We start from the raw sequence: 133916 nt of genomic DNA on the forward strand, positions 1-133916 counted from the left end.
GATCTCAGGATGTCAGGACTGACCCACCTTAGAGGACTGTGTTACGTACACCGTCACAGTAAAAGGAATTGTGCTTTAACCTCTACTCTTCTGCTCACCTGCCCTGAAGGATGGCAACCTGTGGCACAGAAACCACAAAAGGACACACTCAAAGGTTCTTTTACGGTCCAAGGGGAAAGTTTTGTGACTCACACGGAAAGTGCAGGGCAGCCACATTGGCTGTAAAACAGAATCCTCAAATCAGTGCCCGGGCAGACTCTTTTTTAAAGGCAGGGCAGTCGCTTGCAGAGAATGTGATGCCCCTGGAAAGATGTGGCCACTGCGGGGATGATCGGGCTTCCTCTTGATCTCCGCACTCGGCGTTTTGCAACAAGACACAGACCACCTCCTTGGGAGCAAGAAGGCTCTCCCCTCTGATCCTGAAGTCCTTTGGGGTGGGCATCGTCCCACCATGAGTAGACTGGACTCTGCCTGATTTGGGGCAGGACGGGAGGATTCCTTAAGACCTGGGCAGCATCTTCCCCACCCACCCCACCCCACCCTTGCAGGAGCTTCCTCCCTTTGTTGATGCAATCAACGTTTGTGTTGTGGAGGGGGGGCTGCACTGACTGGCCTGGGGGAGAGGGGGCTGTGCTTGGCCACTGGTTTTGAGCAGCTGCTCTCCTGTAGAAATAACCACACGGGAGGCTAGGCAGCATTAGCACCATTTAATGCAAGGGCATGTGATTGTACTCTCACTCCCCCCTCCCCACCTCTTCCCTCCCCCACCACACCAAGGCTCAGGTTGCCTGGAGTGGGGGGGACCAAACAGAAACAAACACCCGCAAAAAATGCAACCGAAAAGTTCCCAGGGTGGAAACGCTGGAGAGCAGCTGAGAGAGAAGGAAGCACAACGCAATATCCAGCCGCTTCTGCCTTGAAGAGCAGAGGAGCAGAGAGTGTTGGCACTTACGGAGAGGCTGTCCTGATGCCCGAGAGGGAGGCTCAGCCAAGCCTGGAAGGGTAAAATGGGGCAGGTGGGCAGCAAGGGGGGGGGAGGGCTGCAAAGCAACAGAAGATTGAGAAGTCAGAGAGAGATGGTCCTCAGAACGTTCTCCTTTGACGAGGGGCCTCTGGTGCAAGTAGTCTGGTCTGAGGGAGGGAGGGAGGGAAGGAAGAGGAGGAAGGGGCTGCGAACCTCAGCCTGGCCAGGTCCGTCCTGGCAAAACCGACCTGTCAGGCTGGGAGGAAAGTCCTGCAGTAACTAAGGGAATCCCATGGGGTGGAGGCTGTGGCCCTGGGGGGACTTGGGGGATGGGGTGGAGAAAGGGGCAGGGGCTGGACCAGGAACACCTCTGCCCAGGGAATACTGCGGGGGGGGGAATAGGAAGGGGAGGCCCAGTGGAGGACCCACCACCAGAAAAACAAGCAGCGGGGGGGGGGGGGCTGCTGGCTTTCCTGCTCATTCAGAGGCAAAATCCAGTTAGGCAGCCCCATGAGGGTCCCTGAAATAAGTTCCGGGGGGGGGGGCTGCAAAGGTCCCTAGCTGCAGCGGTGGGAGGAGCTCAACTGAGGATGCTTATTCATGTGCGGGGGGGGGGCTGGCAGGGGAGCAAGATGGAAACTCCTTCATAAAAGAGAGGGTGGGGGAGAAGGTCTCAGCTAGGGTGGGGGCTCAGGGCTCAGGGCTTCTCCCTGCTTCACATCCCCGACCTCTTCTCACCCTCCCCGTTCGCCACCCTCCTGGCCCTTAAGCTCCGTCAGGGGCCCCTTGGTTTTCAGGCAGGAGGGGGAGATGCCCCTCCCTGCTCCACCCAGCAGCCCCCTCCCTGCTCTCTCTTTCCAGGCAGAAAGAGTCTGCTCAGACCGTGGTGAGGGGGTTAAACAGGGAGCCTAGGCTTCCAGCATTGTTTCAAACACAATGGAGAGGAAGAGGATGTTGGGGCCGGGAGATCTGTGGCAGGATCCCAGCGCATTCCTTGGGCCACAGAAATGTATGTGTTCGGGAAGACAGAATGGAAAGCGGAGCCATTGAGTCCTCCAGCCCCACAGGAAAAACCCACAGGATCCCTCAAGAGCAGCCCTTCCTTGCTGGGAAAAACAGCCTTCCAGACACAGGAATCAGGAAGAGGAAGACCTGGAATGCACCCCCTCCTCTTCCCCCCCCTTTTGCAAGGAGAGGACATGGGGGCTGGCTTGGAGGGGGGGAACAGCCAGGGAGGGGGACTCCTGGACTGCACTGAGGCCTGGGGTAATGGGGCCTTTCCTTCAAGCCCCACGGCTGCCTTAAGGCACTATTTTGCATGACAACAGCTCGGCCAGCAGCCAAGGGGGGGGGGGCTGCACCGGAGACCTCTCCCTGCACCCAGAAGATGCTGCCCTTTATCAAGGTGTCTCTCATACCAAAGGCATTGCAGTAGCTCTGCTTCAAAGAGCAAGGAGACATTCTTTGGGAGTCCAAGGCACACCAGGCTGGACTTGTTTTTTTGGGGGGGGGGGGTTGAGTCCTGGTGCTGGGGCCCAGCCCTAAATGCGCAGCTGCTCCTGCAGGGCCTTCTCAGAGCCATGATGGGGAAGGGGTTTCCCTCGGAGGGCGGAGCGGCTCTAAGGCTGCCAACAGGCACCAGGTGAGGGTTGGTGCAGAAATCGCTTGGAGGTGGGGCGTTGGTCTCCCTGCCGAGGGGACATGTCCCCCCAAAGGAGACCAAGCCGTGGGCAGCGGCCAGGCAAGGCGAGTCGGCCCAGAGGGTCCTTCAGCGGCTCTTCCATCTGGATGCCTGTCAGGGGCTCTCAGGGCAAACCAGAGCAATGATTCTTTCCTGTTTTGGACCAAGAATCTGGCCAGGGGTTCTCCGGGAAAGGAGGGGAAGGGCTATCTCGGGGCACAAAGCAGCCGTCCCCCTTTGTTGCACCTGCTGCTTCTCTTGTGAAGACGAGAGGACGCTTGTCAAGGGGGTCTGCAAAGCGCGAGGCCTCCTCCAAGGCTGCCACGGGCACAGGGAGCTCAGGATCACCTTGGCAGAACCGGCTGTGTGGCCCCCACAGGCCGCCCGCCCTCCCGCCAGCCAGGCCCAGCATCTCCGTGACCCAACCCACCATCCCTGACTTAAGCTGGAAACATGGTTATTTGCATCCAGGGAGGAAAATAAATAAAGCTGGGGAAGGGGACGAGGAGGCTCCTGGGGACTCAGGAACACCAGGGGTGGAATGGGGCCAACCTGGGCAATCAGCCGCCACCACCGCAGGGGGGGAGTCCTGCCACTGCTTAGGGGGCTGGCATGCGTTTCCTTTCGTCATCGTTCAGCTGGCTTCCCAAGAGAGGGGAAGGCGAGGGATGGTCTCTGAGCAAGCCCCCATTTGCCTGCCTGTGCAGGAACTTCTGCCTTCCAACAGGGCTCCATGACCCACCCGCCCCCAGCCCCCCCCATTCTTCCTGAGCAGCCATAACACCACCCATCCCAAAGGGGGGCAGGCACCGTCTTCTGGCCAAAGGGCACATGGGGGATCCCAGCCTCCCCTGGCACGGAGGGTGGCTGGGCAGGCACACGGTGATTGGCATGGCAGTCTTTGGCAAAACGGCTCGTTCCTGAGGGCAGGAATGCAGCAGGCAGCGAGTGCCCGGAGGGTCGTGATCCAGGACCAAGGCCCCCGTGGGCGCGCATGTGTCTCCCGGCAGCCACCAGACGGGGCCCCGCTAGTACTCCCGGGCGCCCCGGCGCAGGCTCTCCCGCAGGCAGCGCAGCTGCTCCTCACCCAGCTTGATCTTGTCCTCCAGCTGCCGCTGCTGGATGGCCAGGGCTGACTTCATGCGCACAAAGTGCTGGTAGTCCTGCAGCTGCTCGCTGGGCAGGCGGCAGGACACGCTGGCAAAGACCACGCGCTCCCGCCGAGCCACGTGCTCCTGGAGCTCCTTGGCGTCTTCCAACTGGGCCATCAGCTGCCGCTTTTTTTCCAAGAGGACCAGCTGGTGGGAAAGGAAGGAAGGAAGGAGAGAAGAGTCATGCCCCGGAGCGCCCAGGCACACCCAAAGGCGGCAGTGAAAGTCCTCATCGTGAGGGCCCCAATCCCCCAGGGAGAGATCACGCCAGCAGCCAGGACTGACATCCACCACCACCCCTTCAGAGTTACAGCCTGACCAAAGCCAACCACCATCATCTTGCTTTCACGGGGAAGGCAGTGACCAGGGATGGGCATGCTGGATCTTGTGCCTCCCATCCTCCCTTCAAGGCCAATGCATGGCGGCCGCGGGGCCCGCCTCCCCTTCATGGCTAATTCAAGCACTCCGCAGGACAGAATCCTCAGAGGGGAGGAGGTTTCCTGCCCCTTCCCAATCCCGCTTCCCCCACACTTTCACAGATGATGCTTAAACTTGTTTTCCCTATGCTGATTTTAAAAACAGCATCATCGGGGTGACTCAGGGCTCCTTGCCCGGTGGAAATCCTCCCCCTCCCAGCTGCCACGCTGCTCCCTGCAAAGAGTGATGAGGAGGGGAAGGGCGGATGCAGCAGGAAAGCCGCTGTGACTCTCGGTCAGGGCCAGAAGCCGCCTCTGGCCCTGGAGCCGCGGCTCTGCCTCCTCTCCAAACTGGAGGCACGGCCAGTGAAAGCCACACCTTTTAAAAAGCATGCCCTTCAGGTGACGGCCGGCCCTCAGGTTCTGCATCAGGGAAAGCAGCGGTTCCACTGCCCTGCCTGGAAGGGATATTGATCGGGTCATCTGGCAAAGAGTCACAGCAGTCTTGAGAGATATATTTGCAAAGGCTTTCACGGCCAGGATCTAATGGTTGTTGTGGGTTTTCCGGGCTCTTTGGCCGTGTTCTGAAGGTTGTTCTTCCTAAAGTTTTCGCCAATCTCTGTGGCCATGGGCATCTTCAGAGGACAGCACTCTGGCCACAGAGACTGGCGAAACGTTAGGAAGAACAACCTTCAGAACACGGCCAAAGAGCCCGGAAAACCCACGACAACCAGTCCTGCGAGAGGCCCAGACTCAGAGCCAGAGGTGGAGACCCCAAGCTAGTTCCGCAGCAGCAGCGAGGCCACGGCTGGCGGAAGGGTCTCTCCCTCCCGAGTGCGCCACCTTCGTTCTGAACCCTAACCCTCCCCTTTCTCCTCTGCCCTGGCTGGGATCTTTCCCCACCTTTTCCTCCTCTGGAGCTTCCGAATCCAGGCCCCCCAGGGTGTTCTCTACCCGGGCCAGCCTCCCGGAAAGAGAGAGCAGCAGGCTGACCACTTTGTCGAGGTCTCCGATGAAAAGGCGGAACTTCTCGTACTCCTGGCTCTTGCAGGCCCCCTTGACGTGGCTCTCCACTTCCCTCCCCAGGGCCGTGTTGGCATTCATGTCGTCCTGAAGGCCTCGCTGTGCTTCCTGCAGCACCGCCAGCTTCCGGCTGATGCTCTCAATCAACTGTACCTGGAAGGCAGGGGGAACAGATCAGGGGCGCGGGCGGGGGGGGAGGGGTCAGGTCACCTTCAAAAGCAAATCATCTCAACAGCTTCTTTTCAAACTCTTTTTTCCTTCTCCTTGTTTGAAATGTTTTTTTTTTAAAAAAGTATTTATTATCCAAGAAATTGAAGTGAAAAAGACAAAACAACTGAGAAGGCTTGCTTTATTAGCCCTTCACTGCTGCAGCTCAGAAACCACGCTTCCCAGCAATCCTGGGAGACACGATGGTCGGTGGCCGTGGATTCGCCCAGATAGTTAAAGCAGGCCTTGGGGCTTCATGCCGGCCAAGATGCTGCACCTTAACCGAACAAGCATATTGCTGGAAAACCCGAGCAAGGCCGCCAGAGTCTTCTCCAGCCCCCTCCCTTCCCCCTCCCAGTCACCTTCTTCCGGGCCAGGTCATAATCCAACTCCTCTTCCTCCTCTGAGCTGATCCCCACTGATTCAGGCGTCTCCTTTGCCTGGCCGGCCGGCTTGGCTTTGCTGTCCGAGGGGTTGCAAGAGACGGAGCCCGCGGCGGGGCTGGCGGTGCCTGCTCCACAGGCCGGGGAGAGAGACGGGGCCGGCTGCCTGCACCAAGAGAGGGCATTATGGAAAGAGTGGAACGGGGGGGGCGGGGGGGGGCACCAAGAGGACCACAGTGGCAGACAGGCAACATCTCCCAAGGAAACAATTCACCCAATACAGCTGCCTCAGCAGGGCTGGACGACATGGCTCTGAACCTGCTCCTTGGTGGACAAGGAAGGCTGAGGGTCAAGAGACCAGAAAAGGCCTCCTGAGAGGAGAGGAGAGGAGAGGCGGCCAAGGGCTACTCTTCCCCTTTTAGACTGACTTCAGACTGTCAACAGCTGAAGAGAATCAAGCATGTGTTGGTTCATCACCTCTCTAATTTGGTTCTCAGGATCTAAGAGTGTCTACTTCCTTCTTTGGGATTTGTTGACAAGCTGGAAATGTGGCTACTTGTTTCTCGAAGATATCTTGAAGATATTCGGCTGGGCCCCAACCCTCTCCTTCCACCAGCCTCTCCACAGAGCTGAAGCCCCCCCCCGCCCAAGCCCATTTAACCAAGCATCACCTACCTCTTGGGCAGGGCTGCCCCACCTGCGTGGGCCTGCCGGTCCCACTCTCCCCACGCGGGGCTGTCGCTGGGCGAGAAGAAGTCTCCCATCACCTCCGTGGCCGTCACCCGTCCCAAGGCAGGGCTCAGCACCCCCGCGAGGGAGCGGTCCTGGCCCGCCACCTCTCTCATCAGCTCCTCCGAGTTCAGCCGGAAGGGGGGCGAGGGGCCAGCTGGGGCCAAGGGACCCCTCTCCTTCGCTGCTCCGTGGAAGGCCTTCTCTGGCTCTTGAGAAGCTGCTGGGAAAGAGAGGAGGGCAAATCAGCAGGGCTGCCGGGAAGACAGAGACCCCGGCCGGCACTCACAAAGAGGGAAAGACACTCACCCAGGTTCCTGGCATCTTCCTCCTGTGTCCTGCCAGTTGCTGCTCCGTGGGGTTCCTTCGGCCACTGGGGGTCAGGAATGGCTTCCTCCTCCAAGGAGCTTGTGGGCCTGGAAGCACAAAGCCCGCCAGTCAGAAGGGGAGCCTCTCTCTCTCTCTGCCAGGAGCTGTGCGGATCCTACCTGCTCCCCTGCCTTCCACTCCTTTGGGCTCGCGTGGGTGCTCCCTTTCCTTCAGCCTGCCCTCCTACACGCAGACGGCAGTATAGGGCGTCATTTATAGCGGCTGCTCTGCGCCCCTCTCCCCATCCGAGGGGATTTTATATTTAACGACTGGGCACAAGTTTCCAAAATAAGTCAATACAATAGCCGCCCCCCCCCAATCTTCCCACCCAGAGAGAGCTCAGCCTTTTCCCTAAAGACCTCCTCCCCTTCCCCAAGTTATTGATCCTCAGGAATTGGCTCAGGAATCAATGCTCCACCCCCACTGTGCCCCCCCCTCCCCAAAAGGCTCTGGCTGGGTTAGGGTTCAGAGCCTGCCTGTGTTCACAGAATCACGGAACTGCGGACACGGAAAGGACCCCGAGGGCCACCGAGTCCACCCCCCCCGGCAATGGTGAAATGAGGAAAGACCCATTTCCCAGCCTTGCCCCCTCCCCTTCTGCCCAGATGGTCCCTCCCTCCTGGTGCCATCTTTCCCTTCAACCCCTGCCACCCAGAAGCAACGGGACAGTTATCCCCCGACCCCCACGCCACCCCCCCCTCCCTGGGACCTCTGCCCCAGGATCGAAGCAGCAGCCGGGAGACTGACCTGGAGGAGCCGCTCCGATCGCTGGGGGCAGTCGCGACCGGTGACCACTCCGGACTCCGGCGGCAGGGAGCGTTGTGGCAGCAGTGGTGGAGGCTGCGTTGCGCCCCAGGGGAGGGGGCTTCCGAAGGGCCGGCGTGGGGGGACGGCGGTTGCTGGGCCGCCTCCTTCCACCGCTGCTCCACAGGCAGGCTCTGGGACCGCTGTCTCGCCGCGTCGTCGCTCTTCTGTCCAGGGGCGGGGGGGGTCCTCCGGAGGGGTGGAGGGGCTGGCCTTGGAGGGAAGCAGCTGGTGGTGGGAGGCACGCCGTGGGTGGTACTTCTCCCAGTTTGGGGGCGGGGGCCGCGGAGGGGGCGGCCCCTTCCTTTTGGCCCTCCCGGGCGATTCCAGTCCGGCCTCTTCTAACCTGGCGAGAGGGGCTTCCCGCTGGGGCTCCTTTCCCGAGGCAGCGCTGGCGGGTTCTGCACAGAGGTGGCTTTCCGAGTATGCCCTTTCCCGCAGGGGGGGCTTCCCGGCTTCTTCGTAGGCTGGATTCTCAGCGGCCTGCCCGGGCCTTTCGTGGTCCCAAGAGAGGTTGCGAGTGGACGTGGTGCGACAGAAAGGAGCCCACTCCGGCTCGGTGTTCTCGAAGCGGGTCCAGAAGGGGCTCACCCTGGCAAAGCCCATCTTCTGTGGGGCCAACTCACTGCGGGGAGGGAGGGGGGAAGCAAGAGGAAATGCCTGGATCAAGGAGGCTCAGTTTCCCCACCCAGAGGTGGGGGGGGGTCCTTGCTCTTCAGGAGGGGGCAAGACCGACTCAGCCCCTGCAGGCAAACGCCCAGCCTCCTCCCTGTCAGGAGCAAATGCGTCCTCTGGAAAGAAGCAGCCCACACTTGCTCCAAGTTCCAGCCTCTCTCTTTCCGAAAGAGAGAAAGAAAATTAAAAAAAAAACCCATTGGGCATTGGGTCAAGACTTACACCTCTCTCTCTCTGCTCAGAACAAAAGAAGCCAAAGCACCAAGGGACCATTTTCCCACCCCCAGTGCCCGCGCCAGAAAGATGCTTGCTTGGCAGGGGAATAAACCAGGAACCCTGCACGTCCCAGAGAGGGCGGCAGTGACTCTGACCCCAAACGGGAGTCTCTGTGGGACCTTAAAAGGCCAAGCTGGGAGGCAGAGTGAAAGGCTTACTGGGGGGGGGCAGGAATGCTTCAGCCCAGAGTGACATCACCTCTGCCTCTCCTGTTTAGGCAAAAGATTGCAGGAAAGCCTCCCAAGATGCCCGGTGGAACGAGGTGTTGGGAGGTTGCCCGAACGAGGGCCAACGGGTCTGGAAAGCCCACAGAGAGACATGTCCACCTAACAAGAAGCCCAGGGAGGGCATGGCATCTCTCTCCCCATGAGCAACAATAGAGGGGGACGAGGTGGCTCGCCCCCCCGCCCTCCGGCCTACAAGAACTGCCCCCCCATGCTCTGCCGGATCACCCAAGAGACATCACAGATGTCAAGAGAGGTCCTGGATTTTGCCTGTGGGGCCCACAAGTAGGGGGCAGTGGGTGGTATGGGGCCAGCGTTGCCAGGATGCCCTGCCTTCGGGCACCCGGGAGGGACCAAGGTTCAATGTTTCCTGCCTTCTCCCCCTCCCACATGCCCCCCCCCCCCGCAGTGCAAGGCTGCTTACCTCATGGACTGGCTGCTCTTCCTGTTTACAGCTGGAGGCTCCCATTCATCGGAAGGAAATTCCTGGACAAATGAGTCAGAGGACGAGGAGGAGGTGAGGCTGGGATGGAGGGGCTGCGGGTCTTCTGGGAGAAAACCCATAACCCCCTGCCCCACGTGGCCCTCCCTTCAGCCTCACCAGCCTGGGCAGTGGTAGAGAAGACAGAGTGCTCCAAAGAGTGATCTCCCTCCCCCTCCCCCCCCTCCCCCTCCTGCTGACAGGATTGGGGTGCTGAGGGCATGGGGCTGAGCCTCTCCTACTGGGGAATTTCACAGCCACTGGGAGGCAGGACCTCCAAGCCAAGAGAGCTGGGCAGGGGAATGCAGGAGCAGGAGCTGAGCTCATCTGGGGGACCTCAGGTGCCAGGGCGGTGAAGCGGGGCCAGTCCCCCTTGAGCCCAGCGTCCTTCCCCACACACACACACACACACACAAGCTCTGTGCGCAGCTAAGGGACCCTTACCTTCCTCGCTGGCCAGGGCCCAGCCTCGTCCAAGCACTTGTGAGTTCCCAGGCAACAACAGTCGCTGTAGCGGGTCCAGGCCGGGCGAGGGTGGCAGTGGTGGGCGCAGTGGCTGGCGGGCACCGGCAAGCTCCTCTGGTGCAAGGCAGGGCACCTCTCCCCATAGCAGTAGGTACAGGCTTCACGAGGGGCGCAGGAACAGGGCAGGGGCTGCCAGCAGTCACAATCCCCCCGATGTCGAGCCGAAGGCTGGCAGCACGCGAGGGCTTCCCTGTGGAAGTCTGGGTAGACGGGGGGCGAGGGCAACCCGTAGGCCTGGTCCATGGAGTGGCGCCGCATGGCCAGGTGCTCAGAGCCCACGGGCTGGAAAGTGTTCTGCTCCTCCGCCTTGGGGGCCTGCAACCCCCCAAGCCTGCTGTGCCGGAGGTGCGTGTATCCGGACGGCAGCGGCTTGCTCGTCTCCTCAAAGAATTTTCTCCTGTCTGCAAAAGGCAGGAGTCCCGACTCGTCCGGAAAATGGGACAGGGGTTCCGGCTGAGTCGCCGGCGAGCCCTCATGGTGCGGCTGCAGCTTGTGCTCCGGAGACCATCGCCAGCGTCCGCTCCGCCCAGGAGCTGGGGGCAGAGGCTTTGGGGGCCGCTCCGGCACCGGCTCCTGGGCCCTCCAACGGGGCTCCGGGGCCAGAAGGGCCCGACCAGGGTTGTGGGTGTTGCCCTCCCCCACAAAGATGCTCAGCTCCGACCCCCAGCGCCTGGCGCTCAGGCTGAAGCCGGGCGGCCTGGCCTCCACCGGGGGTGGCGGCGGAGAAGGGGCAGGGGCTGGAGCTGGGGGCGGCGGGGAAGGAGGGGTGGGGGAGACGTTGGGGGGCTCTTCTGTTTCCCGCACTGTCTCCTCCCCACCCAAGAGCACCCCAGAGCCCTTAGCTTTCTGCAGTTGGGCCTTGCGCCACTGGATCTCATGGCGCAAGTTGGTGGCGAAGCGGTCACTGCGGCGGCGCATCTGGGCAGAGCGGTGCTGCATCGACCCGCCTTTCCTGGGAGCCGAGGGGGCCCCTTCTGCATCCCGGACCCCCTCCGTAGCAGCATTCAGGGAAGGGGCCGCTGGGAAGTCCCTGCCGGCCGCATCTCCAGCCGGCTGCCGTGGCGAGGGTGACCCCAACTCGACGGAAGCGCTCCGGGGTCTCTCGTGTCCAGGGTGCCGGCCTTGGGGGGAACAGGAGCCTCCCCCCCACCCCGGACGAGAGTGGCCAGGAGAGGCACAGCTGCCCTGATCCTGATCCCGATCCCGATCCCGCCACGGCTCGGGGGTTCTGGGACCTCTTTGCTCAGCGTGCAGCGGAGACACAGTCCAGCGGGGGTCCTCCTGGCCGGGGGCCACGTGCAGGGCCTGTAGCTGGGCAGCCAGCAGGTGCTCGGGGGCGCTGTGCCGGTGGCCCAAAGGGCCCGGCCAGCTGGCCTTCCAGGCAGAGGAGCTCATGTCGTGGGGGCCCAGCTCCCCCTCCTGCTCCTTTCTTTCCATGCCGTGGGGGGGATGGCTTTGCGAGGGGTGCCCCCCCACCTGCTCATTCAAGAGAGACTCTGTGCTGGAGGCACCCTTCTCCATGGGTGGGGGGTGGGGGTCCGCGTGGGAGCTCAGCAGGTAGTACTGTTCGGCAGACAGAGAGCCCTTTGCGTGCCCGGCGGAGGCCGGCTGCCCACTCGGCCCTCGAGGGTCCCTGCCTTGGGGGCACAGAGACGAGTCTGAAGTCCACCGCCCCTTCGGGTGCAGGGAGTCCACCCCGGTGGCCTCTGGCGGGGCGTTGCAGGCCCGCAGGCTGTCCTGCCTCACCGGAGGCAGTGGAGGGGGGGCAGCCCCTTTGGCCAAGCCAGAGGAGGGGTTGGCGGGAGTGCAGGAGGCTGGCCGGAGGCCGGGGGCCAGCAAGGCGGCTGGAGAGTGCCGGCTGGCCGGCTCACTGCCCTCGCTGCCCGTCTGGAGGTACCGGTGGTCCGGCAGGAAGCCCGGCGGGTGGCCTTCGGCAGGGCTGTTCTCCTCGGGTCTCAGGGCAGAATCAGAGGTGGTCGAGCTGGCCGAGAAGGAGCTGTAGGCAGAGTCCCGCTTGTTCTGGAACATGGCCTGGTCGATGGGGGAGAGGCTGCCCTCGTAGTAGGAGGTCTGGCTGGGAGGGTCCAGGCTGTCCATGCTCCCCAGCGAGCTGCTCTTCTCTGTGCTGCAGTGGCGGGACAGGGGGGTCCAGGGCGAGGAGAGGTCGCTGGCGGAGGAGGAGGAGGGAGAGGAACATCCACGTGAGGAGGAGGAGGAGGATGCTGGACACCTGTACCTCTCCCCCCAAAAAAGCCCCAAAGCCCACGGACCGCCCTGCCACACACCCTGATCCTGAGCTGGGCCCCTCTTGTCCAGAGCCACTTCCTGCCTGAATGGCTCCTGCTCTGAGTGCGAGGGGCCTCTCACCCCAAACCCCGCCGCCCCTGGGTTCTACTGCCCTTGCCCCATCAAGGAACAAGGCTGGCTGCGGGGGGGGGGCTCGCTTGCGGGTAGGGAGAGGGCGGATGCCAACCTCCTCCCTCAACCCAGCTGGTTTCCCCAAAGCAGTCTCATGTCTTCAGGGGTGACCTTTGAGTTTCAAAAGTGCGGGTGGCGTGGGAAGAGGGGGGGCCAGTCTCTCTCTCTCTCTCTCTATATATATATATTGCCTTGGGCGCCTTTGGTCTCAGGAAAGAGGCTCGGGAAGGAGCAGAGAGTTTTTGTGGCAGGGAGAGAGGAGATCCCCATCCCAGCCGCCTCCGGAGCTGCAGCTAATTTGGTCTGGAACGGAAAAGGAGCCTTTTGGGGCAGGGCGGGGCTGGCACCAGAGTGTTCCTGCCATCCATGGCACACCCTCCGCCCTGGAGAGAACTGGCAGCGCCCGCCCGCCCCGCCCCCTCGTCACTTGGGCAAGAGATCTGGAATGCATGACCCCCTCCCGCTGGCAGATAGAGCGGCCCGGGAGCCGCCTCCCTTCCTGACGGGGAGGAGCGCAAGCAAGCTCAGCCCAAACACATACGCCAAGCAAAGGAAGGGGAAATATTGGGGTGTGGGAGCCGGCCCAGCAAACCATCCCGTGTGATGCCCCAGCGCTGGGGAGGGAAAGGAAGGAAGGAGCCAGACCACCGGGAGACGCTCCCACGGGCCCAGTGGGGCGGGCAAGCAGGCAGGCAGGCAGGCAGGCAGGCAGGCAGGCAGGCAGGGGGAAAGGGGTGGCGGTGGTGGGGCAGCAATGCCAACACCCTCCCCTGTGCTCCCAGGCAGGGCAAGGCAAACACTTGCAGAAGGCCCTGAAGGAAACTGGGCCCAAAGCAGGACTGCCCACTCCTCCAATCTGGCCAGGGAGGCTGCCTTCTGCCAGGGCAAAAAGGCTCAGCAAAACAGGGGCGGCCCACGACCCCCAAGGCCCACAAGGGGACCGGGAACACGACTCCCCGCCATTAGTCCGCTGGAGCAACACCAACCAGGAGCCTGCCCTTGGCCTAAGCCCTTGAGGGATGCTCCCATGCCTTTGGAACAGCCCCTGGTTTGCCTCTGTGTGTGTGTGTGTGTGTTTGGGGGGGGGGGACACCCATCTATGCCTCAAAAGAGAGACCCAGGGGAGGGGCTGTCGTCCCTTGGCAGCAGGCATCTAAGGCACGGGGGGTGTGTGCCAGAGTGCCTGGACTGCGTCCCCCCCACTCCCGACCCCCCACTCACCTGGTGTCACATCCCGAGTGCCAAGAGAGGCTGAAGGCATCAGCGGGGCAGGGCATGGCGGTCGTCTCAGTCCGGGCCTCGGAGAGCTTGGCCAGGTGCCATGAGTGTGGCCGGAGGATGGGCACGTTCCTTCTGCCAGTCGGAAGGCAAGATATGGGGGAGGGGGGGTCCGGAATGAGAAGGAACAGCACTCATGAGGAGTCCCCCCCACACACACACACACTTCTGCCCACCCTCAGCTGGCCAGGGAGCTTCAGAGAAGCCCAGGGAAATGGGGGAATCCCAATGGATGTAAGGGGCCTCCCCAGTGAGGCCACCTCTGTGCCCCACAGCCCAGCTCCACTGGATCCTTCTCCCACCTGCTCATGTGCACCTGGCATCTCCTTCCCATGCACCCCACACCTACCCACCCATTCCCTTTGCCAGGGACAGCCTGACCCACTCTGCTCCCCAAGCCACCAGCAGCCGGATATTCCCTGCTCTTGGACTGGAGAATTCAAGGCATGCAGAAAGGTTGACACAAATACCTATGGATGGAAGGATGGATGGGTGGGAAAGGGGGGGAGGGAGGGAGGGAGAGGGGAAGACACCCCCTCCACCCCAGAAGTCACACGATCCATTGCAGAAGAGCTCTTTTGGAAAGCCAATGGAGAGCAGTCATCAGTGTATCGGTGGGAAGCATGGGGTGGGGTGGGGCAGGAACTGGGTTCAAGGGATGGAGATCCCTGGTCTCACACAGCAATCCTTTGGGGCAGTTTGGAGAGAGACATGCAAAGCAGCCGGCAAGAGGGGCTGGCTTTTTTCTTTCCCTCTCCGCTCTGTGTGTATATGTAGGCAGGGGCAGGGGGGACACCCCAGGTGGCCGGCGACTGCTGGAGATCTTTGGGGGTGTGCCTGGTGGTAGCCAGCCATTTTGCACCATGGCATCACCCTCCCCAACACCACACCAGAAGCAGGAGAGTACGAAGCCACTAGTGTTAGCCACGCCTCTAGAAAGCCAAGCACTACAGATGAGGGACTGAGGCCCGTCAAGGACTCCTATGGGGGTGTTGTGAAGATAAGTGCGCAACAGGGAGAACCACAAAACCCTCCATGGCCTGCATGGTAAGGAGGGAGGGAGGGAGGGAGGGGAAATGAGAGTGTACGTGAGACAGAGAGAGAGAGAGAGGCACGCAGGCAGGCACACACGGGCACATGTACAAGAGGCACTGCTGCTCCTGGTCAGAGAGCAAAACTGAGGAAACCCCCCCCCCAACCCGCCTCCCTCAAAAGACTTGGCAGCCAAGTGAAAAACCACAACAATGTTTGGTACACACAGTTTGTTTGCTTAAAATCCCCAGGCTGTGCCGTCTGAAGCAATCCTGGAGCCTGGCAAAGTCTGGATTTTTTTGGGGGGGGGGGGGACTGCCTGTCTCAGAACCCGCAAGGCAGCATGTCTGGAAAACTTGTTTCAAAACCCAAACTTTCCCAGCAGAGGCGGGAGAGCCTTCTTTCCCCAGGCAGGCAGGCAGGCAGGCTGGCAGGGGACGCTTGGGAGACTCCCACCGACGGAGCCCCAGGCAGGCGGGCAGGCGGGCGGGCTGTCGGAGGGAGAAGATCGGAGGAGGCCCCGCAAAAGGCAGCCCAGGGAGAGAAACTGGGAATGGAGGAGACCGCCCCACCCCAAGTCGTCCCCCCCCCCCGGGCTGGCAGGGTCAGGGCGTTGAGCCTGGTCGCCAGCAGCAGCCACCTTGGATGGCGGCATGCAGGGGGAGCAGAGGTGGAAGGCTGAGCGGTTGGGCAGGGCGGCCGTCACACCACCCAGTAAACAGAGGAAGCAGCCGGCAGCACTGAATCCGCCCAAGAGAGACCCGCCTCAGAGATGGGCAAGCAGCGGGGGCAAAACCCGGAGCGGAGCTGGGGGTGGGGGTTACTTCTCTTGAATCACAACTGCCAGGGTGCCCAGTGCTGGCCGGGGGATGCTGGGGTCCCTGAAGAGTAACCTTCTCAAGCCCTAAGTGGGAAGGTACACCAGGTGTGCTGCGAAGGACCACAGGTGGTACAGCTCCCTCTTGGCCCCCCCCCCCAGGATTGGAGAAGAGATGGGAGAAGCCACGCACGCCATCCGTCTCCCCCTCTGCCACATGCCCACAAAAGCACCAACACTCAGCAGACCAGCAAGCTGACACTGGGCCCGAAATCCAAACCGGGAACTTCCCAGCTGGCGCCCACCCACCGGCACAGCTAACCCAGGAGCCAGCTCAGAACATCCCAGGCAGGATTCCCATGGGAGGGGGGGGCTGGCAACCCCACGGGATCCTGCCCGGATTTCATGGGCACTCCTCTGGCGCCAGGAAGGCAAATTGCCCCCAAAGGCAAAGAGAGGAAGGAGCGGTTATGCCCCACGGGCGAGGGGGCAGACCCTGAACAAGGGGCCTCTCCTGCTCAACCGGCTGGCCAGCAGGCGCCCTGTGCAGGTGGCTGCCACAGCCAAGCGTCCGACTGGAGCCTTGCTCCAAGCCCCTCGCATGGCATGGGTGAGTGAGGCCACCCGCTCTGGTCAACCCTGCCACGCTCAGGCTTGGGGAAGAAGAGGGAAGGGTCGGTGTGGTCCGCACTCCCCCCACCCTTCCCGCAAGGGAGTAGATGGGTGTCGAGGGCCAAACCCCGGGGATCCCATACTCACCCCAGGAGGCAGCTCGTGGGACCAGGAGCTCTCCCTACACGCCTCCAGCCTACACAGAGCCGGGAACTGGGGGAAAGAGGCAGTTTGGAGGGGCTGGGCCCCGCAAGCCTGCCCAGGACAAGAGGGAGGGGTTCCTTGGGAGGGAGGGAGGGGTTTCCTGCTCTCTCTCCCCCCCACACACACACCACCACCTCCCAAGCAGCCCCACACACTCCCAGAGCTAGACACTATTCTCCTGTTCTCCCGGGCAGGAAGCAGTGAGGAAGCGATGTCCAGAGAGATAGTGCCTCGGCACAGACCGATATCAGAGGCCTGAGAGCCCCCCAAGGGACCGGGGTTTCCTGGCTCTCTGAGCAGCAACTGCCACCACGGCCGCCCAGCGGCGCCGCCTCCCCTCCCGGCTGCAGGACGTGAGGACACAGGACAGCTCGGCAAAGTGGCCTTCCACGCAAGGGCCCCGGCCGGCTGCAGGGAGCTGGTGGGTGGGGGGGAGGGGGGGAGGCACCGCCCGCAGGAGCCAGCCCGACGGACAGACGGACGGACGGACGGTGTCGAGGGCTGGGGCTCTGTCCCCACCAGGAAAGACGGAGCTTGGCCCAGCTGGGGGAATTCCAGCCCTCCCCTGGCTGAAGCAGCTGCAGCCTCCTCCCGACTTGGCCTCCGCACTCACCCTGCACAGGAAGCGGCTGGGACAGAGCGCAGGAAGGATGAGATCATTGCCGGCTCCGTGGTGGATCCCACCAGCGCATCGAGGCAAACGGAGAACCACCGGTGGGGCAAGGGGGCAGGCAAGGGAAAAGGGCAGAGGGGGGGGGCAGAGGCGACCACAAGCGCCCTGCTGGCCGCCCTCGCCGCTGCTCGGCTCGGAAGCCCCTCTACTCAGCAGGGCATTTGGAGAGTCCAAGGCGGTTTACTCCCAGGTAAATGGGCAGAGGTCAAGGCAGCCCTGGTGGGAAGAAGGGACATTCCAGACTCTGCGTGGCCCCTGACTTACCACCCCCCACCCGCACAGTCTTCAAGCCCTTCCGCAGACGGCACCGGCAGCAGCAGCAGCTTCGCTCTCGATGCAAAGGAGCCAAGTTGGAAAAGCAGCAGCACAAAAGCCTCATGGAAACCACGGGCCACACCCAAGCCTCGGAGCAAGCCAGAAGAGCGGGCAGGGGCAAACCTGCCTGGAGTCTCATTTTGCAGCTCTCCAGACAGGAAGCCGGCAGGATGATGCCTTCCCCTGCTCCGAGCCCTGCCACATTTGCAGATTACTCATCAGCCTTGTGTATGGGAATGCCAGGGAAACCTTTGCGCTCTCTCTCTCTCTCTCTCTCTCTCTCTTTAACCCTGCACCAGTTTCTCTTGCTGCCTTTCCTGAAGGAGGAGGAAGAGGAGGAGGAGGAAGAGCAGCTCTGGATAATTTGAAACGCTGCTCATTCTTCTGCCAGCTTGACTACATCCCATAAAGGAGAGTCTGGGTGCCCGCTTGGCCTCTCGTGCCCATTTTAAAAATTGCTTTGTTCTGTAGCACCAAGACAGTAAAAACTCCTACACTCTCTTTTCTTTCTTTCTTTCTTTCTTTGTATCTGAGCATTGCACAATTTAAAACTCCTACGCTGTTCGTCTGCTGTTTGTGGAGGGAGGGGAAGAAGGATGTAGCCGAAGGGAAAAACAAGCCGCTTCAGACCAACCCAAGTTCTTTCACGGGCGAGGAGGGGAGGAGGAGGAAGACACTCTCCCAGGCGCCCCTCCGCTGTTTGTCTTGGCCCGCAGCACGTGGTGAGGCCGGAGCGAATTCCTGCCACAGGACGGCGGGCGGCAGCAGCAGAAGCAGCAGCAGCAGCAGCAGCAGCACTTTGGAGCAAGGAGCTTAGGCTGCACTTCGGAAGCAGGAAGCAGGAGAAAGCTGGCCCTCGCCGCAGGGGGTGGGGTGGGGAGGACTCCAGCCTACTAGCCACTTGACTTGCCTTTCGGGTGGCCAGGCTTCTCACACGCCCCTCAGAAGGGTTCCTCCACCTCTGCTGCCAGACCCAAGGTGGTGGTGGTGGGGGGGGGAAGAAAAAAGGAGAAGGAGACGGGAGAGCAAAGCGTGGAACGGTCCATCTGAGGCTGCTGCTCCTGAGATCCAGTGGCCATCGTGGCTGAGAGATTCAGGGAGCTAGGGCTTCTACCTCGGCCACCCAGCTGCTTCCCAGTAACTCCAGAATGTTCTCAAGCTCTCAGGAGGGGCCGTGTGCAAAGTGCCCCCAGCCCCCTCCCCGGATGCCCCACAACATCTGGGTAACCACAGCTCATGCACCTCACCTCCGCAGGATCATCTTCAGAGTGCGATAGGAGCCCTTGATGAGAATGAGCGCCTCCTGGCGGGAGCCATAGAGGGGAGTGCCGTTGATGTTCACAAGCTCGTCCCCGGAGCGCATCTTCTGGGACAAAGCGGCCTTCCCGCCATCCTCCACCTGGGCAGAGAAACGGAGACGACCAGACAGGGAGAGCGTAAGAGCAGGAAGGTCTGTCCACTTCGGGGGGGGAGGGGGCTCCTCAAGGGAGGGAAGGTAGGGCGGCGGCTGGGAGGGGCTGCAGGTCCAATCAATCCCCAGGAGTATTTCCAGGCAGGGGCCTGGAGGACCCCTCTGCCGGGAAGGCCCCCGGAGGGCCGTGGCAGCTGCCGGTCAGGGCTGGCAAGACCAGGGCGGAGAGACCACGGAGCTGACCCCACAGACAGCCGTTCCTCATGCTCCTATGAAGACGACGCAGAGGTGCTCCCTCAGCTACTCATCCAGAACTGAAAGATGACTATCCAGGAGAACCAGTCAGACCCCAGTTTTGAGAAGTTCCTTTTTTGGACTTAATTCTCAGGAACTGGCCGGGGGAGTTCCAGGGTGGGCCTCCCAAAGCCATCGCCTTCTCCAACCTCCCTTTCAGAACCCCTGGATTCTCATTCTGTCCCCTCACAAGGCTCCAGACCACCACCGTCTGACAGACACAAGCCGTGGGACGGGTGTCACGCGTGGCCGAGCCCCAGCAGGAACCTGGCTCCTATTTTGGGGTGTGTGTGTGTGTTAAGAAGTATTCCACGATTCAAGAACAAACTTGGCTCTCTCAGAGGCTATTCTCCAGAAGCTCAGGAAGGAGCCCTGAAAACAGATGTTGAGCACCGGGGAGCAAGGAAGCCAAGAGCCGTCTGGCCCAGCTGCCCCACTCCAGCCGGCCAATACTGCCAGCCCAGCCCTAGCCGGTCTTTGGAGCAACCAAGAGGGGGAGGGGGAGCAGACACGCACCCCAACCTTGTGCTCCAGTGCGCAAGATGGATCTCAAGCCTTCAACCTTTGCAGCAGGATTTACTTCACATTTGCTGCCAAAAGGATGGCCAACAACAAAAGGGTGAAAACAATAGTCAAAAACAGAGGGGAAAACAGATAAAGAAACCTAGATGAAAATTCAGCATTCTTTAAAAATGTGCCGGGCCTTCAAAAACCAAGCAACCAACAAAACAAACAAACAAACAAACAAACAAACAAACAAACAAACAACAACCCAAACACAACTTCAAAGCCACACTTACACACCAAAGGTCCTCCAGATCCAGCTTTACACCCCTCACTGAACCAAGAGTGAGCCTTCTCCCTTCCACAAACAGCAGCCACTCCCAAGCAAAACCAGCAACCTCAGCTGGCTGCTCTCACAAGAGAGGGTCCCATTTCCACTGCAAAACCCGTATGTTTTTCACAAGCTGACGAGTGAAAGATTCCCTGGAGCATCAAAGCCTTCCTTCTGCTTCGCCCGTCTTTGTTCACACCTGCAAGGGAGTGAGATGAGAGAGTAGACCACCCCAGGGGAGCCCCCACCCCCTTTAGAAAAGCTGACCACTGACCCCAAGCGGGCAGAACCCCTGGGCTCCCACGTTGCCTGGCCTCTGCTTTGCCTCCTGGTTCCAGACCAAAGGCCTCGCCCGCCCGCCCGCCCGCCCGCCCGCCCACCCGCCTGCCCGCCCGCCTGCCCGGGGAGCTTTGCTGGGAAGAGGCTCCAGGACCAAACTGGGGCTGCTGCACCAGGCGCTCAGGGGAAGAGGGCTGGGCTGGGCTGGGCTGGGCCGGGCTGCCCTCCCCCACCCGAGTCACATGAATTGCTCGGCACACGCAGGGAGCTCCTCCAGCTGCTTCTGAGCCCGTGGTGGCTGGGCTGAGACAAGGGCCCATTGTGCAGTCCAAATGCCAGCAGGAGGGCCCAGAGCCCACAGAGCGCTGGCATGGCAGCTAGGCAGATGCCAGACCTGGCCGTGTGTACCAGGGCTTCCAAGCTAGTAGCAGAAGGGTAAGAGGCTACAAGGAGCAGCAGGGTGGGTTTGTGTGTGGGGGGGGGGGTGGGGGGGGGGAGGAGAGATCCTTCCCAAACATCCCCCAAACCAGTGGAAATGCCACCATTCTTTAAACATGTGGCTTGGCCACCAATTTGCAGGCTTCGGCACATGGCTGGGCTTGACTCCAGAGACAGAGGCACTCCGAGACAAGAACCAGGCGGCCTTGGGCAGGCAGGGCTTCCTGGCTTAGCCTCTGACTTGCAGAGAAAGGCCAGTGCTGTAAGTCTGCGTGGAGGTTTCCACCCTCTGTCCCTTTGCAGCAGGAGGCAGCAACAGGGAAGAGAAGCGGCCCCTCTGCCCCGCCCCACCCCACGGTTTGGGAGCTCCAAGGGGGCTTCACATATCTCCAGCTAGGATGCCTCCAGGACTGTGGCAAGCACTGAGGTTAAGGGGGCACAGCTGACGGAGGGGGGGGGGTCCTTTCCCACAGCAGAAGGAAGCTTTGCACGATTCAACGTGGAGGCACCTTTCGGAGAATCCCGAGCCCAACAGGCACATGGGACAGCCTGGAAAGGAATGAGCAGGACAGTCACTTACACTTGAGCACACACGCACACACACGCACACGCACACACACACACACACACACACACACACACTTTCCCCAGGCAAACACCCTCTCCCCTCGCACAGATTGATCCTTTAAGAAACCAACAGCATAGGATTGTCCAAGACTGGTTCCCAAAAGGAGGCCAGAACACCAAGAACCCTTTTTAAAGTTATGAGGTGTGGGTGGGGGGAGCGAAGGTATCGGTCTTGGGAAATACAGGAATTCAGAGCAGGACGGGTTATCGTCATCATCTGTTCTGGATGATGAACTCAAGAGAGGCAAATTCCAACTCATCTTAATCCTTCCAGCAGTTCAGCAGCAGGAGAAAGGGACCAGTTGTCAGAGGAGGAAGAGGAGGAGGAGGAAGGCAGAAGTGCCTCAGCCAGGAAGAGCACCGGATGGATGGATTACATTTCTCACCTGCCCGTCCATCCAGTGTCAAAGCCCTGCTCTGGGTGGCTGACATGAATGAAGAACAGCTCCCTGCCTAGCAAAGCTAAGCACACAAATACGGAGAGTCAAGGGGACCGTCTTGGCTTCCTGTCACCTCCTCCCTCTCTGTGGCTGGGGCCACGCCAGGACACCTGAACGAGGCACCTGTGGACAGAGGGGAGGGGGCAGCGAGTGCGGGCGGCCTTTACACACTTGCAGGGACAAAAAAAAAGAGACAATCTGACCGCTCCTAAAAGCAGAAGGTTCTGCCTTGGGCTGCTCTCTCTGCTGCAGCCTCAGAGCACCCAGGACCAGATTTGCTTTGCTGAGAAGCGACAAGAACACCTTCGGGGAGAAGTGTGGGGGAAAGAGCAGAATCTGGAGACTGTCCCCCCCCCCGAGGGTGGGTGGAAGGGATTCCTTCCCAGCCCCTTCTCTCTCATCTGCTCTCTCTTCCCCCCCCCAATTCATTGAGTTTCCTCCCCACCCCTGGACACCCCCACCAGGGCCAGTCTGCTGGGACGTTGAGCACAGAAAGCTCAGCTATGCACCAAATCAGCACATTCTCTTCAAATGCCGCCAGAGGCTGAGCAGCTTGGATCCGAAAGAAAGAAAACAAACACAGCTTTCCTTTTCCTCCACCGTTGCTCTGGACCCGCAGCCTGCACTCCCCGGCTGCTCTGTTTCGGAAATAGAGTCCAGATGTGGGAGAGCGGCAGGCAGGCAGCCCAGGGGCCTGGCACCCCACCCCACACACTCGGAGCAAAAAAAGAGGGGCTGTGCTCATTCCCGGCTGGAGAGGAGAGGGAGCCCAGGGTCTGCCGGGAAGCAGAGAGATGACCTGCCTGGGTGGAAACGGCTCTGGACGCAGAGGCTGCGTCAGGAGTGCCTTTCCGGTCTTAGCCAGGGGTTGATGGTGGAGGAGCACGGTTGCAGGACCTCAAGAGGACCCCTTGGTTGTTGATTCGGCCTCCTCTCATCATGAAGAGGGGACACAGAGTGGGTCAAAGCAACAGGGCCACCTGGCCCAGATGGGGGGGGGTCCCTGCCTGTTTCTATCCATACCAGAGCAAGGACTCAACGAAGAGGGAAACCAAAAAGACTCTTGGGGCAGCTGAGCGGTGCACAAAGCACTCCGTTCTTTGTCCACCTCTCATCCACCCACCCACCTTGGCCACCTCTCAGGATAACTGCCTGGCTGCAATAAAAAGTTTCCATCAACCTTTTTTGGGGAGGAGGCTTGGCTCCAAATCAGCCCCGGTGCTAAAGGCAGGAGGCACCACAGGGCAGGCTGAGAGGGAAGGAGGTGGAAAAAACAGCAGGGAAGAATTAGGGGCAGTGCTGGACAATGGAAAGCTGCAGCAGCGCAGGCGGCACTGCGCAGCACACCACCAATGATTACTCAAGAGTAGGAAGACAAATGCCAGCACCTTCACAGATGGCAAGGCAGCCATGAGGTACTGTACAGCGTCTAGACACCTCGCCTACCTTGGGAGCCTGGGAAGCACATCCCTCCAGGGCAGGTGAGCCGGAAGGCCAGGGACCCCAGTGGCAGATGCCTGCCTGCCTGCTCTCCCCCTCCCCGAACAGAACTGGGCTTCCAGGTTCAGGCCTGGCTGGCCCAATGCCCCTTCTACCCCCATGAGTCACATCCGATGAGCCAGGGAGCTTGACCTTCCAGAGAAGAGGACATCCCTTGGAAGGCGGCACTGCCTGGGCAAAGCCTCCGGAAACTGCCAACGGAGAGGAGAAGGAGGAGGCTCTGCTTCGACTCTCACAGCTTGCACACCCACCCTCCAGGGACCCACTCCCAGATCCTGGGTGCTGGCCAGAGAGGGGAGGCAAAGAGCCGCCAGCGAGCAGCCCTCAGGCTCCTAGCACCCACGTTGAACACACTCAGGTTGCCAAAGAAGTGGAAATGCCAGCCCACCCCCTGTTTTTGGCCAAAGTAGTGGTGAGAAAGTTGTGTGTGGGGGGGAGTGTCCTCTGAAGCCAACCCTTGGGGGGGTGTTCTCCTAGTAGAGAATGTGGGGCACCATGAAGGTGTACGGGGACCATGTCACAAGAACTCTGGGCCCAGCAAGAAGGGAGAGAAAAGGGCTGGGCTGGCCTGGAGTGGAAGCAAGAAGCAGGCAGAGTGGCCAGCAGCTAATTCTGGCACAAAGGCCTCCTTGTCTGTGAGCCGATCGCTGCCGCCGACTCTGCCAGGAAGCAGAGGGAAGAGACTGGCAGGTCCTGGGATTCGGGGCACCACGTCAGCCCCAGGAAAGGGTCCTGTGGCACAACCTCTCTTTCTCCCCCCCCCCCCCAAGAGGAGGCACGTAGTACCTAAAGCCAACCTGGTTATTTTGGCTCTTTCTGGCGGCAGAAAGGCCCAGAAGCAATGCTTTCCATCCCTAGCAGCAAAATTACAACGACCGGAAAGAAAGTCACCGTTTCCTGTCTTCTCGTGAACCCCAAACAGGCAGCCTAAAGCAGCGTCCTCAGCCCATCTCATGGCAGAGCCGGCCCTGGCCTTAGCACAAGGTTCTCTTCTGCTGCAGGTGGAAATCCCTGGACTTCAGCGTGAACTTTCAGCAGCCACCGAAGCCTTAAGCACGCCTTAAGGGGACCCCGTGGCCTTCACTGCCCTAACGTCTGCCGTCCCCAGGCTCTTCTGGCTCAGGCTGAAGGGAATGAAGCCCTCAGCACCTTCTAGAGAGCAGCCACTTTGTGCCTCTGCACGAAGGAAGGGGAGGGGAGGGAAGGTCTGGCGCTTGTGCACCTCCTGAATGCAATGAATTCCTTGGCACAGGAAAGGACTTTGCACGCTGCTTGATCTCTGGCACCCGCCTCCCAGCCTGCCTAACTAGGGCCCCCTAGCACAGGGAGAAGGAACTGCAGGCCCTTTGCCAGCTGTGGCATGCCCACGTAGGATGATGATCCTCCATCATCATCTGCCCTTCCTCGATTCCTGGAGGCCTGACCCATGCCGAGGGTAAACCAAAGCCAAAGGTGTCTGTTTCAAAGTGAGACCTAATGGGGAAGTGTGTGTGCATGCAGGGTGTGCGCTTCTTTGTAGGAAGAGCCGGGGTGCAAGATCCAATCCACAGCTGCCTCGGCTGTAACTTTGAAACACCAACCAGAGGCGCTTCTGGCACCTCTCCTCGCTTGCATCTCAGAAAGACGTGTCTCGTGGAGAAATCCACCTTGCCAACAACTTTGGGACCTTAAGTTCTTCCCACTGGTACAGGCTTGAGGAAGTGGTGTTCCTCCACGAAAGCTCACGTCTTGTATGATGGTTTTAGTGGTCTCCAAAGGCATCATCTATTCTTGCATTTGGAAAGGGAGGAGGGGCGGCTCAAGGGAGCGTGGCTCGCATCACGTCTGCCCCACTGATTTCCTAGTCAGGGGGAGCAGCAGCAGAGAAGCGGCTTGGGGCATTTCCTCCCCCTCCCTATGTGGAGTGGCAAAGGGGTTGCACATACGCTTCAGTCTCACTCTGGTGAGTCCACAGCTGCACCCAATACCCGAGCGGGTGGCCCTGATCCCTTCCCCCCTTCCCAGGAACACAGCCCTGGCAGGCAGCCCTAATTTGGACTCGGCCTGTGGAGGCAAACCTTCCCCTTTCCTGCTGGTTAACCCCCCCCCCCCCGGAGAGGAGAATTAGAGAGGTTGCCGCCGCTAATTGCTACGAATTGATAGGATGCTGGATGCGCGATGGGCACAGGACTGGAAGGACAACCAGCTCAGGACTGGCAGCTGGGCAGTTAGGATGAGGCCCCGCCGGGGCTTCACCTGGGCTCCGATGGCGTTTTGTCCACTTCCAGGGAGCAAGTGCGGCATCCCACCATCTACCCACAAACAAGGGTCAGAGTAGGGGGAGGGGGCAGGGACCCTGGCCTTCCTCCCAAACCAGTGTAGATCTACCTCTTGGCATGCCACCTCACATCAAAGGCAAAGCTCCAGAGCGGGATCCTGCAGTGGGGTCTCCTCAGGAGTCAAGGCAAGTGCCTGTGGCCGATGCTTCCTGGAGCAGCTATGGGAAATAAATAGTGCAAGCCAGACTCATTGCAGGGGAGCAGTGAGGAGGGTAACAGGTGTGTGTGTGGGGGGGGGAGTCCTACTGACCTCCACACCCTTGAAACCTCTTGCCCCCCCCCTGCATGGATCGGTCAAGGCAGGGGCAAAAACAGCCTTCCGCACCAGGGTGTGCCCTGCCTGCCCCTCCAGCCCACAGCCGAGCGCCAAGGCTGGCAGCAGACACACAAGGGCAGTTAATCATTGACTGCCGGAGAGCGAGTGGCCGTCGACTGCTCTCAGACCCAGGGAGCCCCCAGGGAGGGTGCTGGCCCAAAGCCACCCTCCACTTCAGCCCAGGCATCTTGGCCAGAGCAGAGCTGCCAAGAGAGGGGCTTCTCTGCCCCGTCTTTGCCCCACTGACTCGCGCAAGCGATCCTGACCAGGGTGCAAATGATGGGAAGGAGACAGAAGACAAGGCCACCCCCACCCTAAAAGGTGGGCCTGGTGCAATGCCTATTATTGCCAGCATTTGAAAGGCACTGGGGGCCTTTCAGCACCCGCCCTGGCCCTCGGGGGGGGGGGGAGAGAGGGAAGCAAGTGGCAGGGAAGATAAGGTGGAGGAGACCACTGCTGCCTGCCAGCACCTGGGCAGGTTCCAGCTAGCCCTGCATCTCAGGCCCCTGCAAGGTCTTGGCCACTCGAAGAGTGAGAGGAGTCAGGCCAAGAGGGTGCTGGAGGACAACCGGGACAAAAAGCCAATAAGGGGAGCAAACTGGGGGAGAAGGCAGGAAAGAATGGGGAGAAGCAGCTCATGGGGCAGGGGGTGGGGGCGCCTGCTCCAAACGCCGACCAGAATTGCTGCTTTTGCGGAGCTTCCACATCTGTCAGGGAATCTGCAGGTAGGCTGAGAAAAGGCTCCTTAAAGCCAGAGGGATCCTGCTGACATTCAGGTCCGCCCGTTTCACTCTCATAGCCCTGCTAATCCCCTTCTCACCGTGACAAAAAAGCTGTTCGCATTGCCTGTGCCCATGCACTCGCCTCCCAGCTGAGCCCAAAGGATCGGGTGAGCGGGGGCCAGCATGACAGGAGAGGGTTGGCCCCGCGACCAGGCATGAGTCTAGAACCCAGCCGTTAACTGCTTCGGTTTTCCCAGTTGGCTCCTGCTGGGTCATTGGTCGTGGCCAACGCCAAACCATTGTGAACCACCATTTCCCAGGTTTGTGCCCATCTTTAAATGGAAGTAGACGGCACTGTGCCAGGCGGCCCACATAAACACAGGCAACGGCTTTAGGCTCAACCCCGAGGCGTCCTCTCCTCAGCAAGGGATCTCCTCCAGCCACCACCCCCACCCCCCTTTCGGCTTGAGATTTTTCTGTCTGGAGATCACTCACAGGCAGAGTCATCGCACCGCCTTTTTGTTCTCTGTCTCTAGGAGCCCCTCTCTGTCATGGGCTTTAACTCCCCCACAGCCTTCTGCTGATGAGAGTGGCCTGGCAGGAGAGGACTGACTGGCACCCCACGGGCCAAGGGGCACGCCTGCACCAAGAACGGTTGCCGCAGCCACAGGGAGCCTCCCAGCAGGGTTTGCCCGAGGCAGGCTGGGCCTGCTCCATAGAGTCTTGCTTGCGCTTTCCTGGAGGGGAAAAGCCTGCAGAAGAACACAGCTGAGGAGCCCAGGAGATGCAGGAAAGGCCACCGGCATTTGGGGGAGAACGAGAAGGAAAAACCTGACCCCGTTGAGATCAGACTCTTCTTCCCTTGCTCGCGACAGCCCAGGAACTGACTTGACAGCCCCCCCCCCAAGGAAAGGAACTAGGGGTGTTTAAACCCCCCACTGTGCAGCCAGGCCATCCCTCCCAAAGGATGTCCTGTGGGAGGCTGAGAGCAAACAAGAGGGGGGCGGGCGGGGGGGGAGCCATGCTTCAGGAAATGTTATCAAGGGAAGCGAAGGGGGGGGGAAGGCGGCAGGAGGGCCCCTTTCGCAAACATGAGACAGGCTAACAGGAAAGAAACCAGAAAGGAATTTGGGGAGGGGGGGTCCCCAGGCAAGGTCGTCAAGGCTTTCACCCCTCCCCTGACTAAACCACAGGCGTCAGAGCCAAGGACATGCATTCGGGGCTACAAGCACCCTCTGTCTCTGCTCCCAAAAGGTCGGGGGGGGGGGAGAAGGAAAGCTCCCTTTTGCTGCCCCGTTCCTCATCCCCAGTCCAGCTTTGGCTCTCTCGGGGACAGAGATGCATGGAGAAGTGGGCAGGAGGAGAGAAATTTCCCTGCAGGAAATCCTCTCTCCCCTCCTCCCGTGACTTTATACACAGGACACCCCAAAAGGCTCCAGAGAACACAGAATAATGGTTTGAGCTGCTCAAGCAGCAGGAAAAGTCCCAGACCGCCAGGCGGCTGCTGCAAAAAAGAAAAAAGGAAAACGACCCCATGGCACTGTGGGATTGCCAGAGAATGCCATGGGTGAGGAAGGGAAGCCCTGCTGGCCAGGCAGGAAGGCCCTGGGGCTCCCAGTGGGGAGTCCCCTTCCCCACTCTGCTTGCCTTTATTGCAAAGAGCCACCACTTTGGGATTCCATTGTCAAAGCTAAGCAGAAGCTCTCAGAAGGGCTTCCCTCTCCCCCCCCCAGTTCCCCCCCCAGCTCTACCACTAGGCCAGCTGAGACCAGAAGGGGAGCAGCCACTACAAACTAGGGCCCAGCAGCAGGATCCATCCCAGAGGGCAGAGGAGCGGCTGGCCAGATGTTCCCTTCGCAAGCCCATGCACACAGCAGAGACCCTGCCAGGCTCACACTGGCAGCCCACCTGGTCGAGACCCAAATGCCCGTATTTTAAGCAGCCGCAAGTCCGGGGCTTGGGGCCTGGGAGATAAGTCGGGCCCTGGAAGTTGGGAACGAGCGTTTGCGTGGTGGCCCTTCCAGAGACAGAGCCCAAGAGTCGCATCGTTTCCCTCCACCGCCGCCCACGGATGTGCCCGAGCCCGGCATCGCCAGGTGTCCAGAAAGACCGCCGGCTGGACGAGAAGAACCAGCATCTCCGATGCACGCAGGCGCCCAAGACCTGTCCGTGTGAACAAGGCCCTGGCAAACGCACGGGCATTCCTCGGAGGGGCCCGAAGGAACCGGAGGGGCCCGCGCGGCCCCAGCACCGACCCATCCCAAGGAGGAGGAGAGGGGCCAGGCCGCTTCCCCGCCTCCGCCGCCCCCGCTCGAGCTGCCCCCCCCCCCGGCCAGGCGCAAACTTTCCAAGACTCACCAGAGGCGGCTGCGGGGACGGAGGGGAGGACTCATTTGGGAAGAAAAGGTTTTGGAACAAAGAGCAGCGGAAGAAAACGCCAGCGGCGGCCCGCGCCAGACAAAGGGCGAGACGGAGCGCGCGGGGGTGGGGACCGGGGTGGGGGAGGCTGCGTTCAGTCTCCTCGGCCGGCCTGGAAAGGGGAGCAGGCGGCGGGGGGGGGGGCGAATGCCGGAGCAGCCCGGAGGCCAGGAGGGAACCAAACGCCGAGGAGCCCCGTCCGGGCAAGCAGCCGCCGGGTGGATGGACGGACCGGGCAGGGCCAAGGAAAGGGGCCGGCGGGGCGCGGGGGGGGGAGGGAGGGAGAGGAGGCTCACCTTGGAGACGATGAGGGGCTCGCTGTGCTCCAGGCCGCCCTTGAGGGTGAAGCCCCAGGGCGCCCCGCCCGCCAGCTGCACGTGCACGTACTGGAAGGAGACCAGCAGCCGGCTGGCCAGTCGGCCCTCTTGCTGCTGCTGCTGCTGCTGCTGCTGCTGCTCGGGTTCGGGGCCCCGCGGCGGCGCCTCCTGCCCCGACGGCGGCGGCGGCTCCATGGCACCATCCCTCAGCCCTCCTCCTTCTCCGGGCGACGGCCAGAGGGGCCCTTGGGCGCCGAGAGTCGGTGGGGCCAAGGCGCTGCCTCCTCAGCATCCGCGCAACGGGGCCGTCCGGGCCGGCCTCCCGGCCTGCCTCCGTCTGTGCTGGCGAGCTAGCTGGAGGGGGCGGACAGAGGCGCCCGCGGTGGGCGTGTCGGGAGCCGGCAGGCAGGCTGGGAAGCGGGCGCCCAGGGCCCGGCGGGCTCGCGCGCTCCCCTCCGCTCCGCCTGCCTCGCCAGGCTCCGACACCGCTCTGCCGCGACGCGCCCTGGTTAATTAGCCTCCCCACCACACCCAGCCGGGGAGCTCGGGCGCCTTCCCGCGCGGATTACGAAAATTAAACCAGCGGGGCAATCTGGGTTGGGGAGGGCCTTAAAGCGAAGGGTCAAAGCTGCCCCCGCTTCGGTCTGATGTGGGTCGCCCGGCTGAGTCTAGCTCCCACGGTTTTGTTTTTTGTTCTTTTTTGTTTCATTTTGTTTTGCAAGGAGAGGTGGAAACGCCAGCTGCCTCTTTGAAGTTGCGCGTTGTTTGTTTGAACTCAGGGCGACGTGCCCAGGAATGCACCCACCCGCCGACCCCAGGACCCCTTGGGCTGCGCCTTCGAGCCGTATCCTTTGCCAGCCTTGACGCAGCCCTGCGCGGACTGACCAGGCGCTCCGAGGACTCCGGAAACAGAAGGGGTCTGGCGTCCCTTTTGCTCCCCTTCCCTTGGTTCCAAGCTAGAACTGGAGGAGAAGGGAGGGGCTCCGCATTACTCATCAGGCGCCCCGAAAGTTGCCTTCGATGGGGCCCCCAGACACAAGCGTGGTGGCTCGTTTTGGGAACCAAGTCTAGTGTTGCTGGGCGACTCTTAAATTCCTTGCCTGTAAAGTGTGAGTGCGCGCGTGTGTGTGTTTCAATCCCAGTTTTCCTTCTTTGGCGCTCCTGGACTAAACCGAGTACCAGACATCAGGTTTCTGCACCCCAAACTGCTAGCCTGCACCTCCCTCCCTCCCTCCCTCCCTTCTGTAGGCAGTCCGAAGTCATGATCCCTACCCCGGCTGACCAGGCTTTGTTTCACTGGCCTAGGTCTGGTGGATCGGTCCCTGAAGACTCACCTTGGAGTCTTGTCTTTAAGGTGACACTACCTTTTTGCTTTCTAGAATTTGGCTTTGGTTTTGTCCAGATGTGCTCGGCCTCATAAGGCCCCTTTGCTCCCACCTGGCTTGCCTCATCTTCCTCCCACATCTGGATTCAGAGTCAGTGCCTAAGCCCCATGCTGATGAATCCTTTTCAGGGGTGGGGCCCCAATAGGTTGCTTTCAAACTGGGCCAAGTCTGCTGTTGTCAGAAGTCTCTTTGGTCTCATTTGCTTACTGAGGAGGGGTAGCCAGCCGCAGGCGGAGGGTTCGGGAAAGGAGAGTGATCCAGGGCTGTTCAAGGGGGGTTGCAATGCACTGCCCACCCTGTTCTGACTACCCCCCCCACACACAAACCTGCTTTGCTGAAGAAGTGCAAGACAGGGAGAGAAACCTGTGCTCCCCTCCCCTTCTCCTCCCCTCCCCTGACAGCTCAGTCTTGCCCACAAAGACCAAGGGCATTCCTTCTTAGAAGAAAAAAAAAGCAGCGGTAGAACTGGCAGGTGTCTCATACATGCCAGGTGTGACCCACTCAGCCACCAAGGAAACCTCTGCCTTCACAGAATTAGAATTGTGTAGACTTGGAAGGGATCCCAAGAGTCATCTAGTCCAGTGGTTCTTAACGTGGGCGATAATGCCCCCCAGGGGGCGATTTCATTTTTCAGGGGGGCGGTAGAATGAAAAGGGGCGGCATGGGGGCACTGGAACAGAAGGGGGGCGGTAGGGGGGCGCTGGAGCAAGCCAAACCTGTTAAGATGGCTGCAGCCTTTTTACAGTGTGCATGAATATAGATTTTCCTCCAATCTTAATTTAGTTTCAGAGTTTTCGTCTTGAAAATTTTAGTTCCTGCATTGTGGTTTGTTTTTATGCCCTTTTTATATTTCTTTTTGCGTCTTAAAATTCGCTTGCAACTACATCATTAAATGTTACTTTTTGGGGGCATTTCATTTTCTTGGAATTGAATTTTGTTTTCAGGAGCCATTAGATTTAAGTGTCATAAATGAATGAATGAATGAATGAATGAATGAATGAATGAATAAATAAATAAATAAATAAGTAAATAAATAAATAAATAAATAAACAAACAAACAAACAAACAAATAAATAAATAAATAAATAAATAAATAAATAAATAAATAAATAAGAAAGATATCATCACCGCGGGGAGGGGGGCGATGATAACTTCCTCAATGGCTCAAGGGGGCGTTTCTTTCAAAAAGGTTAAGAGCCACTGATCTAGTCCACCCCTGGCCAATGGGTGTGTGCATGCCCACACAGAGAGGCAACACACAGAGAGAGAGGTGCATCTGATCTGCTTCCAGGGCTCTGAATGAAGAGTCCGGGAGAGTTACTTTTCCTCCCCTCTGAACAGGAGAAGTAGCTCTGTGATACATCCAGAGAAACCATGTTCCGAATTATTCATTTTGTTCCATCAGGTTGGACTTTCCTCCCATACGCAGAGGAACAACAGCGGGGGGGGGGGGGAGTTTTGTCACCCTCGGCCCCACACGGCTGGGTTGGTGAGGAAGCAGGGAAGGCGTGAAGGGGACCGGCCCCTCTCAGCCCTCCTTCCGTGCCTGTGAATACATGTGAACAGCCAGAAGCAAAGGGTGGCGGTGGGGCGGTGGCGGTGGAAATGACAAGTTTTACTTGAAGGTACTGTCTCCCCACCTCCAGGAGCCCCGTGCCAAAGCTGCCCAAGGCACACAGCTCTGCTAGCTGCCCCCAGTTCCTCTGGCACTGAGAGCAGCCAATCATTAACACACAAACAACAGCCCTTTGGAAAGGCGGGGTGTGCTCCTTGCTTGGTGGAGGATTTTCTTTGTCCTTGTATGGCCTCTGCTGTGTGACCAGGAGCTATGAACCTGAACCCTGGTGGGGGGGAGAAAGAGCTGGCTTGGAAGGCGTGCTCAGGTCTACTGCAGGGGTGGGGGGAACATGTGGCCCTTGAAATGTGGGGTGGCCATTCCCAGCCAGAACAGCTGTTGGTAAGGAAGGCTACAGGTGGCACTTCCTCCCTCTCCCCCCTAGCCCACCCCCTCGCCCCACCCTAGAGCCTGGTCCTGCTTCCCTTCTCAGTAGCCAGTCCATTGCGTTCACCTGAATAAAAAAGTCTTTGCGCCAGCCAGGGCGTCTTCGGAGTCTGAAGCAGTCGCCAGGCTGGGATTTCTAACTGTTTGGCTGGAACAGGCTGAGGACAAGGTTCCTGCCTGTGTCTAGAGAATGAAGCAGCAGCAGGAGAGATGGTGTTAAGCGCGTGGCAGGGCTACGATGGGGGCCAGCTGGTGATGGTGTCAGAGGCACCCTGTGGGCAGCTTCTGCTTGGGAAACAGTGCCCTGTGTAGTTTGTGTCCAAAAGTCGGGTTGTGTCTGGTCCTCTTGTCTTGCCAGGCCTTCTCACCCTCACCCTGCCTGCCCCCTTACTGCATGCACAAACCTCTGCCGGCTGAGGATACGCTCCCTGCACTTGGAAAGGAAAACATGCACCAGAGGGCCCTTCAGCATTTTGGCTGCCACCCTGCGGGCTGTTATTCTCTCTCTCTCTCTCTCTCTCTCTTTCTCTCTCTCTCTCTCTCTCTCTCTCTCTCATTTTTAGACGGATTTTAAGGACTGTTTCGTTCCAGTAGGCATTTTCAGTCCAAACCTACAGGCAGCCCTGTTTCCGGTCTCCTGTGGCTAAGGGTGGTTTGAAAGTTTTGCTTTGCAGGTGTCGGATTTCAGTTTGTCCCTCTTGCGTCTCTTAATCTGCAAGGGGCCTTAGGTTTGATACTGTAACACCAAGAATGGGTACAAGTGACTAAACAAATGTTCTAAAAGGAAATAAACAAATAAACCGCTCTGTAGGGGAAAGGCCCTGTCCCTGCACAGCCGAGTTTCCTCCAGCCTGGCATCACCAAACAGGCGGCCAAGGACTGGAGGGTGGCGTGTATAAAGGGGTCCTGCAGAAAATGTCCCAGGCAACGGGGGGGGGGGGCGGAGGAGTGGGCACTGAAACTGTACAGAAACTCTCTCTCTCTCTCTCAAACACACACACACACACACACACACACACACACACACACACACACACACACACACACACCTGGGAAGTGGTGTATTTTTCTGTCTTCTAAAACAGTATTTTGAGGGTCTTCATACCCTGGACGTTCATAAAGAAGACCTTGCTGGGCATTGGCCAGTAGAGGGGTCATCAGCCAGGATCACAAAAGGTTCCTAAGGCTGGGGGTTTGGGGGGGGAGGGTGGAAAGGAGTGGGGGAAGGGGGGGACGGGCATGTAGGTGTCCTGCAAGGGGGGGGGGCCCACAAGCTCCAGATGGAATTTTGTGCGACCTTGTGTTCATGCAAACCTGTCATTTTAGGGGAGGGGCCTGCTCTTGGAGGCCAAGGAGATGCAGCTGAGGAAGATGCATATCCTGTAATTGTATTACTCAAGGCTGACTAAGCATTAAAGTATGTCAGGTTTCAACTCCTTAAAAAAAGATGGTTTGCAAGAAGGAAAGGTCACTCCTCTCGGGGGGGGGGTTCGTGCTCCCCAGCTCCCTCCCAGTCAGGGCAGCCTCAAGAGGAGACCACGTTCCCTGGACAGTCCTCCAACCTGTAAACTAAACGGGCATTCATTTCACAAGCCACACCATGTACAGAGGTGGGTCACATGCCCACACTTGGGAGATGAGGACACTGGCAGGCCTGACTGTGCTCCTCTGGTGCAACTGAGCTAAGGATGGCTGCCATTTGGACTCAAAGGTGACACACAAAACTATCTGTCCCGTAAAGTGTTTTGCTGGCAGAGGGTCACCTTGCTTTCTTGCCTTGGCCATGTGATGAGATGTGGCTGGCCATGGTGGTCTTCTTGGGGGTTGGGGCGGGGGTAAACTGGCAGGGCATAGGAAAGCTTTTGCAACTGGAGAGAGACTTTGGACCCTACTCGCCGTCCCCCCCCCCCCCGCCTTGACCAAGAGAGACTTTTTGAGATGCATGGAGGCAGCCCAGCCAGGCTTGCTTCCACTAGAGGGCAGCTGGGGGCCAGGCATGGTTGAAGCTCACAGCTGCAGCATCTGCCCAGTGAGTAAGCCCAACCCCTTCTCTCTGGGGGATGCCCTGACCCCGTGCCCCCTGGACTGCCCCCTCCCTTGCCAACATCTCAGGCCTCCTGCTCTTGAGATGGACAAAGTGACCATCCCTGGCTCTCTCAGGGGGCCACAGCTTGGCAACGTTGACTTGTGTGCACTACAGCTCCCAGAAGCCCCAGGCCTGCCGCTGGCTGGCAGAATTCTGGGAGTTGTGGTTGGAGAAAGTAAGTCTCCCCACCTCTGCTGCTCCCCGATGGGGGCCGTCTCTTGGACTTCTCTGAAGAGCCGGGTGGGGGGATGTCTTGCACTGCAAGGGAGAGTGGAGATGGGGGGGGTGTGTGCTCCTCTAACCCTCAACTTTCTGTGCCCCCCCATTCCAAGAGGCCTTCTGGTCCTTTAAATTCCAGCTGACCGGCTGCCTTTAAAAAGGGGTGGGCGGGGCAACTCCCCTCTTCCTCCAGCAGGCCAAGGTGTGGGAGGAGGAGGAGGAAGAGGAGGAAAGGGGAAAGGGGAAGGCTCTCTGGCGGAGCTGGCCTGCCAGGACTTGGCCTTGAGCCCTGGATGGTTTCCCCAGCTTGCTGTTGTTTGCCCTGTTGCCTCCTGAGGGGCTATCCCTTCTCCTCCCCCCCAGTGGGCGGGAGTGATGCCTGTGCCCCCCTCCCCTTGAAGGCTCCCTCTCCCACCTGGCCCTGCTTGTTGTTTGGAGGCCCCAGCATGAGGCCCGTGGGCGAGGGCAGAGGTGGGCTCCTGGACTGGCTTTCTGGCCAATGCTCTGTTCCTGCCCTTCCCTTTCCATGGTGAGGATGCCCCTCTGAGCCTCGTAGCGCCCCCCCAGCCCCCTCCCCTGCAGCAGAGCTCCCTCATGGCCCGCCTGCCCCCCCTGGGTCCCTGTGGGGCTCTCCTCCTCCTGGCCTTGCTCTTCCCCCTGGAGACCCTCCCTCTGGGAGAGGGGAGGGGATCCCCACCTGCCTCAGAGGGGGTGCTCTCCGGCGGGGGCCCCTCCCTCCCCCTCATCCAGGTGCTTCGGAGCCAGGCCCCTCCCAGAGCCAGGGCCTCCGGGCGGCGCAGGAGGCAGGCCGGTGGGGGGCGGCCGCTGCGCTACATGCTGGACTTGTACCGAAGTGTGGCTGACCGCCATGGCCAGCCCCGCAGAAACCGCCGGCTGGCCACCAACACCCTCCGCCTGATCCAGCCCTTCGCCAAGACCCACCAGCCTGGGAGAGGTGAGTGGGCACGGGGGGGGGGGGACCCAGGGGCCTGTTCAGGTCCATCTCTGGGCAAGGGCGGGAGCAGCCCTCAATTCCACACCGGAACCAGTGCCTTGTGCAAAGACCCTCGGGTTTTGACTGTGCAAGGCCATTTTGGCGAGGGGGGTGGGGGTGGGGGTGGTGGTCCCATCTTAACTGCCATGCTCCTGCCCTACGGGACTCTGGGGCTTGGCTGGGAGGAGGTGGTGGTGCTTAGACCCCCCCCCCCCCCCGCTGTCGGTCAGTGGAAGAGGGAAGTCTGTGGGCCTCACGAATGACAGATTCCCTCTTTTGCTGAAGCCATTTGGGTGGAAGTGTTTGGGATCCGACGGCGCCCACCCTCCATCCACGCCAGAGGCTACGGGGCCCTTAAGAGCCTCCCCAGAGGATGCTCCCTACGCCTGCTTTGCCTTTGCCTGCCCTGCCGCCACGTGAGGCCTCCTGGCTCACTGCCCTGCCTGTAGGGAAACAGAGTCAGGCTGTAAGGAGCTCGAGTCCTCCGCCTCCGTGCCTGGGAGCTGCCCTGGGCCTTAGGGTGCCTTCGGGCCTTGGGGAAAATCTGCCTCCTTCCAAAGGCTTGGCCGGAGGTGCTGGGCTGTGGTTGGGAAGGGGCTGGAGCATTCCCCAAACCTACCAGCGAGCGACTGTGGGACGGAAGTGAACTTTTAAGCTGAGGTGAATGGGTCCGAAAGCAATGGGGGGGGGTGGAGCAAGTTGGAGTCCCTTCCTCTGCAAACGGAAACCCCTCGAGTTGCCACGCACAGCTGCGAGGGTGCTCCTCCGAGGTGCTGCAGTTCAGCCCAGCCCAGCTCGACCCGTGCGAGACCCCCGTCGGCTGGGCTTCCTGGAGGTGGGCTGGAGAGCCAGCCGGGAGAGCCTGGGGAGTGCTTCAGCCGGGGGGGGGGGGAGAGCAGGGGGAGAAGCCGGGAGGAGAAAAGAATTGAAAGGCCGGCCCCTTGTCTGTTCCTGCAGGCCCGTGGTTGGTGTGGACGCTGGACTACCGCCTGGAACTCAAGCCACAGGTGGAGCACCTGGTGCGGGCCGTGGCGGTCTATTCACGGACCCAGTCCTCACCCCGCGGCCACTTCTGGTGCACAGCAGAGGTGCTCCCTGACCAAAACACCGCCCCGCTCGCCCCGCTCGGCGCGCCCCCCCTGCACGCTGCCCAGAATGCGACGCCAGCCTCAGCCCAGGAGAGCTGGGTTGAGATGGACCTCTCTGCGCACTTCCAGCCGTGGGGGCCCCGGGCTGTCCAGAAAAGCCGGCTGCTCCGCCTGAGCCATGCCTGCGCCTTGATCGGGCAGCCCAGGGAGCCCCCCTCTGACCCCGGCGGGGGGAAGGAAGCAGGCCCTGAGCCCTCAAGCGACCCCTTCTTGCTGCTCTACCTCAACGACACACGGAGAGGCCTGCGGGCCGAGATGGGTGGATTGGGCCCAGCGCAGGGGCTTTCCTACGAGGCCCCCGCCCAAAGAAGCCCCCCTTCCCTCCTTCGCAGGATTCGTCAGGCAGGCAAGCTGGCTCTGGACCTGCCCAGCTACCTCCACACCAACAGCGTCCGGCAGAATGAGTGCGCCCTCCGCCCTTTCCGGGTCAGCTTCAGCCAGCTGGGCTGGGACCACTGGATCATTGCCCCTCACTGGTACCGGCCCCAATACTGCAAGGGCACCTGCCCCCGGGTGCTGCACTTCGGGTACCACTCCCCGAACCACGCCATCGTCCAGAACTTCATCAACGAGCTGGTGGATCCGAGCGTCCCCCGCCCCTCCTGCGTCCCCTACCAGTACGGGCCCATCAGCGTCCTCATGATCGAGCCGAACGGCAACATCCTCTATAAAGTCTACGACGACATGATCGCCAAGTCCTGCACCTGCCGCTAAGCGGTGGCTGCTGGGGGGGAGGGGTGGGGGGGAGATGGAGCTTCTTGACGGGGGGGGGCTGTGCCGTCGCCCATCACCCTCCCGCCAGCAAAGCTGCTTACTCTGAATTCAGAGGCGGTAGAAGAAGTTGGCTCGGCACACGTTGAGATTCTTTGCATTTTCATGACAGCCACATCCTGAGACAGTCCGGATTTTAATAAAGGTGGCTCTTTTCCTGCTGGATCCGGATCCCCCTCCTTTCTCAGTGACTTCTCGGACGCACAACTCTGCCCGGCCTGGGCTCTTTTCCAGAAGGACTTTTGTTGGGTAGGTTGGCGTTTTGTCTTGACAAGAAGCATGGGGGGGGGGGGCGCGCTGGGCCCCTGAGATCCTTTTGTCTCGCCACAAGCTCTCTCTGGGAGGGGAAAGTGACAAGGGGGGCACAACGGGGGGTGGGTGAAGGGGGGCACCTGCGTCTCCTCCCTAACTGTGGCATTCAGGCCCCTCCTCCTCCCCCCCCCCCGGGAAGCACACTCCGGTCTTGCATCTCATGTGCCAAACGCGTGTTGTGCCCTCGCAATTTCCGGGGAGCTGTGAGGGTTTGGGAGAGGGAATGCCGCTGGCACATGGGTCTTAATGTTTGTGGGTTCTGGTCACCTCTTTGCCACAGGAGCCTCGTGGATTTTGTCCTGGGGCAAAACCCTTTCGGTCAAGCCTGGCGCTGAAAGTGTCCCTTTCTCTGGGAACTTGGGATCTGGGTTTCCCCGTCGGTCTATGTTTTGTTCTCCTCTGCCAACCCCTGGCCTTTGCACCAGGCGCTGGGGTGGGGGCGGCAGGCAGGCAGGCAGGCAGGGCTGCCTGGGGCGGGTGGGTGGGTGGTCTGGTTTGGCCCAGAAGCTCTTCCAAAGCAGCTGTGCTCTAGCGGCTGCTCCGTGCTCTGTCGTCTTTGCTCTCGGTTCCGTGGCTGCCTTGTACGCTCTCACGATGCAAATAAAATCACTCTCATAATTCTCACCTGCCATGTTGGGAGTGCTGAAGGCTGTTGGAAGAATGGTGGCGTGGGGAGGGGGCATGGGGCCGTGAGATGCCCACTGGCTGTCCCCTCGACTGGGTCAGGTGGTTGGGTTTTTTCTTTCTTTGGTTTTTCAAGAAATGCTTCTGGGAGTATTGGGATGTTTTAAGACGGGCAAGAACTCAGTAACCACTGGGGACCTGGGGGGGGGGGCTGGTTGGCTAGAGACTGTCCAGAGACCCCCCTCCCGTATCTGAAGCTGCCCCAGCCCACTCCGCTGGCATGCTTTAGGCGGGTGAGGGCGGCTGGGCTGGACCCTGGACCACTTTGCTGCCTGGACCTCTAGGCGCCTCCCTGGCAGGGCAAGGCTTTTTGGGCTGGTGTAAGAGTCAGCGCCTGGTGTTCTTCTGGGGAGGGGGAAGGGAATCCTCCTTTGCCCCCTGCCGCCTGAGGTGGCTCTGGTGGCCACCTTGTCTTCTGCCCGCACAGGAGATGCCCCCTTCTCCTCTGCTCTCCTCCACCAGTGTCAGCCTTCCTGTCTTCCTGCTTTCCTCCCTTGGCACTCTGTAACCTCGTTTGACCTGAACAAGCCGCCAAGAGCCTGGGGCACCTTTCTATTTATTGCCTGGTGTATTTAAACAAGATCATGTAAATAAATCTGCTTTCTTTTGCTACAGAGGACTGCAGCCTCTAATTCGGGGAAGGCCGGGAGGGAGGGAGGGAGGGAGGGAGGGAGGACTCTGTGCAGGGAGGGAGGTGGGGGTGGAAGCCCGAGGTGCTGAGGTGCTCCGTCAGAGTCAGTCCCCAGGCCTGGAAGAGAGTCAGCCCGGAGAGTCGGCCTCCTCAGGCGTCCCAGCTGGCCTTGCATTGCTCCCCGTGTAGAGGGAGGTGCAGAGCGCCAAGCTCAGGGACTCACCCACAGTGTCTGGCTCAGCAGGAAATAAACCCTGCCCAGCAGAGGCCAGTGAGCATCCTGGCTGATTGGTCACTTGCTTGTGTATCGCATTTATAGCCTGTCTTTCCTCTAGCAGGCTCAAGGTGGCAAACATGGTTCTCTTCCTTAATCCACACAGCAATGCAGTGAGGTAGGTCAGGCTGAGAAAGTGCTGCTGGTCTAAACTCACCCTGGGAGTTTTTCAGAGCCAAGGCAGAATTTGAACCCGGCTCTCCCGAGGCTGTTAACTGCTACACCACATGGGCCGGGGCTCTTTTAACCCTCTGAAATGGGAGGGGACAGAGCACAGGTCCTGCAGGGTGTGCACAGAGTCAGGCGGCGTCCCTGGGGATCTGGGGCAGCGGGCGGGGGTGGAGGGTGAGGGTGGGGAGCAGCTCTCTCTCTCCCAGAGGACTGGCATGGACAGTTCCCTGGGCATAGTTCCCAGGTGGTGCTGGATGGTCAACAGCCCCCAACCCTGACCTGAGCTGACCTCTCTGGAACAGATGCGGCTCTCTTTGCAGCTGAGCCTGCTTGGACAGTGGACATCGGAGTGACTAGCCATGGCTTCCAGGCGGTCTCCCAGAGCAGTCCCTTCCGCGGAGGAAGAGGAAGAGGGTCACCCAAAGGGTGTCCAGGAGGAGTCGTCACTTGTGCCTCCAAGGGAGGAGCTGCACCTCCCTTCCAAAGTGGTAGAAGAACCGGAGGTTTGGGGTACAGCAAAAGAGAGGTCAACCTGCCTTGGGCCACCAAAGGCAAGGCGCTTGGGGTGAGACCCCATCATTTCTGTCACTGTGATGTGAGCTGTTGGAACTTTTCTCAGCTGGCTGCTCCAGACCCCCTGCCTTCCTCTCTTTGGCCATGGCTGGTCTTTCGCTATACGAGTTGAGCATATGACCTCGTGCTTAGGAGCCGAGGGTGGGGGGTGGGTGTTCCCTCCTGCCTGGCTCCTTTTTTCTATTAAACTCCTGGGTGCCTTCCCCCACACTTTCTCCAGATCAAGGTGAATCACCTACATTTAAATGGAATGGAAAACCCAGAATGAAGCAGCTGGTCTCACCCCAACCCTTCTGGAGGAAGTGGTGAATATTTTGTTGGCTACTGAGATGCCATATTGCAAGCTGTCCCACAGTTTCACAGGTTGACAGCAGGCTGGGGTGGTCAGGTTGGATCCCCCCCCCCCGCAAACAACCTGATTGGATCATGTCTGGGGAGGCTCCTCGCATGCCTAGAGCCTGGAATGTGGGCTCTTCTATGCAAGGCGTGTGGCTTGGATTGGCAGGGGTCGGAACTGTGGTCCTTTCCCTCCTTTAGAGCCAGAACCACCCTTTCCAAGTTTGCATCCCATTTAGCCCCTTAGCGTCATGTAATGGACTACCTTTGTCAATGTCATCTGGGTTCCTAAAGGCTGCAAGGGACCAGCCTGGCTGGGAAGAAACACCCCCCCCCCCTTTCAACTGATGTTGCAGCTGATCTCTTCCAGTGGTTCAGGGGCCTCACAGGACCTGGGCTTGCTCAAGATAAGGGAACAGGTGGAGATAACAAATCTGGAAAGAACCAGGATGCAAAAACCAAAACACGGTTCCCAAGCAACTGAATCAAAAATCCTGAAATGGAAAGGAAGTTGGAGGGACTGATTCAAGTCTCCAGTCAGGACATGTAGTTCCGTTAAAGTACTCTGAATCGATGGGCCACGGAACCACCTCTTAAGCAGGAGCATGGAGGAGGCGTGGGTGGGGCTTTGGACCCTCCCAGGCTGGGCTGCCCTCTTGGTGGTTGCTAAGCGTGGCGCAGCCACTTGCCAGCCACAGGGAGAGGTAGATCAGTGAGCAGCACCAGGAAGAAAGGGAGCCGCCTGAAACTTCTGGGAAGGTGCCAATGAATCATTAGGCCACGTCTGTTGAGTTATTCCAGGCAGAAGTGATGCAACAAATCTTGGCCACTGAACGTGGCAGGTCACCTTCCAATTGTGCCTCCTGGAGGGTATAATCCACACTCTTGTATTTCTGATCACCATATATGAGTGCAAAAGCTGGAGGGTAAAGAAAGCTGGCAGGGGGGAAATGATTCATTTGAAATGCGCTGCTGGAGGAGAGCTTTGTGAATACTCTGGACTGCCACAAAGAGGAACAAGTGGGTGCTAGATCAAATTAAGCCTGCACTCTCTCTGGAGGCAAAAATATTGAAGCTGTCCTACTTGGGGCACTTCAAGAGAAGGCAGGATTCCCTGGAAGAGGCCACAATGCTGAGAAAGGTGGAAGGCAGCAGGAAAAGAGGAAGACCCAATATGAGATGGATTGATTTCCTTAAGGAAACCGCAGGCTTGGGTTGGCAAGAGCTGACCAGGGCCGTTGGGCAGGGCATTTTGGAGGTCATTTATTCCTAGGAACCTTGTTAAGTCAGAGGCAACTTGACGGCACTGAACAATGATCATCCTCCAGATGTGCAGGATCTCAGTTGCGACCCTCCTGGTCTCCTTGAGGAGAAGGAGCAGCAACTTGAGGGATATTCCCCCTCCCCTGGGGCTCCTGCCCTTCTGGCCCCCTGTGTTGCTCCAGCTCAGAGGCCTTAGAGTGCCTGACCTGAGGCTGTGGGGAGGGAAAGGGAGGAGGGAGCAGCTTGGACTGGGATAAAAGGGGCTGGCCTCCCTCCCTCCCTCTCATGTTTGGCCACTTGCTCAGCTTCAGCGGGGAGGACGCCACTGGCCTCTGGCGTGGTGGTGGCCGAGGCATGGCTCGGAGCCTTTTGGCGGCCGCTGGGGCCCTCCTGCTGCTTGGGGGGCTGCTCCTGCTCCTGCTGGTGAGTCTGGCCTGGTTTGCAGGGTGTGTCCCGGGTGGCAGGGGTAAGACCAGCCTCGTTCTGGGGGAGGGAAGCAGGAAGGCTGTGTGGGCGCCGTCCCAAACAAGAGACCAGGGAGCGCTTGGGGACCTGCTCCCATACCAGGAGAGAATCCTGCAGCAGCCCTTGCCTTCATGGCGGTCGGAGGGTGGCAGAGGCTGACGTGCCAGTTTGTTGGCTCCTGCGGCCTGGCCTGCCCATCATGCCTCACCTTTGGCCAGGCAGTGGTGGACTGATAAGAGTTTGGGGTTCGGCAGCGTCAGGTCACCCCGTCCCGCTGTATGGAAGGGGGCAGCTCTCTCGGAGAAGCCTGGGGCTTCTGCCTTGGCCCAAAGAGGATTCTCTGAGTGACGGGCACCCCCTTCTTTCGAGCAGGGAGAGCAAATGGTGGCTTGGGGTTACGGGGACCCACAATACTTGCCCTGGGGTGGGGTGGGGTGGGGGGGCTGCTGCTCTTGGAAGCTTGAGGGAAAATCAAGTCACCTTTGCAGGAGTCTTTCTGCCACCACATCCAGTGTTCACTGTACAAAGAAAAACAAATATCTATTTTTAGGAAGGGTGGTCTGTAGAAACCTCTCTGCATAGGAGCAGACACTAATCTGTAGGGTTGCCCCACGTCAGGAGTGACCCCCCCCCATAGACCTGGAAGAAGAATATGGGGATCCCAATCCCGGACCCTGATGCTGCCATGACACTTTGCCTGATTCTTGCTTTTAACAACATAGTGCCCGCTGGGAGGCTTGCCAAAGATCAACACCCCCCCCCCCAAAGCAGGATGAAGGCAGGCAAAGTGCCAGCCTATCTGGAGCATTCGTGCCTCTGAGTATGTGCAGAGGGAGAGTGGATTTCCTTCACGACACTGTGTGACCATCGCTTCTTTGTATGGGGCGGGGTTTGCAGCCTGCTGGCAAGTGTTTCCAGTCCCAGGTCCTTTGTTTTGAAGGTGGACCCCTCTGAAGGAGGAGCTGTCTGGCCACTCAAGCTGTGTGGGGCAGTGGTTAGAGCCAGCTCCCATTTCTCCATTGGACCGGGTGTGGGGACCCTCAGGTGCCAGGAGCGCCCTGAGCCCTACCACCATCTCCTCTCTTCCACAGATCTCTGCAGGCCAGGCTGGGGGCCGCATCCTTGCCGGGCAGGAGGTCCCAAGCGCCCTGGTTCCCCAGGCCCTGCAAGCCCAAGGGGCCCTCCCCCTGAGTCGAGCAAAGCGGGCAACACCCTTCTGGCGCATGGTAGGCAGCAAGCCCCTGGGGGCTCCCTGTTCCCGGGGCCTGGAGTGCAGCACCCACCTCTGCAGGTGAGTTGTGCCCAGATGGTGCACCCAAGAAAAGGAGGAGAACTTGCCCTCCCTTGAGCCTTGGAAGGCCATGGGAGGGAGGGAGGCTTTTCCTGCCCCTGGGGCCTGGAGGGTGAGGCTGCTGCCCCCCCCCACTCACGCCATGTCTGCCCGGCTCTCTTTCTCTCGCCTCTCTAGGAGTGGGCGCTGTGCAGACCCCCGTGTCCAATCCTGAAGAGGGTCTCGGGGCAAAGGGCCTCTGGTGGGGCTGGCCTTCCTCCTGTCCCTTCTCTTCTCTCCCATGGCCTTTGGAGAACAGCCTGGCAACCTGACGCTTCCTCTGCTGGCACCAGGGAACCCCTTCCAGCAGCCCTTCCTGCTGTGGAGCGCTGAGGAACTCAGCTTGATGCCGGCTCCTCTCACAAACCGGAGGAAATGGGCAGGAGAGAGAGCAGTGGGCCCCCCTGGGCTGCTTCCTCTGGCCCTTGCCGCACCCTCCAGCTGCCCTGCCGCCTGGGAACCTGCACGGCCACCCGGTTCAATGCTGGCCCCTCTGGGCAGTCTCCCCCTCCTCCCCTGGCTGCGGCAGGGGATCAGCACCCAGGGCCTGTGGCCGCCTCTCTGCTGGCTCTCCGGGGGTGACCCCTGCCGCGTGACCAGGCACTCTGTGGAAACAGCCCTCCTGAATGCCCCATCATCCCAAAGCGGCTGCTTCCTCTCCACCCTTCCTCTCAGATGGGACACAGTCATTCCCTGCGGCCGGGTGCAGCACGGTGGCGATGGCGGTGGTGGTGATGGGCTTGTCCTTCTCTGGGTCGGACATGTTCCTGTTTGCTGGGGCTGCAGCCTGCAACTCAGATACGTCCAGGGCTATGACTCCTGTGGGGGAATGCTCTCCAAGGGAGCCGGGGAGTCCCAGGAGGGAAATAGGGAGGGAGGGAGGGAGGGAGGGAGATGCTCCCCAGGAAAGACCAAGCCCAGCATGGCAGGGACTCTTTCCCACCCCCCCCACCCCCTGGACCGGCTCTGTGGCTGGTCAGAGTCCATCATCAGTTCCCAGTAAAGCAAACAGGGCTGCTTCCCAGGACCAGCTGGCACGGGTCCCATCAGGCCAATGCTTCACCCCTCACCGTCTCCTGCTGGAAGAGCCCTTCTGAACAAGGAGATAACACAGGCACACACAAGCGGGGAGCGCAGGGGTGGTGGTGAAGGGAGAGAGCAGCAGGAGGCTTGGCCGGCACCTGCTCACTCGCTGACTCTCAGCTGGACCAAAGAAGGAGAGCCAAGAGGTGTCCACAAAGGCAGAGGCGGAAGGGAGCAGACTCTGTCACCTGCTGGAGGAATGCCAGGGCCACGGGAAACACTGGGGGGTGGGGGGGCACAAGGCATCCCACAGCCAGCCATTGTGTACAGGGAATGCTGGGCAGAAGCCAAGCAGCCCAAGACAGTTGAGGAATCTTTGTGTGTTTCAAATGTGGTGCTCTAATTAAAAGCAATGATTTGAGCTTCCCTGGTTATTATTTTTTTGTCAGCCTAAGCAGCCTCTCTCTCTCTCTCTCTCTCTCTCTCTCTCTCACACACACACACACACACACACACACACACACACACACAGAGAGAGAGAGAGAGAGCGTGGCACGCGGACAGCATCTCCACCTAGGAGTCCGTGCACACCGATGTATGGCCAGCTCTGCTTACAAACCCAGTGTTTGCAACAGCAGACATTTGGGCTGACAACTCCCATCACGCTGGCTGGGGCTTCTGGGAGTTGTAGGCCAGCCCCAAACATCTGGAGGGGAAGGATTTATCCTCCTTCCTGGACAGGAGAGAGAGAAGGAGGTTCTGAATCAGGATTCCTCTCTCCGCCCCCGTCCCACCCGCTGAAAGCTTCCGCTACAGTTTGGAGCCCCGACGCTCTTTCCGTCTCTCGGAAGCGGCAGAACCGGGCGGCGCCTACGCAGCCTTTGCAGAAGAATTGCCTAAGTAAGTTCCGCGGAACTTTAGCGGCTGCTCCTAATTAAGTCACAACCGATGTCCCAGGCAGGGGGCGCGCTTCCACCCCGACCGACCGAAGGAAGCCGCCGGGAGAAGTAACTTCCGAAGGGGTAGCCTCCCGCGGGTCCTGGCAGCGCGCTAGTCCGCCAGGCGAGGCCGGAGCCCACGCGGGGAAGGGACAGGGCGAACCCCCTTCGTCGGGCGAGAGGGGAGGCGGAGGCAGCCCCAGTCAGGGAGGGAGGGCGTCCCTCCCGCGCCCGTCGCGTTCACACGACAAGACAAATCCCTCTTGCTACGGAGCTGTCAGGACGCCCGGGTTAACCCCTTCCCTGCCGGGCTCTGGGTGGGCAGCGCCGGCGCTGCGCGGGGTCCGACTCCGGAGGGTTTAAAGCGGAGCGGGCGGGCGGGCGGGCGGGCAGGGGGCGCGCGTGCCCAGCTGGCCGGCTGTCCCCGCCTCACCCCGGCAGGTGCCCGCGCGGCGAGGGGGGCGGCGAAACGCCAGGGGGCGTCGCTCTCGGCCGGATGCGGGCAAGGCAGCCCGGGGCGAAGGCGAAGGCGAAGGCGGCGGCGGGTGCAGGAGCGGAACCCGGAGCCGGAGGGTCGGCGACCCCGGAGGGAGCCAGCCATGCGGAGCAGGAGCAACTCCGGGGTGCGCCTCGACAGCTACGCGCGGCTCGTGCAGCAGACCATCCTAGAGCACCAGGTAACCGGGGGGGGGGGGAGAAAGGAGATCCGAGGGGGCGACCGCCCCGGGTCGGCTGCGCCAGGAGCGAAGCCCCGGGCTTCCTCCGGGGACCGGAGGGCGGCGCGAGGCGGCAGGCGCACCGGCTGCTCCTCCGCCGGGCTCCCTCGGACTGGGCGCAGTGGGGACGCGGCGAGGGACGGGAGGCAGCCGGGGCCCGCCTCTGCTCCAGGCTTGGACCGCGGGGTTCGCCGCCCTTGGCGAAGGATGCGCAGAGGAGGAGAAAAGCCCTCCTGCCAGCCGGGTGCCAGTCATGTCTGCCTTCTCGCCGGTGCCACCCGGGGGTGTACCGGGAGGGAGGAGAGACCCCTTCCCTTCCCTCCCTCCCCCCAGGCCTGAGAGCACTCTGTCCCTTCCCCTGAGGGAGACAGGCTGCCCGCCCGCCCGCCCGCAGCGTCCCCGGATCCCCTTTTCCTTCCTTGGAGGGTTCCTGCTTGATTTAGAGGGGAGCTCCCTGGCTTGGCCACCCGGACGCACCAGCCCACTCGGTCCGGCTCGGAAGAAATGTCCCCCTGATGGAGTTTATTTACCTGAAGGATCTCTCCCCCCCCCCCCCCCCCCCCCCACTTTCCAAGGCCCAGGCAGCTCACTGGGGCTGGTGACACAGCAGCACAACCACGGAACACGCTGGAAAGGAAAACAAACGAATGGCAGCAACTTGAGAACCACTTGAAATGCAATTTGCAGCACTTTTGATAGAATACAGAGAGAATGTGTGTGTGTGTGTGTGTGGGGGATTTATTGAGGTCTGAAAAGGCCCTATATGAAACGGAGGAGGGTGTTGATCAAACACTACTGAGAGTCCCCTGTTCTCTGACGCCCGCCCGCCCGGTGGGTGGCGGATGTGGGTCCCTTTGCCCTCCTCTAGCCCACCATCCATTGACAAGGCTTTACACAAGATGTGTACAGGAATACACTAACCCTCACACCCAGCCTTGTCGGCAAGTGGAGACCCAGTCGTGGGTGCAAACCCTTTCCAAGAGGGGGGGCAAGTGTTACCATGTGACCCCCCCCTCTCTGCCCCATTCCTCCCCACCTCCACCCCATGAGAAGCACCTAAGCCCAGCCGATGGGCCGCCTGGCTTCTTCAGAGGCAGCTGTTTTCTGGGAGGCCACCTGGCATCAGCTAGCCCATAATCTCCCTTCTTGGCCACCTCCCTCCTTCCCCATAAAGCTTCCCAGGGTGTTTTTCCCTCACATGGAGGGAGAGAAGGCTGGGATGACTTTTATTGGTCTGGGCCTCAGCCAAAGGTTTCTTGATGGCCTTCCCAGCTCTGGAAAGCAGAATCACATCCTTGTGAGCCCATGGTTCACCCTCTAGTGCACACCGCCCTGGCCTTCTCTGTGCTGTGGAGACAGGACGCTCGCGCCGGTGGCAGGCAGATGTGCCTTGTAGTCCCAGTGTGCCTTCCTTTGAGTCACACCATCTGATCATGCTGCTAGACTGCATCACCCATCACCCTTCACCAGGGGCCATGCTGCCTGGGGCTGATGGGCATTGTAGTCCGGGAGCATCCTTGCAGCAGGAGTGGGGATGTTATGGCCTATCGCCAGCACAACCAGGGCAACAGGGTCCTCTCTCTGTGTGTGTGTGTGTGTGTGTGTGTGTGCTCGGTGGGGAGTGGCAGGTTCCCCACTCCTGTGTTACAGCTGATTGGGAATACAAGGGGGAGCCACTGAAGAGGAGGGACATGTAGTTAGTCCTCACTGGCTAGCTGCTGTGGGAGGTCTGATGCCAGCCGTGCAGTTGGCTGGAAGGTTTTCCTGCAGCTTCCACACAAGCTCATGGATGCCTCCAGACAAACAGAAGGACTGCACTCCGTGATGTATGCCATCCTTGCATAACATAAGAGCTCCGATTCTCCTCTGCCGCCACTGCTGCCAACCGGAGTGGCCAGACGTGGTGCTTGTGTTGTGTTCAGAGTTGCTGTGGCTGGTTCGCGGCTTGGCAGCCGATCCCTGGAGTGACAAAGTCTTGGTCTGTGGACTATTTCCTTTCACCGCAGCCTTTGTACTGGTTAGTTGCTGGCCTCCCTTTAAGAAAGGCCCGTGCGTTGTGGGCACATCCGCCGCCTCTTCTTTTCCTTCAAAGAGATTTTGCTGCCCCCCCCCCCCACCGCAGCCTCCCCTTCGCAGAGGTGAATGTGCCAGGCACCCGGCCCAGCTCTTGTGAAAGGGGAGGGAGGAAGGCCAAAGGAAGGGAGTCCAGGCTTCCTCGCCTCCCTCCAAAGGAGAGGGAAGGAGGAGGCAGGCAGGCAGGCAGGGCAGCAAACAGGGAGGGCATGGCTGGAAGAGATGCCAAGGTTGCCGTTTCAGACTGTTCCCCCAACAGCTGAGCCCTTGGGATGGCCGGCTAGCTGGGTGTCCTGAGCAAGGGATGTGCCTCCTTCCGAGGCCAAGGGCCAGTTTCTCCTCTGGTCAGTCCATTAAAAATGGCAATGCCGTGGATGGGGACCTGGCTGGGCAAGGGAGCGAGGGTGCAGCTGGCATGATCTCAGTGTTGGGTTTCCAGCCCCTGACACTTCTGGGCCCAGTGTGGTCTCTGCTCCGAAACCGACCGGGCCGTCCTGCTCTCCTAGGTGGCGTGTTTGTTCCACCCATGCTCTGAGCAGGCTCAGCTGTAGGTCGCTGATTGTGAAAGGGGACTGAGCGTGCAGCAGAATGGGCTCTGAGCTGGTTCCTATGCTTCCCAGAATATGCCCACATACCCTAGACATCTGTGGGGATCCCCCAGGATCCCCCTTGGGGCTGCATGAGTCCTAAGTCTCCCTATGTAACTTTTCTAGGCTCTGCCTTCCTCCCCCAGAAGACACCGACAGGCGGAATGTGTGGCCTTGGACAAAGCAGTTGGGTTGGAATCAACCCCTCCCCATGTCTTCCCCTGCTTAATGAATGAGTTACAAGCTTTCTCTCCCTCCCCCCTCCCTCCTGTGTGTGAAATCAAACTAGTCAATTGAGACAAGGACCCCTTGTGGGAGGGGAGGGAGTGGCTTCCTCTTGCCCCTGTAGTGGGGGACCCCCTTGGGGGTGAGGGACTCCCCCCTGGAGTTCTTTGCCTGCCTGCCTGCCTGCTGGTTTGGGGGTGCAAAGCCAGGGGCTGCCACACTCCGGCTTCTTCCTGCTTCCTATCTCAGGACCCCGTGACCGGGCTGCTTCCAGCCAGCGCTGATCACAAGGATGCCTGGGTGCGAGATAACGTCTACAGCATCCTGGCGGTGTGGGGCCTGGGCTTGGCCTACCGGAAGACCGCTGACCGAGATGAGGACAAGGCAAAAGCCTATGAACTGGAGCAGGTACAGGCAGCCCGTCCAGGGCGCTATGTGTGTGCGCATGGGGGGGGCTGTGCAAGGCAAATAGGTTGCCCTCTGATCCTGTTCAGTAGGGTGTGCGTGTGCGTGCATATACCACTGGCAGTGGGAGTGGTGGGGAGGAGAGGCGTGGGCTGCAGTTCAGTTAGCCCTGCCCCCTTCCAGCCCTTCACCTCCCCAGCTGCCCTGACCTCAGTAATGGCTCCTGCAATGCCTGCGTCCTGCCCAGGTTGCAGGATGGCCTTGCTCCATGCACGGCGAGGGTGCTCAGGTGGGCGAGGGGTTAGGGCTGTGCATGGCTAAACTGGCATGGGAAGGGCGGAAGAAAAAGTGTGTAAGCCGGCCTTTTGAGGCATCCGATTGCAAAGAAATTCCCCAGGCTGATTGGGGGACCGGAGAGAGCGCTGGGTTGTTTGGTGGCAGAATCTTTGCCGCCCTGTCCTGGTGTATCTTGGGAGTAAGGAGGGGTTTCCTTGGCCGCTCAAGGACTCAACAGCAGGATCAGGTCTCTCCTTGGTTCTGCCCCCTTGCATCAGGACTGCCCGAGGGTGACCCTGGTCATCTTATCTCCGGGCTAATTTGCAAAGATGGAACAGGTCAGGAGAAGGTGCTGAGTCACCTGCGCAACCGGATCCTTGCCTTGGGGGAGCAGCCCCAGCTTCCTTTGGCCTTTTTGAAGAAGCCATCTTCAAAGTGGCCACAAAAACGGGCTTTGTCAACTGGCTGGGGGTGGAGGGGGGGACACAACACTCCCCCTGCTAGCCAACTCCTCTCCTTTCTGTGTGGTCTTGCCTTTAAATTTTTGTTTATTGCCTGATCCTCATTGGTAGGTTTGATACAATGGATAATTAAGCATTAGTAAGGGTTTATTTGTACTCTTCTCCCCCGCCCCCCCCCCGCCTACATGACGTGGAGGGGGATGTGCCCGTCCAGCAGCTGTTCTTGGCACAGTCCTTTGGCCCTTGGTGGCACCAGGAATGCCAGAGAGCCAGGGCATTTATTTCCTTTGGCCCGGTCAGCCAGGGCTTCGTGCGCTCTGGAGGACTGCAGCCCGACAAGTAAATGCCAGGGAGGGCTTGAGGCCTGGGTCCGGTTACCGGCTGCAGCCCGGCTAAAGGTCAGCAGGCAGCTGCCTCTGCTGAGCACGGAGTCCTGCCGCCTTCTGGAATGCCTGCCCACGGGCCCTTCTCTCTTTCCTCCCTCCCGCAGAGTGTGGTCAAGCTGATGCGAGGCCTCCTGCAGTGCATGATCAGGCAGGTAGGATACGAGCATCACCGCCTCGCTGGGGCGAGCCAAGTCCTTGGTCCCCCAGGGAGAGCCACGGCTCTCCCTCCGGCCCCTCTGAATGGTGGGGGGGCTGGGAGAGGGGCTGACCAGTCGTAGGGGGTTCCTCTTGGGCAAGGAGGCTGTGGAGCCCCATGCCCTTCAGCCCTCCTGCTCCTCCCCACCACCCACTCGCCCACCCCAGGGGTGATGCTCCTCACAGGGGCTGCGATGGGGATTGGATCGGCCACACAATTCCCTGGGTTCAGCCATGCCTCATTCATTCGGGCCATGCCTGTTCCTCTGCAACTGCAACCCCCATTTCCATGCCGCCCCCCCACTGCAGCATCAAATACCCCACCCTTTCTTTGTCCTTAAAAATAAGTATCCAACTGCATAAAAGAAACTGCCCCCCACCCCACTCATGGAATTCCTTGCTGATGGAGCTGACCATGTCCCCAGGGGCCGAGATCAGAGGAGCTGCCCCAAGGGTGGGGTGGGGTGGGGAGGGTGTCTTGTCCAGTGCCAGGCTCCCTCCCCAGGCTCCCTTCTTCTCTCCCAAACGGGGGTGGTCCTGGAAGGGCAGTGGGGAGGAGGCGGTGGTGCTCCCTCCCTGCTGTGGGGTCTTCCAGATGGAGAAAGTGGAGGCCTTCAAGTACAGCCAGAGCACCATGGATTGCCTCCATGCCAAATACAACACGAGGACGTGCGCCACGGTGGTTGGAGATGACCAGTGGGGCCACCTGCAGCTGGACGCCACCTCCCTCTACTTGCTCATGCTGGCTCAGATCACGGCCTCAGGTGAGCCTCTCTGGGCCCCCGCTGGCTGGAAGGGTTCACATCCTCCCCAAAGCGCAGCTCTGTGGAGGGGCAGGCGGGGCGGGGGCTGGGGGGAGGGGACCGAGTCTTGCCTGAGCCTGCCTCCCGAGAGAGAGAGGCCTGGGCCCCCACCCACCCACCCCCCTCATGTCCTGAGCATCGCCCTCTGCCACCCTTCCCTTCCAGGGCTCTACATCATCCAAAGCCTGGACGAAGTCAACTTCATCCAGAACCTGGTCTTCTACATCGAGGCCGCTTACAAGACAGCGGTGAGTCCCTTTTCCCTAGTTGGCGCCCAGTTGGGCCAAAGGTCCCTTTCCCTCCTCTCCAGGGTGGTGGGGCTGCAGCAGCGGGCAAAGCGCTGGCATCCTCTGGTGGGTCGTGGCCAGGATGGGGTGCTTTCATGTAACTGCAGGGCTACTGGCCCAGGGAGGACCTGCTAGCAGTGGCCGTCTGTCTAGCCGCGCGGACCTTAAGCAGCTTCTGTCAGGAATGTCCAATGAGGTGGACTTTCCAGGGCGTCTGTTCCTCATCCGGCCGTCCTTAACTCTCAGGGTGTTCTTCCTCATGTGAACATCTTCTTTCTTGTATCCCTTGGTTTGGGTCTTTCCATCCGAAACAGCAGGGAAGGAGGGCGCTCCCCCTCGTATGCGATGGCCCTTCAGGTCACAAAGATCACGAGGTGCTGAGGAGGGGAATTTTGCTTTCTCAGCCAAGAAGCCATGCTACTCCACACGCACCCCCCCCAGCTACACAAACCCAGAAGGTGCCCCATTATCACATGCTGTGTGTCAGTAAAAAGCCCACATTCTGTGTCATTTAGTCAGGCTTGGAAAGCTGGACCTTAGAAGCAAATGTTAGTTCAAACGGTGCTGCGTGCTGAGGGTGTCCTTGTCCAGTGCTGGGGTCCCCTTTGGCCCAGCCGAGGTGTAAGGGCCGTGGGGGGGAGCCTGGCAGACACTCGGTGGGGGAGTGAAACCTCCTGCCTGTTCTGCTGCAGAAGGCAGAGCCTCCCCCCCCCCCCGCGCTCAAGGCAGGGGCTGGCCTTCATTTCTAGGGCAATGGGAAGATGCGATGCATCTCTTCCACACGGGCAGCTTCGGCAGCAGACCTGGCTCCCACAACATTCTGCCTGGCAGATTACGAAGCATCTTGCTGACCCCCTTGCCCGCCTGCTGTGGTCAGCCCGTTGCCTCCTCTGATGCCACCCTTGACCTTTAAAGCCTGGCCAGGCACCCCTTGTAGCCGGGCTAGACGCCCTTCTCAAGCAGGAGAAGATGCCTGGCAGCGCAGTGGGGGGGGTGCCCCTATGGCGAGGGAGGGCTTTGCCCTTCTAGCCCTGCGCTGTTCTTTGTCCAGTTTAGGAAGGCGGTTGGTGCCTTCTTGGGCTCCTTCTTGGCTTCCATGAGGTGTTGATCCTTTATTTTATTTTATTTGGGTTTTTTGCAGGATTTTGGGATATGGGAACGTGGCGACAAGACAAACCAAGGGATCACGGAGCTGAATGCCAGCTCTGTGGGCATGGCCAAGGTGAGGGGGGTGCCTTCGATCTGCGGGTCTGGTTGAAAAGTCTTGAGGAACAGCCAGGGCAACAGCAGAGTTCAAGGGCCTGCCAAAGACCCAAGAAGGGTCCCGAGGCCTGGCTGGGCACGGAGCAGAGCGATGGGCTGTGGGTGGGTGTGAGTAGGTTCTGTCCTTGGGGGTCGGAGGGGCCGTAATAGGGCTGACACAGCCTTAACCTGCTCCAGCTGCTGTTTCCAGCCATGCCTGGCCAGCCAGAGGGTCAACAGAGGAAGCAGAAACATGCGCCCCTGATTAGTCTGGTGTGTGTGTATGTGCATGTGTGGGCCGGCCAGCAAAGTTGCTTTGGGACAATGATCCCACATGCTGTCTCCTCGCTCCCAGGCAGCCCTTGAGGCTCTGGATGAACTGAATCTCTTTGGGGCCAAGGGTGGGCCCCAGGCTGTCATCCACGTGCTCTCAGATGAGGTGCAGCACTGCCAGGTAAGGATGGGGGAGGGAGGGAGGGAGGGCAGCTTTTGCAAGTGGGGAGCCTGGTCTCCTTCCCCCTGAGGATGAGGACAATAATGGACCATCCCTCCGGGGCTTGGGAAACAGAAGGACCGGGGGTGGGGGAGTGGGGGGGGGAGATTTCAGCCAGCCCGTGGGCTCAGGTGGTCTTGGTTATGATGCCTTCAGACATGAGTGCCTGCCTTTGGGCAGAAAGGTGGGGTCTCAATCAAATGAGCAGACTGGGCAGCAGTATATCAACCCAGCGTGTAGCCCTGTACGTTTGCACATCTGATGGGGAGGAGGTGGGCCGAGCCCGCAAGAGACGGGGCGCTGGTCTCTCGGCTGCCTGTGCAGCTAAAGCACCATCCTTGGTGAGCCCCCCCCTCCCCGGTTAGTGCACCTGGGCCATTTTCGCTCTCTTGGCAGTCCATCCTCCATTCCATGCTGCCGAGGGCTTCGACCTCCAAGGAGATTGATGCCAGCCTCCTCTCGGTCATCTCCTACCCAGCCTTTGCTGTGGAAGACAGTGAGATTGTGGAGAGAACCAAGCAGGAGATCATCACCAAGCTGCAGGCAAGTGGGACTACTCGGAGGCGAAGGGGAGTTCCACAGGCATTGCAGTGAATCGGGGAGACCTTCCGCGCCAAACCTCCCGCTGGTACCCTTGGGTTTCCATGGGGCAGCGCTTGATCTGGTGGCTTTCCTTCCCAGGGCCGATACGGTTGCTGCAGGTTTCTCCGCGATGGCTACCGAACCCCCAAGGAGGTGAGTCCTTCCTGCCTGGCCAGGTGCCGTGGCCTCATTCCCTGGCAAGATTTTTTATTTATTTATTTATTTATTTTGGCAGGCAGGGGGGCAGGCGATGTTCCAGCAGACTGGAGCTTCTGTCCCTTTTTTAAATTAGAGAAAGTAAATACGGCTGGCAGGCAAACTTTTGGCAGAGGGAAGCATGATGGGTGTCCTAGAAGAGGAAAAATCCAAAGTGCTTTTTAATTTACCATTTCTGTAGAAAAATCTGGGATACAGTGACCATGTTCTAATTGCCTACTGTTTGAAAAGGGCAGGGCGATGTCATGAAGACGATGCAATTCTGCTTAGAGCAGAAATTTCCACAGTGTAGGAACTCGGATTACTCTGATGAAAACACTGGCAAGGGGATCCTGTCCATGATCTAGGTTCAACATCTGGACAGCTCCTGAGGGGATGCGTTATTCACATCCAGCTTTGCTAATGGATGTCAATTTGTCCTTTTAATTTTACATCTTGCTTTGGCTTGCGGTCCTCCCCTGGGTATGTGTGTAAATGCCTTTTTAAAGAGGTGAAAGTGCAGCTCCCGCCCTCCTGCCTCCGGCTAAGGGGTCTGGACTGCCTGCGCAGCTCCTCCAATGGCCCCGCGGGCCCCCACCCTCCTCTTGCGCTCCCTCCACAGGACCCCAACCGCCTCTACTACGAGCCGGCGGAGCTGAAGCTTTTTGAGAACATTGAGTGCGAGTGGCCCCTCTTCTGGACCTACTTCATCCTCGATGGCATCTTCAACGGCAACAGGGAGCAGGTGGGGGGGGGGCTGCCGGCCAGGCCAGGGGAGGCCAGGAGGGAGAGGTTGCCTCAGTGGGGAGCGGCAGTAAAGGGGGGGGGGTCCTTCTGCAAAACAAAGCAAAGCCGAGGCGAGGAGAAGAGAGGAGGGGACCCTCCTCCTTTCGGGGAGAATAAAAGGGAGGCCCACACGGCCATGGGGACACTCAGGCTGCTCCTCCTCCTGCCCCCCCCTTGCAGCTGCCCCATTGGTGAACGTGCGCCCAAAGGCCGTGGGGCCTGGAGTCACCGTCCGGCTTCAAATCCTCCTCCTCCAAGTGTCCCCCGAGGGGGTGCCTGAGGTCAGCCATGGTGGTGTAAGGTGGTGTAAGCTGTGCCAGCAGGCGGTGTATCTGGCAGCCCAGTCAGGGGGTGGTGTGTGGGTGGCAGCTGCAGAACCTGCCTGCATCTGGCAGCACCATGCAAGGGCAGTGGGGGGGGGGGGAAACGGATGCAAAGGGAGGCCGCCGTGGCTTCCTTTGGCTTCCTTGGCCAAGAGGGGGGGCGGGAGGCACTTCTGGTGGGAGGCCAGGGAGGATGACCCAGTCAGTCCCGGAGGGAGGCAGCTGAGCGGCTGGAATTCCATCCTTCAGCCGCCTCAGCAGAAGCATGGCTTTGGATCCCTGTCACCTGTTCCTCCTGGATCCTCCGCAGGGAGGAGGGGGCCAGCCGGCCAGGGAAGCCCTTCAGGGCACTGGCATGAACGTCCGTCCGTCCGTCCATAGCTACATTGCCTCCAGGGCCCACGAAGCAAGGGGGAGGGAGGCCCGAAGAATCCTCGCTTCTGCGCCTCGGGCCAGGCTGACCCTCCCGTCTCTCTCCCCGTTCAGGTTCAGGAGTACCGAGAAGCCCTGGAAGGGGTGCTCATCAAGGGGAAGAATGGGGTTCGGCTTGTCCCAGAGCTCTACAGTGTCCCTCCGGAGAAGGTGAGCAGCCAGGCCCTGTGGGTCCTGAGTGTGCAGGAAGGGGAGCCATGCTCCGAGAAGGGAAGGGGCCCTTCTCCTGCCTCCGAACACAGTCCCTTGCGGGGAGACACGGCCACAGAACTCAGGACGTGCCAAGCTAGCCCCCCCCCAGTCTCAACCCTGCCACCGAGGCAGGTGGATAAAAATCCCATGGCTTGACCTGCCACCCCCTCCTTCCATCCACTGTCTGATGCCCCCCCTCCCCGTGGCTGCTGGACCCCTTGGCAGGCCCCTGGCCACTCTCCAGCCCTTGCAGGTCCCCTGATCCCCTCACTCTTGTCTTCCAGGTTGAGGAAGAGTACGGCAACCCTCACACCGTGGACCGCGTGCCGCAGGGCAAGCTGCCCCTGATGTGGGGCCAGTCCCTCTACATCCTGGGCTGCCTCTTGGCAGAGGTGGGACTCGGCTGCCCTTCAGCCATCCAGGGAGCCCATGGGGGGGGTCAGAGGGGTCGCTTGCTGGCTCCTTGGCCCTGGTGATTTGGAACGCCAGGCTCTTCAGGTGCCTTGGGGTGGTTGAGGGCTGCTGGATGGATAATGCCTCCCGCCCAAGTTGATAATCCATGGCTTTTGGTTTAAATCTGTAATGTAACTTAACTATCTTTAGATAAATTTTTCCCCCTCAAAAACATTTGATCAAAATCTGATTTAAAATTTAAAAATCCATTTTAAATTAATCACCTATTTCTATCCAGCCTGAGGAGGGAGGGGCACTGCTTTCTTGCCCTACCTGTGGGCTTCTGGTAGGAGCATCTGGGGCTAGTGTGCAGGATGGGACTGCTCTTCCGAGGCGCTCCCCCAGCCATCCTCCGTCTGCTTCCAGGGGTTTCTGGCTCCTGGGGAGATTGACCCTCTCAACCGCAGGTTCTCCACCATCCCCAAGCCTGACGTGGTGGTTCAGGGTGAGTCAGAGACTGGAAGGACCTCATGGGTCTCCCCAGTGCTTGGCTGAAAGTTTCTCCTGGCATAGACACGGCACATGCACCAGGCACGGATCTGCAGGCTCTCCTGTGCCAGGCTAGTGCCTCTCCTGGCAGCTCCCTCTCCTGCATGGCTAGACTGCCTGCCCTCCCTCCCTCCCTCCCTCTGGATGCTGCTTGGCAATCCTTCCCTGGGGCTGGGAGGATGCTCATCTTCCTTGTCAAAAGGGTTCTTTCTTTCCTTCCTCCTTTGAGTGACCAAGAGGCAGCCACAGAAGTGTCCAGGCACATTGCGCTGCTTGGAAAGGGATGCCCGGGGGGGGGACAAGGTGGGTGCTCCCCTTTGGAGACCCCCCTGAGCCTCCTACTAATTGCCTTCTCCCTCACCCCACCTGCCCCCAGTCTGCATCCTGGCGGAGACTGACGCCATCAAGGCCATCTTGCGGAAGGAGGGCATTGAGGTGGAAACGGTGGCCGACGTCTACCCCATACGAGTGCAGCCGGCAAGAATCCTCAGCCACATCTATGCCCGATTAGGTGAGCCGGGGGGGGGTGTTGAGGGGTGGGTGCCACCTTCCCGAGGAAGATTGCTGAGTACCTTCCAGAGTCAGCAGCCCAAGTCCTCACAGAAAGCTCCCCGCTGGCAGCTCCATGGGCTTCCAAAGGGCTGGCGCTGGGGGGGGGAGGGCTCCTAGCCCCCCTTCCTAACCCCTCCACTCACCCATCCATGATGGCCTGCGTGAGGCTGGCCTGCCCAGCCCCGGCCCAGCCACTCTGTGCAGTTCAGCGGGCATCAGGAACTTGGGCTGTGCTCGCCTGAGGGTGTCCTGCAGGGCCTCGTCTTTGAGCAGCGGTTTGCCCGGGTTCCTGTCTTGGGAGAGCTTAAAGAAAAGCAGAAATAGGTGGCTGCCCTTTCCCGGTGGGTTTATCCCTGCCAGTTTTGGAAAGGAGAGACAAGGTGCCAGTTTGTGCAAGCAGCGTGGCCCGGCTGCTCCCGGCGGTGGTTGACGGGGGGCGGCTCGGCGTCTTGTTCCCTGGCAGGGCGTAACAAGCGCATGAACCTGAGCGGGCGGCCCTTCCGGCAGATGGGCGTCCTCGGGACCTCCAAGTTCTACGACATCCGGGACAATATTTTTATCTTCACACCCCAGGTGAGTGGGCCAAGAGGTGCCCCTTCTGAAGGGCCACCACGATTCCTTGAATCTACTCAAAGTGGGCCGTTCAGAATTCCCTGAGAGTTAAAAGGGTTTGAGGGGGAAAGCAGCCAGCTGCCCCCTCTCTCCCGGCTGGGGCAAAATGGGTCCCAAGCCAAGTGAGCTTCTAGTGGCATGGAGTGGGTGGGCGTGCATGCGTGCGTGCGTGCATGAAGGAGCTGCTTTTGGCTCAGAGCGTTGTTCTCTAATGAAACAATGGTCATTGGTGAGTCTGGCTTCCACGTTTTCAGGGGCAGCTGAGCCGGCTCCAGTGGCCGCCCTGCCTCTTCTTGCTCCCTCACCCTCGGCTTTCTTCCAGCCCCATTTGCCCCCCCTGCCCTGCTCACACGTTGCCCGCTCTTTCTCACTGCCTTTGCTTCCCCCCCCCCCTCAGTTCATCGACCAACAGCAGTTCTACCTGGCTCTTGACAACAAGATGATCGTGGAGATGCTGCGGACGGACCTCTCGTACCTGTGCAGCCGCTGGAGGATGACGGGGCGCCCCACCATCACCTTCCCCATCTCGCACATGATGCTCGGTAGGCTGGTTCCCTGCAGGGTCCTCCAGAGGCTCCTGGCCTTGGAAAGGGGGCAAGAGGTGCTCTGTCACTGGGGTGGAGGGTGGCTGGCCACGCTCCTCCCCACCACGTAGAGCGGTGGCCGCATCTTGGGACGCTCTCTGTGTTTGAAGGTGAAACCGGCACGGGCATCCACTCAACGATCTTGGCCACGCTGCGGAAGCTGCAGGATGGTTATTTTGGAGGGGCCAGGTGAGCGCTGGTGGGGAGGCTGGGGGCTGACTCCGGTGTAGCTGATGGACCACGTCCACCGCCTGACAGCAGAGGAGAGGAGAGGAGAGTGGGCTGTGCCAGAAGAGCATGTACCGCACAGCGTTGCTGTGGTTTTCTACTTTTTGAAGGGGTTGTACAGCAGGGCCTTTGAGGGAAAGAGGGCTGCGCCTCCACACCAGGCTTTACGTGGTGCCGGCGATGGCTTCGCTGTCCTAGGAGTGAGTGGTGGCCATCCCTGGGGGAGGCCGGTCGGATGAGCTGCTTCCGGCCTTGGTTCGCCTGCTCCTAGTTTGAGCTTCTGCTGGTAGAAGAAGACAGGCTGGGAGCGGTGAGGAACAGGAGGCTGCTGTCGCTCCCACATCTTCTCCTGCATGCTCTGGTCTATTCCCGCAGGATCCAGACTGGTAGGTTGTCCGAGTTCCTCACGACTTCCTGTCGCACCCACCTCAGCTTCATGGATGCCGGGCCGGAGGGTAAGCTCTATGCTGATGACTATGGCCTCAGCCTTGAAAGCTTCCAGGATTTAGACGCTGAGGACTGGCTGCATGGCTTTCAATTGGCAGAAGATGGTAAGGAGATGGGTCGCCTTCCCTCCCCCCCCCACACCCCCTGCACCTAGGATGTGCCGTGGTCCAGATTAACGGGTTTCTTAATCCACCCTCATTGCCTCACTCACTCTGTTTAACTCTCATCTCATTCCTGGCTTGCCCCTTAATTAATCGCTGTCTTCTCTCTCACAATGAAAACCTTACAATATTGGGATGAAGAAAAACAGCCCAGTGTTTCTGTTGTCTCTGTATCTGGTATGCTCATAGCTTGACTTTCCTCAAGGCTGTCTCCCTCCATGTGACTTCATCCCCACAGCAGCCCTGCGAGGTAGGTCAGGCGAGGAGGTCGGCCAGTGAGCTTCGTGGCCGAGTGGGCCTCCGGATCTCCAGGGCTCCTCTCCGTTCTTGCACTCAAAGGGCTGCATCTACAGACCCTTGCCTCAGAGGAAGACCAGCAGCAGCAGCCGCGGGGGGGGGGGTCTGGGCCCCCAGTATCTTCACTCGGGTTCAGCTTGCTGGCTTGTCTCCATTCAAAAAGCCCCCCCTCCCCGTGTGGCGGTTGCGCCCTTTGCCGGCTGCTGCGCAAGCCGGCTGCTGGCGCTTGCGAAGCCCGACAGGTTGGGGAAAGGAAAGGGGGCCCGCACCCAGAGGCAGCTGCCCTCCTCCCTGAGGTCCCCAGGGCGCTTCCCTCTCCCGTCCCCAGGGGGCAGGAGCCGGAATGTGCTGAATCGGCCCAAACGGCCTGGCTCCTGACCCCTGGCTGCCCACGGTCGACCGCGTGTGTCCCAAAGATAGACCAGGCAGGGCCTCCGGCAGGGCCTCTGGCCTCCTTTGGCAGAGGTGTGTGCCATGTCTCTGATTTACATGCAAGATCAACACAGAGCAACTTGCCAGGGTACATACTGAGCAGGTGCAGCCGGGGGACAGGTGCGCGAGGGCCCCTTCTGAGCCCAGGGTCTCGGGGGGGAGCTAGCACAGATTACCTGGTCGAGAGGCTCTGCTTTCTCGCCGACTCTTTCTGTTCTGACTGAAGGAGAGGTTGGGTAATATGGAAACCACCTCCCGCCCCCCCCCCGCCTTGCACCACTTGTCTATTTTAGGTTCCATCACATGCTGGAGCACATGCATGTGCTAGTCTAGAAGGAAAGGCTCCCCCCCTCCCTCCTCCCTGGTTCCTCACTTCTTCCAGAGTCATGGGCTTTCAGGCATCCCTGGCTGGCAACAGTCTGAGCCCACCCACCCTACCTCCACCACCACCCCATTCTGCTAGGGGACCCTCCATCCCTCTGTCCCTCCCTCCATAAACCTCCTGACCCTTCCTTGGTCAATCCCTTCATTCCATTAACAGCGCCTGTGACTGACCCGCGGTCCCACCCTCCGTACCACCTCCAAGCGCGGGCATGCGTGCTGTGCCTTTGACTCCATGTGGGAGGGGATGCCCTCCCTCTCAAGTCCGTGGTGTGCATGAGTGTGTGCTTCCTCCGAGGCCCAGGAAGTCTGTGCCTGCTGCCCAGGGAAGGGCTTGTTGCATGCGTGTCCCTGGGGCGGCGCATGAACCGTCTCCTCTTCTCCTTGGGCTGGTGTTTCGGGAAGACGGTCTGCCCCTCTTTTGCACAGGGAAGCCTCTCTGGCCACTGCAGACCATCTTCTCCATCTCACAGCACAAGGGGGGGGGGCCTCCAGATCCCAGCAGGCCGTCGGAGGGGAAGGAGGGTTGCCGGATGGGACGGGGTGGCCTCGCGGTGGCTGGGAGCCATCAGTGCAGCTTCATGGTGGCTCACCTCTGTGTGGCTCCCAGGCACGGGGGGACCCGCCACCTCCGCACTCTCCATGGATTCAATGGCTGGCAGCTCTTCCGGCTGCCTGGGCCGGCCGGTCCCTGTGGGCAACGTGTTTTGCTGAGTTGGAAGGTGGGTCCTTTCTCTCCCCCCCCCCCCCCCCGCTGGAACAATAAGGCAACAGGCCCCTGAACCTGGGATGCGGCTCCTTAGGGTTTCCTGTCCTGTTTTGTCTGTGTTCATGGCATCTTCGTGCATGAGGTTTACATGCCTTGTGTCAGAGCAGAGCCCTCTGTAATGCAAAAGCGTGTAATGATCAGTGTATGTTTTGCATGGGGTCTCCCGGAGGGAGGCGAGACCCTTTCTCTTCATTGTGGGCGCAGTCCAGGGAATGCCCGTGTTGTAAGAGACAGGGTCCAAAGCAGCACGCCGTGATGGAGGAGGGAACGGCCCTGGGGGCCCTGCACCTTCTCTTGGGCTGCTCGGGGCCTGGTGCCAGCCTCTCCTGCCCATGCAAGCTCAGGCAGAGGCAGCGTCTGCTATTTGCGTCCGTGGGAGGGAGGGCTCCTTGGCAAGAGTCGCAAGCACAGATTCATACAAGCCCCCTCTCCTCCCCCCCACTCCGCTCTGCTCTTCTAGCTGACATTTGTGATGAATTAGCCCAGTACCTGGATCACCTTCTGCAGCGCACCACCCCCAAGGCCAACCTGCCGCCTGTGGCTCAGAAGGGGGGGCTCCATCGCTTCCGAGCCGCCGTGCACACGACCCAGGACCTCATGTCTCTGGTGTCCAAAGCCAAGGATCTGCACATTGAGAGTGAGTAGACCGCTCCCCCGTCGAACCTCACCCCGGGGTGCTGTGGGCCTCCTGTTCTCCCCTGGCGTTTTGCAGGAGGGACGCCCTCCCCACCCAGGTCCTCTGGCACAGCTGCTCCCCTGCCAGAGAAGCTGCCAGCCGCAGGATTTCTCTTCCAGTGCAGCTCGTAGTAAAGATATGCATGCACACACACACCACAGGCCCCAGGAAGCTCTTGTTTCAGCAGCACAAACTCGCCAGGAGGTCAGAGGAACTCCAGAGGACGAGGGGGGCCCTGGCCCAGGAGAGCGGCCGCGGCTTTTGTCCTCTGCCCTTCCTGATCCCTTTCCCTGCCTGCCTGTCTGTCTTGCAGATGTCAACATGTACATCCCATCGAAGCTCTTGCAGGAGTCCCAAGCGTCGGTGAACTTGCTGGGCTCCTCAGAGCGAAGGGGAGCTAAGGTGAGGGTCCCGCGCCGTTCGGCAGTGTGGCCTGGCCTGAGCTGGGGACCTCTAGGAGGCCGAGGCAGCTGAAGGCTGACCAGAGTCTTGGCCTCCCATATCGAAAGCCTGTGGAATGGGTGGGGCTCCTTGGGGCAGTGGCCAGAGGTCAGTCAATACAGGTCCTGGCCTTCCCCACCTTTTTGCAAGTCACGTGTGCCCACTTCCAGTCACCCAGATGTTCTTCTTTTGCAGCAAGAAGGGGGGGGGGTCTAACAGATTTCTCAGAAATGTGAGTGGCAGGCAGAGAGAGACAGAGAGAGTGCCAAGTCGTGCCCGTTGGGCGCTTCAGCTGTAATCCCTGTGTGATATGTATACGTATAATTTGTTGTCCATGAGTAGACCCAGAGCTGGGAAAGGCCCTCCTTCTATGGTAGAGCACCTGCTTGGAAGACAGATATTCCTGGCTCGACCCCCAAAGTCTCCAGGTCAGGACAGGGGAAACGTCCCACCTCAAGCGTTGGCAGGAGTGGCCCCATTGAGCCAGCACCCTGACCAGGTGGAAGGCGGCTTCCCAGGCAGCTGGAGAGCCTCTCTTCCACCGCACCTGCTCTGAACGGCAAGGGGCCTGAGCTTCCATGGAGGGCGTTCCTGTTCCCCGGGGAGACCCGGGGGGGGGGGGAGGCTGAGGGAGCCCCAGCAGGCTTTGGTGCTCCATCAGCTGTGGAGTAGGGTCCAGGCGAGCACCATGGAGGTTGGCTCGTTGGCTGCTGAGGCCCACTGGGTCATGGCGTGGGGCGGGGGGAGGCAGAGCTGAAGAGGGGGAGGGCCAGCACGGCCCCTCTGAGACTCTCCTGGCCTTCTGTTCCCGACCAGCCCCCCAGCCCTGAAGAGCTGAATCTGCCCAAGGATGAGGCGGGCAACGTGGACTGCCGGGCGTTAGTGAACCAGCTCCGTGAATGCCAGACCCTGCAGGATCAGGCCAACTACCTCTACGTGCTGTACTCTCTCAAGTAAGCAGCCGGGGAGTTCCTCTTTCTTGCTCCATAGAAGGAAGAAGGGCACCTTCTCTGCCTCTGAGGGGCGTAGGCAGGGGTCCGCAGCCAGCCTGTTTCCTGGCCTTTCTGAGCCCCCTTCCGATGGTTCACAGCCCCTGTTGCCGCACAGGATGCAGCTCCCAGAGCAGAGGAGGGCCAGGGAATCCCTAGGTCCTGCCAGCAGGCTTTGGGCCAGAATTAAGAGGGAGGGAGGGAGGGCGGTGGGTGGGAGGGTGGGTGACGGCCACCTTTCTCAAGACTTTGGATGGCAAATGTTCTCCCTTTAAGGCAACACCAGAATAAAAGCATACCCAGTGTGCTTTTACAAGTGGCTGTGCCAGTTTCTGCGCCACCCATGGCTGATGCTGCCTTGGGTTGCTCTGGAGGCTGATGTCTGAAGGAGGCCTCACTGTCTGTGCCAGCCTCGCAATGGTAGCTGCTGGCATCCAGAAGTGGGCAGCTTAGGCAGAGCATCCATTCAGCAAGCCTGGCGCTTCCCTCTGGGGGCCGCTGGGGTGCTTTCTTCCCTGCCCCTCTGGCGCAATGGGTGGTTCTGTCTTTCAGAGGGGCAGACTGGGACACGGAGATCTATGGAGAGCCTGGTGTCACCGTCCAGGATCTCCTGCTGGAGCTGTACGGCAAAGTCGGGGTGACGCGCCAGTGGGCCTTGATCCGCTACGTCTCTGGGATCCTGAAGAAGAAGATGGAAGCTCTAGATGAGGTGATGCCTCCCGGCTCCCTGGGGGTGAAGCAGGGCTCCTTCCTGGCGTTTATGGGGGCTCAGAGCAAGAGAAAGGGGCCTGGGTCTGGTTCCCGCTGCTGAGTGGCAGAAGGAAGCCTTACTCCATCCTCCAGAGCAGTCGGGACGGTGAGAAGAGGGCAGTGCCCCTGCCCCTAAAAGGGGGTCGGACGCAAACATGGTGCCTTCTCCCTCTAGGCCTGCACAGACCTGCTGTCCCACCAGAAGCACCTAACTGTGGGGCTGCCCCCAGAGCCCCGTGAGAAAACCATCTCTGCGTGAGTCCCCCTAGATATCAGGAACACATGAGATGCTTGCTTTCTTTGTGTGTGTGCACGCGTGTGCGTGCGTGTGTGTGCGCGCGTGTGTGTGTGTGCGCGCGCGTGTGTGTGTGTGTGTGCGTGTGTGTGTGCGCACGCGCACAACCGGAGTGTCTTCTGCTGTTATGGCAAGCAGCTGGGTTGGTTTGGGGTGCCAGTGGGTATGTGTGAAAGCAGGGGCGGGGAGGAAGTGTCCCTCTGCAGGAGAAGGAGTCCCTTTGGAGGTTGTCCAAGCAGGCAGCGATGCAAAGGCTCTCTGGGAGAGCGTGGCTTTTCCTGGGTGTGCTTCTCCACCCAGAGGAGGTGCTAGGCCAGGCCAGCTGGGTAGCTGCTATGCATCCCAGCAGGAAGCGATCCAAAGTGGTCCTGCCCTCCGCCAGCTCCACAGCAGAACGGGAGGAACAGGAGATGGGAGCCCGTGTGCATGTCTTGTGACTGAAAGAAGTCCAAAGGTTTCGCCCTGGAAAACCCAACTTGGTGCAGAACATTTGTATCTGGCTTGTACACTTGCGTATAAGGTTCCATCCTTCTGTTCCAAAATTATTATTCTTGAGGAACTTTTGAGAAAGTTACATATGAAGAAACTGGGTAGTCAGAGGGCAAGAAGGGAGGAGTGGTAAGAGAGTAAGAAAAGGACATGGATTTTGGTCTTTGGCACTTGCAAACTGGAATGCACACTGCTCTGGTTAGGAAGTGGCCCAGCAGGATGTGTGTGTGTGTGTGTGAGAGAGAGGGGGGGGGGGAGGGAGAGGGAGAGGGAGGGAGAGCGAGAGAGAAACCCCAAAGCAGTGGGTGTCACCAAGCAGAGCTCCTAAAAGCCTCGGAGGAGGAAAGCACCCCCGTGTCCCCTACTGCTTCTTCCCCTGCAGGCCGCTGCCCTACGAAGAGCTCACCCACCTGATCGACGAAGCCAGTGAGAAGAACTTGAGTGTCTCCATCTTGACTCAGGTGAGAGCCGAAGTCGCATCCGTCCTCCGCGTACGGAGGAGGCCCAGAGGCTGGGTCTGTGACTGGCGGCTCCTGACCTCTCGTTGCAGGAGATCCTGGTTTACCTGGCCATGTACATTCGGACCCAGCCGGCCCTCTTTGCAGAGATGTTCCGGCTGCGTATTGGGCTCATCATCCAGGTGATGGCGACGGAACTGGCCCACTCCCTCTGCTGCTCAGGTCCGTGGACTTGTGGCCAGGTGGCTTCCTGGGATGCTCTGTCAGCCAGCTCTGTCCCATGCCATGCGGCCCCCTCCTTGCCCTGGCTCTGAATGCCTTCTGGGCCACCGTGGTGCTCAAGGGCTGTTTGACCAGAGGAGGCATCTTGAGCCCCTGCACTGGGTTCCGGCACCCAGGATGCCAAGCTGGGTGGTGATCCCATCCCACTGGCTGAGCTCTGTGCCCCTGGAGACCCAGGAACCTGCCCCTCTGGGGTCCCTGATAGGCGGTGACCTTCAAATGGCGCTGGCTGCACCCAGACGGATACGGCAGAGGAGCGTCACCGGCATGCTTTCTTTTCCTCTCTAGCGGAGGAGGCAACGGAGGCGTTGATGAATCTGAGCCCTTCTGATCTGAAAAGCCTCCTGCACCACATCCTCAGCGGCAAAGAATTTGGCGTGGAGAGGAGCAGTGAGTCTTCCCTTGTTTCCTAGGAAAGGCAACGTCCTGCTCGGATGCAGAAGCCTCCTCAGAGGATGCGGAGGGTTTCTCTCCTCTCATGGGGTTCCAGCCGTCTCCTCGCTCAGAAGCAAAGCCCCGCCAGATGTGGTTTCCCAGCTGTCTCGGGGGGGGAGTCACCTTCTGTTTGATGCAATCCTTTGCTGGTGGAATTCCAGGCGCATTGCAGCATCTCCATGTGCCAGGGTGCCCAGGACCCCCTTGGCCAGGCCGCTCTGAGCTGGAGTTGGCTGCAGGTGGTTTGGAAATGGGCCCCAGGCTACTCTTTGCCCTTCTTTGGCTGCAATTGGCAGGTGTCATGGGGGAATGCCATGGGGTGCAACTGGGTTGCATGGATATTTGGGGCGGGGGCAGAAGATTCTGGAAGGTCAGGGGGTTGGTCTCCTGGAGCTTGAAGCGGGGAGTTGTGTGGGCCCCCCTTAAAGTTCTGACGGTCCCTCTCCCTCTCCTGCCAGTGCGTGCCACAGATTCAGCGCTCACCCCGGCCGTCTCCATCCGCGAAGTTGGTCCCGCTGGAGCCACCAAAACCGAGCGGGCCGGCATTGTCCAGCTCAAGAGCGAGATCAGACAGGTGGGTCTGGCTCTGGGATTGGGCTGCAAGGGCTTCTCCTGTGAGAGGGGGGCAGGCTCTGTGGGTCACTCTTTCTCTCTCCATGAAGGGGCTCCCGGCTGAAGGAACAAATGTGGGTTCCTTCTCCCCTGCCTTCGTCACACACATCTTTACAAGCGGCTAATTGAAGCCTGGGTTCTTCGGAGGCGTGGTTGGTGATGTTGGCTTTTTTGCGGGTAAAAAATGATCAGCAACCCCTGCCCCATTGTGGCAGCCAGAAGCTAGAGCGCCAGCATCGAGGCAAGATGTGGGGCCAAGGGCAGAGTCTGTGCAAACCTCTGCCCCCGGGATGCGGCTGGAATGGGTGCTTCCCCTGCAGAAAACATGAGGCAGGCCCTGCAGGCATGGTCAGGGGCCCCCCTGGGGTGCCAGCGTGAGCAGGGCTGGGTGATTTCTCTGGCGAAAACAAGCACGTGCTGAGCCCCTGCCAACCTCCCTAGCGCTAGGTGTCGTGCGCCACGCGGCCACTTCCCCACAGCCCCAGCCAAGGGCTCTCGGCTCTCAGACGGTGGTCCTACAGTCGACTAAACTCATTCCATGTCTTTTTCTCTCTGTCTGCTCTTCTCTTTTTCAGCAAATGGATAGACGCAGGCAGTCTATGCCTGACATTCAGGTGAAATTCCCTCCTTTCAAGCCCCCTCCCTCCCTCCTTCCCTCCTTCCCTCCCTCCCGGCCCTTCTAAGCTGCATGAGCCCACCGGCAAAGGAGCTGGGGCATCCACCAGCGTCCGTCCCCACCCTTGAGGTCTCCAGTGCCCCTGTGCTGCTTATCAAAAAGGGGAAGGGGCTTCCTTCCATCCAGCCGCCGGATGTCTGGCAGCCCTTTCCTGGAATTGAAGCTTGATCTGCAGGAGAAGGAGGTGCCAGCTGGAGTTTCGACCAGGCATTCCAGGATGCGCACACCTTGCCACCCTGCAAGCTTTCAGCTTCAGGAGACAAGGATCCCCTAGGGGAAGAGCAGGGCTAGCAGGCGGTCCCACCCGTTCCTGGCCTCTATTCGCCTTCGTCAAAGATGAGGCCTCAGGCCTGCTCTGGAGGCGCAGAGGGGAACGGGGGCTCCCCAGACCCCTGTTGCTTCTCCAGCCTCTCTCAGAGGAGTCTGGACTTGGTGGGGGGAGAGATACTCAGCTCTTAGCTTCCTTGCCGTGCTTGGAGAGGGGGGGGGGGGTCTTTCCGGTGACTTGTCTGTCGGGCTTCCCCATAAGGATGCCTTTGTGGGAGGTCAGAGGAGATTTCTGTGGGAGGACCCAAGGGGAGGGATTCGAACCCAGGCCTTCCCAGGTCTAGACCAAGACTCTAACCCAGCATGGCTCCTTATGGGGCAAAAAAAGGGCAAATGTTCTTTGTGGGCGGGGGAAGTCATGTGCTTTACACACAGTGGCACATCTCACACACAGCACGCATGTGGTACAACCTCCATGCCTTACTTCCCTTGGCAACAGCCTGGTTAGCGGTCACTGCTCTTCCCGTTTTACAATGAGGCTCTTTGCCCGTGACTACCAGGCAAGCTGCGTGGCTAGCCACGGATCAGAGCCCAGCGCCCTGTCCAGCATTGGGACAGATCTGACTTTGGAAAGGTTTCTTTTCCAGATTGTCTGGGTGGGCTCCAAAATCCTCCCGCCTCCCCCACCCCATGTCGGCTTCTTAATCAGGATGTCCCTTAATCATCCTCACAGCTTTGCTTTTAACAGAGGATAACACACCATGGCTTCGGTTCCTCAACCAGCTCTAATCTCCACAGCCTTGGGAGGTCTGCTCCCCTCCCTCTGCTTGGCCTTTGCGGCTGCCCTGGCGCGCCCTCGCCTGCCTGTAGGGCCAGTTCTGACTGGGGGTGTCTCTTTTCTTCTAGTCTGGGGCCCTGAACTCCTTGGAGGCCGGCGTAGAACCTTCCCAGGTGAGAGGCACCTCCCTCCCGGAAAGCTCCCTGTCGCTGCCTTGTGTCTCCGCCCTGTCTTCTTCCCTAGGTCCCAGGAGGGCTCAAGGTGGAATGGGGGAGGCTTCCTCCCTTTGGTGGGCATTGGTGGAGAGGAGAGACCTGGGGATGGACTGTGACCTTGGCTGACCTTGCTGCAAGACCCGGAGTGGCAAAGGGTGGCACATCTTCCATTCCTCTAGATAGACAGAGAGATAAATAGAGTCTGAAATCGGGCTGAAATCTGCTCCAGTCATTACGCCATCTAAGTTGCATGGCCTCATCAGTCCTACGCCACCCACCTGCACAAACAGGATTATAGCCCAGGTTTCAGATACATGCTTCATCACAATGAACGGGTGCCAGTGCGATGTTAGGAAAGCTTGGTCGCTACAAATTTTTCTGCACCAGCAGAGCCGTTCTCAGGCTTTCAAGCAACACTTAAATCACAGCACAGATCAGGGGTGTTGGAAATCAATATTTCTGGGTGGTAAGCCCAAGGAAGCCTGTGTGAGAATATATTTATCTCTGACTGATTGTAAATAAGGGGGAAAAGAAAACCAGAAATACACACATTCAGAAACAATTTCAAATTATTCATCTATCTTTTGAGTGTGGGGGTCATGTCAAAACATAAACAAAAAGAGATTCATTGTGTTTTAATTGCAGCAAAACAGAAAGGTTTCGTGCATTTCCTTAAGCTTAAGATGAGTTTCAAATCATGGCGTTCCAGTTAAAGTTCTGCCTGCTGGGATGTTTAAAATGACTGCTTAATAAACGAAACTCAGATAAAGGTGCTCATCCAGGGCTCTGGAGAAACTTCCAAGAATTATTTTTTGATGGACTGCCCCCCCCAACTCCTGATCCTGCCCCCCCCCCATCACGAGCGCTCTTCTCTCCCCAGCTGCACAAGCACTTCCTGGCTCCTCCAAGCAGGGGGCCCCTGCCTGGGATGCTGGAGGACCAGTCCAGGGATGCCCGGCAAGGCCAGTGGCAGCGTCGTCGGCGGCTGGATGGGTCCCTCAACAGGGTGCCGGTGGGATTCTACCAGAAGATTTGGAAGATCTTGCAGAAGGTAAAGGGCCCCTGGGGGCCGGCAGGAGGTGGTGGCGGTTCTACCAAGGTGGTGGAGGTTGTCTGTCTCTCACACACACACACACACACCTGCAGGGCCAAAGGCAGCCTCTGCTCATCGCTCTCGCAGGCTAGGAACCTTTGGCCCTGCAAGCTCCTTGCACTTGCTCAGCCCAGGAGTCCCCTCCACTCCCAGGGAAACAGAGCTCCTGACTTAGGAGTTGGGGGGGGCGGTGGGGGGGACACACCCACTCTAACAATGACATCCCTCTAATTATTAGAGATGAAGCAGGCGTGAGTTTTGTCCTGTGCTATCTGTAAGTTTTGTCTGAGTCGCAGGATGACACGTCACCCAAATCAAGTTTTTTGAAATATTACAATACGGATGGTTGTGCGAAAGAACAAAAAAAATTCTGCAGCCCGGCCTGGGCACCGAGGGAAGAAATGTCAGGATGTCACTTACCTAAGTTATTTCAACTGGGAAATCAGTAGCTTGCCTGCTAGATTTCACGTTTCTAGTTTTCACCCTTTCTGAGTTCTTCTGGACAAACATTCAGAATCTTTTCTGTCGCGGGCTGCAATGAAAGAAAGAGAACTTCCATTTTGATTTCACTCGTGGGCCTAGTAATTCAGAAGGAGAGCCCAGGAGAGAAAGTTCTTAAGCCTGGACATTTTCAAAATGGATCAGCAAACATTTTAGGGAGATGAAAAAATGTCAGCAGGATTGAACTGGCTCCCCTGGCTATGAGAATATCCATCCTTCCAGGCCACATGGAGCTAGCTAGCTCTTCGGTGGCCATAGCAGTTCATTGTGAGCTGCAGACCAGTTTGAAAAGGTTTGCTTTGTGATACAGATGTGTGTTCTTGCACAGCCTGAACATCTACTTTTCAGTAGCTGAAATATCTTTGATGCATGGTTGGGGGGGGGGTTGGCCCTGTACGCTCCTTGGTTGAATGTGCCTGCTCTCCCTTTTGACTTTCCTCCCCAGTGCCACGGACTCTCGGTCGAAGGCTTTGTTCTTCCTTCCTCCACCATCCATGAGGTGAGGACAGGGTCTCACCCACTTCCCCTTTTAGGAAGGGAGGACAGAAAGAGGGGAACAAGGAAGGGTTTCTCCCAATTTGGATAGGCTGGCACTATGTCACCCTGCTTGTGATGTGTCATGGATGTTACCAACCTTGGATGTTTTTGGAGGGAGGGGGGAACTGAGGTGATGACTCTGCAGGAGAGGCAGATCACGGCTGAAAGGGCTCAAAGCCATGGGTGGTGCAAAGAGATGCTTCAGCCTTTGGGCCGTGTGCTCTCTCCTGGAGGCTGGTGATGCTGTTTCCAGGCGTTTTGGCAGGCAGGGGCCCTTCCCTCCCCGGGAGAACATGCACACTGTCAAGATCTGTGTGTCAGAAAACCTCTCTGTCTCTCTTGGAGGTCCTGAAGACCTGCTGCCCCAAGGAATGCAGGGCGAGGTGGACAGATAACCTGGCATGGCACAAGGCAGCTCTGCTCTCCTGGGGGCAAGGGCCTCTTTGGTGTTCCTCCTCTGGGGCAAGCTTGCCCAAACCATGTGCCCCCCCACCCCCATTTCTGTGGCTTGGGCTAGAGGGCTTACTGTTACCTCGAGCAAGATGCTTTAGTTTAGATTGACTTTTAACATGATCAGAGGAGGAGAAGGTCAAGTGGAGCAGAATCCCTCCTCTTTCTCTGTTTGCACCGGCATAAAGGGCTGGGCTGGGCTCTTTATTCCATCGCTGTCCCCCAACCACCCTCCTCCCCGGAAACTTTGTGAGTCAGTGCCGCGTTTAAGCAAGGATTGCAATGTCTTCCTGTATTTTAATGTTCTTGTTACCTTAATGCTGAATTCCTCTTGTTGGGCAGAAAGGTGGGACGTGGATATCTCTTTAATGGACAGTGTTCTTCTCGTGTAACAGATGACTCCAGGAGAGATCAAGTTTGCTGTCCATGTGGAGTCTGTCCTAAACCGAGTCCCTCAGCCGGAGTACCGGCAGCTCTTTGTAGAGGCCATCCTGGTCCTGACCCTCCTGACTGACGTGGACGTGCCCACGATTGGTGGCCTCATTGCCATGGACAAGATCGTGCACATCGCAAATGACCTGTTCTACGAGGAGCAGGTACAGAATCAGACCTCCCCTCCCCTCCCCTCCCCTGCCTGCCTGTCCTAGAGGGTGTGCAATAAGCCATGCTCCCTCTGCTTAAGGGGTTGGTGGGGGGGGGGGAACGGCAGGTTTCCACCAGGAGCTGGGGGTGCACAGATGTTATAGCTACAAAAGCCCCCCAAGGTATGGACTCTGTCCAGTTCGGGCCCTGATTTGTACTAAGCGGTCAGTTGCTGCAAAACCAGGTGCCTGCACCTTCCCATAGGTGAGAAGAACAAGGAGGCCACTGTGTGCCTGACAGAACGGTGCGCTTGTCAGATTGGAGACTGTTGTGTTTCTACGGCATGGGTGTTAGGTATCATCTTGTCTCTGGTAGTCACTCTTTCTCTTCTCTTGACCACAGAAAATCCTAGGTGCCGATGAGAACATGCTGGAGAAGGATCCAGCCACGGGCATTTGCACCTTACTCTACGACAGCGCTCCCAGCGGCAGGTACGGCACCATGACCTACCTCTCCAAAGCCGTGGTCACCTACGTGCAGGAGTTCCTGCCCAGCAGTGGCTGCACCATGCAGTAGCCCAGCCAGGGTTCGCTCGGCCCCGACGTCCAGGACGGCCGGGGGATTTCACGGCAGCCTTCAGCTGCCTTGGCAGCAGGTAGGCTCCGCCTCTACTCATCATCATCCTCTCCTGACAAAACCTGCCCGGGATTGGACCTTTCTTGGGAGCTGCACCCAGGAAGCAAGCTTTGTGCTCCAGCAACCACTTCAGCAGCTGTCCAAAGGGATTCTCCATGTGCTGGACAAGAGGGCCCGCCTGGCTCCGCACCGACGAGGATGCTGCATTCGCACACCCTCCTGCACTCCCAGAGAAAGATCTCTGCATCTCAAGCACTGGCTTCTGGGCAGACAGAATTGTTTGCCCCTTTCTTGGTGGCTGCTTTCTTACAGGCTGCAAAGAACATTTCTGGGCAAAGGGCCAGACCGTTCTCCACGGGCCTGCTTTCCTGGGGGCTTTCCTGGGGGCTCCTGGCAGCTGCAGGGTTTTGTGGCTGGGAGGGGGTTTCTCTCCATGGGATTGTTGCTTGCGTGAGTCCAGTGACAGCAGGGCTGCTGGTGCTGTTCTTGCTGTGCGATCTTGAGGCCTTCTCCAAAGTCCCTTCTCTGTAATCTCCCTTCTAGGGACACCCAGAGTGCCTTTCCAGGTAACCTTTTTATATAAACTGTAACTCCAGGGCCACTGCAGGCAACCTTCTCCTTCTGTTTGCTCCAGGCCACAGAACAGGGGCCTGAGCTGTAGAAAACCACTAACTTTGCCTCCAGTCCTGTGTCATTCAGGAAGAGCTTCACATCCGTGGGCTTCCCAAGGCAGTGGCCTGCACAGAAGAGAAGCCACGCCACATGCACACCGTAGGTAGCCATCACTCCCGGGTTGGCAGGAGGAGCTCGACTTTCTTCTCCTTGAAGACTTTCCCCAGCTTGTTCTCCTGAGTCTTCCAAGACACCAAAAACAGACAAGGTGGCTGCTGCGATTGAGCTTCCAGCGGTTTTAGAGTTGCTGGGAAAAGTGGATGGGCCAGTGCCTCGACTTTCCTTCAAGGGAGGGAGTTCCTGGCTGCCCTTTTCCATTTCGTTTTTCTTTTTAAAATAAAAACAAACAGCTACCTGTATCCAAATAATGTTGATGTCTTGTCTTGTGGGAGAGAAGACAAGCTTCCTAGCTTAGCCAAAACCATCTGAACCTTTGGAAGGGGATGGAAAGCATGTGTCAAAGAGTGTGCATTTGTGTGTGTGTGTGTGTGTGTGTGTGGAGAGGAAGAGTCCTTCTTGCCAAATATGGTGGAGGGAGGGAGCCCCATGGGCATTTATCTGATGCAGGCAGGGAAGCGTCATGCACTGCAATTTTGACACCCCAGTGGAAGACAAGTTGCAGCCCTTGGGGCCTTTTCTTTGGAAGAGGAGAAGGCCTGGCGCCCCAGAGGCTAAATGGCAACGTGGCATCTGAAAAGGTGCTGCTGAGCCCCAAAGTGCCAGGGACCCGCTTGCTGGTGTGACTGAGCAGCTCTTTGATAGCCGCGCCTGTTTCTTTGCACTCTAGTGCACCCAACCATTTTTCCAGGAGAGCCGAGGGTCCCCACCTGGAAAAGAACAGTGGTTTGTTTGTGTTTACATGGATTTGAGGCTGGTGGTTGCAATGCACTTTCATGAAGGTTGACGACGTAGCTGCATTTTTGGAGACGACGTTCCCGGATCTTTGGGGTTTAGTTTTGTCTTCTTGTGTGTGTGATGCTGAGCTGCAGGCCTCCTTTTGGCTTGGGTGTTTGACTCATAACATTATTAAAATGCCGATACACTACCATGAAATACTGTATCTGTTTTGAAGATTTTAAAGAATAAAAGGTCTCAATTTCTTTACGTTTTCCTTCTGTTGTTTTTGGTTCACTGCTGTCATCTGGCAGGGGTTCGGATCCCTGTCTGGTGCAGTAATCCTCCTCTGTTGGCATGCAAAAGCTTGCCCCCTTCTCAGGTGTGGTGGGGCTATATATAGTTGGTATGCTTGCAGCCCAGGCTGGCTGGGGTTCATGGGAACTGGAGTGACACAGAAGTTCCCCATCCTTGTTCAACATACGCACAACAAGCTCTCTTTGTCAGACTGTGGCTCCTTGTGTTGTGAAAACAGAGCCACCCTTGCACAAGAAGGAAGGCACTGACAGCCAGCAGGAACCCTAAAGTTTGTAGGAGTACAAGAAAAGCCAGTGTGATGGTGATGGTCCTGGTGGGGTCAGAACAGGTCAGTGGGGGCTGGGCATGCCCTCTGACACAGTATACTGGGGGGGGGGTCAGCAGTCACACACACACACCCCGCTTCTGCAGGGCCCCAGGACAGGGCTGGGGATGAGTTGCACTTGTGTCACTTTTTTTGGGTGGGGTGGGTGGGGGCTGCAGCAGCCCCACCTGAACACACCCAGCCCTGGGACTTCGCCCAGATGGCCGCTCATGCGCGTGCGTGCATTCACCGGTGTGCATGGAGCTGCATCCACGCATGTGTACACGTGTAGAAACAGAGATTAAACACAAGGTCTGGATGCATTTCCAAGTGTACGTGCACTGTCTGAGTCCGCTCTCCTTGTTTCTCTCGCCCCTTCGACGAGGCGCGGGCAAAAGCCCCTCCGGGGGCCCCCACAACGCCCTCCCCCAATGTTATTGTTTGCTGCTCCGCCTCAGGCAGCAAAATGTCTCGGGACGTCCTCGGGAAAGGATGCAAAGGCCGGCTAGGCGTTGCCTCCGCCTGCTGGGCTGACGGCCCTCTGCACGTGCTCAGGGGCACTCTTCTTCTCTCTCCCCCCCCCCCCCAGCCTTTGGCTGGAAGGTGAGAGAAGGGCAGGGGGCCCAAGCCCGGCCCACCCGGAGGAGGAGGAGGAGGAGGAGGAGGAGGCGGCCGCCCGGCAGGAAGTGCACCGCCCGGAAGTTTCCGGGTTGCAGCCCGCTCCCCCGACCCAGCCCGGAAGGTCCGGCGGGTGCGCCGCCCGGGAGCCTCCCCCTCCTCCTTCGCCACCGCCGTCCCCCCCCCCCCCGGGCTGCCCATGGCCGCCTCGCCTCCGCCGCCCCCTCCGCGGGTCTGCTACGTCTACAGCGCCGAGTACGTGGCGCGCTGCGACGCCCTCTGCAAAGTCCCTCAGCGGGTGCGTGGCCGGGGGGGGGGGGGTGGTAGGGAAGGGGCCCTTCCGTGGGAGGGGGGCTGGAAGGCCGGGGGGGGGGAAGGCTTTGAGGGGGGGTTGGGGGGATAGAGAGAGAGAGAGAGAGGAGGGATCTCCGCCTTCGCCGCCGCCCCCCCCCCCGCCCCGGGAACACCAGCCCGGCACCAGGGCGCTCCCCTCCCCTCCCCTCCCCGGCAGAAACACCCCCCCCGGGAGGCCGCGGGCAGAGAGGGGGGCCGCTTGGCCATGGGGGGGGGAAAGAGGCCCCCGAGCGGGGAAGGAGGTCACCGGGCCGTGTCCGTTCCCTGCAGGCCAGCATGGTGCACTCCTTGATCGGCGCCTACTCGCTGCTGGAGCACATGAGGTAAGGAGGGGAGGGAGGCAGGGAGGGTGGGGGGCGTGGGGTTGCCCCCCCCGGGCAGAGGGTGAGGGGCCTGGGGTGTGTGTGTGTTTGGGGGGGGGTGAGGGATGGCTTTTCAGGGGACCCCCGTGGAGGCCTCCCTCCGGGGTTCTGCCCAGGGACCTCTGGGTTTCCTTCCGCCCCCCAAGGGCCTCTCGCTCAGGGGAGCCCTGGCAGGCCGGGCGCCGGCCGTGAAGGCACAGAATGATGTGCTCTGTGGGGACTCTCAAAACGCGCAGAACATGGGAGCGCAGGCCAGGCTTCCTCTGCTGTGAACAAGAGAAAGGGGCCCCAGGACTGGAGAGGGGGCGCGGAGTGGGGGTTGGGGAGAGAGCGCCAGCCGCTGCCCCCCCCTTATCTCCCTCCTCACTTTGGTGGGGGGGGGGCACCCGCAGCATCCCACCGGCCGGGGCTGGGCCTGGCTCAACCCTCTTGGGACTTCACCCTCTTCCTAGGGTCGTCAAGCCTAAAGTGGCTTCGATGGAGGAGATGGCCAGCTTCCATACAGACGCCTACTTGCAGCATCTGCAGAAGGTCAGTGAGGAAGGCGATGACGACCATCCGGAATCCGTGGAGTACGGACTAGGTGAGGAGAGAGCCCCTCGGGGCTTTTTCTGGCAGCGGTTGCATCCCAGCTGACCCGCCAGAGTAGCCAGCTGGAAGCCTGCCCGCTCTGGGTGCCGGTGGTGCTGGCTTTCGTTTATGTGCAGGGGGAATCCTTCCTGGATTCTGGCATCCTCCATAGCCCCCCCCTCCCTCTGTCTGCCTGTGGTCTCCCCAGGTTACGACTGTCCGGCCACTGAAGGCATCTTCGACTACGCAGCTGCAGTGGGAGGGGCCACCATCACCGCCGCCCAGTGCCTGCTGGATGGCAAGTGCCAAGTAGCCATCAACTGGTCCGGGGGCTGGCATCACGCGAAGAAGTAAATGACCCACTTCTTTCCCCTCCATTCCACTCGGGGTCTTTGTTCTGATGCCCTGTTAGCCATCAGGGTCTGGCCACCCTCAGGGTCTCAGACTGTAAAAGAGGAAAGCCTTGAAAGGGGGGGGGGAGTGGCAGCGGAGAGGCTGAGGTGGAGGCATACGCAGCCCTGCCAAGAGGCGCCCATGTATTCCTGGCTTGATGTAAGCACAGGAGGGGCCCCTTGCTTTCAGAGGACCCAGTTTTGCACCTGGAACAGTTTCTTTTGCCTGCCTGACGGGGGGGGGGTGAGTGGGGAGCGGGAAGTTGCCTTCTCCCTCCCTGGGTTTCCCTCCATGCTGGCTGCTGGCTGATTCATTCCTCTGTGCTCATTGCTGAAGAAGCTGCTGCTTGTCTCTGCACCACTTATCTCTATGGCAAGCCTTTCTCTCTGAAATCTACCAGCTCCTCCTAACTGAGCAACGTATGGCCACGTGCTGTTCTTGATATGTCTTGGGTTTATCAATACAAGGGGCTTTGTTTAGGATTTTCTGAAGCTTTGCACTTCACCTGTAATGTTAATTTGCAGAGACGAAGCTTCTGGCTTTTGCTACCTGAATGATGCCGTCCTTGGTATCCTACACCTGCGGCAGAAATTTGATCGTGTCCTCTACGTTGACCTAGATTTGCATCACGGGGATGGTAAGGGGTTTCCCAGTATCCTGCTACCTGGGCCTTGTCTTCTTGTTGTTGTTCTTGTGCTGTGCTATCAAGTTGTTTCTGACCTATTGCAACCCTATTGAGGTTTTCAAGGTATATGAGGCATTCAAGGGGTGGTTTACCATTCTTACTTCCCACTGCATTTTTCATGACTGAGTGGGGATTTGAATTCACATCTCCTGAGTTCTAGTCTGTCAGTTTGTCTACTACATCACACTGGCTCCTCTCTTGCTACTCTTCAGTTAATCAGAGTCCTACAAAATAAAACCTCATATCCCACTTTCTGCTGTTGGCATTTCCACTGTATGTGACAAGGGCTCCCATGTTTTACTGCTTTTGGCTTGGGGTTTTCCTGTCAGACCCACCATGCCTGATCTACGGGGAGGTCAGTATGACCATTGGGATTCTCTTCACTTTTAAGAAAGTGATGTGCCCACCATTCTCCTTGTGGTTCAGGTGGGTTTCTGGAGTGCAGTCATGGATGTTGGTTAGAATTTTGAACACAAGAACAGTGAAGGTGGGAAAGTGCCATTTAAGGGAACATGCAGCTGTTCCAGCTTTTAGGGTATATTCTACATGCATGCATGCAAGCATGCTTACACACTAGTAATCCATTGAGGTTGTTATCTCCCCCACCCACCCACCCACCCACCTGGGAACTCCCACTCTATACATATTAACATGTCTGACTACCTGCTTCTGGGAAGAGGTGGGGGCTTATAAGGCTTGGCTGTAAATCTTTCCCAGTTTCTGCTTTTCGAAATGGTCCTTCTCAAGCTCTTCTTCCATCAGATGTAGGCAGAGTTTAGACTAGCACTTTCTGGGCAAGAGATGGACATGTGAATGGTTAGCGGCAGGTGGCCCAGCTCAGCATTCTTCTCTTCTGTTACAAGCCGTATACCTTGCCCGAAGGGTTGATGGCCACATCAGTGTGTAGTAATCATCAGCTTTTTCCCCTTTTACCCTATCCAGGTGTAGAAGATGCCTTTAGCTTCACTTCCAAAGTCATGACCGTATCTCTGCACAAATTCTCACCTGGATTTTTCCCTGGCAAGTTATCTATTTACTGTATTGGATTCTGCTTTCTCTAAACCTGCCTATGATTTTGTGTTCTGAAGCTAACCAAACATGCCCTCCCCAGCAGCATCTCTCTGTGGAACAGGAAAAAAAAAACAAGCAAATAAAAAAAGGGGAACCTGGTTGTTCTGTGGAGGCCCCTCCTGCTTTTTACCTTGCCCTGGAGCTTAAAAGGTTCCTCCTTCATACTCAGAAATCTCCTGTGCTATATTTGACAAGTATAAGTTCCAAGCCTTTGTTACTGGGTTCTCCTTGGGTCTGTTATGGACCACCCCACTCACTGCAAAAAAGCTTCCCTGGGTTTTCTTAGAGAGAGAGAGAGAGAGAAGGCACCTATAGTAGAAGTGAAGATTCCTCAAAGAGACCCACATTAACAACTGGACAGTCTAGTGGGTTTTAAAGGTACAGTACTACTTTTCCATAAAGACATAAAAACTAGATATGCTTATACAACAATAGCATTGCTGTGAAGGTGTACATAAAAGTAATGGGGAAAGCTCATTTAAAAAAAAAAAAAACACCTTACTATTAGATAAGAAAAAAGTTTGTACTGTATATCTTTTGCATGCATTTGTAAGCCATAGGAACGTGCAGGCGACAGGCAGAGCAAACAGGGCTGGTGCTTTGATGGGTCGCAGGAGGCACAAAACATCCAGCTTGCTTCTCCCTTCTGTATCTTTTTCATGTTTTATTCAGGAACTGGAGATGTGACAGATGTGGGCCTGGGGAAGGGGCGCTACTATAGTGTCAATGTGCCCATCCAGGATGGTATTCAGGACGAGAGATACTACCAGATCTGTGAGGAGTAAGCAATCTTCCCCCAACCGCCCACCCACCGTCCCTGCAGCCCTTTCCAGAAGCGGCTGCATCGTGTTTTGTGGCTCAGCGGCCTTGCCCTGCTCCCACCTGCACTCACATGGCCTAGGGATCCACATAGTTTTGCCTGGCAGAGTAAGCCCTCTGTATTTTTCTCACACAGACTGAAATCAAGTGGTCTAGCCCAACTAGAGTAAAAAAATTGATTCAGTGGTATTTATATGTGTTACAGTTCAGTTCAGCAGTTGGTTCAGTGGCTCTGCTTTTGTTATATTGAGGTCACGGAGTCTTGCAGGGAGATGTCTTAGCAGTTTTTTCCCATAGGAGCTGCTAGGATTGGGCGCGAGACCCTGCAGCTTTCCCAGGCCCTGAGTATTCATGCACAAGAGATACGTTTATTTCAGGGCCACCCTATCTGTCCCAGATCGCTTTCTGACTTGGCTGTGCTACCAGGTCTGTTGGGCGTTTTTCCTGAAGTGCCCACAAGGAAGGAGCACCTCCCAAATGCATTGTCTGAGCAAATCCTAGCTTGTTCCTGGAGTTCCAACTGCTCCCAAACGTAGCCCAAGAACTCTGCACTGTGGCCGGAAGCCTGTCTTGCAGTACCGAAGTCAAAAAGGCCGAGGCTTTGGGGGAGAGGGAGATTCTCTACATACGTGTGTGTGCTTTTGTATTTATGTGTGTGCGTGCATGCTGGGTCTTGAAGAACAAAGCAACCTACAAGCTGCTTTCCTCTCCCTTCCCCCTGACAGGGTGCTGAAGGAGGCGTATGCAGCCTTCAGCCCGGAAGCTGTGGTCCTACAGCTGGGAGCTGACACAATTGCAGGTGACCCCATGTGTTCCTTCAACCTGACGCCCGTGGGGATCGGCCGGTGCCTCAGCTACATGCTGCAGTGGCAGCTGCCCACTCTGGTCCTTGGGGGAGGTGAGTGGGTCTGGACGGAGGGTTTGGCTGGGATGCGTGAGGGCTTGCCGGGGTCAGGAGAGGTCACCACTCAGCAGGAGTTCTCCTCCCCGGTGGTGTCATGTTGCTCCCTGCTTCCATCTCATGGCTCCTGCTGGGCAGCTGAACTGGTGAGAAGCTGTTCCATCCACGTTGGCTTCTTCGGGCTCCTGCTCTGGTCCTTTGCCCATTTTACAGAACTTGGCAACTGCAGGAGCCACACATGCCATTCTTTCTCAGGCTGGAAATAAGCATTTGTGGATCTCTGAGGACGCAAAAGGGCCCCCGCTGCTCATGGTGAATACTTGCCATTCACACCCATGTCTCTCTCTCTCTCTCTCTTCCTTTCTTCTCTCTTACAAAATTGGCACACATTCACTCCTGGAGCCAGGGGGCTACCATCTTGCCAATACTGCTCGCTGCTGGACATATTTGACTGGGGTCATTCTGGGGAAAACCTTGTCCTCTGAGATCCCGGATCATGAGGTAAGACTCCTGCAAACCCTTCCGTCTCCTGGCACAGGAGCTGCATCGCTGGTTAACGACTGACTGACTGATTGATTGCACTTATATACTGTACCTCCCATCTAGTGGCAAACTGCTGCTGATCCTGGCCCTTCTGCATCACTTTCCTCCTTGGCTGTACAGAGTGAATGGAGCAACTCCTGGCGCACAGAGACCTTGGGTGTGCAGGCAGGAACTGCTTGGCACAAAACACACCCGGAGGCAGCCACTGTTCCTGAAGTTCCTCCTCCTCTTTGGCTCCTGGTGCTGCGCAGGGGCAGGGACTGCACGGCTGCCGGGACAAAACTCCTTGTCTACATTCAGGACACACTCCCTACTTTTCATGTTTTCAGTACCAGCCCAAAGGGCACTTTTTTGGGGGAAAAGAGAACTGCGTGAAATGGCACAAGGCACTTTTTGTTAATAAAAGACAGTGGAATGAAAGCAGGCGTGCCTCTTTGCAGGGAGCTGCCTTCTCTGTGAGACTCCTGCTCCGTCTAGCTCAGCCCTGTGAGCTCTTGACAGGGAAGGCCGGCTCACCAAGGTTCGAGGCACGTGACTTCCCACTGAATGTGCACACCTGTTTTCATGAGCCTCGCCTGGCCCTTCCTGGAGGTCTCTCAGTGTTCCCTCCTGTTCTCACATTCAGGTGGCAAGTGAGCGTGAACCTGCTAGTTTGTGACTTCAGCTGAGATCCATGTGCTTAGTAGGGGGTGTGGTGGACGTGCATGGCACAGTATTTTGGCCAGTGTCCGTTTCTAAGACTCTCCCACCTTCCTCCTCAGTTCTTCACAGAATATGGTCCTGATTATGTCCTGGAAATCACACCAAGCTGCAGGCCGGATCGCAACGAGCCGCAGAGGATCCGAGAAATTCTCAGCTGTGTAAAAGGCAAGTCCTCTGGAAGTGCAGGTGCCCTCTCACCACCGAGCAAGACATATGGCCTCCACTTCCTCAGTTGTTAGCCAAGCCAGAGGCCCCAAGTGTGACTGCAGAGGGGGCGGTGCGGGGTGTGTGTGCTGTTGTCAGAGGCCTGATTGCACGAGTGACCCTATCCCTGGGAGGAAACAGAATACCTCTCGGCACCCCCTTGTTCTCCTGTGGGTCTGTGACTGTTGCCTTTATTTGCAGGGAATCTCAAGTACGTGATGTAGCACCACCCTGGCCTCCAGGCCAAACCTCTCCTGGAACAGAGAGGGTGAGGACAAAGCCATTGGTGGCTGCCTTGAGATTCTGGAAGGAAGCCTCCCAGGAAAACTAGGAACGTTGTCAAGCCTGCTGCTGGCAGCAGATCCCGATGGGCACCCTGCGACCGAGCGACCCCCTGCTGTGTAGTTTCTTGCCCGGGAGGAGGAGGGAAGGTGGCCTTTCCTAGTGTGCTGTCCGTGCTTGGGTTTACTCCTGACTTCTCATCCGTCTTTGCCTGGGACCACGGGGACAGCTTGCTGAGCTCATGGAACGTACCAGTGTAATGGTATGAGCAAGTTTGTCCTCTCTTGAATTGGCTGCAACCAAGAGAAAGAGAGAAGCAGCAGCTGTTTTAGAAACGCTTTGTCTTGAAAAATAAAAGATTTGATATATTTGCTGTCTGGCTGCCTGTGTCTCTGAGTGCATCCATTTGTCTGGCCCTTTCCCTCCTTCTTGGGGTTCCAGGCTTGGCCCTGCCCTGCCCTGCTTGCTTCTGTTGGGTGAGGTTGCTTCGGCTGAGCTAAGCTGCTGTTGGTCATGGGCTCAAGCCTTGTCTCCCTTCTGGACAATTGTTTTTATCGAGGAATACATAAATGCTGGGGAAGATGGAAAGACCCAGAGTCATCCTTCCCCAGGAGTCCCAGAGAGGGTGATGCTGTGTCTTGTGGCAGGGAGTTCCACAGCTGGCTGACTTTGGTGGTGTCCGGAAACTCCTGCCCTTCAGCCTCTTGGGGGAAGAGTAATGGGTCCCTCCTGGGCATCTCATCTCAAGTGCCCTCCCCCATTTCTTAGTTGGGGGTGTGTGAAATGCTGGCCAGAGGGGTGCGATGGGGTTGCAACAGGATTGGGGAGACCTGGGTTCAAGTCCCCAGTGGCGAGACCTCTGGGCCAGTCGCAGTGAGTCAGAAACGCCGCCCAAGCTCCTCCCGGACGTCCCAGCGCCGGCAAGCTCCAGACGCTCCGCGACTAGGAGAGCCTCCGGCCGGCAGGTGGCGCTGCGCGCTGCCACCACTGGGCGCTCGCCGGCAGCCCGGATATCCGGCCCGGAGCGGAAGCAGCGTCCTTTTCTCGGCGGAGCGCAGCCATGGTGAGTGGACGACTGGCATCTCCTCCTGCCTGACATCCCTCGCCATCCGCGGGGACGCGGCGACCGAGGCGCCCCTTTCTAGGCCCGGAGGAGCCGGGGGCTCGGCCGCGTCGGGAGGCGCCCCTATGAGCGGGCTGGGCCCGGCCGTGGCCCCCTCCTCCGGGAAGCCCGGTCTCAGGGGCGGAGGGAGCCCGGCCGGCGGAGGCCCCGGCGCCTGAGCCCCGCTGGGCCGCGAGGCGAGGCGGCGGCGGGCGAGGACTGGGGCCGGGGCTGACCGGAGGCCTTGGGCCGAGGGATTCGCTCGCCCAGGGTCCGATGGGAGGAGGCTCAGGCGGCTGCGAAGGGAGGGGGGGCAAGGGCCGCGGAGCAGGGCCGCTTGGGGCGGGTTGGCCTCCCTCCCTCCCTCCCTCCCAGGTTCTGCTCCGGGCAAGGAGGGCGGAAGGCCCGGCAGGCGCTCGGGCGGGCTTCGCCTTGGCTCCGGCGGAGGGGCCGAGACGCCCACGTGGAAAGCAAGGGGGCTGCGCTTCCTCCTCCTCCACCGCCTTCTCCTCCTGCTGTTGTTGTTGCTGGAGAGAGGCTTTGGGGCGCGGCCCCCGGAGTAACAAGCTCTTGTTAGTGGGTGAGGAGCCCATTCTGGATTGAGCCTAATGGAGATAAGAGAGGGTGTTTAGTAAGTAAAATACTCAGCAAAGGGCATATGGGCTTGTTCTGTTCTTAAAGATGCAAGAAGGATCTCGCAAGCTGGTCCTTATTGGAGAAACGGGCCAGAGGCACAGCCTCTGCCATGCTGGGCACTGCAGATAACTTTGCTTGGTCAAGAGCGTTGCTGAGCATTTAAAGCCACCCGAGGCTTCCCAAGTCTCACCCTTTGTTCTCTTTCTTAGGCTCGTGGGCCCAAGAAGCACCTGAAGCGCGTAGCAGCTCCAAAGCACTGGATGCTGGATAAGCTGACTGGAGTCTTTGTAAGTGTGTTGGCCTTTAACGGCCATTTTGCAAAGTGGGGGATGTTGCTGCTGCATCCTCATTGTGAGCTTTTGGGTGGGTTTTTATGCTCTCCAAAGCAGCCGGTCCTGCCCGGTCTCGCGTGCGTATTTGCAATGGACAATCTCTCCTTTTTACAATTTCCATCATGATAAGATTCTGTGCCGGACCCCAGAGAAATATGATAGGAACAGCTCCAGCTTCAGAGGGTGCTCTTTTCACGGGGTGCATCATTGGGCTTGTGGTTAGTGGCTCATCTGTGGGTACCATTCTGAATTCTGGTTCGGTCTTAGAGCTGTAGGCTACGCTATTCTTTCCACTTTGGAAAGACGCAATATTGTATATGTTCTGTGAAGGAGACCCTCAGCCTGATCCTGAGACTTGTTCTAAGGAATTAATTGTTTCATAATACAATTCATTGACAATTTGCTTTCACTTCACTTTCTGAGTGTTGTGCTCTAAAGTTCGCTGAAGATTATGCCCTCTTTAAACTATGTTGGGTGTGTGATCTGGGAAGTAAGTGAGACTAAATGCATACAGAATAGCTGAGGGAAAGTGACAGCCTCTGGGTTTAAAGGAGCGAGACCTGTTGACAGAGGTACCGGAGATCCCAGCTAGGACAAGGCCAGAGTGGGCTCACGTTGGTACATCTGTCAATGGGAGTGTTGTGGGGTGAGCATGAGGAAGTACAGGAGGGGCTTGTGTGCTTCCTCTCTGTGGTTGGTAGCCAGTGTGGGTCAGTGGTGTGGAATTGCACGTCGGCACCCAGAAGGGGCATGAGAGGAAGTGTTCTTGACTACGAGCGCAGTGAGAACTTTGAGAAAGGGCCACAGATGCTGCTTTTCTTCTTGGGCCGTTCACGCCCCGCACAGAGACAAGAGCCAGTGCAAAATCAAATGTGCACATATTTCTTTCTCTTAGGGTCTGGGAAAGGTGAGGCCCATAGAACTGAAATGGACCGCCCTGAGTTCTCAGAGTGCTTTTAACAAGAGGTCCTTCTGAATTGCTCTCGAAGCTAGCAGTGAGGTCTGGACTTCTCCATGAGGCTGTGACACAGACCTTCATGGCATTTGTGTATGATGCCAAACAAAGTCAGCTTTCACAAGGCATTGATGAAGATGGGGGTGACTGGTGATTTGCAGGGGCTGGATGGTGGAGGGTTGCCCTGGAAAAGGAGTCAACTGAGCCCTTTGGAAAGGAGTGTGTGGCCGAGGTTCTGGGAGTCCCAGGCTGTCCACCAGCATCTGTTTCTAAGTGGCCAGTGGTTATCCTTGCAGAGTCTTGCTCAGAGGAGGGCTGTGTAGTGTTTCCTTTTTTCCTTTTCAGTGGCATTCTTCGGGCGAAGTGCCTTGTTGCTTTGACCATACGCAGATCTTCCATTTGTGTGCAGCTGTTCTGGCATTAAATGACTTGATACTGACTGTCTGTGATCTTTGGGTTTTAGGCACCCCGTCCATCCACAGGTCCCCACAAACTGCGGGAGTGTCTTCCGCTCATCATCTTCCTCAGGAACAGGCTCAAATATGCTCTGACTGGGGATGAAGTCAAGAAGATCTGCATGCAACGATTCATCAAGATTGACGGCAAAGTTCGCACAGATATCACTTACCCTGCTGGCTTCATGGGTGAGTGGGGTGGGGGAACAGACACTCTGCATCTCGAGTGGCAGCCAGGCAGGGAAGGGGCCTCCTCCCTGCCAGTTAGCAGAGGTGGATGGGGTTTTTTTGGAGACTGTCAGAGTCCCCAGAATGGCTGCTGTGTTTCCTGTCTTGCTGGCCGCTGCACAAGAACACAGCGCCCAGTTTGGTTGGATGAAAAGATCTGCTTAATAGCTTGACTGGGCTGGTGATGGTCGTGTGGTAGAAGGAGCCTGGACTTACTGCGTTTCCAAGGGAAGGTCAGGGCTCTGTGGCATCAGTCCTGCACTTCATTTTTGGGGTCTGCTCCTCTGGAACCCTGAAAGGGTTGTATCCATGCCCGCTGAACAGTCCCCCCTCTGTCTGGATGTATCTTGTGGGCTGATGCTGATCGGCACCTACTCTTCTTTGCCAGATGTAATTAGCATTGAGAAGACTGGTGAGCATTTCCGGCTCGTCTACGACACCAAAGGGCGCTTTGCTGTTCACCGAATCACACCGGAAGAAGCCAAGGTAACTCTGGAGCTTTGCAAGTGCCGCAAGAGTCTTCTGCCTGGGCGGGGGAGGGGGGGAGGGAGGACGGTCATGCTAAGGAATACCATGGGTTGTGAGGTTTGGCCTTGTTAGGCTGTGGAGTCTGCCAGATGAGCAGCATTGATGAAAGCCGAGGTGTCGGCTTGTTTCGGTCTCTTTCCTTTTGGATGGCTGAGGCACCCTTTCTGGAAGCTGGCCTCTGGCGTCTTGTTGCCGTGGGACCTCCGCCTCAGCTGACTTCCTCCAGAAGAGGACGTGGCCTCTGCAGCCCTTGGTACATGGGCGGGCGGAGGTCTTTTAAATAGAAACCACTCTTTTAAGTGGCACCATTGGCAGCGGCAGTGTCTGTGAGCTTAGCTTCTCTTTCCTGAGGATGACCAAGGAGGCAAAAGGTGTGGGTGTCCCGTTTGAGGGCCAGAAAGGCTAACCTAGGCTGTATTCTGGCATTGCAGTTACCTATGGTGGGAACATTCTTATTCAACCTTGCTCCCAAACTGCAGGTGTAGCTCTTGGGTTTACCGCCTTACATATAAATAGCTGGACTTGCATGGCTGGCTGTAGTTGCTAGCTTCCTAGAGTAGCAGTTACGGTATGAGAGGCTTCCAGCTGTCTTTGTTATTCCATGGTGATGCTCAGGGCACTGATGGCGGCCCTTCTTGTCTGCCTCCCCCCAGTACAAGCTGTGCAAGGTGAGGAAGATCTTTGTGGGCACCAAAGGGATCCCCCACCTCGTCACCCACGATGCCCGGACTATCCGCTATCCAGATCCCCTCATCAAGGTGAACGACACCATCCAGATTGACCTGGAGACAGGCAAGATCACAGACTTCATCAAGTTTGACACAGGTGAGTATGTATTCAAATGCCAGCATCAGATAATTTCAGCCCAGGGCAGCAGGCAGGAGTGAGGTGCGCGTGCATAGTTGGGTGTATGCTTTTAGAGGGTGCCCTGGCCTTTGCTGGGCTTGTGCTGGGTAGGCCTGGCCCTTGCTTAGTTAAGCAGGAGCCCTGTACGCAAAGGGGGCAGTTTCTGATCCCTCTTCTCTCTCTCTCTCTCTCTCTCTCTCTCTCGCACCACAGGCAACTTGTGCATGGTGACCGGAGGGGCTAACTTGGGTCGTATTGGGGTGATCACCAACCGGGAGAGACACCCTGGCTCCTTTGATGTGGTCCATGTCAAGGATGCCAATGGCAACAGCTTTGCCACCAGGCTATCCAACATCTTTGTGATTGGCAAGGTAAGCAGGGCGGGCTGCTCATCCGTGGCCTGTTCCACAGGAGTGGTTGGTGCCACCACTCCCCGTGGGAATGAGTTTATTAGACCAAGAGCTTTGTCGGCCCACGGGCAGAGGGGATACGCTTTCCATCTCCTCCCTGGGAAGAGGGAGAGAAACAAATTGACCTGTTTTTATTTTAAAAGAAATAGTACGTTTTGGCAGGTGGGAAGAGCCAGAAGTATATAATGTAATCCTGGTCGTAAAAATCATTGAACACTTTCATAAGACTCCCCCCCCAAAAAAAACACACCACATTTCTACTGTGTAAAGATTGCGTATGCTCAACATAACTTGCTCTCACCACAAAGAACTACCTAGCTATGCACTCATTGACAGGTTCACTCAGGAGTAAGCCTGCTTTAGCCAGGTGAATGTGTTGAGGGTTGCATTCTATCCTCCACCTGCCCCGTTCCCCATCTGGGGGTTCTCCAGCTGAGCTGCCCCAAGAAAGCTGCAGTGAGACAGTCCTTTTGCCCGGCGCTGTGTGCATGGGTGGCAGAGTCTGCGGCCTCGGCTCATGACCTCTTTTCCTGTTCCTTTAGGGCAACAAGCCTTGGATCTCCCTTCCTCGTGGAAAAGGAATCCGTCTCACCATTGCCGAAGAGAGAGACAAGAGGCTGGCAGCCAAGCAGAGCAGCGGTTGAGCCCACTGGAATGCTGGTGCCGAGCCCCACCCAGAGTTCCTTCTTTCACAAATAAAACCTTTTCCATACTGACTTTTCTGGGATTTTCTTCTCTTCCTCCCAGCCCAGAAATTTGAGGGGAGGAGTCGAGCATTGGTCCCCTGGAGGCACCTGGCCCTTTTTTTTCCACTTGGAAATACTGAGGCTTGGCATTAAGGGGGAGGGTTCCTGTCCCCTGCTTTGCAGGGCCTGGCACTTTGTTGCTGTTTTAAGACTAACCAAGAATTTGTGTGTGCTGTTGCTTTGTGGAGATAGACGTTGATGCAAAAGTCTGGAGTTCAACAGGTTAGACAGGCAATGGCCTTTCACACAGACACACACAGACATACGCACCCCTCGCCTGGTAACTGGGTGGCAGCTGGTATTGACCTGAAGTCCAGGGATGCTGCAGGACCTCAGGAGTTGGGCTGTTGCAATTCTGCCCAGAACAGGCCATGGAGCTGCAGCCGCCATCTCCTCTCTTCTTCCCCTTCGCAGCTGCTCAGCCATCTGAACTAGAGAAGTATTTCTGACGGTAGTGTTGGTTTCCTGTTCCCTCCCTCTTACCCTTAGCTTCGAGCTTTTTACCTTTCTTATTCGGACGACGGCCACTAGTGCATTAAGTGATCAGACTCTTTCTCCTTTTTATTTGTGAAAGAAATGGCTGTGGGAACACGTTAAGCTTGCTTGTTTTCAGACTGGACGAAGGAGGTTGGGGAGGATGTGTCAAAATCAATTTGAGAAGGAGGCATGAGCCAGTGTTGGCTAACATTGGTGTAACAGGCGGTAGTCATTTGTTGCTGGTCTTCCTAGTTACGTGGACCACATGCCTCTCTGGTAGCCCCCTCAGGTGGGCTCTCGCTCTCCATATTGTTGAGGGGAGAAGAATAGCAGCGCTGGCTGCTAGGTGTCACAGTAGTAGGAGAGCAGGGGAAGTGCTCCTCCCGCTGGCGTTTGGGCAGTGAGAAGCCCTTCCCCTGAGGGTGCTCTGGCCAGGGTGGTCAGCAGGGCCTGTTGAGCCAGGAGAGCGCCCCCCCCCCCGCCCCTTCCCTTCAACCTCCCACAGCCAGCTGCAGGGGCCATCCAGGCAAAGTGGTTGGCTTTCTCGCAGCCACAGTAATTACGTTGCTATTGTGTCATATCCGAGTTCGCCCTCGCTGCTTTCCAGGCACAGCTGATGGAGCGAGTTGAAATCTTCCAGCTGCCCAGAATTATCTGAACACCATCCCTGTTCCGGGAGGGGCCGGGAATCCTTGGATATGAAGCTGCTGTGGCCCTCGCTCCAGCCAGAGGCGTCATCTGTAAAGGAGACAGCTTTCATGCAGTACATGGCTAGTGCCATTCAGCGCATGTGAACTGGGCTTGGGATGTGCCTTGAGCCCCACTTGGTGTGTCTGGGTGTGTCTCTGGATACCAAGAGAGTGAAGGCCGGAGGGTTTGGTGCCAGAGCAGTGGAGGGGAGAGGGTTTGAGGGGGTGGACTAGGCCAGTGTGGCACAAACAGTAGCAATCTGGGGGAAGAGGAGACCATTCGTGGGCAGGAGGTGGTTGGACAAATGGAGACGAGCCCCTAGGTCAGGTCAGGTCAGGTTGGAAAGGAGCTGCAAGTTAAGAGGGCCAAGTGGAAGGATGGAGCAGGGAAAGCCAAAGCAGCCACGCAGAGGGTGCAGGTGAGGCCAGAGGTTCCCTGTGCTCCACCGGAGGACTCCGGGCAGGCAGTGGAAGCCTGGGGCTGCCTTACCTGGGCACTCCTGCAGGGCACCCAGAAGAGAGGGAGGACCCCCATCCTGCGCTGCCCGCATGGCGCATTCGCAGTCGTCCTCTGCTTCTTCCAGAGTCCCCTCTGAGTCCTCAAAATCGTCGGGGTCATTGGTCAGTTCCCAGTCATTCTCAGATGCTGCAGGCAGAGAAGAAGGAAAGGGGAGAACTCGTCCATCATGGGCAGTGGGAATTTGTAAGCCAGGGCTTGGCGGCTACCTGGATAGGGCCCCTTTTCTAGTCTCACTCTAGCGCCTGAAGAAGCTCACATTAAATGAAAATACAGCAGGCAGACTTTAAGGTGCAGCAATGTTTTTGTCTCTCCTTTTCAGCTGTTTTGGTCTGTTTTCTATGGAGAAGATACCCTGGTGCCCCAGCCAGCTCCCTGACAGCTGAGCTCCAGGGTGGGCAGAACACTAAAGTCCCCTCGGGCGTCTTGATTTCCATGCCCCTTTATCCTTTTTGTTTGTTTTTCACTGGTCGGATTTGTATCTTGCGTTTCCTCCAGGGAGCTAAAGGGAGACACTCTGGATCAGAGACACTGTGAGCGGCTGCCTTGAAGTCAGCAGGGAACCCAGACTGCCTCCCCCCCCCCCCATTGCCTGTAAGGGCCTGGCTCCGCCACCTGCCTGAAGGTAAAGCGCCATGGGTTAGCTGAGCAGAGCAGAGCCTCCTACCTGTCAGGGTCCTCAGTGCCTCCGTGGCCGTCTCCCCCTTGAGGGGTCCGCCTTCCTCGGAGCTGCAGGTGGCACAGGAAGAAGGGCTGCTGTCTTCAGCGTCAGCCGAGTAATGGGAACCGCTGCTGGAAAGGCTCCAGCCATCCTCCTGTTCACGGTCATTGGGCAGCGGTGGCTGGGGATCGAGAGATGGGGAGGCCAGAGCCGAGGCTGCCGGGCCTGCACCGCCTGGGGGGCTCTTTGGGGGCCGCCCAGCCTGTCTGAGCCCACCGTTGTCTCCCTCGTCGAACGCCTCCGGCGGGGGCTTCCTCCCCAGCTCGGCTTCCTGCTGGCGAAGGAAGAGACGGAGGTGGCCCTGGACGTAGGGGAGCGCAAGGAGGGCAGTGGCGCAGGGCCTGCGGCCGGGCGCCTTCTCCAAGAGGGCTCGGATCAAGCGGTGCAGGGGGGGCGAGTAGCAGGCCGGCACGGGGCCGTGGTCCCCTCTCACGATTTTGTCAAACAAGCCCCGCAGGCTGAGGGACTGGAAGGGGGGCTGCCGGGCACACATCTCGAAGAGGACGCAGCCCAGGGCCCAGATGTCGGCCTTGGGGCCGTAAGGCAGGTCCTCGCACAGCTCGGGGCTCAGGTAATAAGGGGTGCCCACGAAGGTGCTGGCCAGGGTGTCCTCCAAGACCTTGGACATCCCAAAGTCCCCCAGTTTCAGGATCCGGGTCCGCGTCAGGAAGACGTTGGACGACTTGATGTCTCGGTGGAGGATCTTTAGGGCGTGGATGTAGTGGACCGCCGTGGCCAGCTGCACGAACCACCTCATGACGGTGCTCTCGGCCAAGGGCCCCCCTCTCCTGGCCCGGAGGTGCTCGTCCAGGGAGCCGCCGGCGCAGTAGTCCTGGAGGATGAAGACGTGGCTTCCGTCCGGGTCCACAAAGTAGCCGTGGCAGGCCACCACGTGGGGGTGCTTGAGCTGCCTCAGGATGGCCACCTCCCTCAGCACGGCTTCCTTGCTCCGCAGCCGTTTGCTGGGGATGGTCTTGACCTTCTTCACAGCAAAGAGCTGCTGGGTCCTCACGTCCCTCACGAGGAACACCTCTGCGCTGGCACCCCGGCCAATGCTGAGCAGGGTCTCGTAGTGCTCCATGCTCCCTTCTGGGGAGAGAGGGGGGGGCTCCTCAGGTTCCCATGGCGAGGGGCCTTCCCGTTGTCATGCCGGCCCTCTCCCTTCAGGCCCTTGCCCGCGAAGAGGGAAGGGCGGCAGGGGGTTCAGGGAGGAGTTGCCCTGGCCTGCCCCACCCTCGTGGCCTTGGGCTGTGGGGCCAGGGCAGGGCCTGGGGGAAGAGGGCAGCTGCGACCTCACAGAAACGTCTGTGACACCCAGTTGCTCGGCTGAGCCTGTGTGGGAGAGGTGGGCCAAGGGCACCTTTCCTTCGGTGGCCATGGGGCCTTGCTAGGGTCAGGCCTCACTGCTCCACTGCCACCACCACCACCACCCCGAACCTTCTAGCCACGCTGTTCTTTTGAGGCAAGGGTGTAGATGTCTGGCTGTGGAGGGTGTGGGCCGGAGGAGGGTCTGGGCGGTGGCAGGTGCCAGGGACAGGCTGGGCGCTGAGGGCCAACAGGCTCCTCTGCCAGGGGACTCAGGTGGGTTCTGAGAGGGGCCATTGCATCACCTAGAACCTCCGGGGGGGGGCAGAATGGATGGAGAGCTCAGGTGAGGAGGGGCATTGCATGGCAGACAACCAAGGGGGGGGCTCTCCCCCTCTCCCCCATCTTGCAGGTCAGCGGGCTTTTCAATGGGCTCCCGAAGCTGTTCCTTAAGCTGCAGGCCGGAGGAGGAGGAGGAGGAGATGACTGCAGGCGTCCTGTGGCGAGCAGGGGCCCCCACATCCCTTCTCTGTGGCAAGAGGTACCAGGGAGCCCATCAAGGCGCCTGTGTCCATTTTTGCCCTCCTGCATGTGGATATCCTGCCCGAAGGACCTCCCTTGGGCCCTCCGGGTGTCTCCAGGGAACGCTGGGCTTCGGACCTTGACTCAGAGGCCCTCGTTATCTTGCCGTGTCCTTGACATTGTGACTTCCTGCTTTTATATCCCCATTCTTTGGTTTTATGTCTTTATGGAAGATGTTTCTTTGGAACCAGAAAAGAACTTAATGCAATAAATAAACGGGGCTGCCTTTGAAGGACTGGGCACAAGGCCAAGCTGTTTTCTCCCTGTCACCCGACCGCCTGCTACCTGACCTGGAGATGATGCCCCTGGAGATGATGCCCCTGGAGATGATGCCCCTGGGAGGAAGCACTCTGCCCTCCCTCCCTTTGGCTTCAGAAAGGACAGCAGAGTCTGTGGGTGCTTCGTGGGCAAAAGGCTGGGGCATCTCCGCTGCTCCCGGCTTCCCGCAGAGAGGCACACAGAACAGCCAGTCTAGGTGGGGGGGGGGGGCTTCGACCTGCCTGGGGGAGCCTCCAGGCCAAAGCCACCTCCTGTCCCCCAGGCCTGATCCCTCCCTCCCTCCCTCTTCGTAGGGTTTGCTTTCCTGGCTCTCGGCCACCTCGGCGGCCCTCCCGCCAGTGGGCACAGGAGAGGCCCCACCTTCCGCAGGGACCCTTTGCGCTCCCACCTTCACTGAATGGCCGGCGGAGCCCTAGGACCCCCGCTCCCCTGCCCCCTCTCTCGACCCCTTCCTTTCTGACTATGGGGAGAAAAGCCCGCAGGCAGGATTCCCGACGTGCACGCGCTCCTCCCGCGCCCAGCCACAGACACGGGGGTTCTCTGGCCGTTGCCCTCCTCCCTGGCCCGATTCGGCTGCCCACCAGCATCGGGGGAACCTTCGGAAATCTCACGCAGCTGCTCGCCTCCCGAGCGACGGGGGCCTCGGCTGACACCCCCGACCTCTCCCCCCCTCCCGCCCCAGCCGCCCTCGGCCTCCCCGGTTCCTGCCGCTCAGGCCGGCCCCCTGTTTGCCCGCCCCGGCGCCCGGCTCCTCACCGGGAGACCTGGACGCTCCCCGCTCCCCCCCGCCGCCCTGCGCTCCGCGGCCACCAGTCGGCGCTCTTGCCCTGCGGACGGCGGGGGTGCAAGCGGGCCGCCTGCCCGCAATCCCGGCGCGTTTTCCTGGCCGGGGGGCCGCCCGGGTACATCTTGTCCGCTTCCCGCCGGGGCTGGAAAGGCAGCTGGGCTGCTGGGACGAGTCCCATCTGGCAGGAGGCCGCTTCGGGAGGGGGGGGCGGTCCTTCGCGGCCGGAAGCCTCCTCTCCTGCTCCGGGCGGGGCCCGAAGAGGCGAAGGGCACCCAGGAGCAGAAAGAGCCGGCACAACCAGGCCGTGGGAAGCGACCATCCATTCCCCCCCCCCGCGCCCCCCTTGGAAGGTCTCCTGCCCGTCTAAGCCGCTTGGCAGGCAGAAGGTCAACTGGAGAAGCACAGCCATTGGCAAACCCTCATTCTGGGGAATTTGGCTCTGCAGCATTTTTGCCGGCAGGTGGTCTTCTCCAGAGTAAGAGCTGAGCTAGGGTGAGGACCCACGCGCGCACACAGAGGGAGGTGTTGGGTGGCAGCTGCTCGGTCTGACCTCTCCCGCTTGCCAGCATTTCTGCCCTAGCAGGGCGGCCCAGATGCCAGCAGCCCACACAGCCCCTTTCCACATCCAGGCAGGCAGAACGAAGCCTCGGACGTGGCCGGCTCCTTCCCTCTCTGGCCTCCAGGGCCTATGTGCAGAAGGGTTAGGGTAAGGGGCTTGGTTCAGGAGCCGGAGGTGCCCTGCCTGTTAAGTGTGCCCGGCAGTGCTGGCGGGGGGGGGGGGACGGCAATGTCCCTTGGCTACAGAGGCCCATGCAAGCCCCCGGACTGCAGGGCTGGCTCGGCTTACGCTCCCTGGTGAGGGAGGCGAAGGGGAGGCCCAAGACTTTCCAAAACAGCTTGTGGGCTAAGGCAGGGAAGGGTGGCTCTGCCCGGTTGTACGACATCCAGTTCACTGAAACCTGGAAGGTGGCACCATTTCCGCCCTCCTTAATTGTTGGGCCGCCGAGCGCTGTCAAATATAATCTGCATCCAATGCGATTAAAAAGGAGGCAGGCCTTCCAAACAGCTGGGCAAACAACACCAAGGAGTTTTGCCATTTCTTGAAGGCCAAATGTGTTATGCAGTAATTAAGCTCGTTAGTCCCTGATGTGCTACGAGACACACTCTCTTCTTCTGTGTGTTTGTGTTCCTGCCGTAGACGAACACAAGCCACCTCTTTGCAGCCCAGCTTTGGAGGTTTCTCTCATGAGAAGCAGAAGGATTGGGTCCCTGAAGGTTGCAAGGGGTCTGCGTCACCTGGATCTCCCCAGGCAGGGCACTCGCCTACCCTTTGCGGCTGGGATGGAGGGGTGGGCTCGCCACAGAGAGGCTGGGTTTGGAACCCATGTTCTGCTGTGGCTGAAGAGTGGCTGGAGAGCCATGTTGTGTGTCTGATGGCCATGCGTTACAGACAACCCATCATTAGAGCGGATTGAACAGTGACATCATGCTCCAACGAGATGTGATTCAGGCAGACTTTCATGCCCGAGAAATCAGGCTTGCAAACCAAGAACGTATGATGATGTTCTGTGGAGCAATCACAGAGCAGACCAGGCTAATGGGTGGACAGAAGGAGGAGAGAGGACCTCCTGCTCTGACATTCGCACACATGATCAGCACTTGAGCACTTTCCCTCTTCTAGTGAGGTGTCCACTTTAGACCTAGTTGGTGTGGGGGGGGGTGTAAGGGGTCAGCCCCAGGCCTTATTGCCCCTCTCACGCCAGTGTGGCCAGCTCTCTGACTTTGCTTCTGCGGCCTGTGCAAGCCCTCCAGATCCTGCCCGCATGGATGGGCTGAGGGAAGTGAGCGTCGAGAGCCTTGACCTGAATTGACTCGAGCAAGCTCAGAACCAGAGGAAGTCAACACTATGAGGAGAGGAAGCTTCGGAAAGGAACAAAACAAATTGACAACCACCACGAAGAATGTTCCCAGCCTCACAGGGTTATGTAAGAAAAGGCTCCCGGGGTGGCTGGCGCTGTGGCGGGGCTTGGCAGCCGTGCAACACCCTGAAAACACTGAGGCTGGTGGGCTGGAGTCAAAAAAAAGCCTTGGCAGGCTGGCCATGCAGCGGCGAGCGGCTTGGCTTCCGCAGAGCTAAGGTTTCCTTTCCAGCAGGTCGGTCCTTGCCTTACATAAGAGCAGGGTATCCAGAAGACCCTGTGGTTTTTGAGTTCAGCTCTCGCTTCTTTCCCCACCCAAAGGGGGCCTCTGCCCTTGTGGAAGGAAGTTCCACGCATCGTCTTGGAAGGAGTCTGGAGGCTTCTCCTTTTGACCTGCGCACTGTGATGGAGGGTCAAAGGGAAGGAGGGATCCAGCTGAGAAAGAGATCCTTCTAGATCCCGGGGATCCTAAAGGGGTTGGGTTGGGGAGATGACAGACCTTTGCCCGACCCCGATGAACTCTGATCAAATCCCAACACGTTCAGGGAACCAGACTTTCAAATTGTGGAGGAGAAACGGGTCCTTCTTCTGCGCCAGGCGGGGTCCTCCTGGAGCCGTCAGGTCAGGTGCGATGTTCTCTCTTCTTTGGACGCCAGAGACGTCCCTCCCAACCTGCCAAGCCCATTTTCGACCCAGCTCTCCAGCCCAAGCCCTGCTGGAGATGCCAAGGACAGACTCCTCCTCCCAGGAAAGCTGTCTCGGAGCACTCTGTTCTTGCCAGTGTTCTTTCTCTGCTGACATACGAGCGAGCGGCAGGGTTCATGAGTGCGTGGAGGCTTCCTTGCCACGCCTGGCTGTTGGGTAGGGGGAGAAGCAGAATTGCTGGTGATGGTTGTGCTCTGAGAGTAGGACAGAAGGGGACGCCTGGGGGAGAGCGTCTGCCCCACCCTTGGCAACTTCCAAAAGCCACCATCTCCCTTTGGAGCAGCTGGTTGCAAAATCTGTAGCTGGAGTGGTGCTGAGGACTTGATGTTCTCTACCAGCCACTGAGTGTGTTTTGTTTTGGTGTCACCTTGCTTTGCCTGCTCACCCAAAGTGTGGGGAGCTGGGAGCCACACCCCTGTTCAGGGAGAGATGCCAGGGAGCTCAGGAACACTGCCAGGGGAGGAGGAGGAGGAGGAGGAGGCAGAGCCCCTCCCACAACGGGAAGGGAAGGAAGGAAGAGGGCACTTGAGGACGGAAGCTCTCTTTTGGAGGAGTCCTTCACCCGGAGCCACCAATGTTCTCCCTTCGGGATCTGCAACGAGGCCCCAAGGCTGTTTTCTGGTCTTTTTCCAAACATTTCGGCACCTTGATGGGACTGGCCAGCAATTAAGGAACCTTTTTCTCCTGTCCCTTGAGCACATTTTTGCTGTTCTTGCTTTCCAGAGCGCCAAGAATGAGACCAACATCCTTGCAATAGTTGAAACCCACCGAGCCAAGCCCCCCCCCCCCACGTTCCTCTCACAGATGCTGTGGCCTCTTGCAGGATTTGTCAGGCAGCACAACAAGCCGGAGCCCCAAGTGTGTGCGTGTGCAGGGTGCAGGGTGGGGTGGGGGACTGTTTGCAGAGACTGAAGTCTGCAGACCTCACGGTTCATTGCACCTGCGAGGGAAAACACAAGAGCACCTGCCTCCTGAGGTGAGAGCCACTGACGACATCGAACAACCTCCTCAAAGGACAGCCGAGGCTTTTCGAGCCCAGAGAGGGACTGGATCCCTCCACCCATGAAGCAAGAAGGCGATGTGCCTGGAAGCACAAAAGTGCACGGGGAGGGGAGCCACCAAACTGCTCACCCGACTTGGGCTGGTCTCTGCCCTTCCTGGGGAGAAGAGGAGAGGGAGGGAAGGCTCCTGACAGGTCTCCATGGGGAGCACCCCCCACCCCGCCCTCCCCTCCCCAGAAAGGGCCCAGGTGCCCACCGGAGCTGCAGAGCCAGGGGCCCTATCCTCTCTAGGGGCGCTGCTGTGCCTGCTGTCTTCCTCCTCCCCCTCCAGGGTGACCGGGATGCTCCCGCGAGGAGGAGGAGGAGGACGAGGCAGTGGGGTCGGCTCTTCTCCACCTGGAGAGTCGGGCCCGGGGCAGCCCAGGAGCCTGGCTGATATCTGCCCTGGTTAAACATTGACAGGAAGGGAGACGGCCCGGTTGGTTGGGACACCCACGAGAGGCACAGCATGTACAGTTCTTTCCCTCCCAGACGGCTCCCCCCCCCAAATCCCCGAGTCCCTCACAGAAGCTCTGCCTACAGCAGTTCACTCTCCGGACTTTGACCCTGGGGCAGGATCTGCCCTGGGGACGCTCTGGGCTCCTCGTTAAGGGAAGGCCCATCTCTAGGGAAGCCGCCCTCTCTCTCCTGTACTTACGACACCAACTCAACCGGTGGAGCACCCAAATGCCAGCCAGCCGGGCTGCCGCCCCTCGCTCGGCTTCTCCTGGCCTGGGGAAAGGATGCCAGGGCCTCCCTCGGTGTGCTCCCGGTTCCTCTGTGCTCCTTTGAGCACAAGGAGAAAGGAGAGAAAGCACAGGGGTGTGTTCCAGGCGCTTGCCTCTCTGCTAAACGACTTGTCTCTCCTTTTCTTGGGTCGGATGATGGTATGCAAACTAAGCCAAGAGAGCTGGGGTGTGCTGCTCTCCTTTAGGGTTCAGCCCTAAATCCACTGCCTGTGAAGAAAACCACATTGAACACAAGGTGGAGCACCCTTCCAAGCACACCTGTGTCATCGGGTGCCTCTGTTCTCCCGCTTCGTGCACAAAACATGGGGGGGGGCCGCGGGGGAGGGGGGCACAGAGGGTTATAAATGCGTTCCGGGGGGGTGGTATCCGGGCTGGGATGAGCGCTGGGGCTCGGGTGGGGCCGGGCTTGGCTTTGGCTTCCCTTCCACTGGCAAGCGTGGCCTTTCCCTTGGCCTCAGGGGTGGCAACGAGGGTTCCCGTTCCGAAGCAACAGCCACCGGCGAAAGTGTGTGTCGTGTGTCAGAGAGCAGGCCATTTAGAAGCCCGAACGTGCGGGCACTCACGTAATTGTGGAGAAGAGCCACTTTGCCATAATTCCAACCTCACGTGGTGCAACCGTTTACACAAAGGGTGGCACCCAACATGAATGGCTGGGCCTGGGTGCAGGAAACGTGCCTTGAGAAGACAAGGCAAGAAACCTTCTGGCATCCTCAGGGCTGTTCATGGCACTGATGGGCACCTGAACAAGGAGTCACTGCCAGCGATAAGATAAAAGGCCCATGAAGGGCATTGAAGGGAGAACGCCATCTGCGCCTTGGCATGGGCGCTATGGGGCGCCTTGGCCTTCTTTGGGAAACCGTCGGTCCTGTCGGAGTTCTGTCCTCGCCGAGGGAAGCCATTGCTCAGGCAATGGTTGGCAACACTAGTTGGCGTTGGGCAGAGGTGTAGCGGTACAGCTGAGGTGGCCAACTAAATGCCAGCGTGTGCGAGGCTCATTGTGAAAGACAAACACAACCATAGGAATGTGGGAAAAGGACTGAATGTGAAATAAACGGAGCTGCCACTAACCTGTCAGCCTGGAAGAGGTCCCTAGCTATTGGGTGAACTCCTGTGATGTCACGGGATGTTCACAGATGTTCTAACTTGTCAGGGGTAAATCACACCATTGCCCTCGTAAAGGGGGAAAGGTAAAGCCTTGTTTTTCATCGAAATGCACGCTTGGTTGACAGCCCGTTGTCACTCAAGGATGTGTGAAGTTGTTGGGCTGGGCTGGGCTGGGCTGGGCCTGACCTGGTGCCAGCAGACGGGAGAGATTGGTCTGCCTTGTTTGATCTGTTACAAGGTGCTATTCCATGCCACCGTGGCATTATCACCAGTTCTGTGTACTTAAACTTTCCCTTGAACTGCTGGGAAGCTCTGTGGTTTAGGTCTCTGGCCGGGAGCCAGAGGTTGGGAGTTCGATTCCCCCCCCCCACACACACAAACACACACACACACACTGGGCCTCCTTGACAGAGGCTGAACCCGATGGTCCAGAGAGTCCCTTCTTGCTCTGCAGTCTAACACACTTCCCTGCCAAAGTGTTCAGTCTTGTTGTTGGAGGGGATTTATCCTGGGACAGAGGGGACCCCTTCAGGCACTCCCCAAGGGCCTGGACGTATCCTGTGGGACTGGCAGTTCCCCCCCCGGCCCTGCTGAGGGCACCTGGCTGCTGTTCGAGGCCCACCAAGGCCTCCCAGCTGTGTAGAACTGGTTGGGCCCGATCCAACGGCCATGATTGTTTATTAATAATCCTGGATGAGGCACACTTAATAAAGCAGGAGAGCATTCACCATATTTTCCTTCCAAAGGAAGTGGGGGGGGCATCAGGCTCGGTGCTGAAAGGGCTCTTAGCTGCCTTGCCGGTCTGTTTCCGAGATCCTTTGTGTGCCTGGAAAGCGGCATCCATGGCTTAGCAGTGTTGAGGAGGCACCAAGGCCAGGGTGGACTGAGGGGGGCCTAGGGTCGGCCAGCAGGTGGCGATCTCCTCTCAAACACCAGGGGTGCCAAGTTTTGGGTTTGGGCAGGAATTCGGTGGAGGGGTCTGGGTGCTGTGGGGAAGGCCCTTCTTTGGGGGGGGGGACCTCAGGACCTGCCACAAAGGGGGCATCTGGACAGCTAGCTGGAACAGCCCGGAGAAAAGGGAGATTTGCCTCCCCTTTCCCAGAGTGGCGTTTGTTTGAGCCTTTTTCACTATTTGTATACTTGTTGTTTTTAGCTTTAAATATTGTCTTTTAATGATGTAAGCCGCCTTGGGTTCTTTTTAAGGAGAAAAGAGGGGCAAAAATATTTTAAATAAATCAACAAACTCCAGCTAACGGCTGTTCTTGTCTCTGCTTCAGAACAAATCCAAAAGCTTCCGGCGCTGGCCCACTGTGAGGTTCAAGTGGACGACGACCCTGCGGGCATTCCGTGCGCCCGCCGGGCACTCGGGTGGCAGACCTAGCCATGGTCGAAGTCTCCCTTCGGCCAAGAGGAACTCCTGACGCTTCATGTTCTCTCCTGGTGCCTCAAGTCCCTGCCGAGGAGGGTCTCCACAGCCGGGTGCTCCCCTTAATGGGTGGCTCGCTCTGCCCTGGCCCCCCCCCCCGGCCAGGGGTAGCATTGTGGGCAGAGAGTTGGGCTCCATCCCGGGAGGCCTGGGCTAGAATCTCTGCTAAGCCATGGCCACTCACTCGGGGAGCGGAACTGGTAAAAACAAAACACTTCTAAAATATCCTACTTAACTTGAGAGCCCTGTGAGAGTTCCTACAAGTTGGTTCTGACTTGTTGGCACAGAACAACAACCAACTCTGCATCATCCTCCATCCGTGGAGCTATGAATTAAAATGTTTCCACCCTGTCTTTCAGACCAGAAAGAACAAACAACAAGACTCACAATCATGTGCTGTCTAGTCAAATCTGACTTATGGTGACCCTTATTTTCCCCCACACACAACCACCCACCCACCCAGGGTTTTCTACATAGAGAGTCCTCAGAAGTGGTTTGCTCTTCCCTTCTTCTGGGGCCGCCCAGGGACTGGCTTCACAGCCAGAGACCCGAACTCAAAGCAACAACAAACACTTTTGTGCAACAAGGGGAGGATCAATGCAGAGCCAAAACCGGAGCTGACGTCTCCCAAGCAGAGCGTGTAGGAGTCACTTGTGGTGTAAACTGGGGCGCAACAAACAACTCCCAGAATCTGTCACTCAGCATGGGAGTTGTAGTCCAAAAAAGGACTTTTCCAGAATGGGACCTTCTCTTGACAGATGCCTGGCACCACTACTGAAGAGGCCCGGATCGAGCGCTCCTCCCTGGCAGCAGAGGAGTTTAGAGCACTGGCCGTGGCCTGGGATGCGAGGGCAGAGATGAGAAGTGGGGTGAGCTGGCGTGGTTCACGCTGGCGTCGAGTGTGGGAGAGAGGGGGTGAACTCCCCCCCCAGCTTTCCATTCCTAGGTGCCTCCCATGTGCTGTCATGAGAGCACAGGCCCCTTGAGCACAGGCTTACTCCTGCCATGTAGAGTCACCCCCCCCACACACACCTGGGCTTGTTGTTACTCTGGAAGCAGGCAGTCTTGCTTCGGCTGCAGGAGGCCCATGCGCCAGGCTAGGAATCATGTTGCATGTGCCTGCTGGCAAAACCAGCCTCTTGCAAGCATGCACATGCACACACCTCCTTTCCCCTCTTGTAGGCTTTTGACTGGGGTGGGGTGGGGTGGGGTGGATTCCTCCTCTGTCTCCCCCATCTCCGCTGAGCCCCTTTCTGCCTGGGTGCCCCTTGTGGCTGTTGCTGATTCCTGCTTTGAAGGCTTTCCTGCGGTTTGCAGATAAGGCCTTTTGCAGAACATCATGTTCGAGAGGGCGATGCCGCGTCATCTCCGAGTTACATAACTGCAGCTGAAGGTGCTGTTTATCCCCTTTCTCCCTCCCCAAAGCAGCCTCAGCTCCACTCGCTCGCTCACTCACACTCCCTCGCACACACAGCATTCTTGCCGCTCTGCCTCCCCAGAGCCTTGTTTTTGCAAACAAGCACATCATCCTGCATCAGCATTTGGGGCGTGTTTTTTTTGGGGGGGGTGGAGATGCAAGTGCAATCAGCTTTCAAGTGGGGCAAAGAAAGGGTGTGTGATTTGCAGCGGCCAGGGGGGCACCTGCACGCAGCTGCTGCTTGCTGGAGCAACATCCTGAGGTGGCCGCCTCTGTTCCAGACACATCAGGCGTGTGCATGGTGGGCATTCCTGAAAAGCAGCCATGAGGAGCCCACCTTTTACAACAAGGAGTTAATAATTCTGAGGCTGAATTCCCACACTCTCTCTGGTGTGGCTGAAGAACAATGTTTGCAGACTTTATTCTGTTTTGGGAAATGCAGTATTGTTGTCTCCTTAACTGACAACAAAGTAGCCACTTTGAGAAACAAAAATAAAACCGGCCCGACCCAGGGGTTGCCAAGGTCCGCCTGTGTGCGTGCGTGCGTGGGCGCGTGCGTGGATATTCCGGACAGCTCTCCCTGCCTTCCCACGCTGGCTTCCGCCACCTCCTGTTTCCGCAGCTCCTCTTGGCCGCTGTTTGTCTCCACCTCGCCGGTTGCGCTGCAGAGGCCTGTGACTGAGGGCAGCCCCTCTGGAGGCAGGTGGGGGGGGGGGCTGGGGCGGCGGCTGAAGGGCTCCCCTTTGCCTCTCTCAAGGAGGCGTCTCCTCCCCGAGGAGAGATCCCTCCGAGCCGGCTGCTGCAGCCTGAGCCATTCCTGGCCCTGGAAAAGCAGAAGCTGTGGCTTCTTTCAACCCTCCTGGCTCATCATATGAGCCCAATTCACACGAGGGGGGGGAGGGGGAGGGGGGAGGCCAGCAAGGGCTCGGTGACGTGAGGCAGCTCCTTCACAACACTTCCTTCCTGTCCCACAGAGGGAAGGGGTATAAAAAGGCTCAGAGCTATTATTACCCAGGCCAGGTTGCGGGTGGGCACCCCACCCGCCGGCTCACAGCAAACTCACAGCCGGCTCGGGGCCAAGAGAGCCCCCACGCCCCCCCGGCGGCTCTGCCTCCTCTCCCTCCCTCTGCCCTGCCCTGTGCCATGAAGGCTGAAGGGCCGGGAGGAGGGTGAGGGGGCGGCCCGCTGGCTGGGGGATTCTTTCGCCCCAAGAAGGGAGAGGGGGGTGGGGTCCCGTGGAGAGCAGCGCCTGGGGAAAGGGACTTGGCGGGCAGGTGGGATTCTGTGAGCTGCAGCCGGAGGAGAGCGGAAAACACACCTCACTGGGGCTATGGAAGCCCCGTCACCTGCATACAGTATATGGCAATAAGCTTGCTTGAGTGCACTGGGGGAGGGAGGCTCTCCGGGCTGCTGTGTGCAGGATTGGGCCCCTGGGCCCCTGTGTGTTCCCTCCGAGGAAAAGGGGGTTCCCGCTACCTCTCTGTTACGGTTCTTGTCTCCCACCCATCCCTCCTCGGCCATGGTTTCAGCATTTGGGCGTCTTCGCGGATGGGAGGTGGCTTCCCCCCCCTTCCCTCTAGGACTCCGTGGGGTGCTTGGTGGAGGTGCAGAGAAAACAAATACAGCCCCCAGACACGGCAGGCACAGGAGAGGTGGGGAGAAAGAAAACGAGGGGGGGCCGTCGGTCGGAGGAGAGAGCAGGCCTCGAGGCGAGGGAGGGAAGGAGCACCAGCACCGGAGACCGGCGGGGGGGGGGGCGGGGAGCGCGGCCGGGCGGTTTCCGGCACCACCGCGCCTTAATTGGCCTGGGGACGGAGCTCTCCTTTCGGACTAGCGGGAAGAAGACGCTGACGGCCCGCCGCGACCCCTCCGGCAACAGAGGAGACGCGGCCAAAGGGAGCGCGCGCGGGCCAGAGAAAGAGTCCGCGTTTCCTCTCCTGCGAAGACAAGCCCGCCTGGGACGCGTTTCTGTTTTGGGAAGCGGGCTTGCTTGCTTCGCCTTTCCCGTCTGCTCTTTCCCGGGGGCGGCGGGGGGGGGGCGGGAGGCAGAAGAAAGGGACTCGGCCAGCCCAGCCGCTGCCTTGCCTGCCTGCCTGCCTGCCCGGCCCTTCTGCTGAGGAAGCATTTCTGGGCTCCCAGAGTCAGAGGGGGAGGGGGCCTTGCCGGCCTTCTTGGACCACCCACCCACCCAGGCAGGCAGGCAGGCAGGTAGTCCAAAGGCCCAGCTCCCTTCCCCGGCACGGAGCTGCCCCGCCAACTTGGAGGGACCCTTCGCCGCCCAGGGCGACGCAAGGGCGGGCAGGGGGGACCCTTTCGCTTGAGCTACCAACTGTGGTCCCGGAAGAGGTGGCAGAAGCACCCTCCTCGAATAATCAGCAGCACATAGCCGCCCGGCCGGGGTCCTCCTCCGCCTCCCATTTCCTGGGTCACATCAGGTCAGAGGAGACCTCGCACAGAAATGTTTGTTCTGCTGCAAAAGGAAAGAGGAACCGCCGCCGCGGGGTGGCCGGGTGGGCCTGTTTTTTTTAGAAATGGTCTCTGCTGCCGCCCCCCTTTCCTCCTCCAGCTCCCCCCCCACTCTCTCCCTCCCTCTTGCCTCCTCTTTTCTTCAGGCCAAACCAAAGGGCAGCAGGTTCATGCAACCTTCGTTCGCCAAAAAGCAGCATAACAGGCGCCAGTGAAACTCCAGGGCGAGCGGCAGCCTCCCCTCCCTCTCCCCCTCCGGCTCTGTTGTTTCCCATGTCTGGGTTTTGCCTGCGCTGGGTTCTGAGTTCAGCCGCCGGGGTGGATCGGAGCAGCTCTGGTGGGAACAGCGAAAGGGACTCAGCAACTGGAAAGCACGCAGGCCAGTCTGGTCTCAGGGATCAGGTGTGCATTTGGCCCCATGCTCTAAATGGGAGAAATGGGCAGCCGGGCCCAGAACCCCCCACGTGGTCGCCTCCAAGACTTGGCCCAGAGTTCACTTTGCCTCCCTTTCTTGGCTCATAGGAATCAGAGTGAAGAAGGAGCCCAAAGCGCCACCGTGTCCTTGAGCCATCACAGGAATTGGCCTGATTGAGTGGACCGGCTGACCGGCCGCTTCTGCCTTTGAGGGGGCCATCCCGTACCTGGGGGGGGGGAGCCCAGTCAGAGAGAGAAAGGCCTGCCGAACTTTGCCTTGAAAACCTGCCTTCTGTCTCTTTTGCAGGACTCAGCAGCTCCCCTCCAGCCCCAGCCCCAGCCCCCACCACCCCCTTTCCTCTGGGTACCAATGCAATGGACCTAACCAATAGATTCAAAGTACAAGAGAGAGGAGTCTGGCTGGAGGGAAATTGTGTGTGAAAGTGGAATGGGCTTCCTTGGAAGCTGGAGAGCTCCTTTGTTCTGAAGCTTCTAAAGAGAGGTTGAATCTCTCAGCAAGATTCAGCAGTGAATTCCTGTGTTGCCAGGGGGTGGACCCGATGGCGCTTGGGATCCTCTCCAGTTCTATAGTACCAGGGTTTTATGAGTCTTCCACCTTTGATCACACAGGGGATGGAAGAGGCTGGGAAATGTGGAGGCTCTCCAGGGATGGCTCCTCCTCCTCCTCCTCCTCCTCCTCCTCCTCCTCCTCCTCTCCCATCGTCCCAGCCTGCACTAAGCTAGGCTGCCAGAAACTGTCCCCAGGCCTGACGTTTTCCAGCAGGCGAGAAATGCAAAGCACTCTGTCCGAGGCAGGGGAGAGATCTCACAGCACGATGAGGCCAGATCCAAACACAGATTCAAAAGGCAGCTCTGGTGGGTGGCTGCCAGGGATTGCCCTGCGCCAAGCCACCCCACCCACGGGGAGCAAAAGGGCAGAGAGCCCCTAAGAGGCACATCCGATGGAGGAGGGAAGGGCTGCTGAACCTGCCCCAGTTCTTGGGGTTCCCCGGTCTCACAGCCCCTCAGAGTTAGGGGGTTTGTGGGAGAAATCCCAGTGGCAGAAGCTTAGAGGGCCTGCCAGCATTCACTCCGGATTGATGGGATTAGCAAAGATGATGGATCGGGGCCAAGAGGAGGAACGTGGGAGGGCTCTGCCCACGGCCACCAAGAATGAAAAGCGAGGGACCACACTGGCTGGAGGCATTTGATGGTTGTAGCCCAAAAAAGGAACTTTCTCAGGCTCTGGAGAGAAGATGCTGGAGTGGATGAGCCTTGGCTTCGTGGGTGTGTTTGCAGGGCGACCTCCTTCCCTGCTCCCTCTTTGCGCAGCTGAAATGCTCTCTCTTCCCCTTCCCCAGCATCTGCTGCTCTTCCAAGGGGCCTCCTTTGCACACACACGGTTTCACTCCCCACAAGGCACCTGCTTGGCCCCCTGTTTGGGATACAGACAGGCCTCCCTTATAATCCTTGATCTGCCCAGTTACTCCTTCTGTACAGGAACTGTCCTTCTGTTTTCCTTCTCCTGTCAAACAGTTTCCCCCTGAGAGAACGTAGCAAAAGGAACACTGCAGCCAAGAAAGGCCAGCTGGCTGGGAAGAGAAGCAGGCTCTGCTCTTCCTTTCTTTTGCTCAGGCTGACCATGATGCTGCCCCCCCCCTTCTCCACTCCTGCCACCCACCCTGGGGAGGGCTGGAATAGTTGCCTTTCCCTTTCAGACCAGGGAAGGGCTGCTGGGATGGAGGGGGACACTCAGTTTCAAATGCTGTTTGCTGTTTCTCCGCTTGACAAGCTGGAGCAGGGAGGGGAAATGGACGCCATGGCGGTAGAGAGAGGAGGCAGAAGACGCTGCGCCAGGTGCCCATTCCCCTTCCTTTGGCCATGGAGAAGTCATTGCCAAAATACCACCGTATGCCCAGGCCACTGTACAAGCGGGGCACAGGGAGTCATTCAGGAAAGCCGTCCTTTGCAGGTCTCCCACGAAGCAGTCAGCGGTGGGAACAGGGCCTGTCGGGAAATGGAGTCCGGTAACATTCCGGAGCCTCCTGGCCGCAAGAACTGTTCAAGAGCAGAACAGACTCTCCGGAAAGGTGGTACTCTCTTGGTTGGCATTTTAAGACATGGCTTTGAAACAGAGGTGGCCCGGGGGTGGGGGGTGGGGATCCCTCCAGGGCTTTCCCTGTGGGTTCCTTGCTTGGCAGAAAGGTTGGACTTGATGAGCCCTTGGGAATCGCTCTTTGCTCTATAGATGCATCACGATGTTATCACGGCTTGCATCAGGCCCCGGAGCCATTGGCAGGGTGCAGGTGGAGGCAGATATGGCTAAGAAAGCCCAGGAACTGGGGGGGGGGGGAGGAAGCTAGTTTGCTTGACAGGATGCTAAAAGTTTAAGGCGTGGGGGTGGGGTGAGGGCTGCTCCGTGTCTGTGGATGAGATGATGAGGTCAGAAAGGAAAGTTTATGGTTGTTAGGCCCTGGGGAACATTTGGGAACAAGCTGAACCTGTAAGAAACAAACAAGTTCCCCCTCCTCGGAGGGCAGTGGACCTGGACGGCTGGACTCTCCCAAGAGAATCCCTGCTCTGTCTCTGAAGCTGACTTGGCCTGGAAGGAGGGGCCACCAGGTCCGTGTCCACCCGTTGGAGGTGGACGTTGGTGCCCATGTCCTGGGCCCCTCAAAGCAGGGCCAGCCCCGACCTGGTTGCAGTTTAAATTACCTGCAAGCCTGTTGTACACCACACGTGGGGAGGGAAAAGAGTGAGCGAGCGAGCCTCCAAGGGCGCCTGTTGGGTGTGTTTCGAGAGCAGAGTCAAGGAAGCGGAAAGCTTCTTTCGAGAGCTGGCCGGGTGCCCAAACTGGAAAAGAAAAGTAAATGTCTGACTAAACAAATGGGAGTTGATGATAAGACAGCCAAAACACAAAAGGGGATTTGAGGGGCATGTTGCTTAAAACACTGGCATAAACAATAATGAACATAGCTTTAAATAAATACTGTACATCCAGTGCAGGAAAGCAGGCAGGGAGCAGGTCAGGCCGTTAAGGGAGAAAGGCGTCAAAGGACAGCTGAAGGAAAAGGAGGAGGTGCCAGAGAAGCGAGGGAATTTCTTTGCCCCCTGTTCCCATGGTGGTCAAACACACGGACCCCCTACTGTCTTCAGCATGGAGGGCAGTTGAAGGCCAACCCTGAACGGAGAGGGCGGCGAGAGGGAACTTCTTTGGTTCCTTGGCAAACTGAAAATTGGCAGACCACTGGATCCAGTTGGATGACACGGAGAGCAAGTTTTCCTGTAGGGAAAATGAGCAGCTCACGACAAAAATCAGTCACTTGGTGGAGGAGCGGAAAAGAGTCAGCAGAATACTCTTTATGCATTTATTTATTAAAGTGAGATCTAAGGAGGAAAGAGGAAATGAGAGGCCCTATGGTCAAATTTCCACCCTGGATGAACTGAAGGAAAGCCAGCAGGGGAACAGCTCTTGTTGAAGCCAAGGTTATTCAAAATATTTAGCCTAAGAAAACTTGCTAAAGACAAAATTGTTGCAGTGTCTTCCAAGAATGGAAGTCCTGGCTATTCTCCATGTTTGGGATTGCAAAATAGATTTCTTGCAATTTTTGCCCTTCGTTTTATGCCTTAAAGCCTGAAGAAGATTTTTTTCAGGGGGCAGTGAGGACTCAAAAGCTTGTTTGGGGAGTAATTTTTTGCTGATCTCATAAAGGAAGTGTCCATTCCTGTTTCCTTCCGGGATCGCAGGAGCAGACCAGCACTGTGACCCCCTCCCCATTTGCTAAGTAACTGCCTTGAGTTTAGACTTGGGGCCCATGGCTCCTACCCGGCGCTCTCCAGCCCAATTCAGAAAGAGGGGGCCAATATTCCATGCCCTGGTGTTCCCCAAAGACAACTGGGTTGCAGGGAGGGGGCTTTGCCAGTGGAGAGGGTGAGGACCTGTTTCCCCACACTGGAGGCACTTCAGGCATGGCTAGGGACTTGGTCTGGTCCCTCTGAGCCACTGCTGGGAAGAGGGTCCTGGCCCCAAGAGGTCACCTAGTGTTGCTCTTCGCCTTTTTCTTCCCTGTGAACACACCCAGCCTCACCTCATTCGGGAAGCTCAGAGGGCTGGGCTGGTCAGTCTGTGGGTGGGAGGCACAAGGCAACTCCAGGGATGTCCAGGTATGGTTTGGAAGGAATCCTGCCCAAAAGGCTGGAGAGCCACTGCAGCTGCCGGCCTGAGTTGACAGCACAAGGGCCTGATTCAGGAGAAGGCTGTTCCCTGTGTTCCTGCTTCCACAGCCTGGAGAGAGAAGGTCCTCCAGTCAGGGGCAAAAAGTCACTTCTGGTGGCCGGGGAGAAGGACAGGCAGCCCTTGTTCAGGGAGCAGAACGAAAAGAAGGATTCACAGCAACTTCATGTTACAGTTTAAGTGCCAGGAAAATATAATCCCCAGAAAAGGAGCCCAGTCATGAGGAAAGAGTTTTGGATCCTGTGCAGCAACTGAGTATCGACCTTGTACTGACTTTGTGGGTCAAGGGGGGGGGGGAATCCTTGAACAAATATATTCTTGGGCCAAGCCAGAATTTCTGCCTGGATACATTCTGTCTCCATCTTTTAAAACATTAGCCAGCGACCCCGACCATTTCTCTCCCAAAGCAATCTATTTTAAGCCATGCAGATGCAAGTAGGAACGGCGTGTCTGCTGATTTTCAGATGTTTCCAGGGATGACACCTGACTGCAGTCATTCATGCTCTAGCCGTGTTCAAATTGAATGAATTCAAGAATTTAAAATGTGGTCGGTGTGAGGACAGCCTGGGAAAAGACCAGGAAACTCCACCTACTCCAAGTTGACAGAGTCAGCCACCTGCCCCATGCAGGAGAGAGCGCATCCGTTTGCTTTTTTATATATAACCTGCATTGGTTCCCAATGTGGTGTAGTGGACAGAGTGACTGACTAGGACTCTGGAGAACAGGGTTCGAATCCCTGCTCAGCCATGGAATGTCACTGGGGGAGTGGGAGTGGTAAAAACCACCCCTTAAACATCTCTGGCTTACCTTGAAAGCCTTGTTAGGGTTGCTAGAAGTCGGTTCCAACTTGACGGCACAGAACACACCTCCTGATCCTTGGCTGACCTACATCCCTGCCCCTCCCAGCACCACCAGGGGAGAGAATGGCTGGCCGTGCAGCCGGGTGCCCTGCCTGTGTATGGCAGGTGAGGGGTCATTTTCTATAGGGGAAAAATGGGGGTGGGGGTGGGAGAAAGAGAGAGAGAGAGAGAGAGAGAAAGAGAGAGACCATGTTTTTCTGAAGCAGAGTTTGGAACAGTCACATTTTTGAACTTCCCCGCTGGGCCGCTGGGGGAGGTGGAACGAAAACAGGACCATTCCCCAAGAAAAGGCACTTGGAAGTGCTCCAAGCCTCCCTTGCAAGCAGGACACAGAACCTACACTTGGCCCCCGGCAAGCTCACCGGCGCAGCTAAAGTGCAATTCCACAGGGCCCATTTGCTGGAAAAATGGGTATGTTGCCCATCAGTTACCGAAACTCCCGTAACCGATAACGGCCGCCCCCAGCGATCGCCATAACGAGACCCTCGGAACGCATCACACATGGGTGGCCTGACAGAAGAAGAGAACAGACCAAGGGCAGCAGAGCCAGCGCCAAAGGTGGTTCCGGACAGGTGAGGTGAGGCGAGGCGAGGGGCCGGTCTGTGCTGCCACTGATCTAGCCTTCATCGCCCACCTCTTCTTCAAGACCCCGAGGGGCCTCCTGGAGCCTCTGGGCAGTCCCCGCACGAAGGGGTCCATGGCCAGCCAACAGGTGCCAGGTGCGGGCTTCGGCCTGGTCGTTCTCTCTCTTCCCTCTCTTTGTGTTGGAGACGCGGGGGGGGGCGGGGAGGTCGGGATGCTCTTTGCTGGGCTCCTGCCCAGACCTCTCAGAGGGTGCCCTTCCTGTCCTCTGTCCCTCCGCCCTGTTTGCGCACAGAGCCCCGTCATTCTTACGTCCCTGCAGCTGCTGGGGCTCCTGCTTCAAAGCCTTGGTCCGTCTGCCGCTCTTCTATCCCAGGCAGGACAAGGCAAGAGGGGGACAGCGGGGACAGCGGGAGAGTGAGCGCCCCCCCTGGGTGGGGGCTGCTGCTCCTGGGGACAGGGTGGTGACGGCAGCAGCCTGAGGAAGCTTGGAGCTGCTTTCACAGAACAGGCCAACTGGCCCCTACACGTGCATGTGCAGAGATTGGAGGGGGGGGCATTGAGAGGGCCTGCCAACACCCAGCCCTTCGCTGGAGACAGGCTCCCTGGAAAGCCTCTCGGCCCCTCTTGCATCATGCTCTCCTTTGCCAGCAGTGACCAATTTGGGGGGGGGGGGGGGAGAGAGAGCAGGTTTCCCAAAGTGACTTCCCTTTGGGAGAGGAGGAGGAGGAGGAGGAGGAGAGTGCAGCTGAGAGACTAAGCCGACCTCTACCCAGGCCTGGTGAGGGCGCGCTCAGGGTGAACGTGCAGCCCCCAAAGTGGTGTGACTGCCGTGCCTTGAAACCCTAAACCGGCTGACAGACAGCAGAGTCGCCCCCTGGCTCTTGCGGTGGACAGGCTGTGCAGGAGAGCAAGGAGGACGGGGCAAATATTATCCAGGGTCTCCGGACTCTTGTACAACAAGGGGGGGGGCCTTGCTACAAGTCAGCTCCAGTTTGATGGCACAGAACACATCTGTACCCACCCCCACCGATGCCACTTGGCTTTGCGAGTGGAGAGCATCCTTTACTCTTCCGCCTCAGGCGGCAGGACGTTGCGGGCCGGGCATGACCCAGTCCTTACACGTGGGTGCTTGTTCTTATGGGCTCAGCAGCTGGCATGCGAGGGCTCATCACGGCACCGCCCTGGCCCCACTTGTGCCCAAAATCCTCCCCGTTGGCACCAGGCTCTGTCAGTGTGAGGAGCCTGGGCATTTCAGCACGCCAGGCGAGTCCATGGGATGTCGATGTCTCAGCCCTCAGACAGATTTTGGAGAGGAGTTCCATTTGTGCTGATACCTGACCCATTTATACCTGCTTCCCCCGCCCTGACCTGGCACCAGGAAGCTACGGGCAGGGTTTCTGGGAAGCCGCGGCTTAATCAGTCCCCCAGCTGGCTGGCTGGCTGGCTGGCTGGGAAAGCAGCCCTCCTTCCCCTCTTCCTCCATGCCTTGTTGCCCGGGATGCGTTTGGGGTTCGGCCCTTCCAGCTGGGGAGCCTGTCTGAGGTCTTAAGGGCATCGAAGGCTGGCAAGAGGCCTCCCTATGTGACTGGGCGCACGCCTGTGGACGAGGAGAGGCAGGAAGGCCCGTCACAGCATCAGGTGATGCTGCCATGTTGTGGCTGTGGAAAGCCAGAGTGGAAACACACCTTCCCTCGCTGGGAGATTCCCGGGCAGAGCGTTGCCCTGAGGCTCCAGGCAGAAACAAAAGCAAAACAGTGGGACAGCCGGGCTTGTGAGAAGCCGGTGAGTCAGGCACTCTGACGAGTTGGATTTATGAGGGCATTTCCCAAAACTTAAATACATGTCACAACCGACTCTGAAGCCACAAAAGCCTGTTTGGTGAGCAGCTGGAAGTGGGCCTCTTCCTGGTGGCAGGATTATTCCCCCACCCCTGCGCCCCCCACCACAAAGTCCTGCCAAGGAGCTCTTGGACCCCAAACAAGATTGCTCAGGGGCCATGCGGCCGAAAGACATTCGGCTGCCTGAGAAGGAGAAGGTGGTGGCGCCCCTTTCCCCATTCCACGGAGAGAGGCCGGGAGGACCCGTGGCTGCTTGTTTCCTCTCCACCAGGGTGAAATCCACCTTCCACCCCAGCCGAGTGGCCCAGGACAAGTGGCCTGGCACGCCGCTCTCCTTTCCCACTTCTGGTGGCCACCTCCCTGCACGAGCGGCCTGAGGCAACGGCTTCACGGCAGTCTGGAGGGCCACACGTGGCCTCCTCTTCCACGTGGCCTTTCCACTGCTGGTGGCTTTCTTCTTCCATCCCAGGCTTTCCACCCACCTCAGGTTCCTGAGCGACTACCTGCCTCTCAGGGAACGGAGCAGAGCTTCACCTGGCTCATTTTTGAGAACTAAGACTCCCACAATCCCCCGCCCCGGCAACATGGCTACTGGCAACCATGGCGAATGGATTCGGGGCATTTTAGCCCAAAAAGCAACTTTGCCAACGGGAGTTCCTCATCCACACCCCTCAGCCTGTTTAAATCCAGCTGCGGCCAGCCTTGTGGAGTTTCTTCCTTTCTTCAAAACATTTGCAGCTTGCCCTATATCACAGGATTTCAGGGCAGGTTACAGAACTGTATAAAGCAATTTGAAAACATCAGGCTTTAAATTAAAAAGTTTAAAACCCAACATTAACACATTAAAACCATTGCACAAGTCTCACGAGGTTCCTGGCGTTGGGCAAGCGCCACACGCTGAATGGCTGGCAGAGGGTGCCAACGGCCTCAGGGCAGCAGATCTGGGGTCTCATAAAATGCCAGCACATTTCCTGTTTTTACCCTGGTTATTGTTGCATTTTATGGCCCGAGATGGGAAAAGGCACCAGAGAGATTTCCCACCCATGAGTTGAGACGTCCGGCTTTGGGCACTCTGCAGCCGGCTCTGCCTCTGATGGCCCAAGCGCTGGTGCTGGCCGTGGGCTTGGCTGGCGATCCGTCCTGCTCACCCCTAAGCATGGATCCTTTGGCAGGTCCCCCTCCTTTGCCCCAGGAGCCAGAGGCCTAGGTGCCTGGACCCTGCTCTCCCCCCCCCCCGGCCCTCGCCCGCTCAGCCCCTGCTTGCTTGCTTGCTCCCACCACCAGCAGAAGCAGCCTGGAACTGCTGCTGCTGCCTCAGCGAAAAGATGGTTCTAGGCGGTGCGGGAAGGCAGAAAACATAATCCTCTCTTCCTCCTCCTCCTCCTCCTCCTTCTGCGGTATCAGACCTTCCAAGCTATGTGTTCCTGGCCACTTGCCCAGTGGAAAGTTGGGATGGACACAGGAGATCTCAGAGGTGAGGAAATATAGAAAACAAGTTTTGGAAAAACAGGGAGAACTGTAGCTGCTCTGGCTAAAATTCTTGTTGATCTTGTTGATGTTGTTTTCCAACTTTGATCTATAAATAGCATTTCCTGCTCCCTTTGCGGCCCAGCCGTCCGATTCCTTCCAGATGTCCAGATCAGGGCTGACGTGCATCAGAGCTGGCAGGGTGGACAGATACGCGCCTCAGCAGAAAGCGGACAAGATGGACTGGCCCCGGCTGCGCTTGCACGACACCCTTCCATCCCTCAGGGGCTCGCGGGGGGGGGGGAGGGGAAAGAGAAACAGGCCGCAAAGCCTGGGCTCAAATGCAAGGAGGCCCCTGCAGTTCAAGTCCATCCCCACCTACCACCACGCTCGTGCCATTAGGCCCCACTGGCGGTCCACGTCCATGGTTCAGAGTAGCACCCAACAGCGATTTTGGGTGCCAAACGTGGGGTTTCCTGTTCTGTTTAGGCCGATAGAGCAGGATTAGGCATTTGCTGAGCCGAACGGATGCCGCCTGGAGATCGGGGCTCCCTGACTGTACGTACTTTGCGATGGGACCCTCCCACGGCCTGCTGGGCTCTCAAAGGCTGCACTCCGCTTTCTGCCACCGAGAGAGAGAGGGAAGGCGGCAAGCAGGATGTGTTTACTCTGCCACATTTGGCAACATGCGTTCTCAAGAAGCATCATCACATGGAGCGGCTCACAGTTGACTCAGCCTCCCATCCAACCCTGTTTTCAAGCATCCAAAGAGGAAACCCACGGATCAGTGGTTTAGTCACTTACAGCAGGGGCAGAGCCCACGGCAGGTCATGTGGGGCGCGACGTCCCGGCCAGTCTGGACCAGTCCTTTGGTCTCCCTTCCACCCTCTGCATCTCCCTCGCCTCTTGGGATGGAAAGTCCCCCTACGAGCCCTGAGCCGAGCCGACTCTTTCGTGGGGTGTCACCCCAAGAGGTGGCTGTGCGGAGCAGACGAGGGGGGCTGAGTCTCAGGCCCAGACCTCAGCAGCAAAGTAACCTCCCTGGGGGGTGGGTGGGTGGGGGGTGGGAGAGCAGCCTGCAGCCCTCCCGGGGTGGTGGGCTACATCTCTTACCATCCTGTCAGGGGAGACTGCAATCAGACCCTGATGGGACAGCAGCCACACCTTCCCCATCCCAGACAGGTTATTTCACAGGTAAGTCCCACTGACTAGGGCTCTCCGCCCACCCGCCCACCTCTCTCTCTCCTGGGAGTAAGTCCGCTACTCTTTCAAAAGAAGAAGAAGAAGAAGAAGAAGCCCCCAACGGCCAGCCCGCATGGGCCCTGCTCACAGTGACTGGGGAATTCTGGGAGCTGTAGTCAAGGCACGTAACGTTTCCATGTTTTAACTGGGCCGGTGGAGACACTGAGAGTTTTGAGCAGGTGATTGAAAGCTGCCGCTCTGGCTTTGGGAGGGGGGGGACATCCCCGACTGACTGGCCTCTGTGGTTTCTTCTCCACGTCCCTCAGAGCTGCCCCTGACAGAAAGGGAAGAGGAGCAGCGAAGAGGGCTTTCTTCTCCAAGGACTCCCTCCCACCCTCCAGGGAGGGGAAGAGCATGAAAGCCCCCCCCCCAATTCTGAGCAACAGGAGTTTTGGTTTGATCCCCTTAGTCATCCCTTCCTGGAAGGGCAGTGAGTACAGACCGAAAACAAGCGAAGTCCCACGCGTGGATAAGTTGCCAGTCCTTAGCGGCAGTGCCCCCCCACAGCAAGGGGGCAGCCGGGAATGGGGGAGTCTTTCCTGCCTGGTGAGCTGGCAAGGGCTCCCTGTGGCTGCCAGACTCTTCAGGGAAGCCTCGCTCGTGATCCACAGAAGGGGCTCTGGAAGCTGCCACCATGATTTCACGGAGAGCGTTCTCTTGGTCTCCAGCCAAGCCAGGGAGAAAGAGGCCAGTGGTGTGCATGCGTGCACGCGCGCGCACACACACACACACACACACACCGCCCCCCTGCCCAATAACATTGCACTGACTGTGCTGTGTGCGGCAAATTGTGCCATTGGGTTCCCGCAAGGCGGTGGTGGTGGTGGTGGTGGTGGTGGTGTGTGTGTGTGTGTGTGTGTGTGTGTGTGAGAGAGAGAGAGAGAGAGAGAGAGAATTTGTGCGATGGCTAAGTACAGCTCAGGTCCTCTGAGTGGCGTGCAATATGGCGGGTCTGAGCAAATCAGAGTCAGCTGTGTTTACACAGGAGGAGAACAGAGAATGTGATCCCTAATCTCTGCTTGCATAACTGGGCAACTTTGACAATTGGACCCATAGGCGGCGGCGTCTGGGGGAGTGGAATGTTGGGCAGGCAAACTCCCAGGCGCTGCTGCTGCTGCTCCTCCTCCTCCTCCTCGGGGCTCTGCACTGACAGCCAGCCGCCTCACCTGCACTGAACCTGGATGGCGGAGGCAGAGGCCAGCCTTTCCGCCAGGAGGACCCAGCCTGGAACCGGCTCCTCTTTGGAGCAGTCTTCGGGGCACAGAGACCCTCCCTTGTCTGCTAAGGTGCAGCCACCAAACCCCGCAGGTGTGGAAGGCTCGCAAGCCTGGTGGGGAAGCTTGAACTCCTGGGCACAGTGGCTGCTGGCACTGCCCCTCCCTGAGGGACGCTGCCCTTTGCCCCCCCCCCCGCTGCTGCTCTATTTTAAGCATGGGTATCTTGGCTTATCAGCTGAGCAATTCAAGGCAGCTAGCAATCAAACAATGCAGCACAAATAGCAGAGCCCAGAGCAAAGGCGGATGGAGACAGGGCCCTTTGCTTCCCTCCCCATTGGTGTTGTGTGAGGTTTATGTAACCGGCAGACCAAGCCCACCTGCGCCAGGCCAAGCTTTCCATCAAAACTTCAGTGCTCATAATAACCGACAGACATGATGGAGGTTTATAAATTCATAGCTTGGAAAACGACTCTCTGCCTGCCCCAATGCAATTGGCACAACGGGAGAAGCTAATTCCTTCCCGCTCCCCTCCGTTCCCGCTTTGGGGAGGGGGGCTGGTAGAGCATTTCATTTCCTAAGCCTGGATTCATGCCAAAGCTTGTTAACACCACCTAAGAACAACACAGTTCCTCCCCTCCGCACACGCACATGCGCGTAGCTTTCTGTTATGATCAAAGCCTCTAAGCGCAAATGCAGATACGTAGATGTTTTGTGGGTTTTTCCCCCCGGCAGCTGAAGAGCAGGTCAAGAAGGGGCCACCCAGCAATCAAGTCCTTTTGCCGCCCTTCCTTGGAGGAGGAAGGGTGCCACCATTTCAAGCAAGGACAAAGGGACGAGGGCCACCTCTGCCTTGGCATGTCTTGTTCAAAAGGCCAGCCCAGAAAGAGCTTGGAAAACACCCGGGTACGAGCCTCAGGACTGGCCCCAGGCAGGGATGTTTCAGGGGCCCCCTTGCCCTCCGGCCGGCAGAGATCCCTGGCAGCAAATGCCCCCACTCCCTGCGCAGAGCACAGGAGGAGGATGCAGGAGGGCCGAGGGGACTGCTGGACCCGGAAGGCCCAGGAGCGCCAGTGGCCACTTCTCCCAGAATAGGAGAGGGACACAGCTCTTCACCTCTGGGGGGACTCCAGGCAGGAGCCAGGCAGGGCCACTTTGGGCCAAGGCAGACTGGCGGGGTGCCAGGCCAGTGAGGTGGCATTCATTTGAGAGGCTGAGAAGAGACCGGAGTCATCACAGCCAGGATATTTAATACTAATTTTGGACAATGCTGCCTGCTCAAGAGGGGAAGGGAGCGGGCGGTGGCTGCTGATCACACTCTCTGGGGACGGAGAAATCTATTCCCAGGGCCTGAGAAAGCTGTGCTGGGAAAGAAGCCAAGTCTGGGCCCACAGATTGTGGTTTCGCCTCTCGACCTTTAGCCCTGCTTGCCAGGTGCAAAGTCACAGGCGGTTTTCAAGAGCTCAGTCTTGAAGCAAGTGGGAAGGACAGCAGCTGTGAGCATGCACAGAGTGCCTGTCCATTCTGTCCGGAGGAACTGCAGCTCTCCACCAGCTCCTGCTCCTGGGTCAGCAGAACATTTTGATCAGGCCTCAGCTGCAGCCTCCTGCTGACAAGAGAGCATTCATCCCGGGCTTTCCCACCTCTGTCCCATCTGGCTGACTGGCTCTGCACTCCCCGGGCGTGCTGGCTGGGGCACCTCTCTCCCGGTTCCATCACGTACTCGTCCAGGATGTTTTTAAACGGCCTTAGTGGGCACGTCTTCTAGGGCTGCATTCATTGCCAGAGTCACCTGAGGTCTCGCGTGCCCGAACCTGCCAGTCTTTGCCACAGATGCTCTTTGTGTGCAGGCTGGTGCAAAGTCACTGCGGTGCCAGGCTTCCTCGTGTTCCACCCACTCAGTCCCCAGACCTTGGGATGGTAATTTGGTGCTTTGATCACTGGACTGTGGGTGCACTGACATCCCAGGGGGTGGGTATGTTCTCCTGCACTAGAGGGGAGTGGAATATTTATGGACCAGGGGGTCTCCCTCAGTCCCTGTGGTTGGTCAGTGCAAGAGGCCGTGGCAGGAAACTCTGAGGAAAGAGCTGCCTCTAAAGAGTGGAGACTGGGACTTAAGATCCCTTGGCCCGCGGCCTGTTCTTCTGCATGCACGTGGCCAGCACAGGTTGCTACCCACCTCTGATCCTGAAGGCCAGCCCCCTCTCCCAGGGAGAATGTTGCAAGAGAGGGCAAGGGGAACCCCAGCACCTGCCTTGCAAAAGGAGGCATAAAGAGTGGATCACTTGGGCACAGCAGAGGGCACGATGGTACCAGCTTTTGGCCCTCTCCTGCGGGACCTTCTGAAGGTTTTATGGTGCTGGACCAGAGACCATTCTTGAGGGGAACAGCCATAGCTGAGTGGTGAAGCCATGTCCCTCCCACCCTCAAGATCCCCCATTTCCCCTTATCTCAGCAGTTCAAGGGGGGAGCTGTGCCTGGCCAGTCCTTGGATGAGAGAATCACCAGGGAATCCCAGAGACCCCCAGGTAGAGCTGAGGAGGTAGATTTCCTGAACAATTGGAGGCAGTGCTACTAACGATGAGACTGAGCAGACACTAAGTGCCTAGCTCAGCTGAGAGGAAGCTTTCTACATTCCCCATGTTCCCCGTACCAGAAAGATCTTTCTCTGCTTAAGTCCCTGGGCAGCTGCTGCCAGCCAGAGTGGATCATATTGGGCTAGAAGAAGGCATCCACGTCCCACATCAGCTAGGTGGATGGACCTTCTCTGATGTGAGAGAGGAAGCAGGGCAGGACTGCTCCCTCATGGCACTCCCCCTTGTCTTAGCTTATCTATTAAAAGTACTTTCAAAGCACTTTTCTGCTCTTTTTAAGTAGCGCATGAAACAGGAAACCCTCCTCCAAAGGCAAAGTTCTGGCAAACAAAGGCTCATTCAGCTGACTGAGAGCCATGCTTTCTTTCCAGGGAAGCTGGCCTGGCACTTGGGATGGCAACTTTTCAAGACCCCTGCCTGCTGCCAGGCCTTCTATCACCCTGGCACATTGTTTTAATGCTGCCACTTTGTTCTGCCACTTCATCAGGTGATGTTGCTTTATTGCATAGCAGTTACAGTTTTATGGTTTTTAGGGTTCCTTTGTGAATTGTCTGCCATGAAATATTCAGCAAAAGCTGGCTTGTAAATTCCTTGAATCAAGAAGAAACCCGGCCAGAGGGCAGGGCACCCCTTCAGTATGGCAGAGGAACAGGGCCGCCCCCCCTCCTCCTCCTCCTCTCTCCCGGTCTGCAGAAAGTGCCCTGCAGGGGTGCCACAGGGCTCCGGGTTCCAAACTTGGGGTGGGCCATAAAGATGGCAACTTGGTTCACGGAGTAACAGGGCTCCCGCTCCGCCCTGCTCTGCTTTCTGTACTGAGTCCCCACGAAGGGCTTGGAAAGATTCCTGCCTGAAATTCTGGAGAGCCATGTCTGCTGCCTGTCAGAGCCAAGAATGCCAGGCTAGGTGGACCAAGGGCGTGAATCCATAGATGGCAGCTTTCTACACAGTTTTGGGGCCCTTGCTCGAACTCACCTCACCAGGTTGTTGTCAGCAGCATTCATAAACTCTTTCTTGCCACACTGGGAGTAAAGGGGGCTCTGGAAACCTGGGCAAAACAGGAAGAAATAAAAGAGAAAGCAATCTAGCTGGTAAGTGTGTGAGTCCATTGTAGCACAAGAGAATCCAAAAGCCTTTGGACCAATAAGACGAATCAATATTTATTTTGTCTCAAGCTCCCAAGTGTTGGACACAGGGAAGCTCATGAAAAAAAAAAAACTACTTCGTCTCAAGGGTGCTACCAGGCTTCTGGTTCTCTTGAAATGCAAGAGAACTAACAACCCGCACCCTACGGAAACAGGCAGTGGCAAACTGAGACCACAGGTGCCCCTGGAGCGCCAGCCTCCCCCACCCTCGCCCCTGCCCCAAGTTCTCTCCCGGGCGAATGCGGTCTGGCCAAAGCCAGGCCAAGCTCTTCCCTTGCCTCAACAGCCCCATATAAGGCCAGGCCCCAGAAGGGAATCCCGGGGGCGGCGGCCTCCTCCTCCTCCTCCTCCTGCAGCAGCAAGCAGCACCAGCAGTTGAGTCATTGTTTGTCCTCAAGCCGGCTTGCCATCGCCATGGGGACCTCCCGCTTGCTCGCCCTCCCAGGAGCCGGAGGGGAAATCCCGCCGGCTAGCTGGCCTGGAAGTGGCAACCGCGGGGCAGAAGCTGATGCCACGCTGCTCTCGCTGGCCCCCTCTTGGTCGCTTTTGCAGCCACATGCTGAGCCGGCGGCTACGGACCCCCTTTCCCATCTGAGCTGCCCCCCACAGGCAGCCCCTTCCCCCATTCTTTTCTTTGTCGCTCTTTCCCTCTTGCCCTTCCTGAGAATTTCCTGGATCAAGAGGGAGACGCACAATGAAACAGTAAAGCGAAGGAATAAGGACCGAACAGTTTTCCGTTTAGTAGAATGCGGGCATCTAGAAGGCGTCAAATCGTGAACCTCCAGACAGTGAGCAGGCTCAAACAGATGGAAAAAGAAGTGTCCGAAGGGGAGGATGTCTGGGCTGAAGAACCAGGCCGACTGCTTGGGAGGCAGCTCCTGCCTGCCTGGAGCTGCGGCCTCCGGAGTTGCAAAGCCCCGGTGGCCTCCGGTATTCCAAGAAGCCGTGGGAAAACCTGGAGGGCGCAGTCTGGACCCTCTGAGCTTTATCTCGTTGGGAGGGCAATTGCACCACAATCACCCGTCGGGAAGAATAGGATCTGAGGATGTGGGGAAGGACGAGGGCCTGTCGGGTATTCGGCGTAGCCTGGAGACGGCCGGCCTTGGACTCGCCCTGGCCCCTCCCGCTCCTGCTAGACGGGAGTAACCGACGCCCAGGGCAGGCAGGCAGGAGGGTCCTACGGCAGAAATTGCGCGCACACACACACACACGCACGCGCACACACACAACACAACACACACACACACACACACACACACACACACAGAGCCCTGTACTCCCACAGCCCAAACACAAGGGGGAGGGGGGCCGCGGGAGGCTGCGTGTGCGCGCTCTTCGCCCAGAGGGGCCGCCCGTTCCGCCAGGCGCAGACTGCTTTGAGTGCCCGGGGTCCCTCAGGCAGGCGTCGGGGCCCAAAACACCTCCGTCCAGGAGGGCAGCCGCGGGCGGGGGCGGGGAAGCCGGACCTGATGCCGGAAAGTACGGCGGAGGCGTTGGGCTGAGCACCAGGGCCCTGCAGTGGTGGCTCCCGCTGCTTCTGCCGGGCTTTGCTCCCCGGCTGCCTCCTCTTCCCCTCGCCGTGGCAGGACCGGAGGGTGTTTTCCCTTCTTCCCTCGGCACCCCTGAACGCTCGTAATTTTCTGTCCCTGAATGGGATCCTTATGCAAACGCCTGCGGTGGCCCAGCGCGCAGTTCTCCTCCCGCCAGGCCTGCTCTGGGCACAAGAAAGCGGCTTCTGTGTCCCCCCCCTCTCCAGCCCCCCATAGAATGTCGCCCCCCCCTCCGTGTCCCGATGGGAAACCAGGGCGAAGGCACCTCCGTCCCATTCGCCTTTCCCCGCCACTGATGGGCAGAGGCGCCCGGCTAGGACACGGGAGACCGCGTGCTTCCTGCGAGACTCGGCAGGCCCTGCTTTCTTCCGAGGAACTCCCGACACTTGTTCCAAACGAGGCGGCTTCGGGCCTCCAGAGAACCCGGGCCGGGCGATCAGGAGGGCTTTCCGCCCTTATACGGCTGCAGGGACCCTAAGGCTTCCGCGCCCCCTCCCCGTCCTGGTGAGGCCTGGGCCTCTTGCTCTGACGGACGGGCAGGACCCACGGAGTGGTCCTGGGAGCAGCCGCCTCAAGACCCTCTTGGTCCCGCCAGCACCGGCTGCTGCTACTCCCGACCGGCCGTGGCAGTGACTCCGTTCCAGACGCGGCCCACGGCAGATGCGAAGGTGGAAACTCGCCTCCCTCTGAGGCTGGATCACCGGAACCCTGAAATGTTTGGGAAGAGGCAGCTTCTCACTTGCTGCAGGAAAACGGGGCCATCCCGGCGGCTCCAAAGGGGGACCGTTCTGCAGTGGCGGGGCCTCCAGGGCACAGAAGGCCCCAGTGCACCACGCGGTGCGGGTGAGGGAGCAGAGCCTCCTCTCCCGGCTGCAAAAGCACCAGGCGCGAGGGGTGCGTGTGTGGGTGTAACACTGCCTTGCCACGCTGTGGGTCGCAAGGGGGATTCTCTGCACACACCCCGCCGCCCGCCCGCCCGCCCGTCCGCCCATCCAGGCTGAGGCGCAGCAGGCGCCTCCGTCGCTTCCCGCAGAGATCGCTGCTCCCCCGGAGACAGGCCTGGCGCCTCCGCGCTCTCTTCGTCCGTGGGGCAGCTGCTTGGTTGGCCACCGAGCGGTCCACTTTCTTCAGCCCTGCACGCCCTGCGCGGGGAGGGGGCGCCGTCGCCGCCTGCTCCTTCCTCCCCAGGAGCAGACCCGCTTTCTTGAGCTCGGCCTGGCTTCGCTTTCCGGGGCTCCCCCTTGACTCCTAGGAAAGTGGCCCAGCAAAGATGTTCCCGCGGGCAGGAGAGAGGGAGGGACCCGGCCGCCACCGCGCCCTGTGCCCTGCGGTGAGGGAGGGCAGCCGAGGCTCGAGTTCCAGCCCCTGAGCCATTCAGTAGGAAGAGCTGCAGCGTTTTGTTCTTGTTGCGTAACAGCCGGCTTTCCTTTGCGCCCCACCGGGACCGGTGTGTGTCGAATGCCTGAAGGAGCAGCAGCAGCAGCAGCAGCAGCGATCGACCGCGGCCAAGGCCGGCGCGTCCGCCTCCCCCCACCCGCCCGCCCGCCGGTCCGTCCGCCCGCATTCCCCGCATTCTTCCGCTAAGCAGAGCCAGGCACCTTGGCAGCCACTGCCAAGAAGCTGAGCACCTCCAGCCCCACGGAGCCGCAGGGACTGGTGGAGGCTCCACACAGGGAGAGAGGAAGAGGAGGAGGTCGCAGGTAGGATAACTGTGCAACCTCCACCTTTTTACTTGGACGGAGGTGCACCTCTTCCTCCTGGGGTTTACTCCTTAGCAAGTGTGTCTAGGATTGCAAAAGAGGAAGCCCTGCGACCTTTGGAGAAACCTCTGCGGGCACTTTGGTGGGGAAACGTAGAGTCCCCGCTAGCCTTCCTGCAAGGATAGAAAACGCTCAGATTCCTGGTCCATTGAGCCCCATATGGCTAGCTCTGACCAGCAGCTACTGGTGGCTCTCTAGGGATTCAGGCAGGGGAGCCAGGCAAGCAGAACAGACCCTAACCCTTGACCATCTACCTGCTTTCTTCCGGGGCATTCTGCAGTGGGCTAGGAGAGCCAGAGGCCCATTATGTTGGTCACGTGGGGTGGGAAGGAGGCATCTCCACTGGAGAACTGCATGTCCTTGTTGGCCTGGAAGAGGAAGGGGGTGTGCCTGTTCTCCAAAGTGCCAGTAGGGAATGAATCACCTGGAGAGGGGCACCAAGAGCAGCCATCCTGAGCCAGTTTGTCCTCCAAACAGCCACCTGAGGCTTGTAGGGGCTTCCTACTAGCCACCTTTTCTTGCTGCACACTTGCCATGGGCTACCACATCTCTGTTGGACAGTGTCACTGAAGCTACCAACATGAATTTAACCCAACTCCGGGAGGCAGTGGAAGACAGGAGGGTCCACGGGGTCACGAAGAGTCGGACACGACTAAACAACTAAACAACAACAACAACAACAACCACATCTCTTCCTGGGGGTGGTGATGGGGAGGAATAGCTCATAAAGGAAGGGTGGAAGGCTAGTTTTGGTTACCAAGAATGTCCGGCCTTGTCTATCCTGCCAGAGGTGGCTGCCCTGGGCCCCTGTTGCAGACAAGAACCAGCAGCCAAGCCTGCCACCTTGGAAAGGATTAAGTGCCCCCTCTGCTCCGCAGGCCACCGGAAGGAAGGAGCAGCAGGCCTCTAATTAAAAGCAGCAGGGCAAAGCGGCAGAGGGCCAGGCTGAGGGGAAGAGAGGCCGGCTGAGAGGCCTTGAGGACCTGCAGGTGTGGGGGTGGCTGGGTGGGGGGAGCTGGCTTTTCTTCAGCCTTTTCAAGGGTTCAGGGAAGCTGTGTGGATAGACAGAAGTCAGTGCTTCCTTCAAGCTCATTCTCTCCTGACAGGGAGAGAGGATCAATGTTTCTATGGGCTTCGGCGAACCTCATCAGATACGGCAGGAAAACATGGGCTGAGGCCCAATGAAGCTTAGCTCAGACAAAGCGGGTCCATCTTCCAAGAGGCCACCTCGTTGTTTTTGCTACAACAGTTGGGTGGGACTACTTTCCTGGAACAAGAAAAGCCATGGCCCACCCAATGATGGTGTCAAGGCAAGGCGGGACTGGTCACTGGAGAACTCTAGACTAGAGGATGGGCTTGGGTTCAATGGGCCCCAAGACCAAGATTCCCCATTGCAAGAATAGGTGAAGGTGTGTGTGTGTGTTGGGAGGTGGGGTAACTAGTCTGTGACTGTGGAGGGTTCCAGGTGCATCCTTTCCTTCCTGGTGGCTGCCAGGGGTCAAGAGGAACTGTTTCTTCCTTTTAGAGTGTCCAGCACAGAGGGGACTCCTGGGGGAGCCAGGCAAGCAGGAAGGGCCCGAACCCTTGGCACCCACCTGCTGTCTTCTGGTGCTGCACCTGATATCACTGCAGCTCCCTTCACTCTTTTCCTCATGGGGACAGAGTCAGGGTTTTACTCCTGCCACCCTCATGTAAACTGTTGTCTGGTGCACAGTGCAAAAGTTTGACTCATAAACCATTTCAGAAAACTCCAAACAAGGTTGCAGATGCTGGGAGCCAAGAGTTTGACAGGAGCAGGGGTGGAGGTTGTGACTGCTGCTGCTGCTGCTGCTGTGGCTGATGTAACAGGACTCTGTGCACACATCCTGGACTCCTCCACCCAGGAACTGGCTCCAAGGGCAACAGCCAACTCCACCTTCCTCCTCTTCCTCCTCCTCCTCCTCAGCCTGGGGAAGTCCTCTGGCTGCTGGAGATGCGTGGTGGTGGTGACTGGTGAATCCAGACAGCTGCGTCTCCGGGGAGGAGGGTGAAACTGCCTAGAGACATCCTTTGGTGACTCTCTGGGCCTTGTGGGGAGGCAAAAGGGGAGCAAAAGGAAATGCCAAAGGGGCTCCCGGGGGTTAACCACTCCCTGATGGGCCAGCCCCCTCTAATTAAGTGGGGCAGCTGCCACAGAGGGAGAGGAACTGTTCATACAAGGGAACTTGACAGCACATAACAGCAACAACAGGGCTTGCTGGGGAAATAAGGTAGAGATTTTGGGCTGAGGAACTTTGGGTGAGGCTGAAGGGTTGGCCTGAAATCAGCTGCATGGGGTCTGTTGGACCTCAGCCTGGTGCTCACTTGGTTTTCAACCAGTCTCTAAATGGTGTCCCAAAATCAAAGAGGAAGCCACACTGGCCCTGTGGTGTGAGCAGGTGTTCTGCAGAGTCAAGGTGGAGTGTCCTCCTCCTGTTAGAGATCCAGCTCAAGGTGGAATGAGGCTTTTCTGACCTTTGGAGCTGAACGTTTGTTCATTGCCAGTGTTTATCTATGTTCTAAGCAGCTGGAATAGTTAAAAGGGGAAGCAAACAGCTCAGTATGGAGAGGGACATAATGCCTTAGTCAAAACAAAACTAAACTGAAAGCAACTCTCTCTCCTCTCCTGAACAGGCTACATTTTTTGATGGGCTCCAAGAGGTCCTTTTCCAACACATGTCAGTCCAGGGAGAGCAGGGTGGTCCAAAGGAGGCCAGCATTTCAGTGGGATACAGGAATGTTTCTTTCTCTGCTGCAGGCAGCTACATGAGGCAGATGTGGAGCAGGTGATGGGGGTAGGTGAGCAAGAAGGGCTTCTGGGCATTGCCAGGCGCTTCTCCATCTCCAGAGGGGTTTGAGGTTAGCCATAGCATAGTCATGACTAGGGTGGAGCAAGTGGGGTTTTGTCCAGGACATTTCAATGGTCCAATAAAGGGATGTCCTACCCATTTATGGATAATCTTGACATTTCAAATTCTTTCAAGGCATGCATGATAGAAAGGTCTCTGAAGATCACATGAAAGGAAGGGTGGAGAGAGAGAGAGAGAGAGTGTGTGTGTGTGTGTGTGTGTGTGTGTGTGTGTGTGTGAAAGACAGAGAGAAACTGAATGAGAGACCTGCTATATCTCAGTGGCACCCCTGAGACTGACAAGGAGAATGGCCTGTAAGAGGGACCCATAATTCCAGAGCATATGCAGAGTATAAATTAACTAATGAGACAGCAGGTGAGCATAGTGTTCTCCTCAGAGAAACTAGGCTTGACCAAGCAAATTTCCCATACTATTTTTATACCCATCTACCTTCTAGAGCTTTCTAGTGGATTCCACCAAGCTGCACCCACATTTCCAGGAACCTTCCAGAAGAAAATAACTTTACCCAAAATAACTTCACTCTCCACCCCCACCCCACTCCCCCACTTTCAAACTGAAACCAGTTCTCACTAACTAGCTTGATACCAGGAGTTAGTGTTTTATGACATTGGAAATTCCTTCCTGATAAGAGGCAGCTAGCAAATCTTCCCTTTTCTTCAGACCTGTCCTTACCCAGCACAAGCTAACAAGACCACGTTTCAAAGGCAACTGGAACCATCACTCCCTCATTTTCCAGTCTCTTGGCACAGAGGGGAAAAAGACAGCACCAAGCCCAGCAGTAGAATTCACTGCCACTGGGTTCTGACGACTGCACCTCAGACTGTTTCCAAAGCAGACTAGAGCCATTCCTGGTCGTCAGGCTCAGCCTCTTACCTAGATGGCTCTGCATCACCTGCACTGTCTGAGGTGCTCCATTGTATTGGTTGCTGGGGAACAAGAGACAGAAAGTGTGCAAAAAGAAAACAACCCAAAACCAAAAACCATTGACCACTGTTGGGAAAGAGAGGCCGTGGATGTGACTGAGCTCCATAGCTTTTCTGTCCTTCTTGTGCTGCACGGCCTGAGGCTGAGTAGCAGCAACAGAGGAACAGAAGAGGCAGGAAAGGTGGCCCACCCGCGTGCCTGTTTCTGGGCTTCCCACTGGAACATTTGGCTAGCCAGGGTGGTGGGAAGGAAGAGGCTGGAGGCCTTTGGTTGAAATCAGCTTCATGGCTCCTCGGACGTTCTTCGCTGGGCTCTCGGTAGTCTCCAACCCCAATCTAGTGCCTTCATAGTCTCCACTCATACTTCACGCCTGCAGCAGGTCAGACAGGTCTGATGTCAAAGCAGCTTTGAAATGGCACTTCCGAGCTGTGGTTGCCAGTCTGGCATCAGCTGCTGGGCCAAGCTGCCTACCTCAAAGGCCCTGAGCACGGCAGGGCTCTGTCTGGATAATACCATACTGGGCAGGGGGACTCCTGGGCATGCCAGCCCCTGCTGAGATATGTCCTGATTGTGGCAACACTCAAGAATTGCCTGGGAAGGATCAGGGCTGGTGAGTTATATAAAGGCCTGAGTGATGGCGAGGGAAGGTGATTGGAGAGCAGAGAGCGGAAGGGATCCCGCTGGAAGGCAAGCCGGCAAGAGCCGCCCATCTGCCCTGGCAGACCAAATTGCTCTAATTAGACGCTCCCTCCAAGCTGGGGGAAAGGGAGGGCAGGTACCTTGTGCCGAGGAACTTTAGTGGTGGAAGAGGAAGGGGTGGGTGGGGAGTTCTTTCCTGTGTCCCTTTGCAAAGAGGTTGTGGCCGAGCAGCGGCAGCACTTCCTCCCCATGCCAGGCTCCACAAAGTGCCCCGTGGGCACCAGAGCAAAAACAAGAAGGGAAGGCAGGAGGTTGGAGGCTGCCTGGAGCCAAAGCAAGTTACGAAATGATGGGGCAGCCGAAGCCAGCCAGACGGCCGAGGTGGGGGGCCCGGCAGCTCCTGTTTGGCTCCCATTGGAGCCATGTCTTGGGGGGCACACGTCGGGCTTCTTCCTTGCCACATGCCTAGAGAAAGAGCAGGGCTGCACCCCTGCCCTCAGTCCGTGGAGGGGAAAGTGCCCTGGCAGCTCTGGCTTTCCTTTGGGGCAGCCACCCAGTGGGGAGCATGGCCGGGTTCGTCCCAAGAAGGGTGTTGTGCTTCGGTCTGGTCTGGCCCCTCCCATGCCTAGACCCGGGGAAGGTCAGCCAGAATGCAGTGATGCCGTTTCCTACTTTGCTTGATTTTCTGGATGCAGAAAGAGATGAAACCACCGAAACCCTTCTGTAAGGTCCCTTGGGCGTCGCAGCTAGAAGGAGAAGCCAACAGCCCTGGCCGGGCAGGGTCACACACCTCAGATGCTCCCAGCCCTGTCCAGGACACAGTTGGCTGACCCGGCCACTGCCTTATTGCTGCCGTATTGATCGCATCGATCCTGGGCCCTCCGCCCCAAACACTCCCCTCCTCTGGCTTGTCTGGGGGCCCAGAAATCTTTCCCATGGCACAGAGCAGTGAGTCCTTGCCCCCAGGGCCAGGACCTGCGTCATAACAAGGGACCAGAGCTAATATTTACTGCTGTGAAACCATGGCGGGAGATGTTCTTGTTTGCTCACCGAAGGGCTTCAGCCTGCTCTGTAATTCCCAGAACCAGGCCTGTGTGCCAGGAGGGTAGCCACTTGTTTTTGGTCTGCCTTGCCAGCTCACCCTGTGCCCTGCAGGGAGCCGAGGAGGAGGAGGAGGGGAGAAGGCTGCTGCCTCCCACCATTGTCAAGGAGTCGGGGGTGCCGCTGTGGTCTCCCACCCTTGCCTGTGGCCACTTCCGTGTTGCTCCGGGGCCCCTCTTCCAGAAGCCCAGTCGGGGTCCTTCAGGCTGCTCCAAGTCGGTCCTTCCTCACCCATGCAAGGAGTGTTTCAAGTGAAGACCGATGGCCTCCTAGAATCCCTCAGGGGCTCCGAGGTGTCTCTCTCTTCGGCCTGCCCATCCCCCCGGTCCTAGGGAAGTGGTGGGTGTTCCAGGGACTGCCCTCTTCTGCCTTCTGCTGTGGGCTGCAGCAACAGGATCAGGACCGCCAGGGCTTCTGCCTCACCCTGGCTCCATTGCACAAGCACCGGGAGGGGGTGTCGTCCTCTCTGCCATTCCAAGTAACTCCAAGTCATCAAGATCCCAACAGCTTGTTTTGCTTGGGATGAGTTGCAGGGAAGGCAGCAAGGGAGAAGGCAGGCTCAGGCTGGCTAGGAGGGTGTATCAGGGCATCCCTAAGAGCTGGGCACACGTAGGGTGAGCAGTGCCACTCTCTCTCTCTCTCTCTCTCTCTCTCTCTCTCTGTGTGTGTGTGTGTGTGTGTGTGTGTGTGTGTGTGTGTGTGTGTGTGTGTGAGTGAGTGAGTGAGTGAGTGAGTGAGTGAGTGAGTGAGTGAGTGAGTGAGTGAGTGAGTGTGTGTGATATTTGGCTGCATGGGCTCATTCCAAACATGGGCCAAATAATAAATCAGAGGAACCAGAGGACGGCATCAGGGTCCTTTCAGAGAGGAAGGTGGGAGAAAGGTGTTTCCTATCTATCCATCAATAACATCAGTCAGGGAAGTGCACCCCTTCCAACCAGGCTTCCAGGGGAGAAGGATGTCGTTGTTCTTCCTCTTCTTCGCCTGGCACGCTTGCTCTTTCTTTTTGGAACAGGCTGTGGGAATTCTCCCCTCTCCTTCCAGCGGGCCTTCTGCTTCCAGCTCTCCTATTATCCCAGGAGGAAGCGAAATGTGCCGAGAGGGGCCCAGACTCAGGAACTGGGGCAAAGGAATGAAGGGACAGAAAGGGGCTTGTGCCAGTTTAAGGAAACTCTGCCAGGACAATCTGAAGCAGCAGCCTGCAGGGTAAAGCCATGCCGATTTCCCAGAGTGGGGCATACCGCCTGAAGTTACCGCAGGGAGTCCAACACCAGAGAAAAAACTGTGCCAGTGCCGTGTGGGGGTGGGGGTGGGGTGGGGCAGGCGAGCAATTCCCTCTTCTTGCTCATTCAGAGACAGGGAGAACCCAAAGGCCTTCAGGAAGGGAGCAGAGCCTGGAAAAACCCTTCCTCAGCAGCTGGCCCGTTAGGTCACCGCCTCTAGTTAATCAGTGACCTGTTTCCCAGAAGCCGACAGGGATGGCTCCAGGGCTGACGGAGCAGAAGTTGCACAGAAGTTAGAGATCACCTCTCAGTGAAAAGGAGCTGGACTACGACGGAAGCCACCCATCGGGCAGAAGCAGAAGCAGGGGAAACATGGAGGCAACATGGGGGTGCGTGGGGGGCTAGGGGTGCCTGCTGCATACCTGCCAGCATGGCAGTCCCAAGGAATCAGTTACTTTGGTCCTCAGCCTCCTAGCCTCAGGCAGGTGCAGGTCTTCAACAGCCGTCACCCCTTCTCCAGGGACATCCCATCTCCTGCTCCCTAAGAAGCCGTTTTGAAGTCTGCATTGATTTGGGCCCCTTCACACGATGGCTATCAGGAATGGGCCCTTTTCAGACTAAGGCTGTCCCCAGCCTGCAGGGTTGCCAGGAGGGCAATGAAGGCAGAGCACAGCCTCCCCCCCCCCCCCCGTCCTTGTGATAACACCAGCTAATAAGGAACTGATCCCGGTGGCGCAGTGGCCTCAGCAAAAGGAGGAAGCGTCTTCGCCCGCAAAGCCCAAGCCCGAGGGCTGGGCTGGGCCATCAGCAGCGGGGGGGGGGAACTCACCACTCCCGCCTCCTGGGGAAGCACATGCCTACGGCTGCCCCTCCGAGTCCCGCCCCACACTCAGCTGCCCTCTGGCAAATGCTCTTGCCTTCGGCGGCTCTCCCGCCCGGCTCCTGCTGGCCAAAGATGGGGAAATGGAAGACGGGGGCAGGAGGAAGGTTTTCAAGACATCCCCGGGAGGAGGGGAAAGGAGATGGCAGAGAAACAGATTGCACCAGATTGCTCCACACTTAGAAATTACCTGAGGAAGCCCTACCCCTTGGGTCCAGCCCCCACCGGTCTGGACCGGTTTCCACCCTAGCACCTTTCAAAGGCCGAATCAGGCAGAGGCATGCGGGCATCTGGGTGTTCACAAGGCTTAGATCTGACTAGTCTGGCATGGTTTTCTTTCCCCCAGAAAGAGCCCTGTTGCCAAAGCTGTCCCACTGTTGCTGCCGCCTGAGCCTCCATCCCCAGCAATGGCTCCAGGAAGCTCTGCCCCCCCCCCCGCTGGGGTGAAGAGGGGTGCCTGAAAACAGGCGGGCCACTTAACCCTGCATCAGCAGAGTCTCCCACCACAGGCACTTCCTCCTTCTGGTTTATGCTTTGATCCCCGACGCCCAGCATGTCATGAGCAATTGGAGGTGGCTCGAGACCTCCACTCTGGCCCAGGTGAAGGTATAAGAGAGAGAGAGAGAGATGGGCATGGTAGACCTAGAGCAGCAATGACAATAAGAGTTTGGATAGGTTGCATCATTCCATTCTTCTTTCATCCTTACTGAACATTCTTGGAGTTCAGATTTGCAAAGATTACCCATGTAGGCCTTGAACTCTGCTGGACACAACTAGTGCTGAACTAGTGGATGGAATGTTCCTCTATATATGTGTGTGTGTGGTTTTTTTTGCGTGTGTGCATATGTGTGCGTGTGCGTGCGTGCACGTTCATATGCAAAAAAACAATACCAGGCAAAGCATAGAGCTAGATCTATTTTCTATCATTGGGCTATTATTCTGCACAGAGAGTGTGCTCCTCTGTATTCAAGCAAATGGACATGCACACACCCAGAGCCACTCAGCAAGAACATTAAGTCATAAACATGATGTAGAACCAGGAATGCTTCCAAGCTGTCTTGGCTGTGGATTAAAAACCTATTCTGTGTGTAGCAAGTGCCTGCCTGGAGGGCATGTGGTAATTCCTTGCTTCTTACCTGGGGACACTGAGGCAGAGGTCCCCTTTCGCAAAGGGCTGGGGGCTGTCCTTACCCGGCACAGCCAGCCCGTCTCCACCGTAGTGGCAAACCAGCGACCCAAAGAGGCTACCCAAGCTCTGGAGGCAGAAGCAGGAAGCTGCGGCCACCGCTTTGTTCTGACGCACGCATGGCCTTTGATGAGCTAAGTGGAGAGAGTGGCTCAGTCTCTCTCACACATGCAATCTCCCACATGGGGGAACATGTGCAGGCAGCAGGCAAGGTCACGTGAGCCATGCGGGGATTGCCATTGGCTGGCACTGCTTCATGCCACACCTGGAACAACTGCAGTTGCTGCAGTGACACTGTTTTGTTTTGTAAAACAATCCACTGGCAAGCAAGCCTGAAAGCACAGTGCCTTGCTGGCCCCTTCCCTCACCCTGCCTGTGCCGCCACTTGTTACTCGGCAGCGTGTGTGTTTGTACACACCAGAGGAGGAGGAGGAGGAGGAGGAGGAAGAGGGGTCCTCTGTGGTAAGGAAAGAGAGAAAACCCACCAGCCTGGCACCCAGACACATCACCTTAGGCTTCTCTTTCCAGGGAGGGGCCATAAAAGCAGAGCCCGCTTTCGTTCATCCTTTGCAACGTTCGCCCAGCAGCAGCAGCTGCAAGAGGGGTTTGCCTGTTTGTGGCCAGGCCTCTTCTCTCTCTCAGTGTGTGTGTGTGAATCTTTTCCCCATGGCCAGTGGCATCAGTCAAGTCACCTTTTCTTATCCTACAGGGAAAAAGCAGAGCCACTTGGCTGCTCAATGCCTGCTTAGCCACCTGCTGCCTGCTCTTCTGGCCAGCCTGGCAGGGAGGGACCCAGCAAAGTAATGCAGTTGCTCCCTGGAACAGCCTTACTGAGCCAGGCAGGTGGGAGGCAGAGAAAAGGGCTGCCTCCCTAAACCAAAATCAAATAAAAATTTTAAAAAAATTCCCGCCACCTGCAAGAGAAGACTTCGACAATGACAATGATGATGGTCTTTGAACTCATAAGATCATCTAGTCCAGCCTCTGTCAAGGAGGCTTAGTGGGGAATTGAACCCCCAATCTCTGGCTCCATAACCAGATGCCTAAATCCCTGAGCTATCCAGCAGGTCCACTGACTTCTTTCCCTCCATTGCATAATCTGTAACTGGACTTTTAAAGTTT

At 58.3% G+C, this 133916-nt stretch overlaps 7 protein-coding genes across 14 annotated transcripts; 5 read left to right on the forward strand and 2 right to left on the reverse strand.

Annotated features, from left to right (window-relative positions):
* Window positions 1-688: 688 nt before the first annotated feature.
* On the reverse strand, window positions 689-30219 carry SHROOM4 (shroom family member 4). The gene is made up of 11 exons (XM_078380827.1): window positions 29152-30219; window positions 18505-18656; window positions 13548-13679; window positions 9828-12075; window positions 9327-9388; window positions 7633-8352; window positions 6864-6970; window positions 6501-6777; window positions 5805-5991; window positions 5116-5388; window positions 689-3943 (listed from the first exon to the last, which is right to left on the reverse strand). The coding sequence occupies exons 1-11, from the start codon at window positions 29365-29367 to the stop codon at window positions 3674-3676; spliced, it is 4644 nt and encodes a 1547-aa protein (XP_078236953.1). The 5' UTR covers window positions 29368-30219; the 3' UTR covers window positions 689-3673.
* Window positions 30220-33809: 3590 nt separating this feature from the next.
* On the forward strand, window positions 33810-39385 carry BMP15 (bone morphogenetic protein 15). The gene is made up of 2 exons (XM_072981117.2): window positions 33810-35819; window positions 36816-39385. Exons 1-2 carry the CDS (start codon window positions 35459-35461, stop codon window positions 37718-37720), a joined length of 1266 nt encoding a protein of 421 aa, XP_072837218.2. The 5' UTR covers window positions 33810-35458; the 3' UTR covers window positions 37721-39385.
* Window positions 39386-42255: 2870 nt separating this feature from the next.
* Window positions 42256-45260, forward strand: LEAP2 (liver enriched antimicrobial peptide 2). The gene is made up of 3 exons (XM_020795922.3): window positions 42256-42444; window positions 43578-43777; window positions 43955-45260. The coding sequence occupies exons 1-3, from the start codon at window positions 42307-42309 to the stop codon at window positions 43989-43991; spliced, it is 375 nt and encodes a 124-aa protein (XP_020651581.3). The 5' UTR covers window positions 42256-42306; the 3' UTR covers window positions 43992-45260.
* An 891-nt stretch (window positions 45261-46151) lies between these two features.
* Window positions 46152-74775, forward strand: PHKA1 (phosphorylase kinase regulatory subunit alpha 1). Of its 3 annotated transcripts, none has more exons than XM_072981435.2 (33): window positions 46152-46454; window positions 49628-49786; window positions 51011-51058; window positions 51697-51865; window positions 52070-52152; window positions 53333-53413; window positions 53789-53887; window positions 54323-54469; window positions 54608-54661; window positions 55326-55448; window positions 56299-56394; window positions 56721-56828; window positions 57256-57334; window positions 57755-57889; window positions 58394-58503; window positions 58940-59084; window positions 59237-59315; window positions 59730-59809; window positions 62302-62478; window positions 62831-62919; window positions 63775-63911; window positions 64500-64656; window positions 64873-64952; window positions 65864-65942; window positions 66032-66161; window positions 66510-66611; window positions 67115-67230; window positions 67844-67882; window positions 69118-69162; window positions 70085-70255; window positions 71244-71297; window positions 72181-72381; window positions 72770-74775. In XM_072981435.2, the coding sequence occupies exons 1-33, from the start codon at window positions 46377-46379 to the stop codon at window positions 72941-72943; spliced, it is 3624 nt and encodes a 1207-aa protein (XP_072837536.2). In that variant the 5' UTR covers window positions 46152-46376; the 3' UTR covers window positions 72944-74775. The 3 variants fall into 3 exon arrangements, with proteins under 3 accessions (XP_072837536.2, XP_072837535.2, XP_072837534.2); XM_072981433.2 differs by having other exon boundaries at window positions 46230-46454; window positions 59730-59905; XM_072981434.2 differs by lacking the exon at window positions 67844-67882 and having other exon boundaries at window positions 46153-46454; window positions 59730-59905.
* A 1040-nt stretch (window positions 74776-75815) lies between these two features.
* HDAC8 (histone deacetylase 8) lies at window positions 75816-83003 on the forward strand. 5 transcript variants are annotated; one of them, XR_012081462.2, is made up of 11 exons: window positions 75816-76047; window positions 76374-76426; window positions 76918-77048; window positions 77244-77385; window positions 77953-78065; window positions 79056-79133; window positions 79857-79965; window positions 80729-80901; window positions 81311-81405; window positions 81511-82314; window positions 82555-83003. XR_012081462.2 is itself a non-coding variant. In XM_072981453.2 (11 exons), exons 1-11 carry the CDS (start codon window positions 75949-75951, stop codon window positions 82575-82577), a joined length of 1122 nt encoding a protein of 373 aa, XP_072837554.2. In that variant the 5' UTR covers window positions 75876-75948; the 3' UTR covers window positions 82578-83003. The 5 variants fall into 5 exon arrangements, 4 of the variants coding, with proteins under 4 accessions (XP_078236742.1, XP_072837555.2, XP_072837556.2 ...); XM_072981453.2 differs by having other exon boundaries at window positions 75876-76047; window positions 82209-82314; XM_078380616.1 differs by lacking the exon at window positions 82555-83003 and having other exon boundaries at window positions 81307-81405; window positions 82209-82282.
* Window positions 83004-83629: 626 nt separating this feature from the next.
* RPS4X (ribosomal protein S4 X-linked) lies at window positions 83630-88843 on the forward strand. Of its 2 annotated transcripts, none has more exons than XM_020795883.3 (7): window positions 83630-83698; window positions 84583-84660; window positions 86124-86304; window positions 86732-86829; window positions 87525-87696; window positions 87931-88088; window positions 88670-88843. In XM_020795883.3, exons 1-7 carry the CDS (start codon window positions 83696-83698, stop codon window positions 88769-88771), a joined length of 792 nt encoding a protein of 263 aa, XP_020651542.1. In that variant the 5' UTR covers window positions 83630-83695; the 3' UTR covers window positions 88772-88843. The 2 variants fall into 2 exon arrangements, with proteins under 2 accessions (XP_020651542.1, XP_078236743.1); XM_078380617.1 differs by lacking the exon at window positions 83630-83698 and adding an exon at window positions 84283-84368.
* A 565-nt stretch (window positions 88844-89408) lies between these two features.
* Window positions 89409-94613, reverse strand: LOC110080184 (uncharacterized). The gene is made up of 3 exons (XM_020795882.3): window positions 91224-94613; window positions 90530-90685; window positions 89409-90088 (listed from the first exon to the last, which is right to left on the reverse strand). Exons 1-3 carry the CDS (start codon window positions 92356-92358, stop codon window positions 89910-89912), a joined length of 1470 nt encoding a protein of 489 aa, XP_020651541.3. The 5' UTR covers window positions 92359-94613; the 3' UTR covers window positions 89409-89909.
* Between the last annotated feature and the right edge of the window lie 39303 nt (window positions 94614-133916).

The sequence above is a fragment of the Pogona vitticeps genome, chromosome 11, assembly GCF_051106095.1.
Source record: "Pogona vitticeps strain Pit_001003342236 chromosome 11, PviZW2.1, whole genome shotgun sequence".
NCBI lineage: Eukaryota > Metazoa > Chordata > Lepidosauria > Squamata > Agamidae > Pogona > Pogona vitticeps.

Excerpts from the sequence above, each read along its gene's own strand:
- PHKA1 (XM_072981433.2), top strand. The coding sequence starts at position 46,377 with ATGCGGAGCAGGAGCAACTCCGGGGTGCGCCTCGACAGCTACGCGCGG. Across the intron at positions 59,085-59,236 it reads CATCTCGCACATGATGCTCG|GTGAAACCGGCACGGGCATC; the intron begins GTAGGCTGGTTC and ends CTGTGTTTGAAG. Across the intron at positions 66,612-67,114 it reads ATTTGGCGTGGAGAGGAGCA|TGCGTGCCACAGATTCAGCG; the intron begins GTGAGTCTTCCC and ends CTCTCCTGCCAG.
- LEAP2 (XM_020795922.3), top strand. The coding sequence starts at position 42,307 with ATGTTTGGCCACTTGCTCAGCTTCAGCGGGGAGGACGCCACTGGCCTC. Across the intron at positions 42,445-43,577 it reads GGCTGCTCCTGCTCCTGCTG|ATCTCTGCAGGCCAGGCTGG; the intron begins GTGAGTCTGGCC and ends TCTCTTCCACAG. Across the intron at positions 43,778-43,954 it reads TGCAGCACCCACCTCTGCAG|GAGTGGGCGCTGTGCAGACC; the intron begins GTGAGTTGTGCC and ends TCGCCTCTCTAG.
- LOC110080184 (XM_020795882.3), bottom strand. The coding sequence starts at position 92,358 with ATGGAGCACTACGAGACCCTGCTCAGCATTGGCCGGGGTGCCAGCGCA. Across the intron at positions 90,686-91,223 it reads GGCACTGAGGACCCTGACAG|CATCTGAGAATGACTGGGAA; the intron begins GTAGGAGGCTCT and ends CTCTGCCTGCAG. Across the intron at positions 90,089-90,529 it reads TGCCCTGCAGGAGTGCCCAG|ATGACGCCTCTGGCTGGAGC; the intron begins GTAAGGCAGCCC and ends TCTCCTTTACAG.
- HDAC8 (XM_072981453.2), top strand. The coding sequence starts at position 75,949 with ATGGCCGCCTCGCCTCCGCCGCCCCCTCCGCGGGTCTGCTACGTCTAC. Across the intron at positions 76,048-76,373 it reads TCTGCAAAGTCCCTCAGCGG|GCCAGCATGGTGCACTCCTT; the intron begins GTGCGTGGCCGG and ends CGTTCCCTGCAG. Across the intron at positions 77,386-77,952 it reads GGCTGGCATCACGCGAAGAA|AGACGAAGCTTCTGGCTTTT; the intron begins GTAAATGACCCA and ends GTTAATTTGCAG.
- BMP15 (XM_072981117.2), top strand. The coding sequence starts at position 35,459 with ATGGCCCGCCTGCCCCCCCTGGGTCCCTGTGGGGCTCTCCTCCTCCTG. Across the intron at positions 35,820-36,815 it reads GACCCACCAGCCTGGGAGAG|GCCCGTGGTTGGTGTGGACG; the intron begins GTGAGTGGGCAC and ends CTGTTCCTGCAG.
- RPS4X (XM_020795883.3), top strand. Across the intron at positions 86,830-87,524 it reads TCACACCGGAAGAAGCCAAG|TACAAGCTGTGCAAGGTGAG; the intron begins GTAACTCTGGAG and ends GCCTCCCCCCAG. Across the intron at positions 88,089-88,669 it reads ACATCTTTGTGATTGGCAAG|GGCAACAAGCCTTGGATCTC; the intron begins GTAAGCAGGGCG and ends CTGTTCCTTTAG.
- SHROOM4 (XM_078380827.1), bottom strand. The coding sequence starts at position 29,367 with ATGGAGCCGCCGCCGCCGTCGGGGCAGGAGGCGCCGCCGCGGGGCCCC. Across the intron at positions 18,657-29,151 it reads AGCCCCTCATCGTCTCCAAG|GTGGAGGATGGCGGGAAGGC; the intron begins GTGAGCCTCCTC and ends TTCTCTGCCCAG. Across the intron at positions 6,971-7,632 it reads GCTTCGATCCTGGGGCAGAG|GCCCACAAGCTCCTTGGAGG; the intron begins GTCCCAGGGAGG and ends TTGTGCTTCCAG.